The sequence below is a fragment of the Corythoichthys intestinalis genome, chromosome 12, assembly GCF_030265065.1.
Source record: "Corythoichthys intestinalis isolate RoL2023-P3 chromosome 12, ASM3026506v1, whole genome shotgun sequence".
Lineage (NCBI taxonomy): Eukaryota > Metazoa > Chordata > Actinopteri > Syngnathiformes > Syngnathidae > Corythoichthys > Corythoichthys intestinalis.
In genome coordinates this window covers 33,943,073-34,087,251 of record NC_080406.1, presented here as the reverse complement: position 1 = coordinate 34,087,251, position 144,179 = coordinate 33,943,073, and the positions used below count along the sequence as shown (strand labels likewise).

General features: G+C 39.4%; 2 protein-coding genes across 5 annotated transcripts; both read right to left on the bottom strand.

Moving 5' to 3' along the window:
• Positions 1-14,031: 14,031 nt before the first annotated feature.
• On the bottom strand, positions 14,032-45,857 carry cog3 (component of oligomeric golgi complex 3). Its single transcript, XM_057851657.1, has 23 exons — positions 45,642-45,857; positions 45,302-45,448; positions 45,163-45,224; positions 35,744-35,909; positions 35,385-35,459; positions 35,202-35,294; positions 34,996-35,121; positions 32,546-32,626; positions 32,429-32,472; positions 32,228-32,354; positions 31,933-32,024; positions 31,067-31,206; positions 28,339-28,499; positions 28,121-28,229; positions 27,926-28,044; positions 24,138-24,227; positions 23,428-23,548; positions 23,065-23,153; positions 22,825-22,959; positions 19,405-19,480; positions 19,153-19,280; positions 15,793-15,891; positions 14,032-15,635 (listed from the first exon to the last, which is right to left on the bottom strand). The coding sequence occupies exons 1-23, from the start codon at positions 45,810-45,812 to the stop codon at positions 15,606-15,608; spliced, it is 2,481 nt and encodes an 826-aa protein (XP_057707640.1). The 5' UTR covers positions 45,813-45,857; the 3' UTR covers positions 14,032-15,605.
• Positions 45,858-50,614: 4,757 nt separating this feature from the next.
• Positions 50,615-123,699, bottom strand: mid1 (midline 1). 4 transcript variants are annotated; one of them, XM_057852358.1, is made up of 10 exons: positions 123,552-123,699; positions 65,627-66,348; positions 58,428-58,523; positions 56,355-56,462; positions 55,311-55,459; positions 55,107-55,234; positions 54,624-54,767; positions 54,394-54,555; positions 51,415-51,622; positions 50,615-51,343 (listed from the first exon to the last, which is right to left on the bottom strand). In XM_057852358.1, the coding sequence occupies exons 2-10, from the start codon at positions 66,290-66,292 to the stop codon at positions 50,995-50,997; spliced, it is 2,010 nt and encodes a 669-aa protein (XP_057708341.1). In that variant the 5' UTR covers positions 66,293-66,348; positions 123,552-123,699; the 3' UTR covers positions 50,615-50,994. The 4 variants fall into 4 exon arrangements, with proteins under 4 accessions (XP_057708341.1, XP_057708340.1, XP_057708339.1 ...); XM_057852357.1 differs by lacking the exon at positions 123,552-123,699 and adding an exon at positions 100,416-100,734; XM_057852356.1 differs by lacking the exon at positions 123,552-123,699 and adding an exon at positions 92,939-93,075.
• Between the last annotated feature and the right edge of the window lie 20,480 nt (positions 123,700-144,179).

Here is a 144,179-nt window from a genome sequence, read left to right as displayed (position 1 = left end):
CATACAAATTTTTAACTTGTTGGCAGCGCCAGACACCCAATCAAAATGGATCGGATGTCGATCGTCGTCAATTGCATTGAAACAGATCATTCACTGGTAATTGTTAACACTGGTAACCTTGTTGTGCACAAAGGTAAAAAAAAGTTAAGAACTTCTGCTATAGTGTGACAAATGGATTTTCAATTATTTTAATTTTTTACCTGCATTTGTAAAAGGATTTTTGAGACCTAACCATGACTCATTCTGAATCGTGCTTACAAACAACAATGTCTCTTTTAGGTAAAACATGTTGCAGCAAACAGGGAGATTAGCGCTAATGATAGTGTCCAGGTTTTAAGTACGTGTTGTTTGTCTTTTAGAAGTACGTAATTAAAAAAAAAAACTGTCAGACTGGAAGCAGCATGGTGGCAGAGCGATTAGCACGTTCACCTCACAGTTCTGAGATTGTTCAATCCTGACTCTGGCCTCCCTGTGTGGACTTGCCTGTTCTCCCGTGCCTGCATGCGTTCTGTCCGGGTACTCCGGCTTCTTCTCACATCCCAAAAACATGCATGGTAGGGTGATTGAACACTACAAGTTGTCCGTAGGTGTGAGTGCAGAGATGGCTGTCTCTCTCTATTTGACAGTGCTACTGGCTGGCAACCAGTTCAGGGTGTACCCTGCCTCCTGCTAGTTGTTTGCTGGGATAGGCTCCAGCACCCCCACAACCCTTGTTAAGATAACCGGGTCAGAAGATGAATGATTGTATGAATGTCATATTGGTAAAACTTCTTAGTAGGGTTAGGAAATCTGTTCATTCACTGCCAACCTTCCCAGTTCAAATGGTTGGAGATCTACTAGTGACAAACTAATTTAAAGTCACAGCAGAAGGATCAAACAAGCCACATGATTGGTCGTCTATCATCTCCGGTGGCACTAAAAGACTCAAAGACTATACTAACAACTTAATCTAGCTCAGTTTAAGTTTTTAACAATTATAATATGTATTATTATATAACATAACATATATCGACCCTCGTGAGGAAAAAGCGGCATGGAAAATGAATGAATGAATATATAAAAGACCGACTGATTTTTCGAGGATAATTCCAAATCACGGCTGTCTTCATTTTTAACCTGTCCTGTTCAGCTGCTTTGACACGGAGAATGGGAGTCTGAGTGTCCTTATGGTCTAACAGTTTTAAAGTGTATCACAGTTGTGATTACTCATTGTTTTTTGTAATTAGGAGAAAGCAACGAGCGGGAAGGGTTTATGGGGGGGGGGGACAGAAAGGAAAATAGAAGAGGAGAGAGACGGAAGAGGAGAAGAACAAACAATAACAAGAAATGCATTGAACGCCTACATTACCTATGAATATCGTAGTGCTACCGTCAGCTAATTGTATTTTCCGTGGATTTGATTAGGATTTGATTGATCTGATTAGGCGGGGTGAAGCATACACAAATCAGCAATCAGATGTAGAAAGCAGCAGTGTTGGGCACGTTACTTTAAAAAAGTAATTAGTTATAGTTACTCACTACTTCTTCCAAAAAGTAACTGAGTTAGTAACTCAATTACTCTATAGTAAAAGTAACTAGTTACCAGGGAAAGTAATTATTTCCATTACTTTGAATAGAAGTTGTTGTATGTCAAAGAATTTGAATTTTTCTGAGCAGTATTCGAGTCAGTTGGATAGAGAAGAACAGACAGGTAGTTGTGTAATAGAACCTTGTAATATTTATTGCACCTCACAGGCAACAGATTTATCCTACACTTGAAGTGCAACAAAAATAAACAGTAAACAATACAATAAAATAACAATCACCAGTTAACAATATAAAGTGAGTTTAATCAATTAAATCTAACTCTCACAACCTGAGACAACTGGTCAAGTAGACATAGCCTACTGTACTTCAAGTATTTTGACTGGAAATAGTGTTTACATCTCCACCTCATAAAGGACAAATTTTCCTCTAAATGCTCTGCCATTATATCCCTCTGCATCCGTTTTGCGTCTGTGGGTGTTTGCCGCACGTGCTGTTCCAGTTTGTGAGTGAAAAAAACGGCTCTGATTGGCTTACCATGACACATGACTCTAACCCTCAGCCAATCACAATCACTTCGATCGCATCTATCCCGGTGGTGCATTCAGGTAGGCTCGTCCCCCTACTCCTCCCGTCACCCTTAAAGCGTCTGCCGTCCTCAAGATGGAAGCAGCATTCTTGCTGGCTGACAGTGGGGGATGGAAACGAGGCTAGCATTCAGGTGTAGCAAAAACAAACGTTAGCAAGCTTTGGAAAGCATTGTCTAATTGAATGAGCAGGGACAAACAGCCTGGAGTCATAAGAAGTACGTGCTGTAATATTCTGATACAGAATTATCCGAGGCACCCTAAAGTGCACACGGCGCCAATATTGTTTTCCTCACATAATGCGGGTGTGAGTTGGAGACACGGCCTGCCGAAAGCCGTACGTTTGTGTTAATGTTGAAGTTATATGTGCTATTAAAGAAACAGAGTGCCTGCACGTCCTGTGTGGTATATCTTTGCTATGAAAAAGAACGAAACAAAACACCTGCGCTATTCTCGAACCTGAACGCACCCCAAATCTTGGATGACAAATAAACAGAGCAGAGTAGACTCGCTACAGCTGGTAGTTTCTTCAATTTATTCAGAGTAAGTAACGTACCGCTTTTCACCGTCAGTAACGGTAATGGCGGAAAAAATAATTAGTTAGATGACCCCGTTACTGAAAAAAATAACGCCGTTATGTAACGGCGTTATTTATAACGGCGTTATTCCAAAAACCGGAACCCAGTAATATGTGAATCACTTGTACGTTTGTATATGTTGACGTCATATTCTATGCTACCTGATAGCTAATCCCGGCACCGACATGCTTTCTACTTGGGTGTGTCTAATTTACCCAGTCATCCATGAATCCTATCAGATGTGTGATAGTCCTGCAGACGAGTGGAAATGCTGCGCGGGGGCGGCCCCAGGGCCACGGCCCCTCCCCAACCCATCGGGATATGAGCCAGCGCAGCCCATCACTCCTCCCACCCCCGCCATCCCCCCAAGACCCAGGGTGGTCACTTAGACCATTCGCGCCCCCATTAAATGGCCTTCAGGGAAGGCACTAAAGGACTTAAAGACTATATTAACTTAATCTAGCCAATACAACAACTTAACCTAACCCATAGTTCAAGTTTGTAACATATTCATTAAATATCCAACTACATAAAAGAACTACTGATTTTCCGAAAATTATTCCAAGTCATGGCTGTCTTCAGATGAGCACTTGCCTTTACATTTTGTCACTTTATTTCCGTTAGATATATTCTTGCCGGAAAACTGATTGGCTTTAGTCAAGCACATCTCCGCCAAATCTGATCGAAGAAGTATGCTCACTGCCCACAATTGTATAATCATCCAGCCCTACTTGTTAGCATGACTTTATGATCAGAATGTACAAACTAACGCTTGTCCGCTGACCAGTTCTTATTGGTCTGCAGAAAATCAAGATGATTATCAATGAATGTGGCCCACACAATACGCTCAAATTTGTTCTGCAAAGTTTGTTTCAGTAGTGTAACTACAACACATATACCTCTGTGTCATTTTGTTGCATGTAGCTCTTAACTCATTCACTGCCATTGATATAGACATCAAATCCATTGGAAGTGGGACGGGTGGCATTGAGTGATGATGTTTACTGCAATTGACGGTGGTAGATGTTCAAACCAATTTGACTGGGGGGCTGGCAAATATATTGGACGTCTATTGTCATCAATGGCAACAAATGAGGTAATACTTAAAATATAGTAAAAAAAAAAAAAAAAAAAATCTTCCAAGAGGATTAAGAAGCAAAGTAGAATTTACAGCATTTCTGCTTTAGGTTTAATAGTGTCAAGTTTTTTGTCACAAGTTGTCACAACTGTGAAAGCAGAAGGGAAAAAAAGCAAACATTCAGTTACTCTCTAGTGTTTCCAAGACGAGCAGCGTCTCCCAGACAAAACATCAATAGGAGGACATTTTCATCTGCCTCCATGGGTCAAATTGTGATCAAAATGAAAATCCACCCTCAGGCTGCGGCGACGAGGCTTGCTTGCCTCAGATCAATATGAAAAATACGACTGGAATGTTTCATGAAGAGTCAAAGCGGCTCGCCGAGTAGACAAGAGTTCATGCTTTCGTAATGGCTCCAGACCGGTGATTTATCGTTGTATTTACCAGATATTTGATGAAAACATTCCTCGCCCCGCATTAAAAAGTTCGACATGAAGGGCGACTATGTTGTTCCCTTTTTTTCTGTTAGTGGCCCGTGATCAAGGACAAGGTTGAGCTGTTTAATGAGGGTAAACGTTTGTTATACTTTCAAAGGTTTGTACAATGTTAATGATCTTAATAGATGTTATCCCTCCGGGAAAGTGGCCATCATATTATCCTCGACAAAGACGTCTTGTGGGACAAGGACGGAGTGCTCAGCAGCTAAGGCGTCGCCACAAATCACCGCCACTTCACATGTGACAACATGATGTGATCACTGATAAGTGCTCGCACATCAAACCGGGTCGTTCATTAATTCAGCGTATGCTTAATGACAAGACACGTGAAACAGAAATTTCCCGAATGGCTTTTGCAGCACATTCATTGATGCCCGTGTCTACAGGGTCAACAGTCTTGAGACTTTCTAGCTGCGAGGCATGTAAACATGCGAGAGGTCACGGTTGACATGAGCGTACACGCTTCAGGGTCAGTAGATGTGCACACGGACAAATGTGCTGGAAGTCATGTGTACACACGGAATGTATGCAGACCCGCATACCAGCAAGCTAATGGGATCCTATGTAGGGGCTGAAATGAAAATGATGACTTTACAAGTTAATGAGAAAAGCATCGAGTGAAGAGCTTCGCCAAGGTTGAACTGATAAAAACCTCATTGTCTGCCATTGACAACTGAAGACCTCAAATTCATTTAAATTGGGAGGACTAGTTGTGAATGCTCATCTTTCCGTGCCATGACGGCAATAGACGTCCAATCCATTTTGACTGGGAGGGGCGAATGAACAAAACTTGCTCCCCAAAAATTCCACACGATAAGGCATTTAAGATGGACCAACAAAATTTCAGGAAAAAAGTACACAATTAAGCCAGACCTGACTATAAGCCACAGATATCTAATTTTAGTATGGTACACTCAGACAGAAACTTACTGAAACTTGTAGCCTTAGAAATTTACTAGCCAAATGAACATCAACACACTGAGTCAGGGGCGGACTGGGACTAAAAAGCAGCCCTGGACTTTGACTCAGCCCAGCCCACAAGAATCGCTATACGAAGGGAAACACAGACCCCCTAGGGGTCCGGGGGTATGGGGGGCATCCCCCCCCACACACCCACCCCACCCCCGGGAAGACTTTTTTTTTTTTTTTTTTTACATTTTACTGTAAAATGTATCAATTTCGTGCACTTTGAGAGAAAATGAGGAAAATGTGTCTAGACTGTGACTGTCTGACTTGGGGCACTCAAAGTACTGCAAGGCTGAACTGGAGTTGGGTTCATTTTCTGTACTAGCTCTATGATCAACCTGAAAAAACAAATGAAAGAATTTATTTTTCAAAGCAAGTTTTATGTATCTAATTTATTATAATATATCTCTATATATCTATGTCTATAAAATGATTTCATTGTTAATGCCATAATTCAGTGGTCTCTAAACTATTCCACATAGGGCCGCAGCGGGCGCAGGATTTCATTCCAACAAAACAAGACAACACCTATGCACCAATCTGGTGTTTTACAAGTGCAGTCAGGTGCTGCTTGTTTTAGCAGAAACTTCATTGGTTAAACTATCGGCACTCGATCGGTTGAAACAAAAACCAGGCCCCACAGCGGCCCTTGAGGACCGGTTTGGAGACCCCTGCCATAATTAATCTTGCCATACAAATAATAAATTTCAATGAAAATACCAATGAACATTTCAAGACAAATCCTGGATACATAACCTTCATTGGAAAGTATTAACCAGAAAACAAAACGATATATACATGGTTAAAAAAATATATCAATTTATCTTACTAAACTTTAAAAGTAAAACCATTCATTTTATTAATATTTTGTTATATTTCTTATGAATTAATATTGCTGCTGCGTGTGCATACATTGTTTTACAGCTAAAATATTTTTCTTTAGGAGAGTGATAGGAGGACTAGCATACTGTAACTTGACACGATTGCAAACGGACTAGCTGGCACTAACCCTTTGATTGTCATTTAAAATGTAGCTACCTGGTGGATAACAATTGCCGGTATACCGAGCAAGTGACCCTCTTCATCCCTTTTTACTTGCCCTGCGCTTGTCTGGGGAACTTCCACCAGCTTATCATTACACCCTTCCTCTTCTTTTCTTCTCCCTGCACCGGCTGCACGTCAGAGCGGCTCCCGCTACCCCTCTCACCATTGCCGGGGGCTAGGCTGCTTACCCGACGTGGCCGTTGCAGCCAGACTGCTGCTTGCGAAAATATTTCTCAACTTAAGACATTTTAATGCTTTGCTCTCCTGTTTCTTTAATTTTTTTTCTCCCTAACCTTCTCCGCGCCACCCTCTCCGCGCCACCCTTTTTTTTGCCACCACCATCCATATTGTGCATTAATGCTCGTCGCTAGTTTGCTTCCACAAAGAACCAATGAAGGGTACTTTGTGTTTTCTTCGTTCTTCTATCAGACTGGCGATGAACAGCCAAGCGCATTGCTGCCACCTGTCGGATTGGATGCGAACTGTAGATAATGAGAGGCTAGAGGGGATAAAAACAGTGATGTATAATGAATGGCGGCCGCCGGCCGTCCAGGGCACCGGCCGTTCTGTGATCCTCCAGAACCCACAGATTACCAGTCCGCCCCTGCACCGAGTGGTTCTGTCATAATTAACCAGAGGTGGGTAGAGTGGCCTAAAATTTTAAGTAAGAGTAGCGTTACTTCAAAATAATATTAGTCAAATAAAAGTATAAGTAGTCATCCAAAAAATATAGTCAAGTACAAGTAAAAAAGTACTTGGTGAAAAGAATACTCAAGTAATGAGTAACATTGTGAGTAACTGCTTATATTTTTAAATTTTATTTTTTTAAACATTTTTTTTCCCCCAGCACAAAGTTATCTACATGAACTGTTGTTATAATGATACTGTAAAATAACCTATTAAATAACCACATTAAGCCAAATACATATATATATACATATATATATATATTAGAGGTTGCGCTAGACTTTTTCGTTGTCTGTCATTTTGACTGACAGGGTCATAAAAATCCGGTCATAATCTATTTTTACCCGTCACTTAAATTTTTTAAATGATGATAATGACATTGTGGTGACCCTTTGTTTGGCATAATTCACCTTCCGTACTTGTGTGTCCATTTGGCCGACCGCGTTACCGGCTACGACACAGTCACGTGACAGAGACACTTAAGAGCCGCGCGCGTTCCGGCTTGAATAGAGGGTTCACAGAGAGCAGCAGAGCTACAGCGGCTGGACACAGCAATTCGCGCTAACAAGACTCTTAACATTGCATACCACTTCAACATATTCAATAATATTTAGTTTTCATTCATTTTAAATTAATATTCTGTCCGAACAAGCTTACCAGAGAATCCACACCGTGCCATCACACATCAAGCAGATGAATATGTAACTTTTTCTCCGCAGTGACAAAAACAGCTGACTGTAGCTAGGCTACAGTCAGCTGTTTTTGTTTTGAAATTAACAGTTCACCTGCTGTGGCCTGAACGGAGTCTTACACCTTCCTCCTGGTGCGCATGGACTTGAATTGCGTGCCCGCTTGTGCAGTCCCTGTTTTTTCACCTCTTTTGTCAACACCATCGTCGTTTTGGGGCTTTTTGAAGAAACTTCGGACACTCAGTTGCCTTGACATTTTTCAGAGTAAGGCCAACGACGTCATGCATCGAGAGACAATAGCTATTTAATATGCTCACTCGCCACCCTGTGGTCTGGAGTGTGAATTGCAACCTGTCAAAATGACAGTTAGACTTCAGTTTTTTCCGTCACCATTTTAAAAAATCGGTCAACGACGGAAAATATTCGGTTAACGCGACCCCTGGTATATACAGTGCCTTGCAAAAGTATTCGGCCCCCTTGAACCTTGCAACCTTTCGCCACATTTCAGGCTTCAAACATAAAGATATAAAATTTTAATTTTTTGTCAAGAATCAACAACAAGTGGGATACAATCGTGAAGTGGAACAAAATTTATTGGATAATTTAAACTTTTTTAACAAATAAAAAACTGAAAAGTGGGGCGTGCAATATTATTCGGCCCCCTTGCGTTAATACTTTGTAGCGCCACCTTTTGCCCCAATTACAGCTCCAAGTCGCTTGGGGTATGTTTCTATCAGTTTTGCACATCGAGAGACTGACATTCTTGCCCATTCTTCCTTGCAAAACAGCTCGAGCTCAGTGAGGTTGGATGGAGAGTGTTTGTGAACAGCAGTCTTCAGCTCTTTCCACAGATTCTCGATTTGATTCAGGTCTGGACTTTGACTTGGCCATTCTAACACCTGGATACGTTTATTTTTTAACCATTCCATTGTAGATTTGGCTTTATGTTTTGGATCATTGTCCTGTTGGAAGATAAATCTCCGTCCCAGTCTCAGGTCTTGTGCAGATACCAACAGGTTTTCTTCCAGAATGTTCCTGTATTTGGCTGCATCCATCTTCCCGTCAATTTTAACCATCTTCCCTGTCCCTGCTGAAGAAAAGCAGGCCCAAATCATGATGCTGCCACCACCATGTTTGACAGTGGGGATGGTGTGTTCAGGGTGATGAGCTGTGTTGCTTTTACGCCAAACATATCGTTTTGCATTGTGGCCAAAAAGTTCCATTTTGGTTTCATCTGACCAGAGCACCTTCTTCCACATGTTTGGTGTGTCTCCCAGGTGGCTTGTGGCAAACTTTAAACGAGACTTTTTATGGATATCTTTGAGAAATGGCTTTCTTCTTGCCAATCTTCCATAAAGGCCAGATTTGTGCAGAGAATAGTGAATAGTTCCTTCATAGCTCCTATTAAGGAATTAAAAGGATCATATCTCCGGTTTTCCGTGGTCAATCGGTGCCATATTAAAAACTGGAAGAGAGTTTAAAATCAGTGCTTTTGCATCATGTAGAGGGCGGCGCTCTATATCAAATACTTTTTTATGGTGCTTTAAAGACACTACGTGAATGAACAGGCTGGCGTGATCATAGAACGGCGAGCTTGCGTCTGATTGGTATAATGGTCTCATGTGATTATTGTTGCGACATCTCATTGGTGAAATTGGTAGAGCTACTCTTGGCATCACTGGCAAAAAGGAATCTATTACAGTATGTAGAACAGGAAAAATTTAATGACTTGTGCAGCCCAAATTCGCGGAGTAAGAGTAGCGTTTTTTCTTCACAAATCTACTCAAGTAAAAAGTATGGCTGAATAAAACTACCCTTAAAGTAAATGTAGCGCAGAATATGTAACTACCCACCTTTGAAAGTATCATGCAAAATTTCCACTTTAATTTTCATAGCCACTCTGAAACAACAGAATCAGTTCACTTTAAAATCAAATCGCTGCAACGGCATAGAAATAAAATTCCATTATCTTTACCTTGACTTCTTAGCATCCAACAGTCCACCTAAAATCCCAGAGTGCTTGAACTAAAGCCGTCAGTGCTAGTCCTATCTTGCAACCTTGTCGTAGCAAACTGTGGATATCCATTCTTTTGAAATATGTCAAAGCACTCATTACTAGTCTTAACTTGGGCTTCTGTAAGGCACCAAGCAAGAGACACAGCGATATAATCAGCATAGTGCCTTACGACCTCGGCTAGCAGGCACTGACATAGCAGCTTCATCATAGCAAACTGTGGATATACTGCTTATCAAATCTGTAAAACAATCTATGGTTACACTGATCAATCCTGATCCGTTTGGCATTTGGCAAGGAAGCAAGAGACCAGTTAGCCTGTAAAAATCCATAAATTAAAAAGCTCCGCTTCTGAGAGAGAAAAAGTAACATCTTTCGCTCAGAAAACACAGTAATGCTAGGGTCAAAATGTTCAATATGATTATGCATGGTTACAGAAATAAATTAACATGGTGAGGGCGAGATATTTAAAACCACATTTAGAAGAGATTAAGTGTTAATCTGTAAATATCAAGAGCTAGTTGGTCAATTAGCCAAGGATGGCAAACAGCCATTAGGTCAATTGTCGGTTTAACATTAATAGGTATTTATCAGGACAAAGGTGAAGTCACTGAGCTTTGGCATTTGGGTCATCTGAGTATTTAAAAATAATTTAAAAGAGGAAGCTTGAAGCTACCTGATTCTATTCCTAGCAGACGCAAAGCAACTGAATCCTCCTGATGCGTGTGAATGTGATTATATGTGCGAAGAGCTTGGAGTGGTCGGACCACAAGGAAAAGACCAGTGGGATCTGTCATGTCCCATCAATGTTAGGCTGTAGTTACCATTTTTACAGAGTGAGAGAGCAGATTGTCTATGGAAAAAAGCATCATGGCTTGGAAACAGAAGATTGAGCAAGAAAATTGCTTGATATATAGTGAATGTTTTCATCGAGACGAAAAGATATTTTAAATGTCAGAGTGAATAATTGTAACCACAATGTCAAAAGAATGTAACAAAATGGAAGTTTCTTGACCCTCAGAGCATTCAAAGACATAGGCAAACACATACAGTATATCCTCCTATAATGAAGTGCTTGGTTCCTCAGACTCTCAAGGAGAAACTACTAATAAAAGGTATAGTGCTTGAAACTCAATGTGTTTGCTTCAAACCTCAGAGGAAAATAATGATGTTCACCTTTGATTGAGACGACAGTGAGGTATTCATTAGGTATAATTATCATGTAGTGGTGTACCAAGAGGGGGGGGGGGAAGCTTGAGGGAATTCAGTCTCATTTTTACATGGAAACAAAAATCATGTTATAGGAAGGAACTGATTTTTACACAGCGAAAAGTTATTAATCTATTAAGAATGATTGAATGAATTTTTATATTTGGGGGAACTTTGCTTTATCTTACGAAGGAAAAAAAGCAAATTTCAGAGAATGTCAGAAAAAAAAAAAAAGAAACAAGGAAATAATGCGACAGAAATTATTGGTCTTATGAAATGGCCGACTTTTTTCTCAATGTAACATGAATTCTATTTTTCCAGAAATAAAAACAGTAAATTGCAATTTTGAGAGAATAAATTCAGAACATTACATTTTTATGAGTATATTTTATGAGTAATACAAAGATAAATGATTTTTTTTTTTACTAGACAAAAATGTTGTGATCTAATAATGAAGTTTAATTTTATAACTGCAAGTGCATTTTTTCCATTCAAGAAGAAATGAAACCTTGTAAAAAAAAAAAAAAAAAAGTCACAAATTTAAAAAACTATTAGTTTGTATTTTTATGATTTTTCTCAACAAAAAAAAAATGTATAGTAAAAAAAAAAAAAAAGGGGCCATTTTAAACTCTAGAAGTTTGTTGACAACATCCAACCAGAGTCCTCCACTCTGGCCTACATAGCTCCACTCATTAGGACACTGGCATTGAAACAGTAGAACAAAAAATTCACAGAGATTTTCCCTATTAATTAATTTTAAATAATTGGAAGTTCATTCTTTCACATAGTCGTACAAGGACATTTTGTGAGAACAGGAGCACATCCTTCGAAGCTACACGCATCCTGGATCATACTTGCACTGGGAGTCACTAAGTCAGCTGTGTGTGTATGTGCCTTTATACACTCTTATCTCACGGCCATGCATTAATTAGCGATGATAAGGAGCTAATCAAGCGTGGGAAAGATGAGTATCTTGTAGCTGCAAATGAATTTTTTTTAATGGGGTGACTAGAGTATTAGGACTGAAGATTAAAAAAAACATGATTGAAAAACTTATAGTAGGTCATCTAATAATATGTTATCTTGTTGTAATTGTGAAGAGTGTCAAATGCCGGGATACATAAGTGACTATTAAAAGCTTTGGAAATAAATGTGTTAATGAGACAACTGTCACATAATGATTGTTTATATTTTAACTGAGGGCTTGTCGGCGTGGATTAGCTGTTTTATGGATGATTTTACTCTTATGACTAATGCAGTGCTTGCTTATTTTTAGACCGCAATTAAGCAAGCATAAAAGGGTTATAGCGACAAGTATGCGGTCTTTCTTGTCACTTTGTAATTTTAATAGACACCAAAATAGTGCAGCATTATGTGAGCCAGAACGTGTTCTGTAGAATCCACTATCCATTATCATCTGTTAAACACAAAGTTCACCTTTTTTTTTTTTTTTTTTTTTTTTTTTTTAAAATGACTTTGATTTTGGAGAGTTTTTGTATGCTGGTAACATGTCTTCTAACTTCTATCTTCAATTAATTTAATGAATGCTCGTTTCGTTGCTGCATGCTTGCTAATTGGCGAGACATTGTCCTCTTTTATTAGTATTCCCTTAGTGAGTCTTTGCTGGAGAATCAAAATGACGATCACAGCGTTCATTCTCCACATCGCATTTCTGTTACTTGGCCTTGTAATTCAACATTTCATCATTTAAAAAGCCATATTAATGGAACGGCGGCTGTCAAAATATTTTTCGAGAAAAGCAAATCGACAATTCTCACCTGACAAGCGAAAACACAAGATATGTTTGCTTATGTAGGCTGCATTTCTCTTGGCCTTTGTACAACAGTGTAATTGTTAGGCAGCTATGCGGCCAAATTAGTTCCCAGAATTTGGAATAAAAGACAAATATGTCCATCTCCCAGGCAACAATTGCAGCAGCAGTGTTGAAAAATTGGAAACACTATGTAAATTCACCGCCAACGTCGTGTCCGAGGATATTCTCATTTAAGCGTGATTGACAGAACACAGAAGCAGCGCTCTAATAGCGATTGCAATTCCCCCCCCCAAAATTGAATGCCTGCCGAGAAGGAATGAAAATAAAGAACAGTGCCTAATACATCAAAGCGCATCAAAGAAATACCACGACATGATGTAAACATGTCCCCGAGGTGTTGTGGTATAAGGATAGCGAATGGATGACTTCAGAGTAATGTGATTGGAAGCTTGAGATCATCAACAATGTAGGAAATTTAATCACTGATTTAAAACTTGATTTTAACCCATTGGCTGCTACCGACAGCGACAGACGTCCAATCCATTTTGACAATGAGTTAATGGGATGGGGATCTGTCCAGCTTGAGTAGGGCCGTCACAATTAATCGCAGTTTAATCGATTATCAAATTCATTGACAATTACAGGCTATTTATGGCAAAAGACTTGCAGCACATTAGCCTGTAAAAATCTATATATTAGCTGGACTGAACTGTAGCCGCAGCTTTGAAACCAGGTGGGGGGACCTTTACTCCTGTACTCTTATAGTCTGAAGATTATAATATTTTGAATTCATTTGGTCATTTGGAGACGTTGACCTTTGAGCATCTTAAAATAATTTTATGATTTACTAATATTAATATTTAAGAAAAAAATGAATTTTGCTGCATTATTTTCAATTTATGGTTTGTTTGTTTTTTTTAAATCAAATTTGGCGTCCTTGAAGGTCTCCGAAAGCGCTTCCAGTTGAATTGTACCTTTTTTTCATTCATTTTCCATGCCGCTTTTCCTCACAAGGGTCGTGGAGGTGCTGGAGCCTATCCAGCTAACTACGGGCAGTAGGCAGGGGCCACCCTAAACTGGTTGCCAGCCAATCGCAGGGCACAAGGAGACATACCGTTGACGCACACACTCATACCTACGGACAATTTAGAGTATTCAATCAGCCTACCATGCATGTTTTGGGGCGTGTGAGGAAACCGGAGTTCCCGGAGGAAACCCACGCAGGCACGGGGAGAACTGTGAGGCAGATGTGCTAACCACTCAGCCACCGTGCCGCCTGAATTGTACCTTTGTCACATATATATATATATATATAATATACATATATATATATACACATACATATGTATATTTGAAATTAATTGAATTAAAAAAAAAAAAAAACTTGTCAATTAAAAAGCGGGTAAACTGTAAACATTCTCCAATTTCTGTAGTCGTTGATGAAAGCAGATGATTATCTTGGTAACGGATAAAACTGTGAAATAAAGGTAATTGCAAAGTTACCTAATATTTACAGACAATTCCAAACGATAAATTTAAAATTGCACCCCTGGATTGAAAATTTCAAAGCAAAATAGGATTCAAATATACTTTTAAAACACTGCATTAGGGAAAAAACATGACATCGTCGTGAAATGACTTTTCTTTCGATTATTTCACCTTTGACCTTCATGCAGAAAAAGTGATATTAACTCAGTGGCTGCCATTGATTGACATCCAATCTATTTGAACTGGGAAGTCTTGCAGCGAACGAGCCCGCCCAGTTCAAATGGATTGAACGTCTACTAGATATAAACAAATTTGAATTCACAGCAGAAGTCTGAAAAGAGCCACGGGATTAGTTTATTATTATATCTAGTTATATATATATATATATATATATATATATATAAACCCAATACAGGTTTCAGTTTTAAGAGAATTTGCTCCTTGGAGGCGTTTGTCATAAAAGCATGAAGAGCTGCATTGCTTAGCTCCAGCTGTGGATTTTGAGTAGATTCAAAGGGCAGGAAACATCATTACCTTGTTATATCACGTTGATATGTCAGCTAAACCGAAAGTGTCACATGACAAAGACCTGACGAGCCTTAGTCAGGGGGTTTGGGGCACAAAGGCGTGCAGAGATCAACATCCGCTCCGGACCGCCCGGTCCCTCCGCACGGATTACGGACTGTCAGTCCGAACAAGGTCACGGCGCAGGTGCAAAATGGAAACAGTGCGTTTGACAAGTGGACTCCCTATAGGGCAGAGTCTCATTAGCCACTAACATTCAAATTCTATTTATCAAGAAGCTTTTAATCAGAATATTCATAAATATTACAACTGTACATATAATTGATTCCCCATCTAGTAATATTAACTTTAAGCTTAGTACAAAAGAAAATCAAGTAAAAAACATAGCATGTGTCCTTTTTACATCTGTACATATTTTTCCATGATCACAAACCTGAGTACTTTGTAGCACAGGCAAAATAGTGTTTTTTTGTTTTTTTTTAATATACATTGTAAGCACTGTGCTAAAATATGCAAATCAAAGGTTTTTGCAGCATTTTTCCCCCGTTTTTTTCCTCCCAATGGCCATCGAGGGAATCGGAAGGCGAGCTGCCTGACTGGCCGTTAGCTAAATGACTGATGAACAGCCCTCCAGCTCCCCTATTCACACACCCAAAGTGTCCTCGTCTGAACACTCCAATATATTCATCCCGCTGGCCCAGCACCATTTTTGTAAGCAAGTACACTTTATCCTTTACTATTTGCTGTTAAGTGAGATGCGACCCGCTTCTTTTACACCTCCATGTTTCAAACTAAGCAAAATTGAGAGATCTCCACACTTGCCGAGCAGCTCTGCACACTAAATTTTTGGCTCTTTTGGGCTGTATCGGCTCCAAGTGTAGTTCCTGTCGCCCCCTCAGTCTCGCAGCTGAATGTACGACATCACAAGCAGAAGCCTTCAAATCATTACTTATTCACAGACAGCAGCAGGTTAATCTGAGAAAAGAAAAAAAAGAAAAAAAAGAAAAAAATTGTTTGTGTAGCCTATTTAAGGCGGTGCAAGTCAACCTGCTCTCAGCACAAATGAGAGATGCAGATGCATTATTAAAAGCACGTCTGGTGTGGGTTCTCTTCAGTTCACCGGGGTGTGTACCTGCTCTGCTGACGGACATGCGATGATTTGGAGGTCTTCGCCACTGTATTCCTCCTGGAGCAAAGTGTGTAGCCTTTGGAATACCTGCTGGATGTTATTCTGTATTGGGGGGGAAAAAAAACACCGTATTTTAAATATTCATGCAGACAAACATGTTACGACACCCGGCTAGAAAGCCAATACGAATTTAATGTACTGAGCAGTATAGAGACAAGACGCCTCCACTGATTTGATCATGTATTAGCCATAGATCCAGTTGCATGGGAGAGGTGTAAATAACCAATTCCATGACGATGCAAGACGATAATGATTTTTCTTGGATAACAACATTATATTTACTAATATTACAAAGCCTGCCACGATTCAATTCCAAGCGTCTTCAAAACGATTTAAAACAATATTTATCCATAAAACACAATCAGTTACATTTAATCTAAAGCACATATCTCAAACATGTAGCTTGAAATAGTCTGGGCGAGTGTGGGCCACACCAAATATTACACAAAAAAAGTTACAAATAATTTTTTTTAAAAGTACGATATCCAGTCTTCTCATTTAAAGGTGCACAACTCAAGGCCTGCGGGCTTGATCAGGGCCAACCATTCTGTGTGGCTCTTTATGATAAATCATGGGCATCTACTTCATGTTCAAATATAATTTCAATACTATTTGACAAATATGACCAAAAAAAAAATAGCAGATTTACTGCTTCCCCAATTTTTCCAAGTTTAAAATATAATTTAAAACAAATTGAAAAAAAATGTACCGTTTTTTCCCCGTCTTTGTTTAAAAAAAAAAAAAAAAAAACAATGAAAGAACTTTTCCAATTTTGTGTATTTTTAGAACAAATATGAATAAAAAACAAATGAGAAAATATTTTAGCTGCTACGAGACTCAAAAAAAGGGATTTGGACAATTTTTAGGTCTCTAAATGATTCAACTTTGGCTAATGAATTTACTTTGGCTTACAGATTGACAGACAACCCTAAAAACTGACATAAGTTTAGCTATTTTAGCTTGTTCTGTAGTGACTAAAAAACACATCTGCACTTAACACTTATAAATATCAAGTAAGGGGCCGCAGAATACTGTCAAGTTAGCCGCCCTTGGCCGTATGATGAAACCCTGAATTAATGAAATTCAAAATATATGTACACATATAATATTTTTTGACAATTTTGTAGAAGAAACCTCTCTCAGGCATCTTTTTAACTGAACAGCGTACCTAAAAAATGGTGATATGAATCGATGTTTTGTGCCTCTTATAATCACAACACATGTTTATTCAATTATGCTTCTGTTTTGTTTTGTTATGCATCCTCATTTGTCAAGTCTGTGTTTTCTGTCCATCCCTTAAACCAGGCATGTCCAAAGTCCAGCCCGGGGGCCAAATGTGGCCTGTGGTCAAATTTCATCCGGCCCCCAGCCTCTGTCATAATAATCATTAACGTCTGGCCCGCACACAGACTTAATAAATTGGTCAGCAGTACTGCTACCAGCATATGAAGTAGCTTACACACTAAATGCTGCTCCTCATTTACCGACTAAAATGCAGCAGCACTCTAAGCAACAATACCCCGTGTGACCCTTTACTCCCAATTTTCTAAAATGGCGACAATCAACAAAAAAAAGAAAGTTGACTGCGACTGCCGACGCTCCAAGGATAGGTGGAAATTGGACTATTTCTTCACTAAAATATGCAACAACTGTGTCTGCCTCATTTGCAAAGAGACAGTCGCTGTTTTTCAAGAGTTCAATGTGAGGCGATATTACCAAACAAGACATGCTGACATGTACGAAAAGAATACAGGGAAGATACGTAGCGAGAAATTGAAGTAGCTTGAAGCCAGTTTAATTTTACAGCAGTAGTATTTCGCAAGAGTCGAAAGAGAACACCACAAAGGCTAGTTGCGAGATTGTTGAAATTATTAATTTAAAAAAATTAGGGCTGCAGCTATCGATTATTTTAGTAGTCGATTAATCGATGAACTATTTAGTTCGAATAATCGAGTAATAGGATACGGAACATGAAAAATTACAATACCTCAGCTGGGCCTTAAACTTACATCGCAAAAGTCTGCTAGCTTAAATGCTATAAAACGCTAATTTTTTTTCTTTTTACAATGCTCTTGACAAATGGTTCAGACACATATTCCCACAAAAAAACAACAACAAAAAAACTGCTAAATATACCAATAAACTAAATTATGAATGCATTTAAAAAACATTAACTCAAACTTGGCTTATGTTGGTATTAACAGGGTGCAGCTGGATTCAGCCATTTGAAATGAGGCAGGCTAGGGGGCAGTGTATCACTTTAATTAAAAAAATACTCGAAGCAGCAAAATTTAATTCGGATCTTTTTTCTTTAATCGAATACTCGAGTTAATCGATTAATCGTTTCAGCACAAAAAATATATATAAAGCAAATGTGATATACAGAATGGCTCGCTAAAATTTGCTTAAATATATTTTTCTACGTAAAGGACATTAGCCAAGGTTGGCCCCCCACATTTTTACCACACCAAATCTGGCCCCCTTTGCAAAAAGTTTGGACACCCCTGCCTTAAACCCTTTTCTGTCCGGCTGCATGTTAAATCAACACCACAATATAAACACGCACCAAGGGAGTATTTCAAACTCCCACTGAGGCACAGCTCTGCGCACAATTGGGGCATTTTCGAAAATTCAGCATCGACACTATTGTTTGCGTATCGGCCAATTGGAATACATTCTAACTGAGAATGTTTCAGATTGGTACCCTGTGTACTTACAGTATTTGATACGGAAAATTTGAAGTCTTTGATAAACTACTACTGTACTTGCAAATCGTACACACCCTCATTCAGTGCGATAATTTGCACTTCCAATTGTGACTAAATTGTGTCCTCAATCAGCTCCTTCACTTCCATTGGCAGAAACAGACGTTCAATCAATTTTGACATGGAGGATCATCGCGGTCAACCTCTCCCAGTCAAAATTGGACAGCATTGGACGTCTGATGCCATCAATGACAGCCAATCAGTAAAATAAAAAATATTAAACATGTAAGCTACTATACTGGCATTGACCTAGGCTAGCTTGGGTCATATATTAAAGAAATATATAATATCTCATTAATTATGACTCCACCAGCGAACTATCCACCTGAAGAGCAATGCTCCTTCTGCTTTGCCAAACTCATTAGCGCCTCTTTTCACTACAGTATTTACAGCAGTGCGACTAATGTGATTAAGTGAAATATGGTAATGCTCCACCACAGACGACTTCAAACTGACTATAGCTCTAAAAATATTACATTCTTTTAAACGGCGGATGATTAAAGTAAAAAAGAAGCTCCTGCTGTTTTAAGGCACACACCCGCACAGGCTTGAAAAGGATGAACTCGGTGTCTCTGTTGGCCAAGTACAAGGACATGCTCTGCAGCGTGCTCGGCAGCTTGTTCTTCATCACCCGGTAGGTTGCCATCACTAGATCGTTGATCTTTGCTGAAAAGAGAGGGGGGAATAAAATCAGGAAGAAAATACAGACATTGCCTGGAGCGTCCTCAGTACACGGTGAGACAAGACGCCGCGAGACGCCCGTGGCCTTTCCCCAAGCCCTCGAACTTACCGGGCTGAGCCCACGGCTGCTTGGACAGCGTATACGCAGGGCCGCCATGAATGGCCGTGTTTTTCAGCTCTGCAACCTGTTCCGATAAAAAAAAAAAAAAAAAAAAAAAAAAAACAGTAGGGATGAATGATTTGAAAAAACATTAATCTGATTTCTCTAGCTGCTACTGCGATTTTTGAGTCAATTCACTTTCTTCACATGTAGTGTTAGTGCAAAATGTGCAAGGAATTACGTCATTATGGACACTCAAATCTTATAAAGTCATTTTAATTTTTTAAAAATTGCAGTGATTCTTGCCGTCTTATATATCTGAATGTGGTGATTAAGTTTTACAGTGTGTAAAAAATTATATGTCACCAAAAATGTTTCATCTTTAATTTGCACAAATCGTAGGGGAAATACATAGATTTTTGGTTATTGACTAACTGTATCAAACAAAGGCTGAGGGGTGAGCAATATGGCATAAAATTATTATCATGGGATAAATTAAATCTCTTCACACCGATATCTATTGTGAAGTATTTCTAAATGTGTCAAAATGTAAATACGGTGGTAATAAAAAGTATCTGAACCTTTTGGAATTTCTTACATTTCTGCATAAAATCACCATCAAATGTGATCTAATCTTTGTCAAAATCACACAGATAAAAAACCTGTCTGCTTAAACTAAAACCACACAAACATTTATAGGTATTCATATTTCAATGAGGATAGTATGCAAACAATGACAGAAGGGGAAAAATAAGTGAACCCTCTACCGAGGGAGACTAGACTAGGGAGAGCAATTGAAACCAATGTTTACCAAACAATTTAAGTAAGCAGCGCGGAACGTCTGCAGCGGCCCAATGCTCACCCATCAAACGGAATTTCGTTGTCATCTGTTGTCATCTTGTGAGAGCTGGTGTCAATGACAAATAAATCTCTGAATCTAAAGGTGTGTGCCGAATCACTGATGAGTGATTTAAAGCTGCCCTGCCCACCATAAAACACACACCTGGTAAGAATTGTTTGGCATTGCCTGATGTGCATCATGGCTCGGTCAAAAGAGCTGTCGGAAGACCCGATTAAGGATTGTTGATTTGTATACTGCCGGGAAAGGGTACAAAGCCATCTTTAAAAGTCTAGATGTTCATCGATCGACAGTCAAGTAAGTTGTCTACAAATAGAGAGAATTTGGCACTGTTGCTTCTCTCCCAAGGAGTGGCCATCCACCAAAGATGACGCCAAGAGTTAAGCGTAGAATACTCAGAAGTAAAAAAGAACCTTAGGGTGTTTGCTAAAGACTTACAGAAATCACTGGCACAGTCCAATATCCCTGTGCACAAATATGTAAAACTATAGCCAAGAATTGTGTTCATGGAAGGACTCCACGGAGGAAGCCACTGCTGTTTAAAAAACATGGTTGCTCATTTAATGTTCGCAAAAAGGCACTTGGACACTCCAGATCAGTTTTGGCAAAATATTTTGTGGACTGATAAATAATAATAATAATAATACATCAAACTTGTATAGTTTATAAGGATGTTTTGCAGAAAACCCTGAAGCAATCTGTCAGACCGTTGAAGCTAAAAAGAGGATGGATGCTGCAACAAGACAATGATCCAAAACACAGAAGTAAATTAACTGCAGAATGGGTTCAGAAGAACAAAATACATGTTCTGAGGTGGGCAGGTCAAAGTCCAGACTTGAACCCCGTTGAGATTATGTGGCATGACCTAAAGACAGCGATTCATGCTAGATATCCCAGGAATCTTGACTGAACTACAACAGTTTTGTAGAGGAAAAATGGGCCAAGATTAGTCCTGATCGATGTGCCAGACTGATCCGCAGCTACAGGAATCCTCTGGTTGAAGTTATTGCTGTCATTGTTTGCATACTATCCTCATTAAAACATGAAAACCTATAAATGTTTGGGGGGTTTTAGTTAAAGCAGTTTTTTCATCTGTGTGATTTTGACAAACATCAGATCACATTTGGTGATTTTATGCAGAAATGTGAGAAACTCCAAAAGGTTCGGATACTTTTTCATACCACTGCATTTCGTGTTAACTCATTAGCTTCCAATGATGGTGATAGACGAACAAAAGTTGCTCTAAAAATGAGCTGTCATAAATGCATAAATCGTGTTATTACCTCCACCAGTAGGTGAACACTACAGAAGCGGTATGTGTTCGGTTCTGTATGTTTGTGTTAAAGATATCATTCCTTCTATTTGTTCTTGAGTTATTAAACTTGCAGGATATACAGTAACACAGAAAAAGTGATAAAATTTTGGGTAAAGGTTAAAGGTCACAAAGATCAGAAAATGTTTTATATTAGTTTGTGCTTTACATTTTAGCTGTAGATCTGCATTGGAAACAAAAACTATGTCCAGAAAAATGTTGAATGTATGAAAATAAATATTTTGTAACCACAATATGTACGAACCAGTGTTTTCCAAAGCAAAAGCAGAATATTTACAGCCACACCCCCATTTTATTGAATATTTTTGTTTTTCCTTGTTACTTTAAAATTGTGCAAAAATTCTATAAATAAATAAATAAATAAAACTTAAAAAGAGAATATTTGATATCAAGAGGCTCAAAAATGCATTTGGACATTTTTAAGATTAATAGACTGTCAAATTAGCTATTACTTTAATCGTTCAGTTGTTGAATGATCATTGTAGCACTACTTTTTATTGTGAAGCATGTATGCTAATTATTTCTTTACCAAGCTGTGGGTTTCCACATCCTATGAACTATTTTGTTGCCTTTGACAGTGATAGACGTCCACTCCATTTGGAGTATGAGCAGTCCAAATGGATCAGATATCCAAACCATTTGGACTGCTCCCAGTCCAAACGACTTGGACGTCTATCTCCGTCACTAGCACAGTTAAAATGGATTTGATGAATTAAAAGGGGCCAAAATTCGTATATTTATTTGTGTATTAATGTTTTTTCGCACAACAGATCCTGGGTCAGTCAAGCGCACTTGAAATAAAAAGTGGCGTTAGTGATTTCAGTTTTTTGCATCGTCAAAATTCACCATTTTGATTTAAAATTGATTAATCTTTCAGCCCTGAAAAAAGAGTTAGGGACAGTGTAGGAAATAAGCACACAATCATGTTTACAGAGTCAAAAGGATTAGCTCTGAAACAGACACTATTTTGTTAGTTTGACAATTGAACAATTGGTGTTGTTTGAAGGAAAAAACAAACAATGGGAATGAGCCGGGTGGGTGGAAATGATTTGAAGGGAATTGTGTTGAGAGAAAACAATAGGGGAGCATCACAAGTGCACATCCCAGCTGAAGGGAAGACATTTGTCTGCCGTCGAGCGAGAAAGGTGTCAGTCCAAATGGATTGCAATAAAGTTAAAAGCTGTGTGCTGAAGGTCAGGACGTGCCGTCTCCGCCTGAGGCCACGTCTGGCGGTTACCTTGGTGAGAAACTCCTCAAGGTTCCCCGTGAAGATCTGAGTCTGCTGCTGAATGAACTGCTCACAGCTGAACTTCAGGTGCCGGTCCACATCTTTCTTGGAGTCGATGTAGTGCTCTTTTATCTCGGGGGTTCCCTGCGGGGCAGAAAAAATTACGCTTTTCAAGGGCCGGCTCCCACGACGGACGCTGAATGGCATGTTGAATTAAAGGAAGGACAAAAGGAGGAAATAAATACAAACCTCCAACAGGAATTCCAAAATGGCGTTGTGACTGTTAAGCCGGAAGAATTTAGGAACAGCCTTGGGGTTTAGGATTTTGAAGGCAGCGTCTTGACAAAAGAGCAGGGAGAGGAGAAAATCAGGGTACAGCATCGGAGTGCCCTCTAGTGGCGTAAATGAAAAATGACCTTGAATGAAGGTGGCGGGAGGGGCAAACCTGCCCCCGAGAGCCGGCAGTTAGCGTACATTAAGGTGTTGGATGACACTGTAATTTTCAAATTAATTGTTGCCACCGGTGCATGTGATAGGCACAAGTTGCTTAATGAGCATGGGAATGTAATGACGGGCTTTATGGAGCTGAACACCAACGTTTAATTATCTTACCTCGCGTTTTCTTCAGGTCCAGCGAGATCTCCTTGATGGCGAAATCAGTGTGAAATGGAGCGATCTGTTCGCGCATGATCAGCAGGTGCTTGATCAGGAAAAGCTGCCCGTCTATTTGCGTCTGCCGAACACAAGCGGACGTTAAAAAAAAAAAACAGCTACATAGTCTAACTTTCCAGGCAGGCTAGAACATAGAGAGCACAAGCAGGCTCGGAGATGATAAGGAAATTCCACTAATTAATAACTTCTGCACCGGAGCTAGAGAGGGATAAGATTCTGCGGGGAGAGGGACATCTGAAGCCATTTATTGCTGGGCTCGTTATTGAAGATTGGGGGATGAAAATAGGAGGCATGGGGAGGACACTCGTCATCCCAAATTGATGTGGCCGCATTAATTCCAAATGGTAGGTTGAAAGGGGCCAGTCAGCGCAGATATTAACAGCAAATTTGAAGGTGAGAGCGGCCCATAAATAAGAGGACGCTTGGCTGAACAGTCTGCGGAGCATAATAACGCCGCCATTACAATAAACTTTAAATGACACCCCAGCTGCTTTAGTTAAGTACCCCATTGCCGCGGGAAGTTCTAATGAAATAGAATTAGGAGGGTAGTCGGCGACGGCGTCCAAAAGACTGTTTCCAGCTGTTTTTATAATAAGACAAAAATAGGGGAAAAGAACAAAACTTCTCTTGAGCGAGTGAGTGTGCCAAACCTTGTTCTTAAGGATGCTATCAGAGGCACTCAGCAGGGACTGGATGCAAGCAGATAAGGCTTCTTGAGATAAACCTTGGAAGACTGCTCTCTGGAAAAGGCAACATAATGGGGATGGGAATTGGGAAGGAAAAACAAAAGATGTGGGGATATCCTTTTGCGCAGATGCCCTACCCTCCCGATTTCCCAGAGAGCCTGGAAACGGAATCCGAATAACAGATTGAAAATTAAAACAAAATTAAAGATAAAAAATTATTGTGTTCTGGTTTGTCCTCTCAATACATTAAATCAGACATGTCCAAAATGCGGCCCGGGGGCCAAATCCGGCCCGTGGTCAAATTTCATCCGGCCCTCAGCCCCTGTCATAAGATCAATAACGTCTGGCCCGCACACAGACTTAATAAATTGGTCAGCAGAACTGCTACCAGCATATGAAGTAGCTTGCACAGTAAATACTGCTCCTCATTTACCCACTAAAAGGCAGCAGCACTCCAAGCAACATTGACCCGTGTGATCCTTGACTTCCAATTTTCTAAAATGGCAACAATCAACAACAACAAAAAGTTGACTGCGACGGCTGACGCTTCAAGGATAGGTGGAAATTGGACTATTTCTTCAATAAAATACGCAACAACTGTGTCTGCCTCATTTGCAAAGAGACAGTCGCTGCTTTTAAAGAATTCAATGTGAGGCAATATTACCAAACAAGACACGCTGACATGTACGACAAGATTACGGGGAAGATGCGCGGTGAGAAATTGAAGCAACTTTTGAAGCTAGTTTAATTTCACAGCAGCAGTATTTCGCAAGAGTCCGAGAGTCGAAAGAGAACGCCAGTTGCGAGATTGTTGAAATTATTAATTTAAAAAAATAATAATAAAGCAAATGTGACACACAGAATGGCTTGCTAAAATTTACTTAAATATATTGTTCTGGGTAAAGGATGTCAGCCAAGGTCGGCCCCCCACATTTTTACCACACCAAATCTGGCCCCCTTTGCAAAAAGTTTGGACACCCCTGCATTAAATGATTCTGTTTAGCGGGGTTGAAAAAAAAAAAGTTTGGACGTTTATCGCTGTCAGTGGCAGCTAGTGAGTTACACGTCGGAGGAAACTGGAGTAATCATAGAAAGTTGAAGCAAGGACATGAAAAACCAGCAAATGCCACTCAAGAAAACTGAAGCAGAGTTTTGAATCATGAACAGGCTAACTACTGTGCTGCCCCGAAGGCAATCTCGATATTACCTCATTTATAAGAATCTTTTATCCTCACAGAATGAACAACATGAATTACCTTAAGGGGTTGGATTAATCTAATATCAGACATGTGGGGAGCCACAGAAACTAGGGGGAACTGATTACAGTTTTCTGTCCATCATCGATAGATAAAATTCCTGACCTGTTTTTTACCCATGAACAACAGCATGCACTTTTATAATCTACTCAATCTTGTTATATTGTAAAACGCCTCTGAACCAACTTTTTCTTTTTAAATTGCGCATGCCCTATCCCCAAAAAAATTGCAAAGTTAAAAATGTTTCTTTTTTTCTACACGTTTAACTACAAGTACTAAGTATCATCCTTTACCAAGATATAAGATGCAGCCGCATTTTTGCGTTACAAAAAGAGAATCACAAGGTTCAAGGAAATTGATTAAAAACATTTCTGGAAAAAGAACTACTAATTTAAAGCTAAAGCTGCGTTCAGACCGGACGCACTTGTTTTTCGTCGCGAGATGGTTTACCACACAAAGTCAATTTAATCTCGTGTTGAAGCGATGGTCGACACATGACGGGCGAAACACGTCCGGCACCAGTTCGAACAGATCAACCGCGCCCCGTGATGTCGGGCGTTCAAATTTCGCGCTGCCGAGAAGATGGCTGAGCTGATCTTTATACGACAGATCTCAGCAACGACGAGTAAGGAGCCCATCAAATATGTTTTCTCATTCATGTGAGCTTCCTCAACATCCTGTCAAAAGTCCAAAGAAAGAAAGAAAAAAAAATAGGACTACGAAAATAGTCCAAATATTAGGAGATAAAATTTGCTAACTTGCTATACTACAAGAATACATTGTAATATTGACATAAAATTCGTAATATTACGAGATTAAGGTCATAATATTACAAGAATTGAGTCATATATTGTAAAATTAAAGGAATAAAATTATAATATTACACAACTAAAGTCGTTTTGTTGCTCATGTTAACGTAAAGTGAACTGGAAGTTGTTTGGTTTCACGGGCTGAGACTATTACCGACGTAAGGTTTTTACCAACATAAAACTACTTTTGCTGTAATATTAGGAGAGAGGAGTAAAATTACGAAACCACGTAAAGGTTGGTATGAACACAAAACAGCATTTTGTGACGGGCGTTAGGGCGAGTGACGCGATGTCACGCGAAAAAATGCGTCCAGTCTGAATGCATCTTAATTTTTTTTTTTTTTCCCACATATGAATATCTTTCCAAGCAGGAATAGTCTGAATGTGAGCCAAACGTGAGCATTCACTGTACAATGGGTATCTGACAGAATTAACTCAAAAAGGAAAGACTGTAATGAGGCCATCTAGCGGCCACAAAGCAATTACAATAAGGTTTCGATATGAAATACCAATACAAATTCCACTCTTTCAAACATTAACATATATACTAGTAAGTGTGGCAGACATTACAACTGTAAACATTGTGCTGGGGTTCTAAAAGTATGAAAATATAAAAAAAGTGCATTTATACACTAAATATTAATGACCGCGATATCTCTGCGACCGCTAACGCGATCAGCAGACAAGATCGGTTATATTTATTGTGATCGATCAATCACCAATCCCTTGAAATTCATTGAGTTGATTGACGTGCCTTAAACAAAAACCCTATCCAATAATTGAATGCCTTTGTTGTTGTTAGAATAACTGTAGGGATTCTTAATGTTTGCTTGATGTATTCAAGGATTTCATGTGCAACAAAAGGGCACAAAACTTGATTGCTCACACAAACAGATGTGGAAGCTGATCTACTAACCGGTGTAACTAGGATGGCCTCTGCCCAACAAGCAATAAATTTCACCGCTCAGTTTATTTGCGCCTGCTAGAGTATGCAAATATATGGATTTAGCACTACTTGTGATGGTTGATGTATTTGAATAAACCAGCAGGAACAGCAATGTCAGTGTCACTCATGCAAAATGAGAGGCCACCTAACCTCCATGGTGTTAAGACGTTCATTCACAATATCCTGACAACAAGTCAAACCTCATTTTTACACGACTCACAACATATGCCCAATCAACCTTCTCATACACTCAAAAAATACCGCTATATTCAAACTTCTAGAGCAGTAAGGCTCAAATAAGACAGCAGGTGCTGAATAAAATAAAGATCAGCTAACTTAGCACTTCCACAATTACTTTTTTCCCTACTGTGTCATATTGGGGGCACTCATGGGATTTTCATAACACAATGACACTAACTTCCCACAAAAAGGGGGCCAAAACAGAAAAGTCAAGGAGTAAAAATCATCTGTCTTTTTTCAGGCTTCATCATGAATGAGTATCCATTTACAGTAAATCATAAGACCAAGACCAAAAATATTTTCAGTTTTGGTGTGCCACATATTGGTTTAGTGGTTTAGTTTGCCAAAGTACAGTATATTGTATCTATATTTAATAGGAATAAAGAGTTGTCTATAAAGTTTATACTTTCAAACCAGTTACCAACTGCGTGCAGCATCTGTTAACACATTAACCATGAAAGTCTCGAGAGCGTCTCTATTAATTGTCCGCAGAGTACTCACATCAATACATCTGTACAGCTTGGACAGGCATAACAGCGTCCGCCTGACCGTCGGGTACCACATGCCATGCAAATCGGCAGGTGAGACGGATGCCTGCATACGGGAGGGCTCTGTTTTCCCTACGAGTAAATGTGAAAAAAGGTCAGGCACGTGATTCCGCCGCCGAGCATGTTTAATTAATGCACCAACACGCACCCGCGTTACTGTTTCGCCTCCCGTCTGACTCCTCCAGCTGAACATCGGAAAAGCTGGCCGCTTGAGACGTTTGCTTCATCTCTTCTTCCTTCAAACTCTGAGCGATTCTCTGGTGAGAAGGACACACGGGAGTGACACGACGCCATGCATTTTCTGAGCACAGAGTGTTACGAGCGCAATTTACAAGCGGAGTGTGATGGCTTCCTGTCTGGCCTCACCTCCATCATCTCCAGTTTTTCGGGATAGGCGAGATCCCCCGGGGCGGGCTTGTAGCCGGTGATGTCCGTCTGGATGTAAATGTGAGTCCTGTAGACGAGTCTCTCCTGCACGTCCTCCAACATCTGCTTGACCAGTGCATCAAAGGCTCCCAGCTGGCCGGCTGTATTAAAACGCACATACAGGTGCTTTGAAAATTAGAGGATTGTAAAGATCCAAATTTCATTGGTTCAATTAAAAAGTTAAACTCAAACATTTAACAGATTCAGTACACTAAGTGAAACTTTTCAGGATTCTTTCCTTTCTAAACTCAATGGCTGCCTTTGACAGCGGTAGACGTCCAATCAATTTCGACTGGGAAGGCTGGAAGCGACCACTGTCATTAGCAGCTATTAATGATGACAGTTCACAACAACAAAATCATTCACAATCAAAATTCCAAGTAATTGGAATAGAAATTAGGTAGGAATAAGTTTCATAAAAAGTCTTTTCACGGGCGTAATATTTTTAATAAAAATTTTTTGACTGAAGATTAAGAACTTCTCTACAAGATTTTGAACTTAGATTGAACTGAGATTGAAGTAGTTGTAGTATTCCAGAATATATAAGAGTTAGGTTATAGTAAATGTACCAAATAAAATTAATACAATTCTTCTTAATGTATCACACATTGTATGGCCATTATATGCAGTAACATAAAAAAAAAAAAAAAATTGATGGAGACTGTCAGAGTTATATGTTAAATGATGGAGACTGTCAGAGGTATTTGTTAAAATATTACTTCATCTATACATATGCATTATGATTTTTTTGTCATAAGGTGATTTTCAGGGTTTTTTGTAGTAAATATGTATTTTTGTAATTTAATTTGTCATTAATGTAAATGTCAAAGTTGTTATTTGAATAAGTACTGTTGAACTGGACTGCATCATACTTAATATATAAAATGGAAGCAGACAATCACATAAAACGCACACCACCACCCAATTACATTTTATTAGATAATATTAGCATTCTTAATGTTTTGGCTTGTGTGTGTTTATCCACAACCGAATAAAATCTGAGGCGCTTTGATTAAAGCGCAAGACAACACCTAGTATAAATTACATCCACATTAAAGACATTTGCCCTACTGTACTTTGAACAACTAAGTATTTAGTCAACCACCAATTGTGCAAGTTCTCCTACTTGAAAAGATTAGAGAGGCCTGTAATTGTCAACATGGGTAAACCTCAACCATGAGAGACAGAATGTGTGTGTGTGTGTGTGTGTGTGGGGGGGGGGGGGCAGAAAATCACATTGTTTGATTTTTAAAGAATTTATTTCCAAATTAGAGTAGAAAATAAGTATTCGGTTGGTCTGGCTGTCAAAGAGGTCTAACTTCTTCTAACGAGGTCTAACGAGGCTCCACTCGTTACCTGTATTAATGGCACCTGTTTTAACTCATTATCGGTATAAAAGACACCTGTCCACAACCTCAGTCAGTCACACTCCAAACTCCACTATGGCCAAGACCAAAGAGCTGTCGAAGGACACCAAAGACAAAATTGTAGACCTGCACCAGGCTGGGAAGACTAAATCTGCAATAGGTAAAACGCTTGGTGTAAAGAAATCAACTGTGGGAGCAATTATTAGAAAATGGAAGACATACAAGACCACTGATAATCGATCTGGGGCTCCATGCAAGATCTCACCCCGTGGCGTCAAAATGATAACAAGAACGGTGAGCAAAAATCCCAGAACCACACGGGGGGGACCTAGTGAATGGCCTACAGAGAGCTGGGACCACAGTAACAAAGGCTACTATCAGTAACACAATGCGCCGCCAGGGACTCAAATCCTGCACTGCCAGACGTGTCCCCCTGCTGAAGAAAGTACACGTCCAGGCCAGTCTGCGGTTCGCTAGAGAGCATTTGGAGGATCCAGAAGAGGACTGGGAGAATGTGTTATGGTCAGATGAAACCAAAATAGTGCTTTTTGGTCGAAACACAGGTTCTCGTGTTTGGAGGAGAAAGAATACTGAATTGCATCCGAAGAACACTATACCCACTGTGAAGCAAGGGGGTGGAAACATCATGCTTTGGGGCTGTTTTTCTGCAAAGGGACCAGGACGACTGATCTGTGTAAAGGAAAGAATGAATAGGGCCATGTATCGAGAGATTTTGAGTGAAAATCTCCTTCCATCAGCAAGGGCATTGAAGACGAGACGTGGCTGGGTCTTTCAGCGTGACAATGATCGAAACACACAGCCAGGGCAATTACAGGCCTCTTTAATATTTTCAAGAGGGGAGAACTTTCACAATTAGTGGTTGACTAAATACTTTTTTGTCCCACTGTATGTGAGTATACAAGCTGCCTATTTCTTCCTCTGATAAGGGAGAAATTGTTTTAACACAAAAAAATGACACACCTTATGGGCACAGCCATTTTGTGATGTCAGTTATACGCATGCAAATACACACTAATAGATTAGAGCACAGGTGCACGTGAAAGGGCGGGTAATCCGGTATACATGAATTTGAATGGCTAAAATAGTAAAGGCACTGATAAATGTCAGCCCCCATGTAGGGTAGCCACTTCCTGAAAATGCTGACTTTTTTTCTTCCACTATTACACATCAGAAAAAGAAGTTCTGCGTTTTTGTTTTTTCTTCAATTCATTCAACAAGATTCTTTCCACTGGGATGGACGTAATAAGGGTTTTGTCTTTCAATTTAAGTTTGCCACCTACCGTTGTGGTGAACGTGGTCTTCCAGCATCTCGGTTTTAAGGATGCCACAAAGCTCTGACAGCGTTTCCAGATGGATGATGTGGATGATTAGAGGGCGCAGAACGTCGTACAGAGACAAACACAACTTCTCCAGAAGCTCGCTGTTGGACATTCAGACATCGTTTAAGCAGCTTTGCTGCGCTTAACTCATTGGCTGCCATTGACAGCAATAGATGTGAAATCCATTTGAACTAGGTGGTTGAATTGGCACGAATGAACGTTCGTTCATTTGCTGCGAACCGTTTGGATTGACAAATTCATTTAAATTCAAGCAGACAGTTGAAAATAGCCACATGATTGGTCGTTTAGCATCGTCAATGGCAGAAAAGAGTAGAGTTAAATTGTGAATTTTTAAAAATTGGGTGTACCTAATGAAAATAGTTTTTAATCATGCCACCTTTTCTTAGAACTATCTTAATTTTACAATATATATTTCATTTAATCTTTAAAAAGTCTTGTTTTAAATCTAAATTAGGGTACAATTTCAATTTAGAGGAAAACTAAATGCAAATTTTACTTTCGAGAATCTTTATGAGCCAGCATGCGTCAAAACACAGAATTCCGATTAATATGGTGTTAGTGCAATAACAAAGAAATTGATAAATATTTCATTTAAAATTCATCTCAGTGAGCTAATATTTAGTTAAACATTGCCCACCTGCTGTCAGACGAAATCAAAATAATGATGTGCTTTGTTGCAGGGATGCGAATGTCACGTGAGCAATTCCGGAAACCAATTTATTTTGTATTTGTGATAATAAGCATAGCTGTGGGTTGTGTGTGTTATGTTTCAAGGGACAGAAAAACAGTGAGGTGATGCTACTCACTCAAGTTTTGGTGTGGGCCTGGAAAAGAACTCATTGTAAAGATGATGCTCATCCTGGCACACATGAACCATGAAGGCACAACCGCTGCGGACCTGCACACACAGGGGAAAAAGTTCATTTGAACCCGCCAACAACACAAATGTCTGCTGTCGGACCCATTTATCATGTCCGCTGACTCATCAACACGCCGGGAAAAATGTTTAGGTTAAGCCTCGGCGCGTTCTCGTCTGATGTGAAATGTCATTGCAATGCTTTTAAAAAGGGCAGCTCTGCTTTGAGCTCAGTCGGGCCTCACCAGGGCACAGTGATCTTTGCTGTTCTGCTGGGTCAGATCTGTGATGGTGGAAGTAATGCTGGGACTGAGGAGCTGCTCTCTCTGGTCCAGGTAACACTGGTGGATTTCATCCAACAGGTGATGGTATCTGAAAAAAATTGATTCAGTTAGGTAATGGTATAATTGCATGGAAATGTATACATTAGTATGAAGATCACTCACTCTGGAATCTTGGCTGCCCGCTTTTCTATTTGTTCTATAAGTGACTGGAAGTAAAAATTAACTATATTTTCAAACAGTTTTAGTAAAACAAAAATTATGAAAAATGCGAAAACTTACTCGAACTTTGGGTGCAGCTGCTCTAAATCTGACATAGTAAAGTGTAAAGGCGTTGTCGGCATTTGCCAAACCCATTGGATCCTGAACAAGTACAGATGTCCTCTTATATAATACAACAATATTAATGTTCAGTGATGCCTTGAGACACAAAAGACCCAAGTTAGGAGTTTGAGATAAGATCCTCATTTAGCATTGACTGGAGAGCATAAAATTGAGATATGAGTACTGCACGGTTGCAGTGAACTCAACTCAGTTTATAATAAGCAACAATTATAGCAGAAAGGGAAAAATTTCAGGGAGCAGAGGGATTAAATATTAGTACAGGTAGTCCCCCGCTTACGAACGAGTTCCACTCTTATGCCTGCGACGTAAACCGAATTTCGGCGTAAATCGGAATTAGCCCTTTAAAATAACTATCCAAAAAGTCCAAAAGTATTGTATTTTGTTTAATGATGAAGGATACACTGCCCTTTGGTGGCAGCGTTGGATCTGGCTGACTGTTGCCTTATGACTACGGTTGGGCATCGTTTGAATTTGAACGGTTCCGGTTCCACATTTCGATTCTGGTTTCAAACGATTCTTGATTCCAATTCTTTTAATAGTCAAGGTAAAAAGAAATTGCAAAGTTTATATTAATTTCTTCTCTCTTATTTTTTAAATTAAATGAACTTTCAATTAACTTTGGTATGAATTTCTCATAGGGCTATTTTAACTTGTATATAAGTGTCAGTCTTTAACCTTGAATATGATGAAGTTTCTTTCCACAGGAGTGCACTTTCACAAAGATGTTTATCTTTCAAAAGCTCACGGAGAAAACATTTACACGTATACTTTTGCCTTTGTTTTAGACTGTCTTATGCTGCAGGCATTTATTGTATTGCATCGTCTGTTTTAGGTGGTATTTCTACACGTTAGTTAAGGGCTGATATCTTGCAGATGTCAGGCGGGGAGTGTTCTGTCCCTTGATCTCAAGTTGACTACTTTTTAAGTTTGATATCTTCCTAAACTGATATATTGTTCATCCGTCCACAAGATGTCATTATTGTAACTCCGGACTCTCCAGTTTTTCTTTGGTTTTGCTATGTGCGCTTGGCTTCCCCTAGTGGTGACTTACTGGAAGCAGCAGGCAAAAAGAACAGTTGGAAACGAATCCTTGCGGTGTACAGACGCTACACACCTCCTCTGCACTACACAACGTTGGGAACCCTTGATAATACTAAAAATAAGTTTGCACGTTTTAACGGAAGGTCTGATATCATTTCGGTGTCTTTATTCTGTTACTTTGTTGTTATTTATGTGAAACGAAGCAACACGTTTTAGTGCTAAGTTAAATTAGCTACTTAATTTGATTTACTCATAACGGTGCTAGTCTTCATGAGGCTTCTTCTTTGTGATGTTTGGCAGCTATTTTTTCCAGTCACCGGTCAGGGCATCGAAACTTGGAATTGAAATTTTAAAAATTCGAACGGTTCCAGGAGAACCGGAGTGTTAGTCCCGGATCCCATCGATGCTCGATGCCCAACCCAACTTATGACTGAGGAGCAGACTCTCGTCTGATATGGATAAAGGACAGCTGCGCTCTAGTTTGGCCCACATAAGGCTGTAAGTTGTTTCATCTAATATATGTGTATGAATTTGTAATTAAGTTTACAGCTACAGTTTGTGGGGTTACGTGTAAGCGATTTGCTACAAGAATCGTAAATACGTTAGCATTCGTAGCATTTAAAATAGCGGGACTTTTGTTAGGCAAATTAGGCTAATTTATTTTGTTAGGCAAATTAGGCTAATTTAGTCTATTAAATTTGCATATTGATCAGCCTAGGTCGACGTTTGAACAATTGTTTTGTGTCGAGTGTTTTATTGTTAAAATGCGTGTCGTTTTGAACATAACTGTACATATGTGTGTTACAGCTTTACAAATTGTAAAAATGGAGGAAGTAAAAGGCTTCAGAAAGCACAAATGCCTTGTTTTGATGTCTGTAAAGGTAAACAATTTCACGTTTAGTGAGGACAGAACACCATATTAATAAAATAAAGTGAAAAAAAAAAAAGATTCTGTGAGGTACAATAAGGTAATGTTTATGGGAAAAAAAAAACATCTGGAGACAAAATGGGGGACGATATTCCAGCGTTGTAAAGTCGAAATTGCCTAAGTCGAGTACGTCGTAACCCAGGGACTACCTGTATACTGTTTACCTCTTGGATGATCATTCAAATGAGCAAGCGGATTGGACGTTACTCACTGTCAAAGGCAGCCAATGAAATATTCTCAGTTAAAAAATACTGTAAAACTAAATGTGAAAATAAGAGAATTACGTATTTTTTTCGGATGGGGCTATAAAAGATCAATAGAATTTCCATTCGTTTTAATGCAGAACGATGTTTTGAGTTAAGAGCATAGTCTAAAGGCACCACTGTAAAAACAAAAATTCAATATGGCGCCGTCTTACCCCTTTTGTTAAAGTGCTTGAGAGGTTTTGCATTGCGTTTACAATGTGGACTTTCATCAGGTGCATGGCTTTGGTGAGACACTGCCTGAACTTGGCCAGGTAAACAGGGTAGTCCTTGAAATTAGGCTAAAAAAAAAGAAGAATTAATTCCGTCCTATACGACCGCATATTTTTATAGGCAAAACAAAAAGCAACAAAGTACTTACGTGTGAAGAAACATAATCAATGCAGTCGTCTAGTTTGGAGAGCATCGGTATAAAGCCTTCATTATTTACAGACAAAATGGGGGAGTTCAGTTTCTGTAAACACACACAAAAGCATGAGGATTCACACACGCGATTTTAAAAGACGAAAAAAAAAGTTTTTCTCAAGAAGAAACCATAGCCAACCTTGTTTATGTGTTCCAGCTCATTGAAATAGGAGAGTTTCTGCTGTATGTTTTCTGCAAGGTCAACAAGCTCTGCCTGAAATGAAAAAATACAAAACACAATATCTGGATCTAAAGTAGCGAGCAGAGTTTAATATTGCCAAAAAAAGGAAAAGGTCAGATATTATTCTTCCATTTAGCGACTTCATATCAAATAATTGGCTGCCATTAATGGTGCTAGATGTCCAATTGATTTTCACAGAGGACTGGCAATGGACGCCCAATCCATTGAATGTTCACTGCCATCTGTCCCAGTCAAAATGGATTGGATGTCTATTACAGTCAATGGCAAATGTGTCAAGTACTCGTTAATCAGCTTACTTGTTCTTTTAAAAGTTGTTCACAGGCCTCATGTAAAGTTCCTGTCTTGTTGGATACAAACAAGTACTGTTTTTGTAGGGAATCCAGCTGCTCCAGAGCAGCACTGACATCTTTCAAGATGGCGTCACACTGCTCCTGGTAGCAGTTCAGCTCATCTCGTGTTTGCCTGAAATGTATTCATTTCATTCAACTCTTGAGCATAGGAAGTATTTTTTTTACTGTTGACTAGCGCTGCCACGATTAATAAACAACTAGTTGATTATTAAGTTAATCAGCAAACAGTTGGACATTCGTAATGGCCCAAAAATTTTTAACCCTTTAAATTGTAAATATTCTCTTAGGACGTTAGGATATATTCTCATTCTTATTTTATTTTCAATATTGCACTTCATTTTTTAAAAGATATTTTAAATATCGTTGTCGTCGTCTCCCGCTTATCCGAAACCTTTGTCATCGTTTCTGTTTGTGACTTTCATGGACAGAATTTCTAGGCACAGCAGGGTGGTGGAGGGGGTCGAGTTGGTGGTGGGAGGATCTTATCTCTGCTTTTTGCGGATGATGTGGTCCTTCTGGCTCCATCACCAGTGGCGCCTCCAGAAATTTTTCATAGGGGTGGCCAGATGGGGCCACTTAAAATCTTGGGGTGGCCAAAACTAAAAGCCATAATTTCAGGTTTTCATTATATTATTGCAGTAAAAAGGTCAGGGGAAAACTATCAGAAAGACTTAAGGACACGGCTACTGATATACTTTGGTGTATTGTGTAATATTTGATGTTACTAATGATTTAATGTGCATAGTCCGTAACTTTCCAGTCAACATTTTGAGTTCCACAACAATTCTGTTTTATTGTGTTATGTATATATTAGGCATAAGGTGTACATTTAACTGGGCTGTCAAACGATTAAAATTTTTAATCAAGTTACTCACAGCTTAAAAATGTATTAACTGTAATTCATCGCAATTCAAACCATCTCTAAAACATGCCATATTTTTCTGTAAATTATTGTTGGAATGGAAAGATAAGACGGATATATACATTCAACATACTGTACATAAGTACTGTATTTGTTTATTAGAACAATAAATCCACAAGATGGCATTAACATTATTAACATTCTGTCTGTGAAAGGGATTCATGGATAGAAAGACTTGTAATTCTTAAAGGATAAATGTGAGTTTGTATATTGTGACTAAATATTGCCATCTCGTGTATTTGTTGAGCTTTCAGTAAATGATACTGTAGCGACTTAACTGTTCTGCCCAAATGCATGATGGGAAGTGGTGCAACCATGACTGTGTGTGGTGGCTGCAACTGCTATTTCTTCTCTGCGTTGGATACACTACAGTAGGGGTGTCCAAACTTTTTGCAAAGGGGGCCAGATTTGGTGTGGTAAAAATGTGGGGGGCCGACCTTGGCTGACGTCCTTTACGCAGAACAATATATTTAAGCAAATTTTAGCAAGCCATTCTGTGTGTCACATTTGCTTTATTTTTTTATTTTTTTTATTAATAATTTCAACAATCTCGCAACTAGCGTTCTCTTTTGACTCTCGGGCTCTTGCGAAATACTGCCGCTGTGAAATTAAACTAGCTTCAAAAGTTGCTTCAACTTCTCGCTGCGTATCTTCCCCGTAATCTTGTCGTACATGTCAGCGTGTCTTGTTTGGTAATAACGCCTCACATTGAATTCTTTAAAAACAGCGACTGTCTCTTTGCAAATGAGGCAGACACAGTTGTTGCGTATTTTATTGAAGAAATAGTCCAATTTCCACCTATCCTTGACGCGTCAGCCGTCGCAGTCAACTTTTTTTTTTGTTGTCGCCATTTTAGAAAATTGGAAGTCAAGGATTACACGGGGTAATGTTGCTTAGAGTGCTGCTGCCTTTTAGGGGGTAAATGAGGAGCAGCATTTAGTGTGTAAGCTACTTCATATAGTGGTAGCAGTTCTGCTGACCAATTTATTAAGTCTGTGTGCGGGCCAGACGTCATTGATCTTATGACAGAGGCTGGGGGCCGGATGAAATTTGACCACGGGCCACATTTGGCCGCACTTTGGACATGTGTTAAGAAAAAGATCAACTCCTGTCATTCTTGCCCACGTCGCTTCCCACAATATTTATAGTTGCTGTGGGAGAGATGACAAAGCTTTTGCCAATTAAAAGCACGGCCCCAATGAATGCTTTTATCTACTCCACTCACTTGACACTGCCTCTTATCTCCGTATCAGGGGTTAACCGAATATTTTCCGTCGTCGACCGGTTTTTTAAAACGGTGACGGAAAAAAACTGAAGTCCATCCGTCATTTTGACAGGTTGCAATTCACACCCCAGACCACAGGGTGGCGAGTGAGCATATTAATTAGCTATTGTCTCTCTTGATGCATGACGTCGTTGGCCTTACTCGGAAAAATGTCAAGGCAACTGAGTGTTTGCCTGGCACGGCCAGACTGTTCTGCCTGTATTTTTCAAACACTGAGAGAAAAGTGGGACACAGCCTCTCGAGTAGGTACAAAATCAATCGACAAATCAGATTTGTTTATTTGCATGACGTGTTCTTCACGAACAACGTCACTCTTGCGCGCCGAAAGTCGTCTCTACTATAACGCGGATGGCGAACGGGAGAGCCGAGAATATGTTCCAATCCGCGGTAAATTCAGTTTTAAATTAGCTAAAACACATCGACACGAGTCATTGACAACAGTCTGTCTCGCGCTAGCCATGTTGAATAAACTCCGTTCTCCTCGTATGTTTACTTCCGCGCGCAAGTCCCTCGTCCTGCCCTCGTCGCTTTGCTAACGGCACGTCTGCCAGTCGCTGATTGGTGCACTCCGCTGTCTGTTTGCCTCTTGTTAAGCTTGTTCGGACAGAATATTAATTAAAAATGAATGAAAACTAAATACTATTGAATATGTCATTATTATCATTTTAAAAATGTAAGTGACGGGTAAAAATAGATTATGACCGGATTTTTATGACACTGTCAGTCAAAATGACAGACAACGAAAAAGTCTAGCGCAACCTCTGCTCCGTATAGAAGTAAAAAGGCGCCATCGTAGGCTGTTTGCGGCAATGCGTGAATGAGTCGTACTGCGAATGCGTTAATTGTGATAAATATTTTCACGTGATTAATTTAAAAAAAAATAATTGCCGCCCGTTAATGCGATAAATTTGACAGCCCTACATTTAACAAAACAAAATAAATGCATTCATTTGGGATGAAATGCATAACTGATGCTACAACAATCTAATGATGTACTGGGAAGCGGGGTAGCCAGTGGGGTGGCCAACCAATTTATAGGGGTGGCCGTGGCCACCCCGGCCAACCCCTGGTGGCGCCACTGTCCATCACACAGTAACCTCCAGCTCTCGCTGGAACATTTCGCAGCAGAGTGTGAAGCGGCTGGGATGAGAATCAGCACCTCCAAGTCTGAGGCCATGGTTCTCGGCCGGAAAAGGGTGGATTGCTCGCTCCAGGTCAGGGGTGAGTTTCTGCCCCAGGTGGAGGAGTTTAAGTATATCAGGATCTTGTTCAAGAGATAGGGTAGGTCGGAGCGTGAGATCGACAGGCAAATTGGGGCGGCGTCCGCAGTGTTGCAGGCGCTTAACCAGTCCGTCGTGGTGAAGAGGGAGCTGAGCAGGAAGGCAAAGCTCTCAATTTACCGGTCAATCTACGTTCCTACCCTCACCTATGGCCGTGAACTTTGGGTAATGATCGAAAGAACAAGATCGCGGATTCAAGCGGCTGAATTGAGTTTTCTTCGCAGAGTGGCCAGGCTCAGCCTTCGAGAAAGGGTGAGTAGCTTGGTCATCCGGGAGGGACTGAGTAGAGCCGCTACTCCTCCATGTCGAGAGGAGCTAGTTGAGGTGGTTTGGACATCTGGTTAGGATGCCCCCTGGACGCCTCCCCCGGGAGGTGTTTCAGGCATGTCCAACTGGGAGGAGACCCCGGGGCCAGCCCAGGACACGCACATGTTGTTGTGTTTTCCACCTGCGATCGGACACTTAGAGCCAGCTGTGTGATTGTTTGAACAATGCGCTAATGCTAGCGAACGCATGCTAACCGTTTGTGTCATGTCATTGCTGTAAAAGCACCTGATTATCATTTATTTACGGCGATGCGAACCTGTTTGGTATTGAGGACGAAATTGATTCAGCAAATTATACGGACGTCCAGAATCGTGATTTGGAAGTTTAGCCCGCTGAATAGCCAGGACCGAGCCGTAGCGTCCTGGTGAGGACAGTATATTCGCCTTTCGTTGTTCATGCACTGTACACTGTACACTTATTCAGCATGTTGTTTTCTATTGTATTTTTATATTAAATTGCCTTTCAAGATGACATGACTGTTCTATGTGTTGGATTTTCTCAAGTAAATTTCCCCCCAAAATGCGACTTGTATATGTTTTTTTTCTCTTCGTTGGGCATTTTATGGCTGGTGCGACTTATACTCATGTGCGACTTGTAGTCCGAAAAATACGGTAACAAAATTAGATATTGGCAAAAATGTTTTTAGAGATAATACCGTTACAAACTAGAATTCATGAGTTTTCTCAGCGTACAATGGACAATAAGTGTGAAGCCCAGAATAAATAACTTGAGTCCTACACGAGGTGATTAGTCAACTAATCATGAAAATTAGCGCTGATTAATCAACTATCAAAATCCTTGTTTGTGGCACTAACAGGCTTACTACATGCATGGTGATACAACAGTGTGCCACACTTTGGGAGTAAGGAAGAAAGTCATCACTTGATTAGTGTAGAGATAGGACTTGCACATTATTTCTTTAATAGCATTTTCAGACCGCGACGTCACATCGTAAAGCGGAAGTGGCACATTATAGACTGCCCTCGCATACAAACTATTATATTTCTGCTAGCTTTCTCCAGTAATATTTCAAAAACGTACATGCCGATCAAGCACTGCTAATATGGAAGTTGTAGAAACGACTCTAGACATTAGGACACATGAAGGATGTTTTCTTCATACGTTTCCCGAAACCAAAAACTCAAGAGGAAAAAATGTGAAGAATGGATCAATTTGCGCAGACGTTTAACACCAGCAAGGTGAAGCCGTTCACATTTCATATGCAGTAAACATTTTGTTGGGGGGCATGGCCCTTCAGAGAATGAAGAGGTAAGCCATTTTGATATTTTGTGCTTATTTTTTAGCGTGGCCTTTTGCCGTACTGGTTCTGTCTGACAATGAATGACCTGAATCAATTAAAACGGTATCTGTCTGCCACTGTTAACTTTGTATAAAAACAACGTTAGTAAGGGTGAAGTGTAAATAACTTATAGAATTATGATTAGTTATTAATGAAAAAAGTGTTCATTGGCTGTCAACGAGTAGCATTTGCGATTGCTACACAAAAATAGCAATGTAAATTGCCCAAAAGAACAGTCAGAGACATAAGACAACCAGAGGATATACAGTATGGCCAATAAGTATTTAGTCAATCACCAATTGTGCAAGTTCTCCTACTTGAAAAGATTAGAGAGGCCTGTAATTGTCAACATGGGTAAACCTCAACCATGAGAGACAATGTGGGGGGTAAAAAAACAGAAAATCACATTGTTTGATTTTTAAAGGATTTTTTTCCAAATTAGAGTGGAAAATAAGTATTTGGCCACCTACAAACAAGCAAGATTTCTGGCTGTCAAACAGGTCTAGCTTCTTCTAATGAGATCTAACGAGGCTCCACTCGTTACCTGTATTAATGGCCCCTGTTTTAGCTCATTATCAGTATAAAAGACACCTGTCCACAACTCAGTCAGTCACACTCCAAACTCCACTACAGCCAAGACCAAAGAGCTGTCGAAGGACACCAGAGACAAAATTGTAGACCTGCACCAGGCTGGGAAGACTGAATCTGCAATAGGTATGTGGTAAAACGCTTGGTGTAAAGAAATCAACTGTGGGAGCAATTATTAGAAAATGGAAGACATACAAGACCAACTATAATCTCCTTCTATCTGGGGCTCCATGCAAGATCTCACCCCGTGGCGTCAAAATTGATAATAAGAACGGTGAGCAAAACTCCCAGAACCACACGGGGGGACCTAGTGAATGACCTCAGTGTTTCCCCTAGGATTTCTTTAAGCTGCGGTGGTGAGCTGCATCGGAGTCGGACTGCCTCACCAGGACGTGCTACGGCAAAATTGCGTCATATCATGACTTTTTTTTTTTTTTCCACATTTTGTTTCCCAAAAGAACCATAACAAAGATCTATTTGAAATATTTCATGAGCCAGGCTGTCGTAGCTCTCAGTTACAGTTCATGTCGTAAAATGCGTAGCTGATTACCGTTACATTACCCTACGTAATAATACCTTTTATTGGCCCTAATATGTACTACATTAACACAACAATAATAGTACTTATGTTCATGGACCAATGGCGTAGGTTCGCATAGGAACGTTAGGGACATGACACTAGGAACCTTTCAGGATGCTCAAATTGTCCCCACCAAATTATAAGCAACCTTTTTGCATTATACAATGAGTTCAGTTATAGAGGTCATTTAGATTGTCTTCACATATTTTGTAAGAATAGAATTGACCCTACCATTATTAAGTGAATTACTTTCCTTGTGTTCAGACTTGGCACTTGACACTGACACCATTTTTTCCCCACTCAAACGCACATTTGATTGGCAGTTGACTAAATTCCCTTGTTTTCAATCTACTAGAAATAACTGAAATTATCTGCCAGTGCTTAAAGTAAATTTTCTCAGATTTCTTGAAATAAGATTATTTTCAGATAGCTATTTGAAAGCATTTTCCCCCTTGGTTTTGGTGAAAAATGACCAACCTTTAGATGTATGGGCTTAATAAGAATAAATTGTAATATTTACCTAAAGTAAATTGAATAATCTGACCCATTAATCCGTTAACTAGTCTTTAACACTCAAAACAAGATGGAGAAAATTATTCGAATAGATTTCAGAAAAATCAGCGTATTAAAATGTTCTAAATTAGCAGTGTGAAAGTTGGTACGTCAATACAGATTTATTTTTGCATTAATCATTTAGCCTATCAATTAATTAGGTTCAAATTGGTGGTGAGAAATGTAGCCCTGACCCCTGTTCACCCAGTCTGTTGGGTCTTATTACGGTAATGTCCGTCCTCAGCAAAAAATGTACATGGAGGTTATGCTGTTATATCGTCCCTACCAATATTGACACCTACGCCCTTGTAATGGATCCAATTCAAGGAGTAGGGGGAAATCCTAATTGCCGTGTAGAGATTTACTAGTTTCGGTGAGAAGGTGAATATCTTTATGTTGTTGTTCTTGAACTCCATTTCCACACAAACGCACATTGAGGTACCAATTAGCTCAGCAAGGAGAGTAATTTTTCGAGTGTCCCAGAGCTCACGAAACTTGGATATAAAGAGAGCATTTATCAGGGTTTCGTCAGCCGCGATTGCTTATATCCGTCCGCCAAAACAGCCTGGTAGCAGGTATAATAAGTACGCCTGCCCCTCTGCTATTGAAAGCGTTGTTGATATTAGCGCGGCTGTGCTCTCCCCGCGTCTCGGCGCAATTTCATTCAAATTTGCCATTCCGTCCAAGACGGCCGTCCACTGCTTACTTTCGCCGAAAAGTCCGATCCAAAATACTGTAATGCCCCGGATGAGGGGAAGAAGGAGAGGAGTCTGTATTGGCTTACCCACTTTATTGTGGCAACAATAATAAAGAAAAACCAATAACGAAATAACATCAGGCTTTCGTGACATGCGACCGCTATCTCGCTTGAGTCGCTTCCCTCTACGTCACAGCTCCTCCTCCGACTGTTTCTTAAGGGGGCCTCGCAGAGCTACGGACATTACAATACACAATGAATAGGTTGCCGCTGAACCCTTCACACTAGGCTGCCGCTAGTTTGAAATGGCCTTGATTTTTTTTTTTTTTTTTTAAACATCTCTTTTGCACGGCATGGCGGCTTTTATTTTGGTGTGGCGGAGCGCCACGATAATTATTGTGTAGGGGAAAGCGTGGAGCTACAGAGAGCTGGGACCACAGTAACAAAGGCTACTATCAGTAACACATTGCGCCGCCAGGGACTCAAATCATGCACTGCCAGATGTGTCCCCTGCTGAAGCCAGTACACGTCCAGGCCCGTCTGCGGTTCACTAGAGATCATTTGGATGATCCAGAAGAGGACTGGGAGAATGTGTTATGGTCATATGAAACCAAAATAGAACTTTTTGGTAGAAACACAGGTTCTTGTGTTTGGAGGAGAAAGAATACTGAATTGCATCCGAAGAACACCATACCCACTGTGAAGCATGAGGGTGGAAACATCATGCTTTGGTGCTGTTTTTCTGCAAAGGGACCAGGACAACAGATCTGTGTAAAGGAAAAAATGAATGGGGCCATGTATCGAGAGATTTTGAGAGAAAATCTCCTTCCATCAGCAGGGGCATTGAAGATGAGAGTGGCTGGGTCTTTCAGCATGACAATGATCCCAAACACACAGCCAGGGCAACAAAGGAGTGGCTTCGTAAGAAGCATTTCAAGGTCCTGGAGTGGCCTAGCCAGTCTCCAGATCTCAACCCCATAGAAAATCTGCGGAGGGAGTTGAAAGTCCGTGTTGCCCAACGACGGCCCCAAAACAACACAAGGAGAAAAAGGCCAAAATACCAGCAAAAGTGTGTGAAAAGCTTGTGAAGAGTTACAGAAAACGTTTGGCCTCCGTTATTGCCAAAATAGGGTACAGAAAAACTATTGAGATGAACTGTTGGTATTGACCATATACTTATTTTCCACCATGATTTGCAGATAAATTCTTTAAAAATCAAACAATGTGATTTTCTGATTTTTTTTCCACATTCCGTCTCTCATGGTTGAGGTTTACGCATGTTGACAATTACAGGCCTCCCTAATATTTTCAAGTGGGAGAACTTGCACAATTAGTGGTTGACTAAATATTTATTTACCCCACCGTAACATATAAGATAGACAGGGCATGTGGTGGTAAAGAATAGATTGTTGAAAAAGGAGAATGTCATTGTCAGTGGCGTAAGAAAAGGTGTCGATAAAAAAGCTAAGGCTAAGCTTAAGTCGGCTCATTTCTTTTGTCTGTCTTTTTCAGCCCTCGACACTCAAGCCATCTCTTTAACTGAACATTTCTATGTTCTTCCACATCTTTACGAGTGAATTTGGCACCAGGGACATCATTTTTGGAGAGAATTGGTAGGTTTAGCTCTGTAAACATCTCCTTCATACACTATTTCCATTCATTTACTATTGGGGGCAAACGGAAGCGTGCCACCCCCCCCCCTTAGCAACAGTTGCTAACGTCATGAATATTAATGAGCGTTGCTTGCGGTACGCCATTCAAGGTAGGAAGTACTGGTAGTATAGTGAGATTTACAACAAACAGCACAAACTGCATAACAGTGTTATTGACATACCTGTACTTGGCACTTTCATTCTGGTCCATGTGGGCTTGCAACTTGGCAAACCAGGCAAAAAACTGCAACACACATGAAAGTGCTATGACGCTTTGCCGTCATGTACTGATGACGTTTGTACGTGTGGATACGTGGTTACTTGTTGTGCAGTCTCTATCCGTTCATTATCCATTTTAAGCATCTGGAAGCCTTTGTGGAGAACATCCTCTGTCGAATGGGGCACGGTGGCAGTGAAAGGAGACTGAAGGGGGCGAGATGAAAGGCTGCCCAGGTCCTCGATGGGTAACTGCAGAGCGACAGTCTCAATAAATACGCATTTTACGCGCTTTTAAAAGTAACACAGGAAAGTTTAGAGGAAAATGTGACATTTGTGTTATTTATTTATGTTACTAAATTTATTTATGAGTGAGTTTAGTGTACCTAGCTGTCACCAGAAAGTGAATTAGCATCCATGCTATCGAGCTAGCTTCGGAGCTCACCTCAGAGGGGATAGCGAGCGTCTCAGCTGCGGCTCGGATCTCCAGCACCGAGTCCGTCTGCTTGTCCGTGAGAGCGGCCGTGGAGTCCGATCCCCTGTCCCATAGTGACAGCTTCTCCCGTGTCTCCTTATCTGTCAAGTCGAGCAGGGACTGCTGCTCAGTGGACGCCATCGTCACTCGGCGGCGGGGAGGGGGCAGTGCGTAAACGTCAGCAAGCGACACGAAAGCTACTTCCTGTTCCGGAATGGAAGTGGGCGGGGCATAGTGAGGGCTTGGGTGGGTGAACCAATTGTATTGCAGTTTATGATTTCATCTGTCTCCGCAATATTTGTCTTTCAAAAATGAACAATATATATATATGGTTTGTATATTAAATAAACAATAAAATATTTGTTAAGTATTTACATTTTCATGGCAAGGTACAAATTCAGTACTGTACACTCACTGGCAACTACATATACATACATAGGTCCATCCATACAGTACCCAAACTTCAAACTCATTGTCTGGCATCAACGGTGTTAGACGTCCAATCCATTTGATCTGGGAGGCTGACAGCAATCATTCGCTGCCAGCCTCCGAGTCCAAATGAATTGGACGTCTATTGCCATCAATGGCAATCATTGACGTAAGACTGCAAATCAGTCACTCATTAGTAGTAGTCAAGGAGTAGTTCAGAAGAAGTTCAGAATAAACCTTCTGGGAATGTATTCGATTGTCATTAATTTGGGTCCCTTGAAAAGTGGGAGGCACCTGAACAACTATCTCTACATGATTCACATGATGTGGATGTGAATAACATTAGATTAAAAAGTCTGCAGTTAAACCACATCTTGTTTGTTGAATTTAAAATCAATTTTTCACAGCACAAAAGATAAGAAATGTGTCCATGTTCCAATATTTATGGACCTATCTAATTGTATGCAAATATACAGTAAATACAGTGAGGAAAATAAGTATTTGAACACCCTGTGATTTTGCAAGTTCTCTGATGGGCCGGTTTGAAATTTTCATGGTATATGCTTGTCCACTGTGAGAGACAATCTAAAGAAAAAATCCAGAAAACACAGTGTATGATTTTTTTTAAACAATTTATTTGTATTATACTGATAATAAGTATTTGACCAGCTGTCCATTAGCTAGAATTGTGAGCCTCAAAGACCTGTTAGTCACCTGTAAAAAGTCCAAAGAATAGGTGGAGTGGAGGTGGACTTTTTGGGTGTGACTTTTTCCCCATTTTGAGAAGGTTAGCTGCATATAAACACCTGTCCACCCCATACAATCAGGATGACTCCAATCTGTAATATGGTCCAGACCAAAGAGCTGTCCAAAGACAGAATTGTAGACCTCTACAAGGCTGGAACAGGGTTACGGGGAAATTGCAAAGCAGTTTGGTGATATAAGATCCACCGTTGGAGCAATTATTAGAAAATGGAAGAAGCTAAACATGAATGTCAATCTCCCTCAGACTGGGGTTCCATGCAAGATCTACCTCATAGGACCAAAATCCCTGTTTCCATATGAAAAAACTTGAATAACTACAGAAAGTGTCTGACCTCTGTAATTGCGAACAAAGGCATCTGCACTAAATATTAGCACTGATTTTCTCAGGGGTACAAATACTTAGGAACCTCAGTAAATTACAAATGTATTATTGAAAAATCATACAATGTGAGTTTTTTTTAGATTATGTCTCTATAAATAGAAATTCATCTATGATTGAAATTTCAGACCTCTACCTACAGTGCCTTGCAAAAGTATTCGGCCCGCTTGAATCTTGCAACCTTTCGCCACATTTCAGGCTTCAAACATAAAGACATGAATTTTAATTTTTTTTGTCAAGAATCAACAACAAGTGGGACAAAATCGTGAAGTGGAACAACATTTATTGGATAATTTAAACTTTTTTAACTAATAAAAAACTGAAAAGTGGGGCGTGCAATATTATTCGGCCCCTTTACTTTCAGTGCAGCAAACTCACTCCAGAAGTTCAGTGAGGATCTCTGAATGATCCAATGTTGTCCTAAATGACTGATGATGATAAATAGAATCCACCTGTGTGTAATCAAGTCTCCGTATAAATGCACCTGCTCTGTGATAGTCTCAGGGTTCTGTTTAAAGTGCAGAGAGCATTATGAAAACCAAGGAACACACCAGGCAGGTCCGAGATACTGTTGTGGAGAAGTTTAAAGCCGGATTTGGATACAAAAAGATTTCCCAAGCTTTAAACATCTCAAGGAGCACTGTGCAAGCCATCATATTGAAATGGAAGGAGCATCAGACCACTGCAAATCTACCAAGACCCGGCCGTCCTTCCAAACTTTCTTCTCAAACAAGGAGAAAACTGATCAGAGATGCAGCCAAGAGGCCCATGATCACTCTGGATGAACTGCAGAGATCTACAGCTGAGGTGGGAGAGTCTGTCCATAGGACAACAATCAGTCGTACACTGCGCAAATCTGGCCTTTATGGAAGAGTGGCAAGAAGAAAGCCATTTCTCAAAGATATCCATAAAAAGTCTCGTTTAAAGTTTGCCACAAGCCACCTGGGAGACACACCAAACATGTGGAAGAAGGTGCTCTGGTCAGATGAAACCAAAATTGAACTTTTTGGCCACAATGCAAAACGATATGTTTGGCGTAAAAGCAACACAGCTCATCACCCTGAACACACCATCCCCACTGTCAAACATGGTGGTGGCAGCATCATGGTTTGGGCCTGCTTTTCTTCAGCAGGGACAGGGAAGATGGTTAAAATTGACGGGAAGATGAATGCAGCCAAATACAGGAACATTCTGGAAGAAAACCTGTTGGTATCTGCACAAGACCTGAGACTGGGACGGAGATTTATCTTCCAACAGGACACTGATCCAAAACATAAAGCCAAATCTACAATGGCATGGTTAAAAAATAAACGTATCCAGGTGTTAGAATGGCCAAGTCAAAGTCCAGACCTGAATCCAATCGAGAATCTGTGGAAAGAGCTGAAGACTGCTGTTCACAAACACTCTCCATCCAACCTCACTGAGCTCGAGCTGTTTTGCAAGGAAGAATGGGCAAGAATGTCATTCTCTCGATGTGCAAAACTGATAGAAACATACCCCAAGCGACTTGTAGCTGTAATTGGAGCAAAAGGTGGCGCTACAAAGTATTAACGCAAGGGGGCCGAATAATATTGCACGCCCCACTTTTCAGTTTTTTATTTGTTAAAAAAGTTTAAATTATTCAATAAATTTTGTTCCACTTCACGATTGTGTCCCACTTGTTGTTGATTCTTGACAAAAAATTAAAATTTTATATCTTTATGTTTGAAGCCTGAAATGTGGCGAAAGGTTGCAAGGTTCAAGGGGGCCGAATACTTTTGCAAGGCACTATATTTCCTAAGTGGGTGAACTTGCAAAATCACAAGGGGTGCAAATACAAACCTTACCCTACAAAATATAAACAGTCTCCAATCTTGCTATAGCGATTTTTTTTTTTTTAGTTCAAAAGCTCTAATCATCTGGTTTTGTGTTAAATTATGAAAACATGTTTGAATTGAAATGTTGCCAATTGAATTTATCATTGTTATTTTTGCAATCAGCTTTTATTCTGCTTCCAAATTCGTTTCTATTTAGTTGATGTTTGCTCTTCAAAGATTTGTATCTCATACAAAAACAAAGATGAGGACAAAAACAAAAGCATTTAAAGAATATAAAGCACAATAATCTCTGGGAGAGATGCAAGTGATTAAGAAGAGCCTTGAAGCACCTTTTTAATAGATTGTCTGATGTCGCAAGCAGTTTTTATTTTGAAGATGCAGCCGAATATTTGCTTCAGTTTGTCATATTAAAGGTAATTGTATAAAAAAATGATAAAGCACATAAAGAAAAAAGACATTCCAGAAAACCTTTTCTGTAATGTGTTATTTTATTTCACTTGTATGTTTTTCCTTGAAGCTGCTGCTGCTCATCACAGACATTGCAAAAACATGTTTTAATAATTGATCACACATGTCAACACGTTTTCTAATGCGTTCGAAGAATGCTGGTGGCAATTCACAAGAGGGTCTCGTGGGGTCACGTGGAGTTCAGTGTGTTGATCCGCTTTGGTGGAAAGGAGCCACTTGCAGAGTTCAAGCCGGGTTACACCCGCACAAAAAGAGATGTCAGAAAGCATCACATCAAGTTGCACATGCACACGTGCACACGATTTTGTGTTTTATTCCTGTGCCCTCTTTGGACTGCGATGTGATGAATGTTTGTTCAAGCTTTAATCAGAGATTATGTCTTAATTAGTGCAAAAAAGGCCAACAGAGCGATCACATTAATGAGCGTACCTCACCATGCACAGCAAAAATGAAAGGATTAACTATGCACTGCTGTACCTTTGATTTTTTTCTTTTTTTTTAACATGCTGGATGCCATTGATGGCGATAGAACGGCCACAACCATTTAATCTAGGAGGGGTTAGCAGCAATTGCCATCGCTGGCATCTAAAAAGTTAACACCTGTGGGTTTAAATGTTGAAAACACTCATTTGGCATTCGAGTGTAATTCTCTGTGTCTTCTCTCCATTTGCAAACACTTTACAAAGTGTTTTTTTGTGTGTGTGTGCGGTTTAAAAAGCACAACACCTAATATAAATGACAAAGGAAACAATGTTTAAACACTAATAATGATGCTGCTTGAAACTGCTTGAAACAGGTAAAAAGTAGGAAAATAATCGGCATAGTTAGTGTATATAGTTATATAATTGTTTTTGGAACAGTTCAATCTGTCACTCTTTTTCACTTCTTCTATGACTCAGATGAAGCCCGCTTCATTTCATTGGTCCATTAAAGCTTGCCAAGGGGAGTTCGATCACGTTAACTTGTTATATTGACATGTCTGTGAAAAATAAAATTAATTCATAACTTTGTTTGCCTGTACAATTGGAAAAAAAGGTCACAAGTTGGAGGCAACATGAAAAAAGTTGAAAAACGGAAAACATCTTGTAAAAGTGGTTTCAAAATGCATTTTATTGTCATTTTTTTCCTTCTCAAAGTGCTAAAAGGTTTGCAACCATTTACAGTATTAAAATAGACGTTTATTACACAGCCCTCAACAGACATACTTCCCAAAACCTTTACATTAAATGCATAGAAATTCACAAATTAAGATTAACAAATGGAAAGGGTGGGGGAATGCAGCCAATTTCAAATATTTTAGCAATTTATAGCAATCCAGCAGAATAACGTACATATGTGCAAAGTAAAATGCATTAAAAATAAATTCTGAAATTGTTAAAGTGAAACTCATTAAAAGGTTTGATGATGAATGTACACGGTTTCATTTCTTGTCGCTAAATTAAAATCCACATGAACATCCTACATGTCAGTTGCTGGAGTCTACTCCTTCCAGGTTGTCCGGGATTGGCAATCCGGTAAGGACGGTGACACATCGGTTCCACACATTAAACACGGGGCAGACGGGTTGCATGAATGCAATGTCAAACGTGTGCAAGTGTTGCGAGCCCACAGCATCGTAGAATGACAGGAAACCTGAGTCGTAGTCCAGCAGTACACCGAGTCGCCGCAGGTGGGGTGAGGGCTCCAACGAGGTCTCCTTACTGTTGTGCCGGGCCACCCACGAGTTGTTGCAGCGGGACAATACCCAAGAGGCCGAGTTCTTGCCCACCCACTCGTGCTTTGGCGCCGATTTATAGGCAATACCCACCGCGAACCTGATGACGATTTATCATTCTGTATTTATTCCAACAACATTTTTGAGTGAAAACAAATTGAGAGTATTCACCATGTACTTCCTCCTATGAGAGCCTCCCAGTAATGGCGGCCGCTGTCGATGTAAACGTTCCCCGTGACACCGTAGCTACTGTTGCTGCTGAAGCGATCCTGGCCGTGAGCCTTCTTGGACGACGTTTCGTCCCGCTCCACTGTCAGGTTGTCGTGGGAAATCCGCAATTTACGGTGAGCGGACTTGGGATCCAGTTTGAATGGTTGACCTTGGATGAAAAGAAATCAGCTTCATAAGATTTGGAAATAATTTGTGGATCATTTGTTGGAACAACTTTCATGTACAACTCAAAAACAATTGACAGCATTTTTTGTTTCATGTAATGGAATTAATCATTCACAGTTTGTTTTATATTGTAAAATGAATCTACAGCATTCCATTTCAGCGATCGGAAGTTGTTTTTATTTTATGTTGTATTCATGTTGCACTTGTTAACTATTTAGTCGTTTAGTGCATTTGTTATGTGATATCTTAGACTCCCACGAGTGTTTACAGAGAAAAGAAAATGGAACAAATACATCAAAATATGTTTTTCCTGATCATAATAAATCCCCATTTAAAATGATAACCTGCTTTTGCTAACAGAAAGTTGTTCATGCATTTTATTGTCTGGGTTGCACTCTTGAAATTATTCAAAACCATAAAAATGACTAAACGGAGATTTATTCCGACCAGGAAAAACGCCAGAAAATTAGCTTTGTCTTTTTCACTTCCCTCCAAACAAGTCCTGAAAGAAATCGCACACCAAACATGCTAAACCGCTTCAAATAGTTTATGAGTGCAACATCAACAATGTTTTTTTTTTTTCTTCAGCGCCGACTTTTCAATTTATGCATCGGCTTGAACACCGAAAATCAGAGAAATTTTACCCTGATGCACTTTTTTTCGTAAATGTTTATATTACATTCATATTGGAAAGGGGTCACAAACACCACAGAACAATATTTTGCAGCCCCCATTTGACATCCAATTGTAGTATTAGTGTTGCCCTTATGTATTTTGCAATGGGCAATGAAAAATAAATATAAATAATTCTAAATAACACGGATGGATTAATTGAAGAATCAATTTAAAAACGTATTTAAATAGTAAGAAATAAAATGAACTTTAAAAATTGCAAATTTAAGCAAGCCATGGGTAATAATAATTTTATATAAAGTAAAAATAGAAAATAAATAAAACTTTTCAAAATAAAACAATTTGTTACAAATTGAAAAAAAGAAAACAATATAGACATACATTCAAATGTGGGGGCTGTGTGTAATTTGCTCATGGAATTTATTTAGAGTTTTGTTTTGTTTTGTTTTGTTTTGTTTTAAAATATTTTGTGACCTCATAGCCTAACTTGGAGGTCAGCAACCTGCGGCTCTAGGGCCGCATGCGACTCTTTAGCGCTGCCCAAGTGGCTCCTTGGAGCTTTTACAAAAATGTTGAAAAATACAAAAAATACAAAAATTGAAAAAGATGGGGAGGGGAAATATTTTATCTTTTTTTTTTATTATTTAAAAAAAAAAAAAATGTTTTTTTTTTTTTTTTTTAATATGGTTTCTGTAGCAGGACAAACATGACACAAACATCCTTCTAATTCAATAATATTGTAACGAAGTTAAACTTGAAGCAGCATCATACAACAAAGTAGTCACGTTGTGCGTCATTCTCTATAAGGTGCACTGCTGGGGAAAACATTTAATAATGAATGCTCATTATGTATTTGTAGCCAACTTAGTCATTTTAACAAACTCTCTGGCTGTCAACGGCAGATGGAAGATCGAATGATTGCTTCCAGCATCTTCCCATAGAAATGTGTTGGACATCTATTGCCAACGATAGGTGTTTTCAATATCTCAATACAGTATTTCAATATTTCTCTCTTTTACTACTTACCACAACGCATACTCTGTGACTTGGGCTGGCCGTGAAAGAGTTAAGATAATGATAACTTATAAATAGATGTCCCCTGTAGTGACTTTTGGCCATGAAAACTATTATTTAAAAGGTAGTCCCCGGGTTACGAATGAGTTCTGTTCCTTCGCTGGCGACGTAACCCAAATTTCTCCCTAATTACATTAAAATTCCGGAATTACCCCATTATGTACCCCTAAAAAATAACTATTCAAAAAGTCCAAAAGTATTGTATTTCGTTTAATGATGGAGGATACACCGCCCTTTGGTGGCAGCGTTGGGTCTGGCTGCACCGTGGCCTTGTATGACTGAGAAGCAGAATCAGACGTCTGACATGGATAAAGGATAGCTGCGCTAGGGTTTGGGCCGCATTACATTGTAAGTTGTTTTAGCTAATATACTATACGTTTGTGTAAGCATTTGTAATTAAGTTCACAGCTACAGTTTGTGAAGTTAAATGTGAGCGATTTGTTTGAGAATTGTAAATACGTTAGCATTTGTAGCATTTAAGATAGCGTACGTTTTTTAGGCAAATTAGGCTAATTTAATCTACTAAATTTACATATTGATCAGACTAGATAGACATTTGAACACCAATTGCTCTGTGTCAAGTGTTTTATTATTGAAATGCGTGTCGTTTTGAACATAAGTGTACATATGTGCGTTACAGCTTTACAAATTGTCGAAAGTGAAGGAAGTAAATAGCTACAAAAAGCACAATTGCCTTGTTTTCTTTCTGTAAAGGTGAACAACTTCACATGTAGGGAGGACAGAACAAGTCATAATAATAAAGTAAAGTAAAAAATAAGATACTGTGAGGTACAATAAGGTACTGTTTATGTGACTAAAAGAAAACAAAAAACAACTAGAGACAAAATGGCGGACGGGACGCCGGCGTCGTGAAGTTGAAATCGCGTCAGTTGAGTACATCGTAACCCGGGGACTACCTGTAATTCCTTACATTAAACAATCAATTCGAGCAGCTCTCATTTCTGGCTAGTTTAGTTTTTTGTGATTGAAAATTGAATGAACGATACACCGATTGGGAATCGTTCATGGAGAAAATATGTGACTTACTGTTGGTCTTCAGCTTTCCCGGTTCGCTACTCCGGCTCCCGGCCTGGTTGATGGCTTTGACGATGAAGACGTACTTGGTGCCGCACTGAAGCCCGTGGACTGTGTAGTGATTTTGCTTGATGTTTGGAACGATCATCCAGCTATCAGCAGAATTGCACAAACCTGCAGAGCATCACAAAAATCCGGGTAAAATTCTTACTTAATAAAAGTACAGGGGAAAAATTACTTACTGACGACATTGGAGTGGCTGGTGAAGATGGCATACTGGAGTTCGTAGGACACGACAGTGAACTCATCGTCTGACGTCCAGTGAACCGTGATGGTGTCGTACGAAGCCGTGCATAATTCCTCGCGGATTACCGGTGGATTTGGAGCTGTAGTGAAGGAGAAAAAAAAACAACAAATGTTGTTCGGAGATTATCATCAAAGCCTTCGTTCCGCGCAGGAGTAAAAATAGCAAACAAAAAGCAATTTGTTGCAGAGATTAGCAGGCGCTTATTAGCATTAGGTCTTTGTGATTTGTTGAATGCCTGACAAGTGTAATTCAGATGCACTCACAATCTCGCTAGCTAAATTCATGCAGACATAAACTTGTTTTGTTTTGGGCATGTGACCTTTTTTTATCTTCTTTGGCACTTGGCAAAGTGAAAAGTTTATAGAAAACTCATCTCACATGAACATGTTTCATTGGTATTGACAGTGAAGATGCTCACCTGTGAGATAATCCAAGCTCTCTAACATTTTCTTCTCCCTTGTGAAGTCTAGAGCAAATGTATCAAAGGTGTCGTTCAGGTTTATTTCCGGTAGCAAAATCTGTGAGGATGCTGTTGCCATGGAGACTCTGCAGCAGGTCAAACAATGCACCATGAGGCGCTGACATTTTCATCAATTCTATCACGCTCCGAGCGGCCACTCGCCTCTCGCAGACATTTTTGGCCGACTGAAGGAATCGCGAGGGGTCTGTCTCTTTCAGGGTGTGGTCAGCCTGTGCAATGAGCGAAGTCGACCTCTCCACGCACTGCTTACAGCTGCTGATTTGCTGGGCCAGCTTCCTCAGGCGCACAGTCTGGACATAACCGAGGGAATGAATCAATAGGTGAAAAAGTCGGTGAAAAATGTGCCACGTTTTCACTCAGCACTAATAAAAAAAAAAAAAAAAAAAAAAACAGTTTGTAGACACCTAAGGTATTTCTCGGAGCAGTTTTAAAAGCCAACAATAATTTACAACACGTCTAAATAATGGCACAGGTAAATTTGGTGGAACATCTAATGTCAAATATGAATTTTTGGACAATTAGGAATTCAATGAAATTGTTAGGGACAGCAAATATTTAAATGTTTTGTCCAAAACGTAACTAAAAGTTTCTTTTCAGTCAAATAGACCAGACGTCTGGTGTTAAAAAAAAGATAAGCAAAACTGCAAACTGACTGGACCCTTCACTCATTTTTTCCTAAACCTAATCTTATGCTAAACTTTGTGCGTGAAAGAAGTCGTATAGGCCTTGACTGACATAAATGTCAAAAAATGAAATGTGTGTGTTTCAGATTTCAAACATTTACGATAACAACAAAAACAACTGAAACTCAGTTAAAATCTTATGATCAAGAATAAAAAAAACTAACAGACTGACGAGTGGATAAAATGGACTCGCAGCCTTTGAGCTTCCATCCAAATAAGATTTTGTCCAACCTTGGATGTGCCACTGTATGATTTGGCCTTTTGTGGCCATTGGTTTTTGAAATTCCACATCTGTCACTCAAGATGTTGGCGTCTTTGCAATTGGAAAGAAAGGATGGTGGCACATTAGCCGACAGTCTGGAAGTTTCAAGGTTTTAACGCGATAGGCAGCATGTGCTATTGCAGTATTGAAATGGGAACAATGTGCTCAACTATTGAGTTCCAGCAACTCAGCAGTGAGGGTTATCAAGGTTATCGAGATATAAAAGGTGACCAAGAGTACCTTTCCTTCTTTTATCTTGGTACCGATGATTTGCCTTCTCTGTTGTATGATATTGATCAGGAGGTCACACTCCTCCAGCAGCTTGTTTTCTTGCCTGGATGCATTTATCTGGACACAGGAGACAAGTCTAGATAATCACCAGTCAATAATGGAGTGTCGTCAAGTAAAGTGTACTCGAAGCCTGTACAAATCCCACACAAGAGAGTTGACTCGCATAGACTGCAAATGATGCAATTTGATTTCACTTGGAAGACAAACAAAGCTTAGGTAAACTCAAGGGAGATTAACATAAACAAAATTGCCTGCTGACTCGCTTGAATTTGGCCAGCTTGTAATTAAATATAGAAATACGGATTGATTGTTGATGAATCTTTTGGGTCCTGGGGGAAAAATGGAGTGCACTGCTTTACAACTAGCAAATCCCTACAGTTGGGAACAAATCATTTTTGAACATTTCACATAATGGCATGCTCTCATGACATTTAAAAGGTAACGAATTGGGTCATTTACTAACTGACCAAACAATGATCTGACTGAAGGATAGATAGTATGACTAACTCACCAACCAGCCAAACCAAGGTGACTGATCAAAGGGACAACAAACCACCTTACTAATTGATTGACTGACTGTTGAAATAACTTCCTGACTGAGTAATTGACTAACTCACCAACGGACTAAATAATTTACAAACGGACTAACTAGTGTGGTAAGCTCGCAGCATCAAAAAGAAAAAGAAAAAAAATGTGTGCGCAACATAACCTTATATGTTGTTGAATTTTTTTTTTTTTTTTTTTTGATGCCGTGAGCTACCCACATTAGTTTTGCGATCGACCTAATGGGCACCCCTGATATAGCTGGATGACTAGTTCATCAACTTACAGCCCCGTTCACATATACTCGAACACCATTAAAATAGCCCTGGTGTGTGAAAGCAATTTTCCGAGTCGACTGACACGGAGATTACGCAGACATTTAATGGGTCGCGTCTTAGTATTATGCCCGGGACTTTCCCGGGACGAGGCGTGTGTGACAGCACGCGTTTGGTTCCCGGGTCACAGCAGGAGAGCTGATGACGTAAATATCATGGGAGGCAGATCATCATTCCCTATTTCTTTGAACAAACATCACAATTATCAACATGGCAAACTGGAAATGGAGAATTTAACTGAAAACATGAACGTAACTAAATTAAATTGCTACTGGATTTGGAAATGTGTGGTTTATTTTGTTGCCAAGTTAGGGTACGAAACTACGGAAACAAGGTTGTACCTCAAAGCAAAAAAAAACAACTAAAAAACGGAGGGATGCGTTCAAGGGTTAATCAAATACAAACAAAAATACACGCGATCACGGAAAAGCGGGAATAACACAATGAGTCAGTGACAGTAGGTCGACGGGGATCAATAATACTAACCTAAGCGGTAGGCAGAGATGCGATAAGACAACAAAACAAATACATTCAAATACCAGCACAACGTAAGGGATTTCAAAACAAGGGTGGCAGACGAACAAGCTAGGAAATGCACGAAATTCGAGTGTACAAGGTGTCGAATGGCGCCTAGCAAGTTAATATCTTGGTACCCTTCTCTTGAATCGCCTGGGCTTAAATACAGTCAAGATGAGCTTGAATTGGCTGGAGGTATGACGTCGGGAACACTCCCACAACTGGCTCTGTAAAAAACACGATCGGACCAACAGAATGTGAAAGCTGATGCCTACCAAAAATAACATAATATCCGGGTAATAAAATCGCGTCAGCAGCACTCCCCGGACACAGAGCGCCGAGTTGGCAACACAGGACAAGACTGTGAAAGTGTCCGACCCGCGTTATTCTCGGAATATCTCTCCATGTGTGTAAAAGCAATGACGCGAGTAAATCCTGCGTCACCTTACACGGGGATTTACCAGGATATGTGTGTGAAAGGGGCTAGAGTGACTGATAACTAACTGCGCCTCACACAGAACCTCTAGCCTCGAACTTGAACCTTTGCCGGAGGTAGTAGTAGATTCCCAAGCTAACGAGCGTTTGATGATGATATAAAGTCACCCTCAGACACGCTAAATCGCCTCACCTCCACGTGTTGGCACGTCTGGATGAGTTTGCCCATCAGACTTTCCAATTCGCTGGTCCTCTTGATGAGATTGCTGAGGTTGGTGTCCAAGGCATGCTGGGGAAAAAAGCCACAGAAACAAAAAGCATTAGAGAGAATATTTAATTACAGAGCGACCCCACGCTATGCAGTGAATGCAATAAATGCTGGAGAGAGTTAAGCGCGAGTGAGAGATTAGGAATGACCGAAATTGGCCGGCGATGGGAACGACAGCCTCACGGCGTGCCAGAGAAGCCGCCGCAGTGCCGCCCGCCGAGGCCACAAAGCATCTGTCCAACTAAACCTCGGCCCTGTTAATCACCGCCTCCGATCAAAGGCTTATGTCTCCAACTTCATCTCTGGCTGTAATTGACTGCCATAATGACTCTCCCATTATGAAACATTATCGCCCCTGAATTAAAGATTTATGATGTGTCATTACATAAAATGAAATGGAGCGATATATTGTACAGTAAGATTCAAATGGTAATAAGGTGCGACTCTGAGTGATAAGTGTTTAAATGGACACCTGAGGATTAAGATGAAAGTAGATTGGCTTTGGTTTTTTAATAGGGCTGCCACAACAATTAATCACCGTTTATATTTGCGATGAGTTGACTAATCGTTCCTTTTATCAATCACATGTTGTTCACTGTTATATTTCTCTGGTCTTGCTTTTTTACCTGAAATGTGCATTGGGACCAGGAATGATGCGCTGAGAAAACTTGAGAGTATGCGTTTTATTTAAATATGTAAACGTATCATTGTTTTCTAGAGACAACTTTTCTGAGCGATATATGAGCGGCGCCAGTGCTTAATTTATAAATCATAAGGTGCCGGAACGCAAAGTACATATGACAGCGCAGTGATGACGAGACGGACACACGTCCCGGAATATAAGCAGAAATGGTGCTGAAACAACATGAAAATGCCCACTTGCCATGCTGTGGGACTTATAAGCCTCGATAATAATGATAATACATTGTATTTCTAGAACGCTTTTCAAGCCACACAAAGACACTTCACAAGAGAGATGAAATCATAGTACCAGAAAAACAATCATAAAAAAATTAAAAGCATAATATCCATGGTATGAATGTTATGACCACAATTTAGAAGTATTTAGGCTATACTCTGCACAGCACGGGCAATTGTCCACATAACCACAGGTGGGACTTACAGTCAGCAATTAGTTTCTCAACAGGTCTAATTTGTAAAATAAAAAAAGATTGGCACGGTGGCCTATTTAGCTTACCATATTTAGTTGTCCAAAACATTCCTTGTTGTCATTGTTACTTTTCTGACTCATTTGTCTGTCTTTTAGGCATGTTGAAATGCCGTTTGATCCTAATGTTTTTTCCAATTTATGTCAGGAGCTGATTTGTTGTTGCAGCTTTGAACGTATCAAATAAACCTGACTCTTTCAAATGACGTAACATTTTTATAAACAACAATCATCGTAATAACCATATCAAATGTAACAAGTTGTTTAATGTGCAAGATTTTAGCTTTAGTAATTTTTTAGTGCCGGACACAAGAAAATGCAAGGATAGGAAGAACATAACTTCCATAACACAGCAGCAACATGGCAACAGAAACACCTGGCTAGAGCTTGGTTCCACATATGCATTCATGAACATGTTGTCATCCCCTGTCGTGATGATGGCAGATAGATGCGGTATTTCGAAATTGTCTTTCTTAAGGGATTTTGATGAGTAATGTTACTCCAGCTCCACTGTTGTTGTGGATGGAGAAATTCTAAAATGGAAGTTGCGAACAGACATGCGGAAGTACCTCGGAAACTTGTCTATAGCAAAAGCATTATGTTTATCCATCGAGTATCTCACGATATGGCGATACAAATTAATCTATGTTATTCCACTTCACTGGCTTCCAGTCAAACAAAGAATCAATTACAAGATCATCATCATTACCTTCAAAGCACTCCATGGCTTGGACTTTCCCCACCTTTGTAATCTACTCTGTTTAAGCAATCCACCCCGTCCACTTCGCTCTTCCACTAACCTTCACTTTTCCGTGTCCGTCTCTCCACCTTTGGTTCCAGAGCTTTTAGTCACTGTGCCCCCCAGCTCTGGAACTCCCAGCCCCCTGACCTTCGCAGTATATCTACCCTTTCACTCTTCCAATCCAGACTCAAAACACACCTGTTCACTCTTTCTTACCCATCATGATCCCCAGCTCTGTTATATCTTTACATCTCTTTATTGTGGTTTTAATCTTTTTATGATTGTTTTGTTGGTATTGTGATTCCATTTGTCTTGTGAAAAGCGCTCTAGAAATAAAATGTATTATTATTATTATAATATTTTTTATTATTATTCTACGATACAAAAAACAAGCCATTTCTAAATGGAAAAATATACAATGTTTATTATTTGCACTTTTCGCGACTTTTCTCTTATAACCCTATGTCATGAGAATATTGCAATGCTACATTCTTGGAAACACATAAGTGCCTTTCTTTACATCGAGACTTCTGTAGTACAAAATTTCAGTAGCAACCTGTTGGTTTCTTTATTAAACAGAAACAACGATGAAATGATATATTGAATTTTGGCTGGAGAAAATCGACAAACCTTTCGGAATACAAAGTATCGTGATATATGACCATATCGATATATTATCACATCTCTAATGGATATCAGACAATATTTCCAGTTTTTAAAAAAAGTTATACATAAATAAAAAAAATAATAATAACAAGCGCATATTTAATGTTTTTCTTTGATAAGTAAGCTATATTTCAAAAAAAAAAAAAAAAAAAATGAAAATTAGTTGGGGGTCTACTATCATACTATCAAAAGGCGAAAAAAAGGGGGGTACGATGAATTTGGACAATTCTTTGGCCCTACAACATCTCTAAAGGATTCATTGACTATCCTATCCAGAAATTTGATAACTGATTTGTTTTTTGATTAGTCAATCAATCGTAGCAGCTCTAGTATTGAACTTTCCAGAAAAAAATTTGGAAAAAGCACAAATAAGATTATTTGTTGGGTCAGTTTCATACAATTTTAAAAATAACAGCAGAGACAACTATATATAAGAGAAAACACTTAGGTGACTTGAAGTTCCGCTCTGAGACCCCCAATTTGGCCAAATTTCAAAATTGTCCTATATTCATGTTTGATACATCATTGGAAATCTTAAAATCTCAATTTTCTGGGGAAAGAAAAAAATTTGAACAGGATGGCATTTAAAAAAAAAAAAAAAAATTAAACAGCCAAACCCTAACAGGAGGTGAGAGCACGCGAGGGCATAATTAAAGACGCCAAGATTTTAACAAGATATTATCGCATACTTTCATTGTGACTTAATTTGTTTAAAAGTTAGAAAAAGAGCAGGTGAATAATGTTTTAAAGTCGTTTTTTATGATGAAATATTTGACAATGATTAATGATTCTAAGCTAAAAATGACAGACATTTTGAATAAGAAATAATTACCTTCTTTTAATCGCTGGGTTGAAACAAAAGCGGTTGCGCGACGTCTGTAAACGGGGGTTTCCAGGGTAAAACGGACAAATTAAAAATAGTTTAGGGGCTTAATGCGCCAGCAATATGCTATGGCAGCATATATACATATTGTTCTATATACACAAAAGTTCTTTTGGCTTAAAATACAGCAGTTTATTTTAAAGAGGGGTGCAAGAGCAGAAACTGCTTTTTCAGCATTGCCTGTGTTTTCCGCCATATATAATTTTTTTTTTGTAGTTTGACAATGTTTTTCTGCATCTGCTCGTCTTCAAACATTTATGATAACGGTAAAGACAACTGTTCTGACACTTTCACAAATTCCTTTATATCTCAGAAATAACATCTATTTTTATGTTGCTGGCTGCTATTGTTTGAATGGGAAGGGGGGAGCTGACACATCCTGGTATTTGAGATAACAGCTACTTTTGGGTTATAGAACAATTTAACAAGTCTCCCTCTAGAGCAGACATGTCTAAAGTCCGGCCCGGGGGTCAAATGCAGCCCATAGTCAAATTTCATCCGGCCCCCAGCCTCTGTCATAAAATCAATAACATCTGGCCCGCACACAGACTTAATAAATTGGTCAGCAGTACTGCTACCAGCATATGAAGTAGCTTACACACTAAATGCTGCTCCTCATTTACCCACTTAAAGGCAGCAGCACTATAAGCAACATTACCCTGTTTGACCCTTTACTTCCAATTTTCTAAAATGGCGACAATCAAGAAAAAAAGGAAATTTGACCGCGACGGCCGACGATTCAAGGATATGTGGAAATTGGACTACTTCTTCACTAAAATACGCAACAACTGTGTCCGTCTCATTTGCAGAGACAGACACTGTTTTAAAAAAGTTCAATGTGAGGCGATATTACCAAACAAGACACGCTGACGTGCACGTCAAGATTACAAGGAAGATACGCAGCGAGAAATTGAAGCAACTTCAAGCCAGTTTAATTTCACAGTAGCAGTATTTCGCAAGAGCCCGAGAGTCGAAACAGAACGCCACAAAGTCTAGTTGCGAGAAAGCAAATGTGACACACAGAATGGCTTGCTAACATTTGCTTGAATATTTTGTTCTACGTAAAGGACGTCAGCCAAGGTCGGCCCCCCACATTTTTACCACATCAAATCTGGCCTTTGCAAAAAGTTTGGACACCCCTGATCTAGAGGCTTTATTGATAAAGACAGTTTAAGAGACATTTTTTTTTGTAAATGTGTTTTTAAAAAAAATTTTTTTTTAATAAAAAAAAAAAGCACATGAACACATGAGCTGCCATTGATGGTGGTAGACGTCGAATCCATTATGACTGGGAGAGCTGCCATCTGATCAGTAAATACAGATTAGACATCCATCGCCTTCAATGCCAACTAAAATTGTGACTATATATTAAATATTCCGTTATCTTCTTGGCGTACCCTGACCTCAATGAGTACAATGCTCCGTGTCGATCATAAATGAACATTACTTTTGCATTTGCTTCTCTCATCTGGTGCATAATGTTGTTTAAAAGCCTGCTTTCAAATGGTGTCGAGAAACCTGCATAAAAAGCCAACCTGAAATACACATTATGCCAAGTGCAGGTGAGTGTGAGCTAAAATAGGCTTTATATTCAGTACAGATGATTTATTCATGCGTTTGAGGGGAAGAAGGCTAAAAGCAATTCAAAACATTGAGCTGCAGCAGCCCAAAAAAAAAATAAAAAAGTGAATATGGCAAAACAACCATATCCATCAAAGTGATCCTGATTGTTTCCAACATCAGAGCCGAAATGTCAGGTGGAAGATCTTACAATTCAAATAAACAGAGAAAAAGGCAGCCAATTGAAAACATGGCAGAAGCATTTCCTCGCGAGTCCTCAATACGTCCTGTCCCACTAATGCAATTCCTTTGTTTAGTTTGAACAGCCGCCTGACATGGACATCTCTTTTTCCGAAAATCATTTTGACCTGATGAGGGGGAAGAAACTTTCTCCCTTTTTTCCCCCGAGCCAGCTCTTTGTGGTCCACACCTTCACTTGCGGCGGGCGCTCTTCCTTCCTTCCTATTCGGCCTGACGTGTCGCCGTCCTGCCCTGGAATTTTATCTCGAGTGAACATGTGCACGTCTCTCCACCTTTAATTCCGGCATTTTGGCTCTTGTAAAGGCAGAATAGTTTTAACGGCTCTTGTAGTGGAGATTTCATTTGATTGAGGTGTACATAATGAAGTGTCTGATGAGTTTATGAAGCATTATTGACATCACTGAGACTACAGCGAAGTGTCATGCCACAACACACTGCAAAGATGGCTGACATCCTGAGAGTAAACACTGCCTTGAGTCATATTTTTGTGAAATGTGTGAACATTTCCATGAAAACAACACAGTTAGCCATTAAAGCACTACGTTTGGAATGAAAACTAATATTTTAGAATTCAGACATAATATTTTGAATGTTAACATATTTTGCCATGAAAGCACAATACTTTTGCGAACAAAGCACAAAATATTACCATCAAAATCAATGAGTTGGGCATTAAAACTGTATTTTATGCGTGTGCAATGTTTATCCAAGAAAATCCATATTTGCCACCAAAGCACAACTGTATTTGCTATGAAAACACTAGATTTTTTTTTTTTTTTTTTATGAAAACAAAACCATGAAAAAAACAACATACCACCTAAATACAGTAGCTTTTACACGGAAGACTCTGTATTTAGTTATAAAAATATATTGTGACATGAGAACAATAGTTTTCAATTGAAGTACATTGCCATTGTAATTGTATATTTTGTCATGTAAACTCAATATCGTAAATGAAAACCAAATTTTATATTTTAACAAATATATATTTTGCGTATCAACACTATGTTCCCATAGAAACAACAGTTGAATACTGTGTTTGCCATGAAAACACTATTTGGCCAATAAAAATCTATATTAGTCATGACATTAGTATACTTTGCCATGATGATGCAGTTTGCTTTACCAAAATATTTTACCATAACATCTCAAACAGCAGTTGATATAATATATTTAATTCCCTTTCAAACCTTACCTCACTCTCATTGTCATGAGAACATGATAATTGTGTATTTTTCCTCTAAAAAAACCCTCAGTGTCTTTAAAAACTGTATTTTGCATCAAAAATACACATTATTCTTTCCAAGACAACATATTTCTTTGCTATTTGAATATAAGATTTGCTTTACATAAAACACGATACCGTTTTCACAATAAACTGTGAAGTTTCTCATGAAACATGTTTTGCCATGATACACTACAGCAGGCTGCCATTAAAGTCCTCTTTTTTTGGCTGCCCAACACCAAATATGTTGCCCTGGCAATTGTAAAATTTTCCACAAAAAAACACATCTCGCATTGTAAAAAAACATATTGTTTACATGCATGTAAAGTTCGAACATTACAAACAATATAACGCTCACAAAAGCCCTGTGTAATGTTACCACATATATGAATAAAAGACTGTGTGAAATTAGCAAACTAAAAAAAAACATTTTTTAGCATAAATTGCATGATCTCAGTTTGTTATGACACTTATTTTTGCAGATTTTTGAATACCACTTCAAAGGCATGTTCTGCTAGAAGAGGTGTAAACTAAATGAATGTAGCTTTAAGAAAAAGAAGCGGGAAAAGCTCTCATATATTTTTTGGATCCACTTTTTTCGTACTAAAAGTTGTCTTACCTTGAGTTTGTCGTACCGGTCAGCCAGCCCGGCGACTTGGTGGTCCCTGTGCCGTCCAACCAGTTTGCACAAGGCGCAGATCAGCTGCTCATCCGTCAAGCAGTACATGTTGACCTTCTCATCCTCATGCTCGGCGCACATGACCCCTCGCATGCGGGTGTCCAGCAAGGGCTCTACAAGACGGTGGCCCGTGAAGGGTTTCTTGTTGGGGTGCGTGGCCTTGAGGCAATCCTCGCAGTAGGACACCTCGCAGGTGACGCAGGTCTTGATGGCGTCCTGGGGCGGTTCACACTCGCAGAACTGACACGACACCCGCTCTCCGGGCTGTGTCATGGCGCCACCGTCTTGGGCGGCAGGCTCCCGTCGAGGTTGGCTGGGCGAGTTGGGTCCACTGAGGGATGCTTTCTGGTAGCGGTCAATGATGTTCTGCAGGGTGACGTTGCGCTTGAGTCCTTCTAGGCCTCTCTGGTTGAGATTGATGACATAGCGGCAGGTGGGGCACTGAAAGGCGCGGATGGACTGGACGGGCTCACTGGGGGTGCAGTGCGACACCAGGATGCGGTGGGCGCAGTTGGAACAAAGGCTGTGAGCGCAAGGCAAGAGAAGCGGGTCCTCAAAAAGCTCCAGACAAATTGGGCATGTCAGCTCCGACTCCAGTGTTTCCATCTTCAGGCCAAACTGAGCGGAGAGGGCAGCGAAATCCAGGGAAGCCGCTCAGCTATCTGCACACAGCGTGGGAAAGCACACATTGAGATACTCACAACAAGACTCAATTTAAAACATTATTTATGTACTGGTTTGTGGAGAGGGAAAGAAAGCCACTAGGGTAATGCTGTATATCAAATTATATGACCTCAAAGCAGGGCTTCAACTAGTGATGTTTAATAACTGATTAATCGGTTGATTCTTTTTCAATTAATCGCTTAATCGTTTTTCTTTTTTAATTTTTTTTTTTTTTTATTAAGAGTACAGGAAATATATTGACATAAATGGATTACAATTAAGTTACAGGTTTGGTCCATAATTTATAAATGGATTACAATTAAGTTACAGGTTTGGTCCATATCTTTTCCAAAAATAGGTAAAAATAAATAATCATTGATGACCGTTTGATGTCATTTTATATCTTATTTAGATTCAACACAAAAATTCATAAGGATCAGTCTACATTCATGAAGACTATGGAAAATGATTTATTGATATGATTGATGATGTTTATTTTTGCCTGGACCTGCCACGATTAATTGACCAATCCACAACTAATTAAATTCAAATTAATCGACAATTACTTTGTTTTTGCCCACAAAATGGTCCTCAAAAAGTTCTCTTTTTGAGCCTCTTAAATGTAAATATTCTATTAATTTAAAACATATATATATATATATATATATATATATATATATATATATATATATATATATATATATATATATATATATATATACTGTATATATAACCATTATTTGATTTTACTTCTATCTTTAGAGGGAAAACATATTTTTTAAATTCAAAAAACAAAAGGTGCATGAAATCAGATGATTATCTTCATTACCAACCCAGTGGCTGCCATTGAGAGCAACAGAACTGGGGAAGTCATTCGCTACCAACCCTCCCAGTTAAAATGGATGAGATGTCTACTAGTAGTAAACTGAATTCACGGCAAAAAGATAAAATTATCGTCAATGGCACATAGAGAGATAATTAAAACGAGATGCTTACCAAGCACCTGCTTTTTAAAAGAATGTAAATCTAATGTAATGTAATTTAAAGTAAAACTGTAAATACTTCCAAATTGTCTTGTCTCTGAGGGATTTTCATAAGTGATGCCACTCCAGCTCCATTGTTGTTTTGATTAGAGCGTGTAAAACGGAAGTCACGAGCAGAAATATGGAAGTAAAGCAGAAGTACCTCGGAAAATTGTTTATATAAAACCCGATTAGTCGATTCATTGCAAAAGTAATCTGTGATTATTCAACTATCAAAATAATTGATTTTGACAAATTTATGTTAAACTAGGTATCTTAAATGTTCGACATAGTTTCTAAATAGTTGCCGATAAGTTTGCTAATCAATTAGTCATCTATTAATTGTTGTGCCTTTAATCATTTACTGTCAATGACAGTGAGAGTTAAATTCATGAATGAGTTCGTAACCTGAACATAAATTTGAGGCATATCATGAATGTAACTTTATGGGTAACCCAAATGTCTACTGCAAATATATGACCTTAAGGGAGTCAGAAAAAAATCGTTGGACTCTGGCTCTGGATCATCCGTTTTGGGTCTGCCTCATCCGTTTTTTAATTTGTCCCAGATCAAGTACTTTGAGCCCTTTCACCCTTCTCCATATGCTGCAGGGAAGACTGACAGCTCAGCCAAGCAGAAGCGGATTGGCCCGCTTTGCTGAAGGCGAGGGCCTCCGTGCACTCCACACTATCACACACACTAAAGCCTTTGTTCCTGGGCCGGGTCAGACACCCCAGCTGTGAGTGGACATAGCGCACCCTTTGACCCCCCACCCTTGACATGCCCGCTCATTATGTGTGAAGAAGGCCAAAGCTTGTTATCGGGGAAGGAGACAGCAATTACTTGGGAGCATGTTGGTTCCTTTCACACGCGCGCACACACAGACACAAAAGGCACCTTATCGGACAAGTGTGCAATTGTTAGGCTGGTGATGTCACTGAATCATGCTCAGGTGACATCCTCCCCAAACGAATAGTTCAATTTAAAGTTTTACAGCAGAAAAAGTAGCATAACAGCACAAACAGTGTTTACGTACTAATACAGACGATAATAAAGTATGAAGACACTCCGAAAAAATCCACAAATCAGTGCAAAATTACCGATGGATTCCGCCTTGCTTTGTGAATCATTTCTGCAGAAGGAAGAAGAACCTTAACCATAAGCGGGGAAAGAAAATCACGTCCACCAGAGCCGAGCCGGCATCGTTGGCAAGCTGGGAAGCACACCCATCATTCCCAGACCGACATTCCCCTTAATCCCGCCGTTGAACTGATTGAGCAAGACTGGAGCCAGCACAACAGGAAAGTTGCCCGACAATTCCAGGAAAGCTCCAGCTCCACCTACAGCCGGAGGGATGGCCGGTACTGAAAGAGTGTGTGTGTGTTCGTATGTGTGTTGGAGAGAAAGTGAGCAAGAGTGAGAAAGAGAGTGGGCCAGCCCATGAGCTCACAGGTACATTTATGTGACATCAAACCATATCAGTGTCATGCTTCCTTTTGTGTGTGTCCCTTTGACCCTTATTTAACAATGCAATGCCATGTGAATCGCTACAGGCTCAAAGTGGAAAAATTCCCCCAGGATTCATGCAGATATGAACTGGGGAGGACAAGAAGTGAAGGATCATGTTTCAGTGCCATTGACCGTGATAAATGTCCAATTCATTTGAACTGAGAGAAGTTGGCGGCGATCATTCGCGAGGAGACGTCGAATTGATTTGAACTGGGAGCAAATGAATGAATATACATTCGCTGGCAGACTTCCTCGTTCAAACTAATTGGATGGTTATTGCCGCCAACGGTAGTGATTCAGTTACTGAAATGAGATGAGCGCGACTGCTCCAGCATAGTCTTAAAGGGAAAGTTCTTAAAAGATAAGCACTATTATGAGTTAGAATTATTTAATATTAAAACTTCTCTTGCTATTTTAATTTTTATGCAATAATAAATACAATAATTGTAAAATTAGTTTAACTAGTAGGTCTCCATTGTTTTTGACATTGCAGGGCGGTGACGTCACTGGGTTACGCTGGCAGGTTTCCAGAGTATGACTCTACTGGCACAAACATGTCATCTGTTCAGCCCTTTCAATTTGAACCCGAGAGGAACATTAAGGCGCATGACAGCACTGTAGATATTTCACAAAACAAGCAGCAAAAACTAAATGAACAGGAAAGACGGGATGAGACGAGACGAGAATAGAACAAAGCTGGTGTTCTGCCAAAATGTGCTACACCGGCAAAACATCTACAAGAGGCAAATTTCACACCCAAAGTACTACTGTGCTTTTTCAGCGTGTTTTGTTTAGATGCATACAGGCAGAACATACCAATGATACCTTAAGAAAATACTTAAAGGTAATAATAATATCAAATAAGAGTGTTTCAAATATGCTACGTGACGAATGTGGCCAACAGATCTACAATATGATTTAAAAGCATCGCAAGAAAACACAATGCTTAAAAGTATGAGAGGGAAACGCATGCAAAAAAGTATTTTGATGCAATGAAAGGTAATAAAAGACTTAATAAAAACACAAATAGTAAGTACTCGCTGCTTTTAACCGATGTGCGCATGTGTTGGATGTCTCAGCGGGAAGGAATTGCAATCGCCGCTTTTAACCGATGTGCGCATCCATTGCGTGTCCATTGCGCGCATAAAACATGGCACCCTCCGTAGCTCAAAATGGCGCCCTCCGTTGCTCAAAATATGTACTATATATTATAGATTTTTAAATCAGTGGCAATATTTTATGTGTTTCTAATAACATATTTTAGTAAAAGAGAACAATTGTGGCTTATTAGAGCCTACAAGTCTTTAAGTCCGAGGTTCCCTTTAAAGCTAATGCAGCTTTAAGTTGTGCGATTTAAGATAAGAGATTATTTTTTATTTAGTATTTTTTATATCCGCACATTTATAAATGTATAATGTTAATTTAAAAAATATATAATAAAATGAATAAAAACAGAATTAACTCTGGTAATGGCTCTAAATAAAGCTTTAATAATGATCTTTTTTTATTCTTTGGGTGGGACAGCATATTATTAAGATCAGTGGTCCGCAACCTTTTTTGCCCCACGGACCGGTCTGATGTGGGCCTTTTCACGGACCGACAATGTGTGGCAGAAAAATTACAGTGAATATTAAATAACCTGACAGGGCTAAAAACGAACATAAGCGCAGGGTAAAAGTAACTCACCATACGCTGATTCAACCTTTTTTAACGGCGGCCTCCCCTAAAACCTGACGACAAATTGAACACAGGTTTAATGAGTTCTTCCCCAAACATGAAAGGTTTCTTGGCTTTAGCAATACGGTTCGCCAAGACGTATGATGCTCACAGTGCATTCACTTTTGTTTGCTAGTTTTTCGCCACATATCGTGCAGAATGGACTTGTTGTAGGCTCCTCTTCTGGCTCAACAAGTGCCTTTTTCCCGTAAAAAAAACTGTCCAAAGATGTTGCCGCCTGCAGAACACAGCCAACTGCAGCTACATTGAATGACGCTGGGCTGTTATAGGTGTGAAAACACCCCAGTAATGATGGCCAACCACTAGAGGGATACATACACAAATCTGTACTAGGATTAGTCAATAGACTGGACAGGCATAGTGATACGTCAAGAGGCACAGGCCAGATTGCGGTTGCTAACAAATTATTTATTATTTCTCTGCGGCCCCGTAGCGAATGTGCCACGGGCTGGTACCGGTCCCCGGTCCGGTGGTTGGGAATCACTGATTCAGATGATTGCCTTATAAAGGGTTAAACGCTGAACAAAAGTAAATGCTATTTCCATTACAAAATTATACAGCAAAACTATTTTTCCCTCTATTTGTGCTGTCAGCTCCCAAACACAAATGAATACTTCCACAAAAAAACAAAGTTATTCTCATGGAATAATCGTTGCTAGATTTCCATTCTCATCTGTGCCTGGCCGACTTCTTAGCAGTTACTTTAGATTACACGCACTTGACACGTTCGTTTCTATCAGATTCAAATACAGTGGTACCTCTACTTACGAACGTCTCTACAAACGTAATTTTCAGGTTACGACATGTTTGAACGGGAAAATATTGCCTCTTGTCAAGGAAGAAATTTCAAGTTACGAGAGGCAAAAATACCATACAGTGGTATGAAAATGTATCTGAGCCTTTTGGGATTTCTCACATTTCTGCATAAAATCATTATCAAATGTGATCTGATCTTTGTCAAAATCACACAGATGAAAAAGCAGTGTCTGCTTTAACTAAGACCACCCAAACATTGATAGGGTTTCATATTTTAATGAGGATAGTATGCAAACAATGATAGAAGGGGGAAAATAAGTCAGTGAACCATCACCTGCAAAACATCCTGATAAACCTTTGAATGCTTTCTTCCATTGATGATTGCAAGTTGTACAGGCCCTGAGGTAGCAAAATAGCCCCAATTCATGATGCTCCCTCCGCCATGCTTCACAGTGGGGATGAGGTGTTGATGTTGGTAAGCTGTTCATTTTCCTCCACACATAACGTTGTGTGTTACTCCCAAACAATTCAATTTTTGTTTCATCAGTCCACAAATTATTTTGCCAAAACTTCTGTGGTGCCTTTTTGCCAACATTAAACGAGCAACAATGTTTTTTCAGACAGCAGTGGCTTCCTCCGTGGAGTCCTCCCATGAACAACATTCTCGGCAATAGTTTTACATATAGTTGATGTGTGTACAGAGATATTGGACTGTGCCAGTGATTTCTGTAAGTCTTTAGCAGACACTCTAGGGTTCTTTTTTACTTTTCTGAGTATTCTGCACTGAACTCTTGGCGTCATCTTTGGTGGACGGCCACTCCTTGGGAGAGAAGCAACTGTGCCAAACTCTCTCCATTTGTAGACTTACTTGACTGTCGATTAATGAACATTCAGACTTTTAGAGATGGTTTTGTATTCTTTCCCAGTGTTATACAAATCTGCAATTCTTAATCGCAGATCTTCAGACAGCTCTTTTGACCGAGCGATGACGCATATCAGACAATGCTTCTCATCAAGACAATTCTTACCTGGTGCGTGTTTTATAGTGGGCAGGGCAGCTTTAAACCACTCATCAATGATTGGGCACACACCTGACTTAAATTGTTTGGTAAAAATTGGTTTCAATTGCTCTTTAAGTCTCCTTAGGCAGAGGGTTCACTTATTTATTTTTTCCCCCTTCTGTCATTGTTTGCATGAATGTCCTCATTAAAAAAAAAACTATAAATGTTTGCGTGGTTTTAGTTAAAGCAGACACTGTTTTTAAATCTGTGTTATTTTGACAAAGATCAGATCACATTTAATGGTGATTTGATGCAGAAATGTGACAAATTCCAAAAGGTTCAGATACTTTTTCATACCTCTGTACAATACTGTAAAAGATTAAATGTAGCACCATAACATCCTGGTGCCCTATTGGTCATAATCTTTCACATCATGCGTCTGTAATGGAACACTGCTCATCTTGTTGGCCTATTGCTGATCACATTCCAATTTGGGTGTCGCCGTATGATGACGTGCACAGGCGCGACGGTGTTATTCTTGATATAGCGGGTCGATGTCTGAGCCAAATGATTACAAAGTTCCCCGTGTTTTTTGTCTAAAGAAGAGTTTTTTTTTAAGCTCATAGATGGTTCATTACAATAGAAGCACATTAGAGCACACAGTGTATCACAAAAGTGAGTACACCCCTCACATTTCTGCAGATATTTAAGTATATCTTTTCATGGGACAACACCGACAAAATGACACTTTGACACAATGAAAAGTAGTCTGTGTGCAGCTTATATAATAGAGTTGATTTATTTTCCCCTCAGAATAACTCAAAATATAGCCATTAATATCTTAACCCTGGCAACAAAAGTGAGTACACCCCTTAGAAACTACATCCCTTAATCCCTAAATGTCTAAATTGAGTACTGCTTGTCATTTTTCTTCCAAAATGTCATGGGACTCGTTAGTGTTACTAGGTCCAGGTGTGCATAGGGAGCAGGTGTGTTCAAATTTATAGTGCAGCTCTCACACTCTCTAATACTGGTCACTAAAGTTCCAACAAGGCACCACATGGCAAAGAACACTTTGAAGATGTTAAAAGACGTATCGTTGCGCTACATGAAGATGGCCAAGGCTACAAGAAGATTACCAACACCCTGAAACTGAGCTGCAGCACAGTGGCTAAGATTATCCAGCGTTTTAAAAGAGCAGAGTCCACTCAGAACAGGTCTCGGGTTGGTCGTCCAAATGAGCTGAGCGCACGCACGTGCTGAGCGTCACATCCAAATGCTTTCTCTGAAAGATTGTCGGAGTGCTGTCAGCATTGCTGCAGAGATTGACGAGGTGGGGGGTCATACGCCGCACTCTACATCAAATTGGTGTGCATGGCTGCCACCCCAGGAGGAAGCCTCTTCTGAAGACGGCACACAAGCAAGCCCGCAAACATGTCAACAAAGCACATGGATTACTGGAACCATGTCCTACGGTCTGATGAGACAAAGATTAATTTGTTTGGTTCCGATGATCTCAAGCATGTGTGGCGGCGACCAGGTGAGGAGTACAAAGATAAGTGTGTCATGCCTAATGTCAAGCATGGTGGTGGGAATGTCATGGCTGCATACGTGCTGCAGGTGTTGGAGAGTTACATTCCATTGAGGGAAACATGAACTCCAACATGTACTGTGAAATACTGCAGCAGAGCATGAACCCCTCCTTCCAGAAACTGGGTCGCAGGGCAGTGTTCCAGCATGACAATGACCCCAAAAACATCTCCAAGATGCACACTGCTTTACTGAAGAGGCTGAGGGTAAAGGTGATAGACTGGCCAAGCATGTCTCCAGACTCGAACCCAATAGAACATCTTTGGGGGATCCTCAAGCGGAAGGTGGAGGTGCACAAAGTCTCAAATATCCGGCAGCTCCGCAGTGTCATCATGGAGGAGTGGAAGAGCATTCCAGTGGCAACCTGTGAAGATCTGGTCAACTCCATGCCCAGGAGAGTAAAGGCGGTTCTGGATAATAGTGGTGGCCACACAAAATATTGACAGTTCACATGTTATATGGTAATATTGACAACTTTCACTAAGGGATGTACTCACTTTTGTTGCCAAAGGTTTATATATTAATTAGGGCTGTCAAAATTATCACGTTAACGAGTGGTAATTAATTTTTTTAATTAATCACGTTAAAATACTTGGCGCATTTAACGCACATGCCCCGCTCAAACAGATTAAAATGACAGCACAGTGTCATGTCCACTTGTTACTTGTGTTTTATGGTGTTTTGTCGCCCTCTGCTAGTGCTTGGGTGCGACTGATTTTATGGGTTTCAGCACCATGAACAATGGCGAGCTACTAGTTTATTTTTTGATTGAAAATGTTACAAATTTTATTGAAACGAAAACATTAGGAGGGGTTTTTAATATAAAATTTCTATAACTTGTACTAATATTTATCTTTTGAGAACTACAAGTCTTTCTATCCATGGATCGCTTTAACAGCATGTTAATAATGTTAATGCCATCTTGTTGATTTATTGTTATAATAAACAAATACAGTACTTATGTACCGTATGTTGAATGTATATATCCGTCTTGTGTCTTATCTTTCCATTCCAACAATAATTTACAGAAAAATATGGCATATTTTATAGATGGTTTGAATTGCGATTAATTACGATTAATTAATTTTTAAGCTGTGATCAACTCGATTAAAAATTTTAATCGTTTGACAGCCCTAATATTAATGGCTATATTTTGAGTTCTTTTGAGGGGAAAGTAAATTAACTCTGTTATATAAGCTGCACACAGAATACTTTTCATTGTGTCAAAGTGTCATTTTGTCAGTGTTGTCCCATGAAAAGATACACTTAAATATCTGCAGAAATGCGAGGGGTGTACTCACTTTTGTGATACGCTGTAGGTCTCCATACGTTTTTGTCACGAAGATTGAGACAGGCGATAGGCACCATCAATCTCGTGAAAGAGGACATTGCCTCACTCGAAAGGTAAGAGATATATTTCTTTTTCTTTGCAATTTTTTCTATTATCTAGTTCATTACAGGTATGTCGCAAGGAGAAGTACCACGGTACATGTCTTTATTATGCCCATTTTACATATTGGTGAAAGTAATTTTTTTTCTGACAGAGATTATTTTTTTTCCCTACTGTCACTCAAGTTCCTAACTGCAGTACTAAAGACCGTGTTGATCCTAATGCTACTGCTGCTGCTTAATTGCTGGCTGTTACAATATATCAATCATGTGCGTGAGCTATGAGGGAAAAATTAAAAAAAAAAAAAAAAAAAAAAAAGCATCTCCCATTGGTGCATACAGTGTATCTCAAGGAGACGAAAAAGGGAGCTAAAATGAAATAAAAATTGAGTTACTTCCCAACCCCAGCAGAACCAATACGTAAGGTAAGCATGAAAGCATGTGCTTTGATTCTGTTCTAGACCAAAAGCATATTGGAGACTGTACAGTATACTTGAAGTATAAAAGGAGACGCGAGCGCTGCGTTTTTGTTCAGCATTATACTCAAAGCAATGTTGTGTGGTGACTCACAAGTGAGGCATTAGACATGGACCGGAATCTGTCTAAGTAGGACAAAACTCCCTTGGGATCCACACAGCAAACACTGCAATGTCCAACAAATCCAGAACACAATCTGGAGCGGCGTAACAACTGAGAAGACGAATGCCTTGAAAACACAACACATCAACCTCCAGCTGCTCTCCCCCATGATAGACAACAAGCCAAAGCTGACATGACGTGACATCATCTGCCACATCTCAGTCGGCTCTCGAGCGGAGGTGCCATCAGCTTTCCTTGTACTGCGGGTCGCTCATCGGGAGTCCCCTGAGTGACTTCTTGTCTGACTTGAAACACACACACTCTCACGGTCGATATAAAAAGGTATGCACAATTCAAACAAAACATTAGTGCTTGTAGACCAACATGGGAATGTTGACTGATGTTTCCTGTCACTAAAACTCCTCCATCGACAGTCTAAAGCCGAGATCTCCTGGGTTCGAATCTTGTTTGCCTTTTCTTAAGGTTCGTCAACCTTCTTTTTTTTTTTTTTAACCTTTCCTTTTCAGCTGCTTAGACACAGAGAATGGTAAATCTGAATACCTTTAAAGGCTGGAACAGTTTTAATGTGCCACAATGGATTTTGGTCGACTCTCTGTGTGGTTATTTGTATTGCGCTGTTTATTCTGAAAATGCAACTGAACAGAAGAGGATTTTAACTTAGGCCAAAAAATGATTGAAAATTGTAGAGATATTTGTTCCTATGTGTTTGTTCATTGTACTTCGTACATTCTTTTTTATATCATTTACTATCGGATAGGCAGTGTTGGGCACGTTACTTTAAAAAGGTAATTAGTTATAGTTACTCACTACTTCTTCCAATGAGTAACTGAGTTAGTAACTGAATTACAAGTATTATTAATAGTAAAAGTAACTACTTACCAGGGAAAGTAACTATTTCCGTTATTTTAAAAAGAAGTTGTTGTATGTCAAAGAATTTGACATTTTCTGAGCAGTATTCGAGTCAGTTGAATAGAGAAGAACAGACAGGTAGTTGTGATATAGAACCTTGTAATATTTATTGCACCTCACCAGCAACAGATTTATCCTACACTTGAAGTACAACAAAAATAAACAGTAAGATTTTTAGCCACTAGCTTTGTGGTAGCGTGTGTAGTTGTTAGGTGCTTCAGCAGATTTGAATTGCTTACCAAAGATGTCGACAAAAGCTTTGCCCCGGGACATAAATTACACTTTACATGCACGTTCTTTCGACTAACTTGAAATAGTGTTTATATCTCCACCTCGTAAAGGAAAAATTTTCCTCTGAATGCTCTGCCATCATATCCCTCTGCATCTGTTTTCCGTGTGTGTGTTTGCCGCACGCGCTGTTCCGGTTTGTATGTGAAAACACCGGCTCTGATTGGCTTACCATGACACATGACTCCAACCCTCAGCCAATCACAATCACTTTCATCGCATCTATCCAGGGGGTGCATTCAGGTAGCCTCGTCCCCCTACTCCTCCCGTCACACTCAACGCGTCTGCCATCCTCAAGATGGAAGCAGCATTCTTGCTGGCTGACAGTGGGGGATGGGAACGAGGCTAGCATTTAGGTGTAGCAAACACAGAAACGTTAGCTTAGGACAGCTTTGTCTAATTGAATGAGCAGGAACAAACAGCCGGGAGTCATAAGAAGTAAGTGCGCTATTCTCGAACCTGAACGCACCCCAAGTCTTGGATGACAAATAAACAGAGCAGAATAGACTCGCTACGGCTGGTAGTTTCTTCAATTTATTCAGAGTAAGTAACACACCGCTTTTGACCGCTAGTAATGGTAACTGCGTTGTAACGGCGGAAAAAAGTAATTAGTTAGATTACCCCGTTACTGAAAAAAATAACGCCGTTACATAACGGCGTTATTTATAATGGCGTTATTCCCAACACTGCGGATAAGGATTGCACAGCTCACGGCGTCTTCTCTTAAGCAAGGTCATATAGACCCTACTCACATGACGTCACAACCACGCCTCCGCGCCATATTGTCCGTCAGCCCGTCGGGTTTAAGCATTACCGCTACGTAAATTCCTCCTATTATGGCGTGTTTTTCTGCTCGTTAACATTAATAATCAAAATGGTGAAGGCGTGTGTGGCGGTTGGTTGCAATAACAGAAAAGATAGACGGAGAGACTTGAAGTTCTACCGTATTCCGAGAGACCCGGAGAGGAGAGCGAGATGGACTGCTGCAATTCGACGAGAAAACTGGGCACCAAACGATCACCACAGATTATGTAGTAGTCATTTTATATCTGGTAAGATGCATTTAATATATATTTAGAGGGTTTGGGGCTGACAACCACAATTAAGATCATTGCGAGGCTAATCGCCGACAACATACAGTTTCAAATTCAAGATGCTTATTTCTTCCACCATTATTATATTTTGAATAATATTTAGCTGGTACCAAGTGATAGAAGCTGGCCTCGTCTACGGATCATCAGTTAAACAGGTGTGTCCAAACCTTTTGCAAAGGGGGCCAGATTTGGTGTGGTAAAAATGCGGTGGGCTACCTTGGCTGATTTACATAGAACAATATATTTAAACAAATTTTGGCAAGCCGTTCTGTGTGTCACATTTGCTTTGTTATTTTTTTTAATTCATAATTTCAACAATCTCGTCTTTGTGGCGTTCTCTTTCGACACTCGGGCTGTTGCGGAATACTGCTAATGTGAAATTAAACTAGCTTCAAGTTGCTATAATTTCTCGCTGCGTATCTTCCCTGTAATGTTGTCGTACATGTCAGCGTGTCATGTTGGGTAATATCATTATCGCGTCACATTGAACTCTTTGAAAACAGCGACTGTCTCTTTGCAAATGAGGCAGACACAGTTGTTGCGTGTTTTATTGAAGAAATAGTCCAATATCCATCTATCCTTGAAGCGTGGCCATCGCAGTCAACTTTTTTTTAATTGATTGTCGCCATTTTAGAAAATTGGAAGTAAAGGGTCACACGGGGTAATGCTGCTTAGAGCAGGGGTCTCCAACCCAGTCCTCAAGGCCCACTGTGGGTCCTGGATTTTGTTCCAGCCGATCCAGCAGAGACAGTTGAACCAATGAGGCTTCTGCTAAAACAAGACACACCTGACTGCAGTCAACTGATTGCACTTGTAAAACACCAGATTGGGGAAAAAGTGTCGTCATCATGTTTGGTAGGAATGAAATCCTGCACCCACAGTGGGCCTTTGTGGAATAGGTTGGGGACCCCTGGCTTAGAGTGCTGCTCTTAAAGTTTTTCAAACTTTCGTGAGAATAGGCTGATTTTGTGTGGACAAGATAGTTGTAGATATCAGGGTAGCAGATGTCAGGCAGAGAGGGCGAAGACAGCGGGTCGAAAAATATCGATTTAGGCATCAAATATGGATCTGGCGAATGGATAGACTGAAGCTTTTCCACATAACGCCTTTTATGCAACGCATCCAATGAGTTTACAGCGTCTGAAAGCACCGGGGCTTCCATGAATTGCACTATAAATTGCACGACAAATTGAACCCATTGAGAATACGGATAAACAATGACTGACAATATGGTGGCCGGATACAGCGACACGTCATTGTGTGATGTTGGTGAGTGGAGTCTATAGAGATAACACACCTGCCTAGTAAAATTGCCCTTTCTTGTGTCGTGAGCCACTTCATGAGTTAACATGGGGGCCTGCCTAGTTGTAATCGAAATAACAAAAACTATATCCGTTTATAGTTTGGGACAGATCTCTTCGGGGACACCTGCGTGGGGCTCTCAGGGACGCTTGTCCTGGCCGGCCAGGTATTAAGTATTCTCTCCTTAATAAATGTATTTATCTCAGGTGATTATTGCTTATTGTTTCTGATATGTGTCGTCATCTCATGTTCATTAAGAGAATAAAAGAACCGGCAAAAAAAGAGAAAACAAACAGTTTTCTTCTTCAAACTATACAGTATATATACTGCCTAACTAAAAGTAGTGTTGCAAGTTCTCTACAATAAACTTTCAAAAGCATGCATGTTAGCTTCAGTACAAGGATACAACTCCAACAACTAGGCATGTCCCGATCCGATCATGTGATCAGAAATCGGGCTGTTTGCACTATTTTTCAGAGGATAGGGATCGGGTTTTTAATTAAAAACATATATTTGTTTTTTTGCTCCATGCTCGTACAGCCTCTCACTCTCCTTCCTTCTGCTTTTCTTGTGTGCCCTGGAGTTAGCTACTTAAAGTTAACGATTATTGACAGTTTTGTAGTTTTGATCTTGCAAGAGAAGCTTGGTAGCTCTTCGATCAAAGGCGCAAATGAGTAAACCATCGTTTAGCTTGTTACACACTAGCGGTAGTGCTGCTGTGGCAACTCATTGTGTAAGTGACAGGCTGTTCTCAGCAGCGTGAGCGGATTTGAGTTGACTGACTCAATGAAGCATTCAATAAAGACATTCTTGTTTAGAAAATAATTCACATTATGAAGGAGGAACATTAACATGTTTAAAACTTTGTTTAAAAAAACACACACACAAAAAAAAACACTTTTTTTCGGTATCGGATTGGGACTCGGTATTGCCAGATCCTCAAAATCAGGTGACTCAGGCGCAAAAATATGCGATCAGGACACCAACAACCTACCAACAACCTTTCAAAAGCAAGCATGTTAGGTGGAGCACAAAGATAAAGTAAAAGATCTGGTACCATGCATAGCAAAAGTATTCAGAATTCTTTTTTTTCTTTTTTTTTAACCAATTTTGTGATAGACACCTATATTTATTTCTCATGTACATAAATATACAAACACTATACAAAAGAAAGACTGTTTAATGCTTTCATTTATTTACCTACTGGCTCTAGCGCTAGTCACTGCATAAATGTAGATTATAGTCTGCACTTTGCTGGAACAATCCATAGGGTTCACCTCATTTCTTTAACTCATTCACTACCATTGACAGTCATGGACGTCGAAATTTATTTAAACTTTGAGGCCTGACAGTGATCACTCATTGCCAGCCACTCCATGTTTAAATGGATTGAAAGTTTATCACGATCACGGCAAGCAATGAGTTAGATGTTGTGATTTAAAAAAAAAAAAAAAAAAAAAAAAAGCCAGTACTTCTCCCAGGCGCTTTAAGTAAATTGCAACGTCTGACTTCAAAAAGGAGGATGTGGAAGCCACAAATGCCACTTTTCAGTACTAACTCGGCTATAATCACTTTAGTTTGGGGCAGTTGCTTTTCTACCACAGCAAATGGAGAAAACCGCAACGCATTAAATGCATCATTTGAATAACAACAAAGCATGAGAACAAACTTTTCATCATGATTGTTGCACAGAGACATAGTATTTTATCGAAGCGATTAACCCCTTGATGCCTGAATTTATATGGAGGTAGATTTGTGTCTTTATTATTCAATCAAAAAAAAAGTTGCTTCAATCAAAATATATATTTTCAATTGAAGAAAGCGTCACTTCAATCAAAAAAAAAATGTGTTTGAATGCAAAAATAAATTTGAAACAAAAAAAAAATATATTTGAAAACTATTTTTCTTTGATTGAATTTTATTTTTTTTAATAAAGTCAAGTTTTTTTTTGATTGAAACACCATTTTTGATTGAAGTCATGTAATTTTGGCTAGGACATATGTGTCTTTATTATTCAATCAAAAAAATAAATTGCTTCAAACAAAAAAATATATATTTTCAAAAGAAAAATCACTTCAATCAAAAATTAAAAAAAAAAAAAATCAATCGTAGAAAAAAAGGTTTGAATGTGAAAAAATATTTGAGACTCAGAAATTCGCATTTGAACACTTTATCTTTCATTCAAACTGTTTTCTTTGATTGAAGCAATCCTTTTTGTCTTTGAGCCATATTAGGGGTAGGACATTTGTGTCAAAATCATTCAATCGCAAAAAAAGTTGCTTTAATCAAAAAACTATTTTTAATCAAAGAAAAAATCATTTGCAAAAACATTTTTTTTTTGAAAATATATTTTTTTATTTGAAATATATATATATATATATATATATATTTTTTTTTTTTTGTCACTTTTTTTTTAAAAGCAAAAAGTTTAAAAAAAATTTTTTTTTTCAAAATGGAAAAAGTTTTGAACACACTTTTTTTTTTTTTGAAGTGGAAAAAGTTTTGAAGGCACTTTTTTTCGATTGAATCATTTTGACACAAAGATTCAACTTCAACGCTAGTTCCGGTGTTTTTGAGTGGCAGGTGGCTACGCCAATGACATAAAAGTATGAAGCAAGCATAATGGCCACCAGGGCTCCATCCAGCCATCGGAGTCTGCTGGAGTCTAAGCCGAATATATATATATATAACATGTTGATGAACCCGAATCGCAGTTTCAGCAAAAAAATTAACTTCCAAGAATAATTATCATAATAAGTTGAAAATAAGCGTATTTGTTTCCCATCATTTTTTTGCGGAATTCTAAATCAGGCTGCTTTGGACAGCTATACTTTTCGCCAAGATCGTCATTCATTGATTATGGTAAGCCGGTGTTTACAGGTGTTCTGTCAAATTTTGCACCCCATCAGAAATTGCTTTTTAACTTTGTGTTAAAAATGGCAACGAAAACAGTGGTTACAAAGTAAACCCTACAAACTTTCTTTATATAAAGGAATATTTACTTGCGTTTGATCATGTATGCACATGTAGAAAAGCTCTCCTCAGACACATTCTACCATATTAGCTGCACACAACAACTGCACGCCGCTCTCTCACTGTTTACGTCTTCGCCGTGTAGTTAAGCATTCATTTACGCCTTATGCGTATGGAACATGTATGTTTACAATGTTACTTGTTTATTTAGCACCTGTGGATGAGATTGAGAATCCATTTGAATGTAAAAGAGGGTTTATTCATCGCCACAACAGATTTGGGAGCAAAATATTTTATGGGTGCAAAATTTTTTATACAATTAGTGTCTTTAGTGGGGGAATTTGAAACTCCACTCACCATTTTGGCAGAACTCTCTGGCTTTTTATGGTCCACATTTTCCATCCTTGGTTCTTGCTCAGTAGTTGTTGCTTTTGAAAGCTTAGGTTTGAAAAAAATACGTATATCCATCTTGCCTCTTCGTTCCTCAGGTGGTTTTGGCTAAACAAAGCTAGTTGTGTTACTTTGTATTAGTGGGTTTCTTGAATAAAACAACTTACTCAAAGGATTGACATTTTTTACTGACAGATCTTTAGTTACAGAACAGAAGAGACGCATCATCAACATTAACTGTCCACTGGTGGGCTTTTTATCAGCTGTCTCGAGCTCTCTGAGTATCTCTGACTTCCGTGTGCTGTGATGAGCAGTCATTACTAATCGAACAGGCAGATACGATTTGCTCATATCATTACAATAGTCACCTGATCTGTTCGAAAAATAATTTTAACCCATTATAATTTTTTTTTGTTCATTTCATTCATTTTTGTTGTGTGTTTTATTGCTTTGCAACCTTTATAGACAATATTTTACAGGAAAATTTTTCATTTTAAAATCATATATGGGAAAGTCAATTACCTGCAATGACACTTTTAGGCCACCAGGAGGGCCTGGCCCCCCTTAAAATCCACATATGTGTATAATATTCACAGAGTATGTGTTGTGGCAGTAAAAGAAAAATTACATGTACAGGTAAGTCCCCGGGTTACCACGTACCCAATTTACGCGATTTCGACTTTTTTTTTTTTTTTTTTTAGTTGCACAAACAGTACCTAATTGTACCTCACTGTATCTTATATTTTACTCTACTTTATTAACATGACTTGTTTGTTCTGTCCTCACGAAACATAAAAGTGTTCATCTTGACAAACAAAGCAGTTTTGCTTTTTGAAGCTTTTTACTTCCTTCTCTTTTGACAATTTGTAAAGCTGTAACACACATACAGTATGCAAACGTCTGTTGAAAACGACACACATTTCAACAATAGAACACTCGACACAAAACCATTAGTCAAACGTCCATCTAGTCTGAACAATCTGGAAAATTAGTTGATTAAATTAGCCTAATTTTCCTCACAAAAATCAGCTAGCTTAAATGCTACGATTCCTAACGTATTTATAATTCTCATAGCAAATCGCTCACACGTGACTCCACAAACTTTAGCTCTAAACCTAATTACAAATGCACACACAAACATATATTAGCTGAAGCAACTTGCAGCCTTACACGGGCCAAACCAGAGTGCAGCTATCCTTTATCCATGTGAGACGTCTGAATGCTCCTACATGTAAAGCCTTATTGAACGACAGTCCAGCCAGACCCAGTGCTGCCACCAGAGGGCAGTGTATCCGCCAACATTAAACAAAATACAATACTTTTGGAATTTTTGGATAGTTATTTTTAAAATTTAAAGGATTAATTCTGATTTACGCGGAAATTCGGGTTACATCGCCAGCATAGGAACAGAACTCGGTCGTAACCCGGATACTACCTGTATATAACACCGATTGATGTTGCTAGATGTCCAATCCATTCGTTCATTCTCTCCTACCAGTCAAAAGTGTTAGGATGTCCAGTGCCATCAATGCAGGAAATTAGTTAAATGTGGATGCAGGTGTCACAGGGTTAAGGCCTTTACACCAAAGTGGCAGACAAACTAAAATTATGTTATGAAAGGGAGGCCATTCCCTTCACACACAAAAAAAAACGCTGAATGTGTTATATCAAGGTCAAATTATTTCATAGTGGCGCTTAGAGTATAAAATCCCACGGTAATGCTAACACGTTTTGACATACAATTAAGCGTGACTGCCGTAGTAACGCAGTGCTCGCTGCAAATGCGTGGGGCTTTGTCAAGAAATGAACTTATCACTGGCACGTTGATTTGATTAGCAAGTAATGGCTCGTTTAGAGATGAAACGACGACAATGTCAAAAGATAGAGGGGAAATTTCTCGCTCAAGCACTTTCTAATCCACTTGGACGCGGTCTTTTATCAGCTTTTAATGACGGTCGCAGAGTGAGTGAGAGTGAAGGAGCTATGCTGCCACTTTTTTTCAGTGGAGAAGACACCTAACGTCATTATAGGTAATGAGCGCGGCCACGACCGACGTGCGGGCCTGCCGGTGCTGGGCGAAGCCGCCACGCTCCGCCGCGGCCCGCTCAGGCCTGTAATGTGATTTACGGCTTAAGCCCGACAAAGCGCTTCATTAGACCGACAAATGTACCCTGAGCTGCAGCCCGACGCAATGCTGTGATTAGACGCGCACTTCCTGCTTCCTGACTGGCATGCCTCATTGTTACCATCGAGGATCTTATGCTTCCTTTGCCATTTGGTTTGCTAGCGTTCGCAAAATCTGCTCAATGATCTGTATGAAATATTGAAAAAAAAACCAATACAAGATCTGGAATGTGAAAAGATATTTGACAAATGTGCATATAATGACTGAAGTTACAAGCATAGCTCAAAAAACGACGACGACTTGCTCAAAACCTTTTGGGTGATGACAGCATAATGGGGGGAACATACAATTGTGACGAGCAACATGGTACAAACGCAAAATTGCATAATGATTACAACTTACAAGTTACAACAATAGTTAAAAAAAATACAATTCCCCCCAAAAAGGTTCAGAGGGTTGCAATAAAGATCAAAGTTGAGAAAAGTTGGGGAAAAAAATACAATTGTGGTACAACTCTAGATAGGTTCAGAAGGGTTGAGGAAGTTACAAACATGCAGTAACTGTAAAGGTTCATAAGGGTCGAGGAAGTTACAAATATATATATTAGCGGTTAGGGCTGTCAACAGACTTGCAGGGGCCTGGGGACAAGAGACCCTTGCTTGTCACGACAACATACGCAGTACTTTTAAGTTTAACTAGGGCTGCAGCTATCGATTATTTTAGTAGTCGATTAATCGATGAACCATTAGTTCGACTAATCGAGTAATCGGATAAGGAACATGAAAAATTAAATTACCTGAGCTGAGCCTCAAACGGTATAACAAATGAGGATCTATAACAAAAGAACAATTGGCTAACTTACATAGCAAAAGTCCGCTAATTTGAATATAAACTATAAACTTTTTTTTACAGTGATCTTAACAAATGGTTCAGACACATATTCCCACAAAAACAGGCTAAATATACCTATAAACTAAATTACGAATGTATTAAAAAAAAAAAAAATTACCTCAAACAAAAACTTAGCTTATGTTGGTCTTAACAGGGAGCACTTGGATTCAGCCATGTGAAATGAGGCAGACTAGAAGGCAGTGTATCCATCCAAATCAATAAAACTAAATGCAAACAATTTCAAAATAAACCATTACAGCGCCACTTAAATTAAAAGAATACTCGAAGCAGCAAAATTTAAGTCGAATCTTTTTATGTAATCGAATACTCGAGTTAATCGATTAATCGTTGCAGCACTACTTTTAACGCTTAGCAAGCAATGACAGTGTAAATTTTCAAATTATTTAATTTGAGATGGACAGTTAAATTTAACAGACTGTAATGTGATGTGACACAATATAAACAATTTCCATCAATTGTCCCATGTAGGCTATAATACAATACCACTGAGAGTGCTATGGCTGCCAGCTAAGCAACAAAACAGTGTAACTAAGCATCCTGTGCCTGCCCCTTCCACATCCCTGGGGTTATCAAGCCCCCAAACAGTGATGTACTGAGATTTTTTTGACAGCAAAGTCAACATCATCATAACATTAGTGAAATCCAGTTTTTGAGCAAGGTCACGCTTAATGGAGAGCATGGCTAGGTTGTTAAGCCTGCCCTGTGATATGGTGGAGTGTAGGTAGTTTTTTTATCATTTTCATTTTACTGAAGGCTTGCTCTCCTCCAGCTACAGTCACTGGCAATAAGGCGTTATTTTGCTGCCTCTATTCTGAGCGAGCACTAATGGATTTTGAGCAGAGAAAACACCCCTCCTGCTCTTGCTCAATTTCTGCACACCTGTGCTGCCTCTATTCTGAGTGAGCAAAATGGATTTTGAGCACACCTCCTGATCTCGCTAAATTTCTCAACTCCTGCGCTCGTCAGTTTTTTTTCATTGTGCTCTCAGTTGAGCACACAGTACTAACGTGTCACGAAGCCAACCAATCAGAGAGCTAGCGAAGGACAAACAATTAACCAGTGTACTTCCGTGTGTGCACGTGTGTAATAGTGTGCTTCATATTAGCGTTTGCTATAATATACAGTGGGTTGTGAACCCAAGATAAATCCAGGTGCGGGACCCGAGTCTGTTCAGCCTCGCGCACCTGCTCCCCACAGACTAACACATATCCCTGATCTCCCATCACCTTCTGTCTCCTCGGCTCAACGCGAGCAGCATGTCTTGTCATACCGCAGCTCAATAGGCTACTACGTACGTAGTGTAGCCTTGAGTGCGCCAGAGCGGGGTCAAACCATTCTCTGCTAAGACAGAGGGAGTGGGGGGGCTTTGTACAAAAAAAAAAGGAAAAAATATATATTTGAAAAATTTAGTATCTTAAAGTTTTTAAGTCTATATCGAGTAGAACATAATATTTAATCAGACAATGATTTAAATAAAAAAGAAATATGTGATTGTAAAGTAAAATAAATTAAGGGTCATTCAGGGGCCCCTATGGTTCTCAGGCCAGGGACAACACACTCGGCTGCCCCATGAATTTATCATTGCTCGGGCTTTTGTAATGTCAATGCAATACAACTAAATGGCAGATAAAGCATACTTACCTTATAGATGCAGCTGGAATGTAGTAATAGTACAGTAGAAGGACACCATAAAAGAGTTATTGCATAATCGCTTTTCCATCACTGTGTACAGCATTGTGGCGAGCGACGTGAAGAAGAATAAGAGGACTGATTTTATGTTTGACATTTGCTGGTCCTGTGTCTCATACACCGCACGACCCCAAGAAACAGCGCCTTAATAACATCGGCAACCACCACTCTCAGTCATGGTTGCCACAAATACCCATGAACCATTACGGGCATAACACATAATAAATAACAGTCGCTACAGTATGAATAGCCAGCCGAAATTAATCCTTAAGTGACAGTCCGGAAAATTGTACATTAAAAAAAAAAAAAAAAAATCTTGTTGAGGAGTACACAAAGCCACAAAGTATCTTCACAACACATTTGAAATTTGCACATTTTTACAAGGTTGAAAGCCAACAGCGACATTGCAATTGCAAGATACTTTTTTCCCAAAAGAAAGAAGAGAAAGAAGAAAACAATCAGGTTGTAATTTATATGAAAATTTTGGGAGTTTTGAATTAAGTTTCCATACTAAATGGAGGCCTACATAGATCAAACCCATCTAAGAACACTACCAGATACGTAAAGTAGAACTGTGTAAAATTTCATCAAAATCACCCAGCCGTTTTGGAGTCCATAGAGAAGGAACACACACAGACACACCCTCTACACACAAAGTTCCATTTATTTATATTTCATTAAAGTATAGATTAGAGGAAAAATCTTTTGAAAGGTCATGATATGGACCAAGAAGGAGAAAACTAGAGAGTAAACATAATTGTGGTGCTCCATCTGCACACAACCATAACAAAATGCAGAACTTTAAAGGAACAACCAATATTTAAACAACACCTTTTGGAGTGTTTTGGTCGTAAACACAAGATTGTTGTTTGAGCTCTTGCATGAAACACTTCCGAAAATATCATATGAGACAGAATATTAAGTTTATAAAAGTCCTCTGCCAAGCACAAAATGGATATGTTTCACCTGTGTGTGGTTTTAAGAATGAAGTAAACCACTTAAAGTTATTTAACCACTTGCCACTAAACCATTTGTGGTAGTTTTGGACCTGACCAGGTAAGAGGTAAGAGCTATATATATATTTTTTTTAAATCAATGTTCAACTTTCTTTGTGCTTTTGTGAGGTCAGCTGCAAATACTTCCTGTGTGTAATCTGGCACGTGCCAGCAGTGGGAAAAAACCATGTGCGCACCAGACCATGAGGAACATTTTGTGAAACAAAGACTTCAAACGTGTTGTTGCATCAGCAACACATTGCAGTTTAGAGGAGGCAAATCTCAGAAAACCTTACAATGTAGAAAATAGTCAAAGTGCACCACACCGTGGCTATTTTAATAACTACAACTATTGGACCCCCTAAAAAGAAGCACAGTTGAGTTTTGAAGATTATGCATTTTCCTTTAAGTGTGAATGTGAGCTCTCCAATGAGGAGAAACATAGGGAAAATGGATGGACGTAATTTTAGCCTTATCCAAATGGGCACTATATCTTTTACATGACATTATATTGTGACAACAGCACTACAAGCTTCACATCCATTTCAATATCTCAGATGTCATCTCGTGTACTGCAACTGTGAATTGCTATAACAAGTGCAGATGTATTAAACCACACTGCAGTTCTTGATTCATTCTTTACCTAGGCGAGTTTACTTGATAGCATCGCACGCTGAGAGACTCGCAGCATTCACGCAGATACAAATACCATGGAAATGTTTTTCATTTTGTTTACAGTAATTAACACTGCATGAGTGGTCCTTTGAGTGGATTCCTTGCAATAAAGAGGTGCACAGCGGAAAAAAAAGCAGTTGATGAAGTGCATGAGCCTCTTGATAACAGACCCTCACTGAGAGGGCTGGCAGCGAATGAACATTCGTTCATCTACTGACAGCCCTCAAATTAAATTAGACATCTAGCATCATTAATGGCAGCCAATGAGTTAATTTTGGCCCTGATGGTGGTATTCACAAAACCAAGTACTATTTGAGGTGGAGATTGCAGTCAAATATTGAAAAACCTCTACCCTCAACCACATGTGTCAAACTCAAGGCCTGGGGGCAAGATCTGGCCCACCACATCATTTTGTGTTGCCTCGAAAATAAATGAAAGAAAAAAAAAGAAACACATGCACACAAAAAAAGTAAAATAATAAAAAAAACAAGTGTGCTTAAATATGTCTATTTTTTAAATAATCCCTGCTTTTCCTTTTTTTGTTCTTTAAATTAAAAGATTTAAAAAAAAAAAAAAACATTCGCTATTTAGAGGCTAAAAAATTATGACAATGTTAAGGGCAACAAAGTCTCCAAGCAATTTATTGACTATCAAAATATTATATGTACACTATGAAAACGCTACGTCGACAACATTCTAGAAAAAGTAAAAACAGGACATACACAACAACCCACGGACCACTTCAACACCATAGACACCACCGGCAGCATCAAATTCACCCATGAAGAGGAAACAGATCGATCCATAGCCTTTCTGAACATAAACATACATCACACAGACAACAGCCACATCAAAATAAGAGTACACAGGAAACCCACACACACCGACCAATACGTCCTATTTAATATATATGAATATATGAACACCCCACTATCCACAAACTTTCAGTAGTCACAACATTATATGAATGTATGACAAAAATAACGAACCCGGATGACAGAACACAGGAGGAAAAACATACACAACATGCACTAAAAAGGTGTCAGTATCCACAGTGGGCAATAGCAAAAGGTGCAGGACAGGTTAAAAACAAGAACAACACAACACAGGGGGGGGACAAACAAAACAAGACCACAGAGATATGGGGATGTTGCCGTACGTGAGAGGAGTCATGGAACGTATCCGAAGAGTCATGAAAAAATACAACATAAACACACCGGTCAAAACCACACACAACACTGTAACACTCAACGATCCAAAGGACAAAATCCACCCGGAAAACAAATGTAACTCGATCAGGGGTCGCGTTAACCGAATATTTTCCGTCGTTGACCAATTTTTTAAAACGGTGACGGAAAAAACTGAAGTCCATCCGTCATTTTGACAGGTTGCAATTCACTCCCCAGACCACAGGGTGGCGAGTGAGCATTTTAATTAACTATTGTCTCTCTTGATGCATGAGCATGACGTCGTTGGCCTTACTCGGAAAAATGTCAAAGCAACTGAGTGTCCGAAGTTTCTTCAAAAAGCCCCAAAACGACGATGGTGTTGATAAAAGAGGTGAAAAAACAGGGACTGCAAAAGCGGGCACGCAATTCAAGTCCATGCGCACCAGGAGGAAGGTGTGAAACTACGTTCAGGCCACAGCAGGTGAACTGTTAATTTCATTGTTCCATATGCTACATATGGTAGGCTACCTACCTACTGGGGCCACAGTCAGCTGTTTTTTGTCACTGCGGAGAAAAAGTTACATATTCATCTGCTTGATGTGTGATGGCACGGTGTGGATTCTCTGTTAAGCTTGTTCGGACAGAATATTAATTTAAAATGAATGAAAACTAAATACTATTGAATATGTTGAAGTGGTATGCAATGTTAAGAGTCTTGTTAGCTCGAATTGCTGTGTCCAGCTGCTGTAGCTCTGCTGCTCTCTGTGAACTCTCTATTCAAGCCGGAACGCGCGTGGCTCTTAAGTGCCTCTGTCACGTGACTGTGTCGTAGCCGCTAACGCGCTCAGCCAAATGGACACACAAGTACGGAAGGTGAATTATGCCGAACAAAGGGTCACCACAATGTCATTATCATCATTTTAAAAATTTAAGTGACGGGTAAAAATAGATTATGACCGGATTTTTATGACCCTGTCAGTCAAAATGACAGACAACGAAAAAGTCTAGCGCAACCTCTGAACTCGATATATGAAATTTCATGTAAATCATGCAATAAATAATACATCGGGGAGACAGGGAGAGCTTTATTACATGAAAATCAGGACACAAGAAGGAGTGTGAGAAGGAGACAACAATGAGACAAACAAGGGCAAAAAAAGAACACACACAACAGGAACATCACAAGTCAGCCATCACGGATCACTGCAAAAGGAAAAATCACATTATGGACTGGGAAAAGGACAGAGTCATCCACACTGAAGAAAACAAACATCAGCGCTGGATCACCGAGGATATTGAGATACGCAAGCGGAGCCCGAGGACCATCAAAAGGGACGAAGGGCTTACATGCTTTCTACTACCTGGACCAGCATTCTGGAAGAGTGACTGGTCAGCAGAGGGCGAAGTCACGCCTTCATCCATCAGCTGATACAGACGTGTAACACTAACACCAGTGACTCTCTGATGAAGGTGGAAGTGTTCGCCGAAACATGTCAGGTAATTAAAACAACCTCAAACGATTGTCTGGTATAAGAGAAAAATTCAACTAATCTATAAGTGTACACAAAATGAACTCAGTACAACTATCAAAATAGATGTCAATTTGTGTGTTAAGCAGTTAGCTGTTGGTTAGTCGATTAATCATGGCAAACCTAGTTGTCCCTCTGAAAAAACACACAAAAAAACCATAACGATGTGAAGCGCAACAAAGATCACTTTTGTACCCGTCTTAACGTTTAATCGATTATCAAAACAGGAGTCGATTAATCGTAGCAGCACTATTTACAAATAATGGAGAAAACAATCCCAATCTTGCAGATTCCAGATTCTGACCTTAACCTAACAACCACTCCTGAAAGTGCCCTCCCCAGTGCGTTTCCATGGGAACGCCTGTCCCTGAGGCAATCAAAGGCAAGAACTCACTCTCATGGGAAGATGTCAAACATTCCTCTTTACAGAAACAAGATAAGTAACCAATTAGCAGGACAAAGCGTGCGTACCAACTGCTGAGTCCCACTTGTGTTCATGTCAGACTTATAAAACCAGTCCACATGTATGGAATAAATTAAGCTTGCGTCAATCAGTGTTGTCTTATCACTCAGCAGGTAATGCATGAATGACTGCTTTGTGGCTGTTGTAGTAACAGCAATAAAGCAACCTTTATGGTGGTCACTAGGAAGCGGAAGCCTTAACATATTTACAAGCTCCATATGGGGAATGACTGCATGTGCTCTTTTTTACAAGCAATCTGCTCCACAAATAGATGCTTTTTTTTTTTTGACTGTGTGGAAAAGTTCCATCTCGCTTTGATGCTCCAAAATCCCCCCGTTGGCCTTCCCGCTTAGTCATCTCATCCCTATGGGAAGCGTTCCCACCGAGGAATCGGATCGGTAAACACGACCCGGCCCGAGCTAGTGATGACTCATTGTTTCTTTCCACGCACGCATGCAAGCCGGCAACTCACCCGACTCATGATGGCATCCGTCAATAAGCGAAGAAAAGAGCTGTGAAGTGACTCGCGCACTGATGAGTGAGTGACTGAGTGAGTGAACTTTGTCCACTCCTCTTCCCTGACAAGCAGGAGGATCGAAAGTTTCCAGCCTGCCTCTCAGCCCGCTTTTAGGCACGCAGGCCTGCGAATCGCCAATAGTAGAAAAGAGGGGGCAGAGCATGGAAAGAGGCCATAACTGTGTCAAATTCAAATAAAGCAAATCGACATCAGCATTTAGTGCATTGAGAGGGACATTTGTCTGGACGTGTACAATGAAAATGATAGACTTGAAACTGCAAAGTATTTATCGCCTTGATCATTGCGCTTGGAAATTATAGGGTGCTTGAGGCGACGGCGGTGCAATGAGCCTGATCAGCAGACACCAGTGGTTTATCATTTTTAATAATAGAGCTTGATGTGTTGGCATGTTCAATGGTATTTATGGGATTAACCAGTAAATCCGTTTTTATGTTCACATTTTATGATTTTGTGCTTCTAACGGCAATAGAAGTCTGATCCATTTTGAACTTATAGGGCTGGCATTGATTATAATGTTACACTGCCATTGATGGTGGTAGACGTCCAATCCATTTTGATTGGCAAAGGCTGGCAGCAATCATTCACTGCCAGCATTCAGAGTCAAAATGGACTGGATGCTATCGCCGTCAGTGTTAGCAATGAGTTGAGCAATGAGAAAGTCATCATTGGGACTCAGGCAGTCATGGAGATAGTACTATTTCTCGTAGGCACCGTCTAACTGCATTACTCTAACACAGGGGTCCCCAACGACCAGGCCGCGGACCGGTACCGGTCCGTGGCGCATTTGGTACCGGGCCACGCAGAAATGATAAATAATTTATTAACGACTGCATTCTGGCCAATTGACTTTGGCCTGTGCCGCTTAACACACCAATATCCCTGTCTACTCTAGATATACAACTACAGGATAGGAGGTCGTAATAGAAATGCATTGATTGGGCTGTTGGCATTAAATCTCGTTTTGTATATCTATGCGCGGTTGGACTCGATAATAACGTATGACGTAGGTCGTCGCCAATCACATTTCTTCCCGGAAATAATTAGCCCCCACACTAGAATGACTGAATAACAGACGTCTTTGGACAGACTTTTTTCAGGGAAAAGGGAACCTGGCGAGCCAGAAGACGGGCCTACAACCTCGAAGAAAACAACATTTATGCTACTTCCCAATCACTAAAGACCCACGAACTGCGAAGGAGTGAATTCATGACCCGTATGTGAATAAACCGAGTTATTCGAGCATGTCTGTGGAACAGGAATATCAGCTTGTAGAGATCGCAAATCACGGCGACTTAAACCTACATTTGAGACAACAACTCTAAAGTCATTTCGGAATATCCTGACATCGCTAGGAGCGCGCTGAAAACTGTGCTACAATTTCCAACATCGTGTATTTGTAGCTTCTCTCACTCTCCCATCTCGGGACCATCTCGTCTCAACGAAACAAACTCAGGCCTCCCACTGATTCAGCGGGTGAGTTGTATTTTTTCCCTGCACTTAACACGACGGGGCTAAAAACAAATGCTATTTTATATTTGCTGTATTTTTCTGCCGCACATTGCCGGTGTTCTGACAAAGTTGGCATGCGTGTAACGTTAAAAAGGACCGCGAATGCAGCGATTCCAAAGTACACACAACAAACTTTCTTTAAAGAAAGAAATATTAACTTACGTTTGCAATGTTAGGTGCACACAACTGCACGTAGCCTTCTCACTTAACGACTTCGCCGTGTCGTTAAGCATTAATTTACGCCATTTCTGTGTTGCACATGTATGTTTATGATGTAAATAGTTTTTTAGCACCATTGGATAACATTGAGAGTCCAACTGAATATAAAAGAGGGCTTTTTTCACCGCCACAAAAGCTTTGGGAGCAAAATTTTATAAGGTTGCAAAATTTGACAGGACACCGGTCCGTGAAAAAAAGACCCAAATCACACCGGTCAGTGCTGCAAAAAAGGTTGGGGACCCCTGCTCTAACAGACTTAATATAATCAATCAGGGAATAGTATCGTTTCTCGTATTTACTGTTTGGCTGTTTGTATTACCATAACACACCCGATATAAAATAGCACTTATACTATAGTTTAAGGAAAACAAGCAGAATATAGGCCATAAGAGATAAACAACGCCTTCTTATCACGGAAGTCCAGTGCGTGCGTCAAACAACTGACTGAGCAAGATTGACGCACCAACTCTCGCTATCAGTTCTCCCGGACAGTCCAGAACAAATGGTGGGACCCTCTGTCCCAACACAAGGAACACAGGAGAACGCCCGATATCCAACTGATAACACGACTGACAAGACTCCAAGAGCCCCTTTGACGCTGAGGTGGCAAAATCCACAACCCTCATTGCCCGGACAACAGTAACTCCAGAATTCTCCTGTCCAATCCACGAACAGACAATAATCCCAAACACACCCTTCTTCCTGCCCACGGCCCGCCCCGCGAAAGCCTTCAAAAGACTGAATGTTTACCTAATAGTTATCATTTTTTTCTCTCGGAAACCTTTTGTTGACGTGTGATAGGGTGACCTTGCCTCCCCGCCTGATTGTTTCTGTTTCATCTTGCCGTTTTGATCGCTGGAATAAATTGTCAACTTGTATTCGGTGAGCCTTCTTTAAACCTTTCAAAATGGAGTTGGTACAAAGGGTTAAGACTAAGGTGAACGCACAGAGTTTGGCCTTCTGGCCAGATTGTCGGGGTCCCGCTGGCCCGGGCTGTTGGAGCTGCGCCAGCTCGGGTCCGGCGGTTCGGCTGGCGCACTTCCGGCAGTCTGGCGAGAAGGTCAGATTTCTTTAGTAGCTAAATAAATGAAATATTAAAAATATTTTTTAAGTAAATCTTTATAAAATCATTTAATCTTTTTCAGAATGATGTCATAATAGTAAAAATATCAATCCATTAAGACATTTAGATTGCACCTTTCAAGGGTAAATTAAATATATTAGTTTTTTTCTTCTTTTCACTGTTTTTTTTTTTTTTTTTTTTCTTTTCATTTTTTTTAAAAAATTTATTCACTGGGTTTAGATCAGGGAATGCCAACACTGATTGGATCGCATTAATTAATGTTTAATTTACTGTTAATTATTTTGACACCTTAACATCAACTCTTTGTTTGTGAAGCCCTTTGGGATCTTTTTATGAATCGGGGATATATCTATAAACAAAAAATGTTTTGTTTTGTTTTTGTTTTTAATGGCTTTTAATGCTGAAATAGTTTTGTTTTTCCATAGGGAAATTTTAATAAACTCACTTTGTGGTTATTGTTGTACTAATTTTAAAAAATGCAGCTGGAAAATAAAGCTCGAAAGAAAGGACAGACATCGGGAATATAGATTTAAAAAAAAAAAAAATGCAACAAACACTTAACTGATCATATGCTACCTGTTTAGAAGTAGCGTAACAAAGTAGTCACAACTATTTACTGTAAAATAAATTATTTATAAAGGAATTACAGCTATGAGTAAAGTGGTCAAAAGGGGAGAGATAAAAAGTTTCAAAGAACTAAAAAATACATACAATCTTACCAATCAAGACTTTTTTTTAAATATCTGCAAATACGTGATTGCTATAATAAGGATGTTAAGATAGGTGGGGACGAAGTACACCCTATTATACAGATGCTAGTACGATCCTATGACCATGTTATACCCAAAACTGTGTCAACAATATACCTTATTTTGAGAGGGACTGTAACTGAGCTGGGCGAACTCATACCAGCAGAGAAAAGGAACAACATGTGGCGATCACACTTATCAACATCACAATCTCCTAAATGCGAGGAATTCAACTGGAAAAACCTAATTCGATATTTCATCAGACCTAAAATTAAAAGTAAACAAACGAATAGTCAACAATCTTGGTGGAGAAGAAGCAATGACATGAATCCAGACCATACACATATATTTTGGACATGCATCAATATTCAACCATTCTGGGAGAAGGTTCATTCAGCTCTCTGTAATATTTTGGGATACACGATTCCCAAATGCTTTCAGGTACTATACCTGGGACTTTTCGAGGACGTCATACATAAAGGGGACCAGTACATTGTGAAAATTCACCTTGTGGCTGCGAAAAAGGCCATAACAAAGAAATGGTTAAGAACTGAATCTCCAACATCCGAACAATTGTAGACAAAATACTTGGAACGGATATATGGAACGGCTAACATATAGGGTAAAGATAAAAGAATATTTGTTTTGGAAAACTGGGGGAAGTGGCTGACTTACAGGGGTGAAAAGGTGTATAATATGACTCATCATTATGCTCACTAGTTATGTTTTTCTTTTATGTTTGGTGTTGGTGTTTGCTCTGTTGTGGTGAGTGTTGTGTCTGAGTGAAAAAAAAAAAAAATAGAAAAAAAAAATAAATAAATAAATTATTTATCTATCCGATAACAATCTACACACACAGTCATAGATTTAGTGAAGTTGGTCTTCAAAGAAACTAACATGCATATTTTTGGATGTTGTAAAGCATATCAAAACTTCTCATGACAAATCCTCCAAATGAGGACGCACCTTTGACGTCATCATCTGCCCGCATTCGACACGGTAGACAAACTTGGCGATTTAGCATTGCCCATCTGTCTTGGCTAGCCACTTCTGATTGGGCTCATTTGGGCCAGTTCCCTGCTAGGAGTTGGTCAAAGTTGAGCCCTGGAATTTGCCCAAATGACAGCTTCAAACCAAAAAGGTTGGGTTAGTGTCCAATTCCTGACTTGGCTGCTTCAGCCAGATCATATATGGATTGGGTGTTTATCGCAGAGAATGTGTTTTTAAAAAATAAATAAATAAAATAAAATGATGCGTTTTTAAGCACATCGAGCATCCCAGATAATTATTTTTTTTCAGATGAATAATCCAATAAAACATTTCAGAAACACACAGATGTTAGTGTGAGTGCGACAATAACATTGATAGGTCAGATTTGCATCTCATTTAAATTCTAGCACAGTATGTTCCATAAAAGTCACTGGATTCTGTTGATGTTGATTAACTTAATATTGATTGGAAGCGTCAGCTGTGTGATTGATCAGCGTCCACTGGGTGAATTGTAAACTGACCTGAACTCCATGTAACCTTGTATAGAATGATCTGTAGCTTTATTGATGGATGGAATAGCCACAGATGCTGGTTTACGCTACAACTAAAATGGTTATATATCAGCTATGAATCATGTATTTATTTATAAATTTACAGTCAGTGATTATGCTCTGTAGCAGTTATTGACCTTTGATGTCATTCGTTGTGTATTAACTCATTCACTACCATTTACAGCGTTGGATATCAAAAGCAGTTTTACTGGGATGGCTGGCATTGAATTAAGTTTCAGTGCCACTGACGGCGATGGACAGTCAAAATGGATTGACCCTCTATCACCATCAATGGCAGCATATCTTTACTCATTAGAACAGTAGAAATGTTGTTGATGGGTTTCGTTTGCGTGTATGCCAAAGTTACTTTGTGGTCAATGTAAAATTCATTTTTAAAGGATCATGTAAGATTTGCAATTCAATTACTCATGGCCCTAATATTTCGGGGCCGTTTACATGGTGACTCTCCGAGAAGACGAAAACTTAATGTTTGCATCTATATAGTTCCGTCTCCGTTCGACCAATGTCGCAATTCCACATTAAAACAATGTAGTATTCATGCCAGGCCCTAGGGGGTAGTGCAGATTTACAAGGCGACAGCGAATGATGCACTTTAACCCCAACAACCTCCTCAGTCCGGAAGACAACATGCCCGCCCACTCCAAGCAATGGCATTTTTCTTTTGATCCAAAAGGCACAAAAATGGAAACATTCAACATATTCAAAATATTATTAAAACAGTAAATTAAAGCCAACGTTCTGCCATTTGCTGTTTTTAATGTTTAGTAGCACCGCTGCGCACACCCTATGTGATGTGTGCGAGTGCTGACGTTATCGGCGCAGAGCAACCCCCCTCGAACCACCGCAATCGAATCCTTCCACTTTGGAGGCATGATTCCAAGGTTTGCGTCTTTGCCTTCCGTCTTTGCCGACAACCTTATGAATGCGAGGCCACTCCACAACACAGTCACTGCGTCTTGGTGTCGCAGAGTCGCCATGTAAAATGTCCCTTGTAAGGACGTTAAAGAAATATACTTTTTGGGAATAGTTAGCTTCAATTGTAGGCTTGTAAAAGTTGTTATGGTTTTGATTCTGTGTTTCCAACGGATGTCCCACCTTCCACCAATCAGTCAATTACTAGATCAGTTATTTGTCTTCGTCCAGGTTATAAGCTGTAATTATAGTTTTTATTTGTTTGAGTCCGCGTTTAAGTTTTTTTCAATTGTCATTTTCATTGATAATAATCTCAACCTTGGTCAATATATGCATGTCATTACATACTGTAAAAGTAATCCATTAGACACACCATTCAATCTTTGTTGATCAGTCTCCATGTGATTCATGATCAGTTACTGCATTAGTCAATTGCATTCTCTCTGTGTTGTTCAACCTAAGGTCAACTATCTGATTGAATTTAAATTCACATGATAGCAAAGAATGACTTTTACATTCCAGGATGGAATTATCAAAAATGCATCGAAAAGGATCAGATATCATGAAGCTCAACATGATGGGCCAAACTCAAAACCAAACTATCAAGGCAACGGACTTATCAAATATTGAATTGAAACCTGCAGCCAGCTTTTAAAACTGTACAAAAAGAGACTCAAAATAAACCCCAAAGCTTCTGAGAAGTCAGCATGACAACGAAGAAATCGTGAGATAGGTTCAGAAATTGCATAAATACAATCTCGTTAGGCTACATTATCATAAAAGATGACATTAAAATGTGAACGGGCCTCCTGTGTACAGTGGGCACAAGTTCTGTCACATGAGTGGCAGACCAATCGTAGAAAGATCTTATCCATCATCCTAGTATGTTCCCCCTGTAATCAGAGCACATTGGAATGCATTACAGCAGAGACACACTGTCTGAAAGTCGTCTCTGATTATTGGCAGCAGTTCGCCTTATCTTGGCGGCGTGGAAAAAAGTACCCAAGTTAAACAAGACTGGCACGGGAATAGTGTTGGGAGAACTTTCTCAACTCTGGCTTGAAGCCTGTATACAATTCTCTAACTCTCTCTCCCTCTGTAACTACCGGAGTTAGGATGGAGCAACTTGGAATGACCTTGTCATGTCTACTGACAGCATCCATGCACTGTGAATGACGTGTAATAAAACCCCGACGTGGCCTGCAGAGTCAAGCCAAATATGAAAACATATGTGAGTGCACTTAAAACAAGTGCGAGTTCGAGGAATGTTATGGCAGTGTGTCAGTTTCGCACAATAATGACGGTGACCGAGTGAAAAAGGTGGACACAGGACTGAAACAATACACTGAAACTGAAAATGCTGGATGATCACTTACCTCTCTATACGTCAGTCGGATAGCCAGGTCAAAGATGAGCCAAAAAGTGAACGTCAACCTCACAAAACATCACTTTGCCTTTGGTAGCTTCCTCTTAGCGCAAACTGCCTTCTCAGTCTCAGCTCTATCTCCCAAAAAGCCTCCTCACACTGCCTCTAATCCCCTCTCAAGGAAGCCAGGATTGCTCCAAATGTTTCAACCAGATTTCCCAAGCTTTTTCCCTTGGTGTCTTTTTTTTGCTATCATTTTGTTGGCTGGGATCATTAACTTTGTCCCATGAGAATACGTTAAAAGAACCTCCTTCCCGTGGGAGGCTGTCAATCACAAAGTGTAGATGAGGAGCAAGGATTGGGAATTCAGCATGATAGATGGGATGGGTGGGCAAAGGCTTGACACACAGCTGAGCCTCCTGCGCCAACATTTATAATAGACTTGTATGCGCTAAACAGGGACTAAGTGAGTAAAAATGTCAAATGTGCCTTTTTAAGCAATTCATCTTCTTTTAGTGGTTTTTAGCGCAGTTTGGACACTCAGCAGGAGGAGCGAGAGCACAGCACAAAAAGCTCCGTTACCATGGCTTTGCGGGAAGAGCGACGACGCATCCCGGAGCTGCGGCCAAACGCCACTCGGATCTTTTCACTGGTGGACCTTCGCGCTCGGTCGCGGCAGCCTGTTTGTTTCTGGCTGCAGACTCCTGCTGTCTGTCACTGGCAGGCTCCCTGCAGCATCATGGGCCAATTTGAACTCACTAATACACATTTGTAAGACACTTTTAGGGGGTAGCACAATACCTGAAGAGGGGTCACTCGGCTCCCAGTGACCGCAGAGAAACACCCCTCCCACAGAAACAATGAATGAATTAAGGAAGGGCCACTGGTGAGGTGACTCCTTAAACATCGCAGCACGTTTGTGGATTTTTAAGCAACAGGAGCAGTAAAAATAACTGCCATCCCAGAGGAAGAATGGCTACAGTGTATCACAAAAGTGAGTACATCCCTCGCACTCACAACTCACAACACTCACAAAATGACACTTTGACACAATGAAAAGTAGTCTGTGTGCAGCTTATATTATAGAGTTAATTTATTTTCCCCTCAAAATATTGCCATTAATATCTAAACTCCTGGCAACAAAAGTGAGTACACCCCATAAAAACTACGTACATCCCTAAATGTCCAAATTGAGTACTGCTTGCCATTTTCCCTCCAAAATGTCATATGACTCGTTACAGGAGTGCTGTCAGCATTGCTGCAGAGATTGAAGAGGTGAGGGATCAGCCTGTTAGTGCTCAGACCATACGCCACACTCTACATGAAATTGGTGTGCATGGCTGTCACCCCAGGAGGAAGTCTCTTCTGAAGACGGTACACAAGAAAGCCCGCCCGTCTCATCAGACCATAGGACATGGTTCCAGTAATCCATGTGCTTTGTTGACATGTCTTCAGCAAACTGTTTGCGGGCTTTCAAAATATCTTGATAAAATTGTAAAAAAAAATAATTTTACCATTGATAGTTAGCTGTTCAGACCCTGCAGTGACTGAGCAACCCCATAAAATGATGCTCCCCTCTAACTTCTATGTTTCACAGTTGGGATAATTAATTCACTGGCTGCCATTGTCGATGATAGGCATCCAATCCATTTGGACTGTGAGGGGTTGGCAGCAATCGAACGATTACATGATTATAGCACTAAAACATGAACACTTACTATATATCAATGGCAGCAAATGCGTTAAACTTTGGTTGTGTTCTTAATTTGCTAGAAATATTGTCATTAGCAAAATCGCATTGACACATGACTTTTAATGGAAGGAATTACTTCTGTGAATAGGGTGAGAAGCTCAATCATCCAGGAGGGACTCGGCGTAGAGCCGCTACTCCTCCGCGTTGAGAGGAGACAGCTGATGTGGCTCGGGCATCTGGTTTGGATGCCTCCTGGACGCCTCCCTGGAGAGGTGTCCCGGGCATGTCCCACCGGCGGTAGGCTCTGGGGACGACCAAGGACACGCTGGAGAGACTATGTCTCTCGGCTGGCCTGGGAACGCCTAATTTGGGATCCCGCCAGAGGAGCAGGTTGAAGTGGCTGGGGAGAGGGAAGTCTGGACTTCCCTGTTAAAGCTGCTGCCCCCCGGAGCAAGCGGATGATGGATGGATGGATGGATGGATGGATGGATGGATGGATGGATGGATGGATGGATGGATGGATGGATGGATGGATGGATGGATGGATGGATGGATGGATGGATGGATGGATGGATGGATGGATGGATGGATGGATGGATGGATGGATGGATGGATGGATGGATGGATGGATGGATGGATGGAAATCAAGCGCGTTGGTTTGCATTGGGATAGTAGGGACATAATATTACCAACTTGTCAGGATGCTCAAATTGTTCCCACCTAACTTTTAAGCAACCTTCCAAGATTGCCTTCCCATATGTTATAAGGATAGAATAGACCCTTCTATGATTAAATAAATTATTTTCAATATGTTCAGACTTACATTTATCCCTTTTCACTTGTTGAATGTGCCCGTCCATTATTTCCCCTTCAAACACACGTTTGATTGGCTGATGACTTGAACCCCCCCGCCACACAGATATACAAGCACACTCACACAGCCCCGACAGATTCATGTCGACAAGATGTCGTCTCCTCTGCCCCATTCTAAGAGGACAGATATTAGAAGTTTTTTTTTTCAGCTAGCAGCAGCCACTGTAGGTAATGTAAAAAGATGTCAATGTTGTGGAGTTGGAGGGAAAAAGCACTAATTTTGCTACCGAAAGTACAACCTGCATCAGAGTTAGCATAACATTAAACTGTGTGAACTTGCTAACCTGCAAAACTACTGCGGTCAGGCACGCCACCACAAGGAACAACAAAGTCAAGCTAGCCGTCCCTCATTTGGATCATTGTTTGCATTATGTGCATTACGGTGATGCAACACGGTGACTTAAGAGTGCAAGTCCCTTTATTAAAAAAAAAAAAAAAACGTGGAGCGATCCAAGAATGGGTCCAATAAAGTGGGACACTGACATGAACATGAACTGACATGGGAAAAAAAATTGTCAAATGAAATCAAACATCAGAATTCCATGAGAGTACTTTGGTTCGAGTTTTGGGGCAGTCCTCAGATGTAGATCGGTCCTTGGATATCGCATATTATATTACAATACCTTAGTCTAGGAGTGCTCCAGTGTCCCCCTGAAGTGGACCCTTTCTTGGATAGCTCCCAGTTTTTTTAATAAAGGGACTTGCACTTCAAAATGTTTCTTTAGTAGTTTTTGAAAACAAAGGTTTGAATTGAACGTTGTATCACCTGAACCAATACACAAGAAAGTTAGTATAAGATGATACATGTTTATTTTGCATTGATCATTTAGCTTATTAATTAATTAAGTTCATGTTCATGAGAAACTGACTGACTCCCGTTTAATAATCTCTTCCCCAGCAAAAAGTGTACATGCAGGTTATGCTGTTATATTCTCCCTACCAATGGTTAGACCAAACCTACACCCTTGGTGTGAATTACTTCTATAAGTCTTCAATTAGACTTTAGTAAAGACCCTATTAGATAGCCCAGTAATGTGGCGGTCAACTGGTTCACTCTACTCCAACATTATACTAGTACAGTAATTTATAGTGCTGAGTAATGCCGTCCCAAGCATAATGTTATATGGTCCAATATGACAAAGGCATATTGTCATACTCATCGCAATATAATAGGCAATGCTTGACAAACTTTCAGGAACTATAGCTAGCTAGCTATAACTATATGGCTAAACCTACATATTTGACGTTGATAACAACTGTGAATATCAGTTTAAAAAATGGTGAGATTATAATAAATTTAGTTGTGTCTGGGACGCCCTATTCAATGAGTTGCCTATTGTCAATTGTCTATCCCCGCTATTCTCTGCCTGGGTATCCGCCCGGCGCTCCGGTGCGGGTCGCTGGCTGGATGCTGGTGAGTTGGCAGGATGTCGCCTGCTCCGGCGGGGGGCCCTGCCCTGCCCTGCCCTGCCCTGGGCTTGGTAGGTTGTTAGGGGTCCTGCGATGTGCTGTGCCGGTTGGGGGACTGCGGCTGTGGCTCGTGGGCCGTGTGGGTGGACGGGATTGGGGGTGGGGGTTGGTTGCGCATCCCCTCTTCCCATTCCTCAAGGCCGGTTGATGGGGGCGTGGGTGGCCCGGGGGACCATCCTGGATCCCTGGGGGGTAATGATGGCCCCTTTGCAGGGCTGCAGTAGGAGGGATGGGCTGCACTGGCTCCCTGCCCTTGGATTGGCTGGGGAAGGGCCATGGCCCTGGGGAGGCACCCACTCGGCATCTCCACTCGTCTGCGGGACTATCACATGTTAGATGGGACTCACGCATGACTAGGCCAAATTAGACACACTCAAGTAGGAAACCTTGGTGTCAGGATTAGTGATGAGACAGCATGGAATAGGACGCCAACATTCTCACACTCGCAAGCGATTCACATAAATACCGAGTTCTAGACCACATGGCTGATTTCGGAACACTTCACCCTTTCCAATCACTTCTCTCTCAGACCCTACCCCCTATCCCCCCTCTCTTTCCTTGGTTATCAGGCCCCCCACATGATTTTAACCGGAAATACAACTAGCTAATGATAGCGCCAACATATTCATAATTAGTTAGAGTAGGTGTTCAATGTATTTCTTGTTGTTGTTTGTGCTTTTTAGTCTTTTTAGTCCCCTATAACCCCTTCCTGTTCGCTGCTTACTCCTAATAAACGGGGTACGTTGAATGATCACAATGGATGGATGTCGTACTCCCATGTGATACATTAAACCTGTTCAGATCAATCAGACACTCAGATCTCCATTCTCTGTGTCAAGCAGCTGAACAGGACAGGAAAAAAAATGTCTATGGTTACGGTTTGCTTCAAATAGGAATTAGACACACATGTGACCTTGACCTGCGACGTTACATGATAAAACGGTGTCGGTGACAAAAAGTGGTAAAGAAAATAAATGGAGAATTTTAAAAAATGTATTTCTCAAAAACATATACAGTACATTATATGCAATATATTGGAAACTGAACATTGTATTGTGATATGGGTAGTGTTGCACTTCATATAACAATATAGAGCTAATATGGCAACTTGCTGCCTAGCAACCTGGTCACAATTCATTGTTGTCTGAATACAAACAGTATTGTTCCGCTTTAGAAGCACAGGTTAATGACGTAGCTATCGTACGACTACGGTGCATGCCAGAGTACTCAACGCCATTTTCTTACTCTTCACCACAACACATAATAACAATTGTTGACAAGCAGTGAGCAAAGAACAAAGAAACAATATAGATGCTAACCTAGAAAGACAACAAAGTCTGACAGCTGCTTATCTTAAGGTTGAGGAAGAGTCAAACTTTTAAATTAATCAAATTGTTTTGTTCATACAGATTGTAAGGGTTTCATACATTTTGCTCCCACTGTCACTGACCACAGATGCTGAGTGATGTAGTTTTCCCTTCTTAAGTGCTTGATGGTTCCCTAATTTGGCAATATAAAAACAACCCAGCACACATTAGTCACTTTTCATTTGTGTCAGCCCGACCAATAATTTACAGCCAGGAAATGGACTTGAAAGTGTCACCGCTAACGCCCCACAGCTATAAATATCCATGAATTGCCTGTGAAAGAAATGATTGGCAAAATCTCATAGGCCGATTCATGGTGGTGCAATAAAGTGCAATAAGACTGCTGACATTTACATTTGAACTGCAGTGGCCTTTGAGGCCAGGGGGAATCTTGGGAGGTCAAAATGCCTCGCTACGTCTGGGTTCAACCCAAAATCACGTCCATTTTTTCCCTCAAATAATAAAAAATGTCTGCTTCTGCTTTCAAAAAAGTGAAAAGGATCGCCTTCATTTTGTGGTTTTGGGAGCTGTCCCTACCTCACCCTGCGGAAACCCGGCGTTATCCAATGCCAAGTTTCCCTGACTGCAGAAGTTTTATTCATGTGCATTCCTGCAGCCAGTCAGCAATTACAAGTCTAAACCAAAACAAATATGATATACTGTACGTAACCAAACATTTGACATCGACTGTGTCATATTAGATCAAGTCTTGACATAGACAAAATTGTTTTTTTTCATGCCTTGAGTCGCCGTGAGGAAGCTCGGGCCTCATATTTTCACTCCTAATCAAGTCCAGAGGTTGCGAATCCGACAAAAACAATTCCGTCTTTTATTCATACGAAGCGCCATCTGAGAGCTGACACGCTTGTTATAATAATTCCTATAAAGATGGAAAAACACTACTAAAAAATACTCCTTAATCAATAAGCAACACGGCTGTCAAAGTGTTGAAAACAAATGAATATTCATAGAGCTTAAATAAGGCCATTCGTAGCCTCAAGCAAATCTGCGCTTGCCAGTTGGCCCATGAATACTGGAATGGGGCCAGAAAAACCATGTAGAAAGGAGCTGATAAGAAGAAGAAAAATATGTTTTTTTAGAAACAAATACAAAACTTAAGTGAACTTTGATCCATGTGGCTTAAGCAGAAATGAACATATCACGAGGGATCTGACCGGCATCTGATCATTACAAGCAAAATGACGCTAATTATAACACATTTTGAACTTAAAGCACAAGCAGACTTTGCTTTTGATTACAAACTGCTATTGCAAATTAGAAAATATTTTGCAATGCCCTTGCAAGTTGCCAACAATAGACAGACATCAGTGGACTTTAAATCTCCTTTACTCATCGCCTAAAAATTGACAACAATAGATCTCAAATTAATTTAAGCCAGGAGGACTTGCTGTGAATGCTACATTCATTCATTCGCCCCTCTCAGTTGAAAGGGATTGGACGTCTAGCTCTGTCAATGACAGCTAATGAGTTAATGACTAAACAATAGGAAAAGGATATCTGACCTTTAAAAGGGACTTGTAGTTCTTAAAAGATAAACGTTATTATGAGTTAAAATAATTTGATGTTGAAACCCCTCTTGATGTTTTCGTTTTTATATAATTTGTAAAATTTGTTTAACTACTATGGCGCCATTGTTGTTGACGTCTCAGGGCGATGACATCACATGGTAACGCTGCCGGGATGACTCTAGCGACATAAACATGTCATCTGTTTAACCTTGACCTGAAATTTGAACCGAGAGTAACATACATTAATGAGCATGAAAGCACTGTCGATATTTCACAAAACAAGCAGCAAGGCAAAACAAACAGGAAAGATGGGATGAGACGAGATGAGAGTAGGGGGAAAAAATGGTGTTCTGCCAAAATGTGCTACACCGGCGAAACGAAATTTGACACCCAAAGTACTACCGTGCGTTTTCAGCTTGTTTTGTTTAGATGCATACAAACAGGACATACTAAAGATGCCTTGGGAGAATACTTAAACGTAGTAATATCATATTAGTGTGGTTTAAATATGCTACGTGACTAATGTGGTAAACAGATCAACAATCTGCTTTAAAGCTACCACAAGATAACACAATGCTTAAAAGTATGAGGGACACAAATGCGAAAAGTATTTTGAGGCGATGAAAAGGTAATACAAGACTCAATAAAATACAAATAGTAAGCACTCGCCGCTTTTAACCGATGAGCACATGTAGTGGACGTCTCGCCGCGTAGAAGGAATTGCAGTAACCCGGTAGAATTCGTCGAGTAACAATGACAATCTACGTAATCGCCCTGAGCGTCCATTGCGCACTTAAAACATGGCGCCCGCCATAGGTCAAAGCATGTACTAAATATGATAGATTTTTAAATCAATAGCAATATTATATGTGTTTCTAACAACATATTTTATTAAAAGAGAACAATTGTGGCTTACTAGAGCCTACAAGTCTTTAAGTCCAAGGTTCCCTTTAAAGCCATGAGAGGATTGCTGCTTCAAGTTACATGAGAGATTGATAAGATAATCAGTAAAATACGGTTTAAAAAATTCAATAACCGCTGACATCTTCACCATTCACTGACAATGACGGAGGTCTAACACATTTGAACTTGTGCAGTATGTAATAGTCAAGGATATTTTACTCCACTTTTACTTACCATTCATTTATTTGTAATACACCTATTACATTCTTTATTATGATTGAAAATAAAGGCCTGCAGCCATTCTCATCAACCTATTGTCACTTTTTGTTTATTTAATACATTTTAAAAAATCAAATTAAATTAAAAGAATATTTATATATTTTTTAAATGAATAAAAATGCTAAAATAATTCATAGACTTCTTAACAAATTGACGGGACACGGGGCCGATTAATAGGGGGCCTATCTTCGTCAAAGCTGACCGAGTGGAAACACAAAGAGCTTTTCACGTTGAAAATTCTTGTGAATAAATTAGTGCTGTCAATTTTGTCGCGTTAACGGGCGGTAATTATTTTTTTATTAATCACGTTAAAATATTTGACGCAATTAACGCATGCACGGAATGACCCGTTCATGCGTTGCCTCAAACAGTTTACAATGACGACGTTTTAGCACACTGAGAGCGAAAAGGCAGAGAAATGCGAGTGGACACAGGCGTTCATTAGACCGCACCTCTTTTTGGCTTAAGCTTTGGCAACTCTTTCACGACAAATATAAGCATTGTGGCGAACAACATGGGGAAGAATGACAGGAGACAATCTTTTTCTTAACACGCGTAATTGAACACAACGCAGATCATACTGTATACCATTTGCAGCCACCACTGATAGTCATGGTTGCCCAACTTCCCATCATGCATTTGGGTGGGACAGTTAAGCCGCTGCAGCATCATTTAATGAAAGGGCAACAAAAATAATATTCCTATCTATCACAGGAGACAATCTTTTTCTTATTCATTCATTCATTAACACGCTTAATTGAACACAACGCAGAACATACTGTATACCATTTGCAGCTACCACTGAAAGTCATGGTTGCCCAACTTCCCATCATGCATTTGGGCGGAACAGTTAAGTCACTATAGTATAATTTAGTGAAAGCACAAAAAAATAATATTCCTATCTCTCAAAAAAAATAATGTTCGCAAAAAGAAAAGCGCTCAATGCAAAGAGAACTGGCATTCCCAATCAAAATAATTATGCAAACTAAACATAAAACTTACTCAGACTTTGCCTTGGCTAGATCTCTAATTAATTTAAAACTCGCCATTGACACCTTGTGGTGTATTTCAATCACTACCTTACGCATTTAAAGACACTGTGAAAGAACGGCAGGGAGCCCATGTGACGTCCCGCTCAGCGACGTCAACAATGGCGAGGTCTTAGTTTACTTTTTGACTGAAAATTTTACCAATTTTATTAAAACAAAAACATTAAGAGGGGTTTTAATATAAAATTACTATAACTTGTACTCAAATTTATCTTTTAAGAACTACAAGTCTTTCTATCCGTGGATCCCTTTAACAGAAAGTGTTAATAATGTTAATGCCATTTTGTGGATTTATTGTTATAATGAACAAATACAGTAATGATTTACAGTATGTTGAATGTTCATGTCCGTCTTGTGTCTTATCTTTCTATTCCAACAATAATTTACATAAAAATATGGCATATTTTAGAGATGGTTTGAACTGTGATTAATTACGATTAATTAATTGTTAAGCTGTGATTAACTCGATTAAAAATTGTAATCGTTTGACAGCCCTAGAAAAAATGCTTAAATCCCTGAATTCTTTATAGATATGGACGTAAAACAGTCTCGATTCTTGGTTGAAAGCAAAAGAACGAGCGGTTAGCATTTATTTGTCATAAATATGTTGAATGTGCTGCTCGTCTTTAAGCTACTGTGGCGCCGCCTTATCACCACAAAGAGCTTTTTACATTGAATATTCTTGTGAATAAATGCGTAAAGCCCTGAATTCTTTATAAATATGGACCTAAAACAGTCTCGATTCTTGGTTTAAAGCAAAAAAAAAAAAAAAAAAAACAGGCATTTAGCATTTATTTTATGTAAATATTGCGAATTATGACGCCATTGCCGTACCGGTTAATTTCTCCCATTGATTTTTTTCACATTTCAAAATGCATGCATGGGACAAAAAATATAACAACTACCATGAATCCTGGTACAAATCACTCCTGAGACAATCCTTCCTGTTTGAATGTGGTACAGCCTTGGTATTTTTTCATCCTAAATCCGGCGTTGGATCGCTACATGTGTTTGAGAATAAATGCGACCGACTGAAACAGAGTGTGAGATGGCCCCCTACTTCCCCTACTTCAGTGCTTCTCAATTATTTTCTGTTACGCCCCCCCAAGGAAGACGTAAATGTTTCGCGCCCCCCCCAAACTCTCTGCCGCCACTGTAAACAGTACTATTATAAGTACGCCTCAGCCTAACATTGTGTCCTTTTTTTCTATTAAAGAAAAAAGTAACATAGATCAACTTATAATAAAGTATAACTTTATTAACATTGTTTTGCTTGTAACAGAAAAGACTTAACGCGTATCAATTTGCCTGAAGTAAAAATAAAAAAGTCACATCCAAACTGTAAAAATACACTCAAGGTACATTTTTGACCATTTGATACTGAAAAATAAAATGTAATAAAATCAGTAAATAATAACAAATTCAAATTGATTAGAAACATTTACTCTTCAAGACAACATGCCAAAAAAATTTGACCGAAAAAAAACAAAACTGAATAGAAGGGGGGGGGGGGGGTGTCTTTGGACAGAAGGAAAGTTTTTATTTTCGCCGATTCACCACAGTGATCACTGGTTTACTGATATAACACTGACAAAGCGGGACGATTGTGACAATTGGGAATATTCGGCACGTTTTCGCTGAAAAACAATCAAGCGGCTTATCAATGAGATAGAGGTCTAATGTCTTTAAGTGGCGTCTTAACTGATTTGGCTTCAGACTCTCCGCTATAATCATTTTTAGACTCAGCAAACAGTGGTCTTTCATCATTTCCCACTGTATTAAAAGTCAAAGCCAAAAGGCAAACGGCCCGAAAAAAGCGCATTCTCGGCGGCCGAGGGAGAACCGTAGGTGAGGGCGGTGGTCGTGACGATCCCAAGCCGAAAACGGCACTTCTCGGCCGGACACGTGAGAACCGGAGAAGACAAGACAATGGGTCACAGCGTGAGTCCAGCTCTACATGAGTCTCTTCCGTGTGCTCTTGCTTACCTTCAAAAATACTGCACGCACTTTGAAAATGAGAGCGCCACTGCCACCCACGGAGTGGATGTGCAAGTACACTTTATTCTAGTACGGCCAAAGGAAAAAAAAAAAAAAAAAAAAGCATGTTCCCCGAGGTCACTCGCGCCACCCCTGGCATCGCTCTGCGCCCCCCTGGGGGGGCGCGCCCCACCATTTGAGAAGTACTGCCCTACTTGAAGGCGTGGCGCAGTGTCTGGGGAATGTGTCCCGTCAATATCATTATGAAGTCTATGAATAATTATAGAGACAACATTACGCATTTACTGGGGTTTTGTTCTTTTTTTTTTTAAGTATTAAAAATAAAACATGAATAAAACTTAATTTAAAATAAATATGTAGAAATATAATAATATAAAATGAAATAATAAATCATAAAAAAATTAAATTCGAATGAATGAATGAACAACAGAATATTCACTCTCAATGGGCTCAAATCAGATGTTTTGGACAATTGTTGGGTCAACAATGTCTAAAGGATTCACCGACCATCAAAAAAAGTTGGATTGATTTCATGATCGATTAATCATAGAAGCCCTACTCCCAGTCAAAATGAAATGGATCGCCATCAATGGCAGCCATTGAACTAACAACATAGCTTGAGTTTTTCATTACACCCATCAGGCCTCATAATCACTAAACTCCCATTCACTTAAACATACACTCGCAAAACATCATTAATGTTGAGCCAAAAAACAAGCCTGACTTACTTACTGTAAAGCGTGTGTTCCACAGAGAAAGTGATGTGCGGGCTCAGCCTCAGCATCGCCTCCAAGAGCACACGCATGATTGACTAAACAAAACATGCACACGCCCTCCATGCCCCACCCTGAACCTGCCTTGGGCCACAGCCGGAGGTTCACGCGAGCGGAAAATGCGGCCTTGGAGACGTCACTTCCGTGATTACACTGAACTCAACCCCCCTTCCTCAAGGGTAAGACAAAGAGGTAGCAAAGAGGGAGTATGCATAAAGCTAACAAACAGATGGGCTCGGTCTCCAGGGCTGTCGCATGTGTGCATCATATGGGGAACTCCATCATCATCAGAGCAAGGGAGGGTGATCTCGCACATGCTCAGAAGCTTAATTGACTTTTAGCTATCAAGGATGTCTTTCAAAGCCCCGATGCCGGGTGTTTAACAAGGACCGCCCCTCATCTTGACAATAAGTAATGAGCCCGAGATGCGGCCTCCTCCTCGGTGACTGAGGTTTAACGTTATAATTGCTTTCTTCCCTGCGGAGGGTAGGTGGGGTCCACCAGACGCAATCAAAGCAAACAATCCGAAATAAATGAGGGTGATCAAAGCCGAGGCAATTTACGCAAGGTGTAATTGACTTTTCCCGGTAGCGGCGCGATGCTTTGGTGGCATTGAAAAAGCTGTCAGATAGAAAGAGAGGAGACGCTACGTAACAATAGTGTAATGTTTTCGGACCATTGACAGCGATAGACGTCCAATCCATTTTGACTGGGAGATGCTGGAAGCAAAATTGGATGTCAGTTAGATGAAAACTATAAAAAGTTTAAAAGTTTGTAAAATAGCTGACCCCTGTAAATGTGCAAAAATTGGCCAAAATTATTATATCTCACTTCTTGTTTATTTTAAAATATGGCATCCATTGACTTTTTTGTGCGACTCAAGGTGCTCCTAGACATGCCTCCTAATTTTCGCAGCAGTAGGTCAGGGGAGTCCAGGCTACGGCCCACGAGCCAACTGCAGCTCGTGGAAAATGATGAAAATATCATTGAATACGGCCCGCACAAGAACCTAGAGCATAACATTCTGGTGTACTTCACAGCTTTCAACACTAGTCACTTAAAGGGTCAAAAAAGGACGACATGCTGAAATCAACGTAGTAAACTGTGTAGATTTTCAGTTGATAAAAAGACCAGCAATAGCTGAGCAGTCCTAATGAGTGTCATTTTCATGGTAAATATATATTAAGAACATCATTATCTTAAAAATTAACGAAAACCTATCAATTATTGCCCACCATTTTAGTCCTCAATTTTCAATAAGTTGTTATAATTGTAAAGATTTACACGAGTTGATGACGAGTTGAGGTACGTTTGGGAGGAATTCGGATATTAGCTTGATGTTGTCCTTGCTCCTGGTGGTGGCCACATTTGAGCACTTATAAGTCATTAAATAAAATGACGTTATGTATAACACATTTTCAAGCTAGAGTATTGAAATGTTTGCCATTTTTGACACATTGCATGATCATTTTGGCACATTCTTTTTTAATCAACCTGTATTCTGCAAACTAAACTATTCCAACAACAACAAAAAGTCCTCCATTAAGGACCGGCAACAATATTTGGTAACATTTTATTTGGCAGCGTCGTCATAAGACCTTCATAATTAAGACATGCCACGGCCATACGCAATGATGCTCATGACCGTGTCATGTCATAATTATCACATTCATATGAGTCTTATGACGCTGCTGTGGAATAAAGTGTTACCATTATTTTATACATGTCTGAAATACATACATACCGTAATTTTCGGACTATAAGGCGCACCTGACTATAAACTGCCCCACAAATTTGACATGAAAACAGCATTTTTTCAAAGATAAACCGCACCGGACTATAAGCCGAAGGTGTTGAATCTTCAACAATCAATTTGAATCCTTTCCACATCCCACTCGTACCGCAGCTGTTTGCTTTTCAATTCCCCTGTCTTTAGTTTGTCTTTCACTCCTATAGCCGCTCCATATCGAAAAGGAAATACCAGGATGCTCACGGAGGGCGGGGAAGATTGAAAAGAGAGTGGGGCCACTGCGTTCATGTGCGCAGGCCTGCAAAGTGACTTCTCTGTTGTATCCAAATTATATATATATATATATATATATATATATATAAATATATTTAAAAAATATAAAATATATATATATATATGTGTGTGTATATATTAGGGCTGTCAAAATTATCGCATTAACGGGCGTTAATTAATTATTTTAATTAATCACGTTAAAATATTTGACGCAATTAACGCATGCACTGAATGACCCGCTCTCATATTGCCTCAAACAGATTACAATGAGGCCGTTTATGGACATTTAGAGTGAAGAGAATGCCACCAGCCGCTTGGGGGCAGCGCCGTTCCATACTCATGTTATTTGTTCTAAACGTGGGAGAATTAGTAGTTGTGAGACGTTTATGCTGTATTCACAATGCAATGCAAATTGCTATTTGTGCTCCACACATATTTCGGTAAGTTTTCTTTCTTTTAGTGGCAATTATGTGTCTCTTGTTGTATTTTGGGTAAGATATGTACAGATTTATGTTATACAGTAAAGACGAGTGGACACAGGCGTTCTTTGGACCGCGCCATTTATTGGCATAAGCTTCTCCTTCACAACAAACATAAGTGTCGTTTAGTGAAAGCACAACAAAAATAATATTCCTATGTCTCCAAAAAAAAATAATGTTCACAAAAAGAAAAGCACTTCAGTCTATAGTAATGAGGCCCTATTCTGACACACAGTTAAACAACAATGCAAAATGGACTTGCATTCCATATCAAAATAGCTATGCAAAATACACGTAAAAATCATTATTGTTATTTTTATTCTTCTTATTATTATATTAACTCTTTTGACTGAAAATTTTACAAATTTTATTAAAACAAAAACATGAAGAGGGGTTTTAATATAAAATTACTATAACTTGTAACTATAACATTTATCGTTTAAGAACTACAAGTCTTTCTATCCGTGGATCACTTTAACAGAAAGAATGTTAATAATGCCATTTGTGTATTTATTGTTACAATAAACAAATACAGTACTTATGTACAGTATGTTGTATGTATATATCCGTTGTGTGTCTTGTCTTTCCATTCCAACAATAATTTACAGAAAAATATGGCATATTTTAGAGATGGTTTGAATTGCAATTAATTGCGATTAATTACAATTAATTAATTTTTAAGCTGTAATTAACTCGATTAAAAATTGTAATCGTTTTACAGCCTTAATATATATATATATATATATATATATATATATATATATATTTTTTTTTTTTTTTTTTTTCCCTAAAGTTAGCGAGAAAGAAGTTGGCCTGACTCGACCTTAAATAATCACACATAAGTCGCTCCAGAGTATAAGACGCACCCTCTGCCAAACTAAAATACGGTATATGTTAAAAAAAGCTGTTGGGTTTTTTTTTTTTTTTTTTTTTGGAAAAGTGCCGTTTTTTCTGGGTCCGCAGAAAGGTGGACTGTGGTTCGGTCGTGGACAGAGGTCCACTAATTGAGGACCCCTATAGAGTATCTTAAATCCGCTCTAAAATGAAAAGGGTCACTCCTGTTCACGCATCACAAAGTTAATGTAAATCCATTAAATCGCTTTTGTGTCAACCCACTCAGAACGTTAGTTTTTATTAACTCATATGGGTACATTGAAAACCCATGTATAAATCTAATAAAGTAGCCCGGGGAGTGTTAATAAATCCATTCATGTGGCGAATTTGCCTTCAAAAGAGGACTGTGAACAGACGTATTTCCTTAACTATCAGCAGTCAAGGTCAGATTGAGCTGCACTCACAAAACTGTATCAGAGAGCATAAAGAAAGAAACAAGGTCAAAGAACACGTTTGTTTGTATGGACAAAGAAAAGCAGTTGTACACTTAATTAGAGCGAGAGCAACTTGGGTGTATTATTACACCGCTTGACAACACAGCTTTGGGAACCACAGTGTGGGAGAGAAAAAAAAAAAAAGACGTATTCATTTTGAAAGGCGCCTGCCGCATTCTTTCCTGCTTGGAGAACCTTCTAATTGGTTCCAGCAGCTTCTCAGGGGTGTTTAAAAGAGAAGACGAGTGATGCCTTTATCGGAATTCTTCCACAAGAGCGATGAACTCATCACACAAGTCGTAGGGATAGGCGAGGCGATAAATGCAAGCACAAAATTACAGTACAGTTTATCTCCATCTGGGGAATTCATTGGTTGCCATTGACAGCAATAGACATCCAAACCCTTTGGATTGGGAATCTATCAGCATCAATGGGGCGGAAACAGAATAGTTAAATACCAGCAAACCCAGTCTAAAATCTATGTGATGTCTATTGCTGCCAATGGCTGTGACGAGCTGTGATAGGGTCTCGCACCCCCGCTACCCTGATGAGGATAAGTGGTTCAGAAGATGAATGAATGCTGTCAATGGCAGTGAATGAGTTAATCCAGTATGACCAAGGCTGCTTGTGAGAGAGGATGTGAAGCTGGTGTACCTCATAACCTTCAACAACAAAAAGAACGTGGTGCGAACATCTGGTGTGTTCCACCATCATCAGGCGTAAAAGCATAAAAACAGAGCAGTAATGTCCGAAGGCGCAAGTCCAGATGTTGCCTATTGAGGCCGCAACATCAGGGAGTAAAAAAAAAAAAACTCATGCCAGTTGCTAAAAATGGCTTCAAAAAGGTGAAATGGCAGTCAAACATATATAAACACACAACATCACTATGGCGACAAATGATTCCTTCAGGGCGGTTCAGGACATCTTGGCCTACCAGAAATTATCCGGCATTCAAATGGATTAAACATGAGCGCTTGCAGAAGCGGTGTCATTGATAAAAGAATGTTCCTGAGCAGGACAGCTGGCGAGTCCGCTAACACATACGCCCGCGCACAGACGGCCCATTTCCATCTACGCTTATTGGCTTGGACAATGAGGGAGAGCAAGCATCCGCTCCCGCCCTTGTCAACAAATGTACCGAGAGAGCCGACAGCTGCTGATGGAGAAGCTTTTTCTGCTTTAATTGGAATTTCTGTGCACGAGATGGAGACGTTAGATTAAAAATGACACACTCATGCAAATGATTGTGTAGGCAAATGAGGTGCCATCACCTCACTTTTCGCACAATGGAGTACAATCCCACTGTATTTCAGCACACAATGTGACACCATTGGGCTACTTAGTAGCGATGAGTGATAACTGCTCATTACCCTAACAAAACGAAACTATGTAAAATAAGAAGCAAGGATTGCAGATACAGATATATTTTAGATATCATTATTTGGATAGTTTGGAATAAATTGGAATGAGTACAGATGTGCACACTGTCCTGTTCTACGGAGCCCCCCGGGTGCCAGGGAAGAAAAAAAAAATCATAGCTAATCTGTACCCACAGTTTAGTAATCTGTACCGACTAATCTGTAACCACAGATTACTGAACTGCACCCACAGTTTACTAATCTGTACCCACAGATTACTGAACTGTACCCAAAGTTTACTAATCTGCACCCACTGATTACTAAACTGTACCCACAGTTTAGCAATGACCCGGAAATATGGTGAATAGCAACACTTAAGGCTACTTTTATCCGGTCGCTGCTAATGCGGCTACTAAAAATAGCTAACTGACAAATGAACACTAGCTGAACTAAGCACGCACGGACACGACAGCAGCACAGAAACGATGTGCAAACGCAACATGCCATATTGATTGATGTCACCAGAAAGTGAAATTTTAGACAACTACCAAAGAAAACTTGCAATAGTTACCTTTCAAAACCCCTTTGTTCGCCGAGGGCAAAACGTGCAGGTGCTTGCTCGGTCGGTCCCTCGGCGTTTGGAGTCTCCGCCAAACATTGGTGATGACGGTTTCCGGGTCATTGCTAAACTGTGGGTAAAGATTAGTAAACTGTGGGTACAGATTACTAAAATGTACCCACAGATTACTAAACTGTACCCACAGTTTAGCAATCTGTGGGTACAGATTAGTAATCTGCGGGTACATATTGCTAAACTGTGGGTACAGTTTAGTAATCTGTGGGTACAGATTAGTAATCTGTGGGTACAGTTTAGTAATCTGTGGGTACAGAGGAACAATTGAGTCGACCGACTCCAGTCATGTTACTAAACTGTGGGTACAGTTTAGTAAAATGTGGGTACAGTTTAGAAATCCGTGGGTCCAGTTTAGTAATCTGTGGGGCCAGATTACTAAACTGTACCCACAGATTACTAAACTGTGGGTACAGATTAGCTATGATTTTTTTTTCTACCTGGCACCCGGGGGGCTCCGTATGACTACGCTTCTATTTTAATATTTTCTTTTTTTTCCCTTAACCTGTCCTGTTCAGCTGCCTAAACACAGAGAATAAGAATCTGAGTGTCCTTATGGTTTGAACAGTTTTACTGTATCACATGGGAGTTTAATATGCTCCCATTGTTGTTGCTCATTATGTTTTTTTTATTAGGAGAAAGCAGCAAACAGGAAGGTGTTACGGGGGAGACAGAAAGGAAGGACGCAGACAGAAGAGGGAAAGAACAAACAATAACAAAAATTACATTATTACACACCTATGCTACCTGTGAACACAGTGGTGCTATTGTTAGTTGATTATATTTACCTGTGGAGACCATGTGGGTTGCCTGGTAACCGTGGAGGAAGAGTAGGAAAGATGAGTCAAAAAGAAACGTGGATAGACGCAATTCAACATAGTGAGGTGGGGAAGCCCGTTTTACGGACTGAATATGTTGACATCCTCCTCTATGCTACCTGATCACTAGTCCTAGGACCGACAGTATCTCTACCTGAGTGTGTTTAATTGCACCCAGTCATGCATAAACCTACTCAGACTTGTGATAGTCCTACAGAAAAGAGGAAATGCTGTGCACGGGCTGCCCCAGGGCCCCGGCAGCACACCACTTTAGCATCAATTTTCAAATCTAAATATTATTTTCAATGCTCCGATTTGAGCTTTTGTCTCAATAATGATGGACGGTTTGAGAGTACATTCTGTTCCGCTTGGGTTATTGAGTATTCTGTGTAATAATTTGAATAATTACAGCATATTGTAGTTTGAAGGATTCATCTAGGTTTCAACACATGAAATTAAAAAATATTTTCCTTTTTTAAAGACGACTTAGAAAAGAAGTTAATGGCGATTGTGTGCCAATTTTAGAGGCAACCTTGCAAAAAAAGAAATCACCGACACTGAAAATTTCTCAGACACATTTCAATGTTACACAGCAAAAAATTTAAAGTTTGAGAAATCTAGATTGAAATTTAACGTTTTTTTAAGACACTCATGATTAGAAAATTCCAAAACTTTTAGGACTTTTTAAGATCCGAACAGACTCCAGGTTAGGTATACAGTAGTAACACGACATATGATCGCATCAACATACGATCGCATCGACATTTGATCCTTTCTACATCTGACGTAAAATTTGACTCGTCATTTGTCTTGACATACATGCATGAAATAACATATTACAGCCTGATTCGTTACATTATTATCAGTAGTAGTCTTATTATTAATATTTGTATTTTTAATTTATCTGTTTTGCTATGTGTAATTGCTATTTGTAATTGTACAAGCAGTAGTTATAAAGAATTTAGCATAGGTTTTTGGGCTGCGGAATTAATTAATCGAATTATAATGTATTATGATGGGAAAATCCACCTCAACATACAATTATTTCGACTTACAAACCAGGTCCTGCAACAAATTAGATTTGTATGTAGAGGTAGCACTGTATCGCAGTGCAAATTGTATCGCTGTAAATTGATTCCAGCTTCAATTTCACTCAGTACTGGCTCGGAAAGAAATTGAGATGGCAAAATGCATGAATTCCCGATACTATCCTTATTTACAACTAATGATACTTGTGGCGTAAAATACAATTAAAAATATGATTTCTCTATTTGTAAGGTAATTACTCAAATGTGAAATTGTACTTTTTTTGTTTTGATAGACTTATGTAAACTTATATATAAATGGAAGTTTGTGTGTGTAGCTTTGTGTTTGTTCCCTATGGATTCCAAAATGGCTGGGCGGATTTTGACTAAATTGTACTCAGTAGTACGTTATGTTTCCCGGAGTGTTCACAGATGGGTGTGATCTATGTAGGCCTCTATTTAGTATGAAAAATTAATTTCAAACTCCCAAAATTATAGATAGAAATAGAAAATCCCTTATTGTGGAAACAACAACAACACAGCCGTCTTTTGGGCAATAGTCTCTTGTGATTGCAATGTCGCAGTTGAAGTTCAAATTTTATGGTTTCATGTACAAATTTAAATGTGCTTTGTGACACTGGAATTTTAAGAAAATGTAGAATTTTCCGGAATATTACGAATATTCATACGGTAGGCTATATAGTGATGGAAAAGTTATTCTGCATTAACCCCTTTATGGTGTCCTTTTACTACTACTACGACATTACAGCTGCATCTCTAAGGAAAGTATGATTTATCTGCCTTTCAGTTGTATTGCGGTCACGTTACACAAACCCGAGCAACGCCAGGCCATACTGCTAGTTAACTGTATTGTTGTAACTCTAATTATGGTCTTGATCTCAAAACCACATTTTGTCTTTTTCTTGTTCTCAATTCCCAAATGTCTTTGCCAGCAGGGCAAACTAAGGATTTTCTGTCAAGACTATACCTTCAACTTTACTCATGTGATTTTAAGGAAAAACACTTGGTAGAAAAACAAATACAGTAGATGTTTGTGCTACTAACATTCGACCACATCGATAAATGATTAAAACCTTACCATTGAAAAATATACCCCAACCGTCTTGGTCTCTCATAGTCTGGTCTTCAACAACACTGTTTAACTGGTAATTAATTATTATTTTGTTCTCATTTAATAACTTCATGTGGCTGATAAGGGTGTTGTCATTTTCTCATTGCATCACAATTCAATTGTGTCAAGAATACACTAACTTTTTTGCAATACAGCCATTTACAGCCAGCACGCTACCACAGTATTTGGAGCACAAAATAAAGTAAACTGGGTCAATTTCTTTTACACTTTTATGCTTATCTCCTCCCCTTTCTTGGGACCTCCTGTATTTTAATGAACACATTTGCAATGATATGATATGCAGACCACAATCTCCTCCTTCAGCGGAGTTCTGCACTTGACTACACAGGTGTACCCAGTGGAGTAAGCAGTGAGTGCATAGACCTTATAAATGTAATTCCAGAGCTACAGTGTTTTTTTTTTTGTTTTTTGTTTTTTTTTTTGGGGGGGGGGGGGGGGGGGGTAAGAATTAGGATAGGTCATAAAAACAAAGGCAGGGGAGGTTCAGTCAAAGAAACTGCAAAAGCAGATGCTGGAGGAAAGTAATGTAAAGTCCTATTGATAACAGTTATATTTGTTATAATATAATTATAAATGTTCAATCAATTTTGACTGGGAGGTCTGAAACCTCCGAGTCAAAAGGTATTAGATGATAATGGCAGCTACTTCATCAATGGTTAACTTCTGATGGTATATTCCACAAACCACTCAGACAATTCATACACATTCATGTCAAAATGCAAACGAGGCAACAGTTTAAGTCAGAGGTCAAATTTTTGTCACGGTCATGTCATGGTTATGGTTTCCTTCTTGTATTTACATTGGAAATATACAAAAGATCAATGTGAAATTAAGATTTGAAAAAAAAATTTTTGAAAAGAGTAAACATAGTTTTTATTAATTTAATAAAACCTTTTTTTTTTTTTTTTCAATTATTGTTCTAAAAGAAAGAACAGTAAATATGATTTTGACATTTGAATTCATTCAATATTTTTATTCAGTTACACTTTTGTACATAATATGAAATAATTAATTTTCTGTTTTCATGTTATGAATTGTATGTTATTTTTTTTTAAAGGGAGAAACAGTAAATATTTTCTGATTTCCAAAAACCTTGACCTTTAATGAGTAAGAAAGAAATTGCATTTAAATCTCATTTTAGCCAGAATTAGGGGTTTCTGACTAAACAAGACATGGAAAAACTCATACAAGCATTCATTTTCAGTAGATTGGACTATTGCAACGGTATATTTACAAGTCTTAATAAAAAAAATCAGTCAGGAAACTACAGCTAGTACAGAATGCTGCTGCCACGGTCCTTACAAATACCATGAAACTGGACCACATTACACCGGTTTTGAAATCGTTACACTGGCTCCCAGTGAGTCAAAGGATAGACTATAAAATACTACTGCTCGTCTACAAAACACTTAATGACCTTGGACCAAAATACGTGCTTGATTTGTTGGATCCTTACGAAGCATCTAGACCCACTAAGGTTGTCTGGAACCAGTCTCCTGTATGTTCCAAGAACAAGAACCAAGCAGGGTGAGGCAGTATTTAGTTATTATTAATTTTTTAATTCTATTAGTGATTTAATGTGATTTTTGTGTATAATTTTATTTCCTGTTTCAATCGTATTTGTTTTAACTGTCTTTTGATTTAATATGATTTTTAAGAATCATTTTATCTCTGCTCATGGATATTCATGTGACGTAAAGCACTTTGAATTGCCTTATGTTGAATTGTGTTTTACAAATAAATTTGCCTCGCCTCGCCTTGCCAGAAACATGAAATCAATAAGGAACACAAAATGATGTGGTGGGCCGGATCAGGCCCCTGTGCCTTGAGTTTGACACCTTTGGTTAAAGCCATAATCTGTCTGAATCACGTGATAATTGAGTACGATTTTGCATGACTAAAATAAAAACTTCCTGACTTTCTGCTGCACAGCTGTTAATGTTAAACTTTAGCTGTGCAGGCCAATATTACAAGTCAGCAAAGGTACAAACAAGCCCGAGCTTGTTCCTTTCTTCTTTATTTTTTCCAAGAAAGCACATCCTGCTTCCTCTCTCTTCAAATCGATTCCTCCACCCTCACACGACTCTCATGATTAATACTTTGCAGCACCTTTTCAAAGTCGAGCTGTGCATCAATGCATTTGTGCATCTCAAGTGTTTATGTAGGCTGTCATCATTTCCATAAATTAGCATCCAAGTATTAGGGGATATAAAAAGACTTGAAGTGTGGCTGCAGCTGTATTTGAGTTTATGCATGAGGATTTATGCCCTCACAGTCACCTCAGCCGCACTAGCTCGGCTGGTCTGTAAAGTGGAGATAAAAGACCTACTCTTAATTTGGATAAACTTCCTGCCAGTGGGTATTTTGCTCTCTCGCGTTCTCTCCATTAGATCTTACCTGCTTCCTCATGGTTGCAGTGCTAAGTGTTCCTCCCTGGTGGTTTGAGAGCTGAGAGAGTGCAGGCGTTGGGCAGCAGCTGCTGCGATTCCCAGAGGTAAACAAGGCACGAGGCAGGAGGTGGAAGGTGTTCTTACCTCCGTTGGTGTGCACTCTTTTTATCCCAGGGGTGGGTGCACACATACTTGGCTGTCATCTCAGCTGCAGGTTTACACAGGAGCATGAACTGCCTCCAGGTGGGGAAGTGCATCCAACAGCGGCTGCAATATCTAAACATGACCAAATACAGCAGATGGAAATGTTGGTGAACAATAAACACAAAGACAAGATTTTTAAAGGTGTTCTAATGCGTGAGATGGAGCCCATTCACACTCATATGGACAATGTTTTGAAGGCCAGAAGAAGGATATGGGGTAGGGTAATTATTGATTCTTTCAATGAACCATATTTGCATGTTTTTGCAATGAGGGATGAAGCTAGAGTACCAAGGGAATAACCAACACAAGAATAGGGAGGTGGGGGTGTCCGGACTAAATCCATTGCGGGATGCTTGAATATCTCAGGGCGCAAAGTTAAGCACTCCCAATTGCCCCAGGCAAAGAAAAAAAACACTCACGAGCAAGCAGCTTTAAAATAATCCATGCCCGGTCAGTCAAGCGAATTAAAAAATTTCGAACTGGCCAAACGAATCGTTGGTGATTTACTCTGAAAAATCTGCCTTTTTCTCTCCCACCTGATGCAGCGGACTGCTTTTCATGCCCGCCTAAGTTGGCGCTGGCCTGGCACATGTGTAGTAGTGATGTTTAGCACCATCATGTAGCAGAACTCTCCAATTGTATCAGGCTACAGCTTGCAAGACAAAGGCGTGTCTGGCCATACATCACAACAAATCACTTAGAGCTAGGAAAAAATATTGTTTGGCGATATATCGCAATCCTTTATATCACGATCTGAGTATTGATACTTTTTTATGAGTATCGATACTTTAGATACTTCTAATGTGCTGCGCCAACAAACTAGAGATGTCCCCTCCGTCCTGCTGCTTTTCTTGGTGCTGTGTGCTGTGAGATTCCCTGTTAAATTTGACAATGAGTGACAGGTGCTCAGGCTTTGACGTTGCCAGAGAAGCCTGGGAGCGCTAAAATTGAAAGAGGCTGCATATTTACCTCATTTGCTCCCAAAAATGTATAAATACGTTCTATTTTTAATTGTTTCATTGTCCCAAAGATGTATTTATACAACTTTTATGTTTTTTTTTTTCCATAAGAGACATCTCTGGGTTCTGATTCAACTGAGCTCCAAAGCACAAAGCTGAAAATCCATTTTAAAGCAATAAAACTGAAATTTGGTAAGACCCGCAACCTGATTCAACGGTAACGAACAGCCGGGCAGCACGGCCAGGCGGCGGACGACCGAGCAGAACAACCGAGAGGACGCTTTGGATGCCAGGCGTTGTCATTGAGTCCGTGCTGCTCGCCAAGCAGACCCCGCAGGGAGTCAAAAAAATCCATTTTTATGAGACAGGCGGCGATGAGGGAAAAGTTAACACGGCTGTCGCGGCCAAAACAGCGTCATCTCAGTTAGTTATGTGTAAATAAATTGTTACTTTGCTATCAAAAGCTCTATTTGTCTTGTTGTTTACGTTATTTTGTAAAAGAAAAACATTATTCAAATGTTTGGGATGTAACTAAAGCAAAAATAGCTGTGTTAAAGTCAAAGTTATGTTTGAAATGAACACTTTCACAAAAAGTTCAATTTTTCTGTTTTTTTAATCAGAAATAGGAAAATTGCTCAAACCAAGCTATTTTCTAATGCTGATTTCTAAAGAATGGAAAAAGATATTCACTTAATTTTTTCCTGCTGAAAGAAGAGAGTCTAATCTTTCTTTTGCCATGTTTATATAGCAATAGAACAGACTTCTCTGTGGGCCTTGAAAAATCAGTCAAAATCCAGTAAAACGGCCGGGAGCGAAGGTCCTTGCTCTGGTGAAAATGGCAGGGAGTGAATGAGTTAAAAGGCTTAATGATGATTTACATATCATTGAGCTTGTTAATGGTAGTGTGAGTGGACATTCATTGTGTGTGGGCGGATTTGAGTGGACTGACTCAATGAAGCATTTAATAAAGAAAGGCATTTATCCATGTTATTCTTGTTTAAAAAATAATTCAGTAGGACAGTAAAACAATTTTATTTATTTTTTTGAACAATTTTTTTCGGTATCTGATCAGGACTCTTTATAAAATTAGAAGTGTTTTAAATAGTTTTTGTTTAATTTTGCATAGGAACCATTGTTGCAACAGTTATTGTACTTTTCTATGCAAAAATAAAATAACTGTCAAATAGCATCCAGTTTAAACGGAGATAGATGCCTCTGTGTTTTTATAAATTTTAAAAGGTAATGTGTTACCACAGTTGAAATATTGTAATACATATCGGATCGTCACACAGGTACAGTAGTTTTCAAAATTATTCAACCCCCGCAGTGGATAAGTGTTTTTGCAAGTTTGAAATTCATTTTTCATCGTATTTATAATCACGTCATAAATGACATGTTAAATAGACAAAAACAACTAAAATAAGAAAAATATTTTTGGGACTATTCCAATTAATGGCCATTCTGTGATTACCTCATTGACAAAATAATTCAACCCCCCAAGCCCCCTGCTCTTAAGAACAAAGGTTTTCATCAGGTGTTATCAAACAGCTGATGAAAACATCTGTAGATGTGAACGGAACCCTAATGAGCAGCAATTAAGCAGATTTAAAAGGACTGTGACACATGGCTCTTCTTAGCAGTTAATGACATCTTTACAACATTGTGAAGTCCAAGGAATGGTCAAAAAAGTTCAGAAAGGAGGTCATTTCACTTCATAAGCAAGGTTAAGGATTTTAAAAGATAGCAAAAGGACAAAAAATTTCAAGAGACACAACTGGAAGCTAGTCCGCAAGTTTAAAGCTAAAGGCGCAGTGGAAACGCCACCTGGTCGTGGGAGAAAGAGGTTACTGTCTGCAACTGCTGTGCGATACCTGAAGCGAAAGGTGGAGAAAAATCCACGGGTGACAACTGAGGAACTACGCCAGGACATGTCATCGGAAGTTATTTAGGTTTTATCCTAGACAATAAAACGCACACTGCGAAATGATGGCTTTCATGCAAGAACTCAAGGCGCACCCCCCTGCTCACTCCAAAGCATGAAGTATGCCAAAAAACCATGTGGACAAACCACAAAGGTTTTGGGATACTATTCTCTGGAGTGATGAGACCAAACTGGAAGTTTTGGGGCCAATGGATCAATGGTACATGTGGAAAAAAAGAATTATTCCTATAAAGAAAAGAACACCCTATCTACTGTAAAGCACGGTTTGGGATCAGTCATGCTCTGGGGGTTGTTTTGCTTCTTCAGGTACAGGGAATCTTCAGCGTGTGCAAGGTATTATGAATTCAGTTCAATACCAGCAGATCTTGAATGCAAATGTCATGCAGTCATTGACAAAGCTGAGGCTTGGGTGAGGTTGGACCTTCCAACAGGACAATGATCCTAAGCATACCTCAACATCTACCACATATTGGTTGCAAAAGAAGTGCTGGAATATTCTGGAGTGGGTATCCCAATCACCATATTGGTTGCAAAAGAAGTGCTGGAATATTCTGGAGTGGGTATCCCAATCACCAGATTTAAATCCCTTTGAAAATCTCTGGTATTACCGTATTGGCCCGAATATAAGACAGTGTTTTTTGCATTAAAATAAGGCTGAAAAAGAGGGGGTCATCGTATATTCGCGGTCTAGATATTATACCCATTCACGACGCTAGATGGTGCCAGATATCATTGAAGCGATGTTCTGTCATGACAGATCTCAGCTACTCTCCCAATTCACGACGCTAGATGGCGCCAGATATCATAGAAGCGATGTTCTGTCATGACAGATCTCAGCTACTCGGAAGTTTAACCAGTTTGCATTATTTTATTTATTGCAATGGTTTTTCTTATTCAGATTTGTTTCAAGACTACAGTTACAGTTAGACTTCACTTTGATGTTTAATGCAGTTATTGCAATTTTGCTGTTTTATCACAATAGATTGTTTTATTTACATTTCAAATACCAGAAGCCATTTATTTACGAATGTGATTGCACTTTAGTTTACATATTTAAATGTTCATATATTAAGATTTGAATGAGGCAAAATAACGTTTTTTCTCTCAAATATTTTGTTATAATCATTTTTTCAGATGTACTGTAATTATTTTCTGTATAAAAATAATTTGGTGTTCAAAAAGTCTTTTTTCAAACTTGCGCCTTGAAAAAGAGGGGGTCATCTTATAATCAGGGCTGTCTTATATTCGGGCCAATACGATACTTGAAGAACGCAGTTGCAGCACGCAAGCCCAAAAATGCTAATGAACTGGAGGCCTTTGCCCATGAGGAATGGGCAAAGATACCTGTGGATCACTGAAAGAAAACTTGTGTCAAGCTATGCTTCACGTTTAAAGGATGCACCAATGACAACGCATACACTGTACAATGTTAAATAAATGTATTTCTAAACATCTCCCAGATTTGCACTTTCCCAGTTTCCACCAAGTTCTTAATTTGAAAAGTCAATGAACTTGCTTTCACTAGCTTCCGATAGACACCTCTTTGAGGTTTGGATCACGAATAGGGTTTACTAAAAACCACGCACTGTTCAAATGTCCAACTAGCAGTGGTGCATTCGTTTCAAGGCACACACCAGTTTCCAGGTGTGTCCTCATCTTGCGTTCCACATGCATCTCAAACATTTGGACATGGTGTAAACGTATATTTTTCACTCAAGGAATAACATATTACAATTGCAGGGGGAAATAATAACAGAAATGAACAAATTAAGAATATGGTTTAGTAATAATAAATTATCATTGAGTTTAGAGAAGACAAAAATAATATTATTTGGGAACTGTAAGAATGATGCACAGTTGAAGATAATAGTAGATGGGATAAAAATTGAGAGAGTACATGAAATTAGGTTTTTGGGGGTAATTATTGATGAAAAACTTAACTGGAAACAACATATCAAACACATACAGAGCAAAATTTCACGGAACATTGCAATAATAAATAAAGCAAAGTGGGTATTAGATTCCAAATCACACCACACTCTATATGGCTCACTAGTCTCTCCTTACTTCCAATAGAGTGCTGAGGTATGGGGCAATAATTACAAAACTTCGCAATATTCAGTAAATGAACTGCAGAAAAGGGCATTACGGATCATACACAAAGCTGGTTATCAGGATCATACAAACACATTATTTCCTTTATTTATCAGTTTTCGGATATCGTACAATATCAAACAGCACAAATAATGTTCAGAGCTATAAGAAATTTATTACCTCAGAATATTCAGCAGTTGTTTACAAACTACGATTGTAAAGTGTAAAAGTTACAATTAACAGGGATATTGGGACTTCAAAGAACCCAGATTTCGGACAACAAGGAAAAGTTTTTGCGTATCAGTATGTGGGATGAGACGACTGAAGAAATTTTGTGTGGATTCAAAAGAATGTATAAATATTGGACAATTTAAGAAACTGTATAAAGATATGGTTTTCAAATAATGACTGAGATATGGATAACAACTAGGGTCTTGTGGTTATTGTGATATGGGACATTGCGGTTATTTATTCATTTATTTATGTTTTCTGGGCTGATTAATGGACTAGGATTTTGCAACATTTGTGTATAGGTAATATGCAGGGTTACATGGTGAGATTGTATATGTGTTGAACAAGAATGTACAATAGGGCAAATAAGTATTTAGTCAACCACTAATTGTGCAAGTTCTCCCACTTGAAAATATTAGAGAGGCCTGTAATTGTCAACATGGTTAAACCTCAACCATGAGAGACAGAATGTGGAAAAAAAACCAGAAAATCACGTTGTTTGATTTTTAAAAATTTATTTGTAAATCATGGTGGAAAATAAGTATTTGGTCAATACCAAAAGTTCCTCTCAATACTTTGTTATGTACCCTTTGTTGGCAATAACGGAGGCCAAACGTTTTCTGTGACTCTTCACAAGCTTTTCACACACTGTTGCTGGTATTTTGGCCCAGTCCTCCATGCAGATCTCCTCTAGAGCAGTGATGTTTTGGGGCTGTAGTTGGGCAACACGGACTTTCAACTCCCGCCGCAGATTTTTTATAGGGTTGAGACCTGGAGACTGGCTAGGCCACTCCAGGACCTTGAAATGCTTCTTAGCCACTCCTTTGTTGCCCTGGCTGTGTGCTTGGGATCATTGTCATGCTGAATGACCCAGCCACATCTCATCTTCAATGCCCTTGCTGATGGAAGGAGATTTTCACTCAAAATCTCTCGATACATGGCCCCATCCATTATTTCCTTTACACAGATCAGTCGTCCTGGTCCCTTTGCAGAAAAACAGCCCCAAAGCATGATGTTTCCACCCCCATGCTTCACAGTGGGTATGGTGCAATTCAGTATTCTTTTTCCTCCAAACAAGAGAACCTGTATTTCTACCAAAAAGTTCAATTTTGGTTTCATCTGACCATAACACATTCTCCCAGTCCTCTTCTGGATCATCCAAATGCTCTCTAGCGAACCGCAGACGGGCCTGGAGGTGTACTTTCTCCAGCAGGGGGACACGTCTGGCAGTGCAGGATTTGAGTCCCTGGCAGTGCATTGTGTTACTGATAGTAGCCTTTGTTACTGTGGTTCCAGCTCTCTGTAGGTCATTCACTAGGTCCCCCCGTGTGGTTCTGGGATTTTTGCTCCCCGTTCTTGTTGTCATTTTGACGCCACGGGCTGAGGAGAGAGTTGAAAGTCCGTGTTGCCCAAAGACAGCCCCAAAATATCACTGCTCTAGAGGAGATCTGCATGGAGGAATGGGCCAAAATACCAGCAACAGTGTGTGAAAAGCCTATGAAGAGTTACAGAAAACGTTTGGCCTCCATTATTGCCAACAAAGGGTACATAACAAAGTATCGATATGAACTTTTGGTATAGACCAAATACTTTATTTTCCACCATGATTTGCAAATAAATTATTTAAAAATCAAACAATGTGATTTTCTGTTTTTTTTTTCCCACATTCTGTCTCTCATGGTTGAGGTTTACCCATTTTGACAATTACAGGCCTCTCTAATATTTTCAAGTGGAAGAACTTGCACAATTAGTGGTTGACTAAATACTTATTTGCCCCACTGTATATATTTAAATGTAAGGAATGGAACTGATATGTCAGGACTTAAGGACAAGGGGCGGGAGTAAATAAGTTTTATTTCTTCTCACTCCTTTTCGAATACTCATATTTTGTTTTTCTTTTTATCATTATTGTCACTGATTATTGGTACCTATGTATTAAGTATTCGAAATAAACATGTTCAAACAAATAAAGAAAATGCCAAAGGCTAACAATTTCATCGCTAACCAGTGTCAGTGCACGTAACTACTGAGCTAAGCTCACGTGCTGGCAACCAGTGATCAATTGATGTAACTTAATAGGAAAAGAAAAACTGAGAAACTGCTTTTAGCCAGCAGGCCGGAAGTTACAGTAAACAAATATTCAAAGTTTTGAATTTCTCCACCCTTAACTATCATTTTTTTCTATGACATCCTGACTCTTTCACACACACAGAAAAATCCCACGCTAGCAATAATGACATCACATTAAAGGAATCCACTGTTCATCCCTCAAGATTGGAAAATCCGAACCAGCGTTCCAATGGTCGCAACCATAATTGTGGAGTCACAAACGACACACCAATTAGTCCGTCTGATCTTTTTTTATAGTAACGGCTGTGGAATTTTGTTCAAAATTAGTAGGGGAATGAAGGAAAATAGTTACACCGGAAGACTATATTTATCCCTTAAGGACAGACATATTCTAAACAGAAGTAGATGTAAAAAAAAAAAAAAAAAGTCTCAGTTTATTTTCACATTTCCGTTTGGAGAAAATTGTTTTGAAGTTGCCACCACTCTGTTCACTGTGGTATATTTGAGACTATCATTTAGTAAAAATATTGTGTTTTTATGTGGTTTCTAAGCTCCCTCCTACGGATTCGTCTGGTTTCATGTTAGTTTTGGATATGGCTGCCCTAGCGCATAGCGCAGCTATGAAAGTGAATAACCACACTTCATGAAACACGAAGCTCTTACCGCTTTAGCCTCGGATGTTCTTTCCGCTGTGGTCATGACTGCTACATGGGGGTACGCTTATCTAGACTTTTTTTCTTACTTATCCAGTTGCAGAATGGGAGTACAGCGCACCCACTCAATCATTTGAAAAGGAGCACCTGTAAAAAACTGAACAGACATGCGTCAATCGAGATTTGAATTAACTTCTGATTGTGAGGCAGTTTTGTTAACTATTAGTTTAGCATGTGGCCTGATCAGGAACACGTGGGCTTTTAATTATAGGGAAAGTTCTCGGAAATGATGCCATCAGAGAGGAAGCTTTGTTTTAGTAAAGTGCAGCAACATTTGAAATAATTTTTTAATTTAAACTGGGGTCACCACAAATAATTATTTTTATCAGGCACGGGGGCAGAAGGTGCTTGAGCTGCTCCTTTGCCCCTACATGCCCAAAGTGCCCCTTTAAACTGGGCTTTTTTTTTTTTTTTTTTGGTGCGTATGTGAGTGCTGGCCGACTGTGCTTGCACGGCACCGAGTACTTTACTTGGACACCGAAAACACACACACACAAAAAAAAGCCATCTGCGTGCCCCTAAGCCACCATAACCCTTACCCGCCACCGCGCAGGTGAGGTTTCCCGTGTTGAGTCAAATTAAGAGGCAGGCTCTCGGATGAAGGTGTTCAAAACTTTTTGCACTTCAAAAAAAGTGAGTTCAAAACCTTTTGCACTTCAATTCAATCAAAATGATAATAATTTCAAATAAAAATAATATTTTCCCCAAAAATTAAATATTTTTTGGAGAAATTTTTATTTTTGCATATGATTTTTTTTCCTTGAAAATATTCTTTTTAATTGAAACAACATGTTGTTCCCTTTTGAGTCTCAAATTTAATTTTGCATTCAAACACTTTCTTTTGATTGAAGTGACTTTTTGATTGAAAATATATATTTTAAGTGAAGCAACTTTTTTTTATTGAAGCATATTTTTAATTGAATAATAAAGACACAAATCTTATTCCGTGGGGATTCAGAGAGTAAAAATTTAAGAAAGCTTTAAAAATAAAAGCCACCTGGGAATCTGATTTTTTTAATTTAAGATGTATATTTCATTATGTAGACATGCCTCGTAAGGAAAGGTTGAGGGATAAACAAAAAACAAAAACAAAAAATTAAAATCAGTGAATCCCTCATCAGCTAGGTGAATAGCACAATTGGTAAGAATAACACAGTTTGCAAGGATATTCGGGTATAAAATACAACAATTATAAAGACAATTACAATGTTATTGTTCTATAACATTTTATGTCATTATTAATTATTAGATACTAGAGTTGTCAAATATTGATAATAATGAAATAACAGTTTTGGGGGGGGGGGTAACTGTGCTGATGGTGGCTTAGTGACCATCTGATGTGGTTTGTTCTCAGATGAACAACAAATTGAGGAAGCAAGTTTTGATGTAGATGTGTAAAGAAGAAAAAAACTCAGACTGACAGAGTCACAGCCTGAAAGTGTTGATGACAGTGTTGATTTCTATTCACTATTCCCCCCTCTCAATTAAAGTCTGTCACAGTCACAGCCAACTATACTGTAAAGCTGGTTAAAATGGAAGTTATGTTGTTGTAAGGTGTATTAAATACTTGTTCATGTGCCCCTTTTGATCTATGAGCACATGCCCCTCCATCGGTCTCTGGACGGTCCTGATTTTTATAATCTATTAATGACCGAATATTTTTGTGATGAGTCGATTAGTCGATTTGTATTTCGATACTTAGTTATTTATTTAGTTATATTACTATGGGCTTTGCATTTGCACTGGAAATGAGCATTGGAATATCCTATGCTGAGAAGAGTTGAACTAAGATTAATGTGTACTGATCTATGCTTTGCCAATATCTTGTTTTTATTCATTTCAAAGACAAGACTGCTTTCATCAACCAATACTGAAATCAGAGAGTATGTTGTGTATGTTTTTCCTTCTTTTTTCAATTAAACAAATAAAGTTAAATAAATTAAGAGAATACTGTTTTTTTTTTACCTTTTTATTTGAAATATTAAAATAAATAACTTTTTTTAAAAATAAATGATGCGATACGTCAACTCCATCACCACCCGGTTTTTAGGGTCAATACAAATAGATTTATTGTTCTTGTTGTTTTTACTTTTTAAATTAAAACAGTGATTAAAATATTTTTAAATGAAATTTAAAAAATGAAAAATGATTTTTTTTAAATAATACATATTTCTTTGTTTTTTAAAAAATATATGTTTTCAAATATTTTTTAAGTAAATGAATTAAATTATTCATAATAATTATGTAGAATACTTTCTATTCTTTTCTACTTTTACAACAACAATCTCAACAATTGATGTGTATTTTTTCCTTTTTTTTTTTTTAAAAAAAAAAGACAAATGCTAAGAAAAAAAAGAGTAAATACTTACTCTTAAAAAGACTTTTTGAAAAAAAAAAGATGATTTGGAAGGATTTTTAACAATTAATTTATTTAAAGTAATTAAAATGTTTATAATTCAAAAAGGTTAAAAAATATTTACAGTATGCTTATTTATTTCTTTGGAAAATCGCTTAATCAATATTTGGAAGAAAAAAAAACATTTGCCATTAATTATAAATAATTTATTTTAGAAAATAATAAGGAATTGAACCAATTCAGGTTGTACCCCACCTACTATCCATAGTTAGCTGGGATAGGCTCCAGCACCCCCGCGACCCTCATGAGGATAAGCAGCTCAGAAAATGAATAATAATTTGAATATTTTCTATTAACAGGCTAAAAAAAGGATTGGGACTAATGAAACAACTGAAAATCAGAATTGTTGTTGATATATTTGATATATAGTTAGTTGTCGATTAATCATGGCAGCTCTATTTTAAACTATCTATGAGTCTATCTTCATGTAAATACCTCTATAGTTGTGCAGACATATAATTCTGTAGAGAGTACTGAGCAAATTTTTCACTATCAGACATCCATCAGATAGCATAATAGCTGCCTGGAGATGTAGCGGGCGTGATGAGTGTTTTTTTTTGCCTTGGCTAGCCATGCTGACTCGAGGCTTTTGACGTGGCGTGGGCAGGCGGATCGAGACTGTGGGCGGCGTAACTTGAGATGACCTGCCGCAGGTCACGGCAGAAGGCGGCCCATTACGACTTATGGAGAGATGTATCTTCGTGAAAAGGCAAAGTCATTGAGTGTCACTTATTTTTCACTTTGGCCGTCTGCAAATGTAGTAATCGATGATAGACCACTTGACACTTGACATTTCGGTAACTGTTGCTCAGTTCGTTAGGTGGTCCCTCTCAGCATTGGTGGATAAATATATTCAAATTTTTGCACACAAATGACCAGGAATTAAAAGCAGAAAGAAAGTTAATCCTTTATAGGGCACTCATTTAGCTCATGGGCTGACATTGACGGCGCTAGATGTCATCGTTCATTCGCCTCCACCCAGTGAAAATGGATTGCACATGGAGCACCATTAATGGCACCGAAGCATGAGCACTCACATCCAGTCCTCCCAGTTTAAACGAATTGGACGCCAATCGTGTTTAGTGGCAGTAAAGGGTCAAATCCACTGTTAATAAGCTACAGTCATCTGAAAAAATTAGGACACCCTATGGAAGCCTGTGTGTTTTCTAACATATTTGGTCGTATGGATATTTAATATCAATTTTAAAAAGACATTGAAGTAATAGAACTAAATAATTAAAACTGTTTTTTTATAACTTTCTATACAATGTAATTTTAAATGTATGCAATTTCTGTTGAGCAATAAATTAGGACACCCCCACATTCAATCCCACTTAAAATAGCTAAAATCACACACAAGTGTATCACATTAGGTGCAAATGTTTAGAACATCATTACCCAGTGTTTTGAAGGAGGCTTGCCTTATTTAAACCTCACATTTAGTTTGATGTGCCCCTGACTGTTGAAGTGAGAGAAAACACCATGGCGACATCAAATGAGCTGTTTGAAGCCTTCAGAAAGAAGATCGTAGATGCTTATGAGTCTGGTAAGGGATTTCAAAAGACCTACAGCAGGCTCTTGCTACTGTTGATATGAAAGTGCATGCCGCTATAATCAAGAAGGAGACTTCACAAGTTTAACCTTCATGTGAAGTGTGCAAGAAGGAAACCTTTGCTCTCCAAGAAGAACATGAAGGCCGGACAGAAGTTTGCCAGAGGGAATGTAGACAAAGACCAGCACTTCTGAAATAATGTTCTTTGGACTGATTAATCTAAAATTGAATTATTTAGACACCAGAACACAGCACATGTTTGGCGTAAACCAAATACAGCATTCCAGGAAAAGAACCTCATACCAACTGTGAAGCATTGAGATGGAAGTGTCATGGTTTGGGGATGCTTTGCTACAGCAAGACCTGGCCATCATTTATTCCACCATGAATTCTATCGTGTATCAGAGGGTAGTTGAGGAACATGTAATATCATTTTTGAAAAAGTTAAAGCTGAAGCGAAACTGTACCTTGAACATGACAATGACCCAAAACATACCAGTAAATTCACTAAGGACTGGCTGAAAAGGAAGATATGGAGAGTTCTGGAATGGCCGAGTCAAAGCCCAGATCTTAATCCCATTGAGATGCTGTGGGGTGACTTGAAACGGTCTGTACATGCAAGAAAGCCCTCAAATATCTCACAGCTGAAAGTATTTTGCGTTGAGAAGTGGGGCAAACTGTCTTCAGACCGATGCCAAAGACTAGTAGATGGCTACAAAAAGCGTCTCACTGAAGTTTTTTCAGCCAAAGGGGCTAACACTAACTATTAGGTGGTAGGGTGTCCTAACTTTTTCCTCAGTTAGAATATGCATTTTTGTTTATATATTTGGTTTAATGAGTAAAACAATGTTATTTTTTGTTGTTTACCTACAATTAAATCACTTTCTTTTCCAGAGATAAAGAAAAACAAGATCAGAGATTGATCCAGTATGTGAACATTTCTTAATAAAGAACTGAATATTTTATAGGGTGTCCTAATTTTTTCACATGACTATATCGTGTATAAGTGAGAACAAGGACAAAAGGGAGAGAAATCGGAGAAACATGGAGTAAAAAAAACAAAAAAACAATTACGTTACATTGTTTGAATTTGTGAACTAGAAGAAATTAAGTCAAGACGCGAGAAATTGGCCAGTCAGTGTTTCAAAGGGTGTGTCTTAGCAAAAGGTCAACAGAACCGTGCATTTCTCAGCTTTGCGGGAAGAATGCTTCTTTCTAGCCAATAAGAATCCTTGTGGAGGTCTGAGGCTTGTCAAGATGCCAGTGAAGTCCAACTAAACTGATATGCTTGAATACTGTCAAACACAATTTGTGTGTATCTCCAGTAACAATAATCCAGTGTTCCAGTAATAACAATCACTATTACAGTCTTCCTATTCAGTAGTCGTAAAGCAGTTTGCGTGAACAATGGATTGTTCTCACACATGTTCACTCAATCTGCCTGAACTTGCGCTCACTTTAAAACGTGCAGGTGGCTTCAACGGGAATTTTTGCTGATTCACTGAATTCCTTAATGCCGGGAGGAATAGAAGAGGCGGGAGTGTAATTTAAGTTCATCCGTCATCCGTCCTAAACAACAACTGAAGCAGCAGCATTTGTTCTTCTCCCCAAAGGAATGCATTCATCTGTAATCATTTCCAAAAGAGGCCTCATTATTAACTGCAGGCACTTGGGTTTAGAACTTTCATCTTATTAGGGCCCAAGCTCCAGGAACTGCAGAGGTTCATTTTTCTTCTCTTTATGGAAAATCTATTATGATGAATATTATTATATTTTCTATGATAGTTTTCCTTCAAATAATTTGACATTTTTTTTGTCTTTTATCCATTAAATCTCTTTGCCACTTATCCTTCAAGGTTTTGGAGACTATCCCAGCAGACTTAGAGCCGGATGAGAGGTACACCCTTGAGTGGCTGCCAGAAAATTGTGTGTTTTTTTTAAGCATACCCCAGAAAGCAAAGTTGAAATTCTGCTTATATTATCAGTTGCACAGTACAGTATATTGTCTCAGCTTAATATGAATGTTTTTATTACTTTATTTTTAATTGTTAGCATTTTACTTGGAATGATTTATATATTTTTCTTCTCAATACCCAAAAGCAGAGATGAAGTTCTAAAGACGTATACGCTATCAGAATTATTCACTGCACAATACATTGTCTCAAAACAATATATTTTTTAACGCTTGTTGGGATTATTTTTAATATCTGTAATGTTTTTTTTCCAATACACCAAAAAGCACAGTTGAAATTCTGCTTAAGTCTAAATGAGAGTATTTATCGGTTGCACAAAAAGTATTCATCAATTTATTTAAATTGTGAGGACTTTTTAACTCTTTCACTACCAAACATCATTTGGAATAAACACTCTACAAAAAAATATAGGTTATAGGTCTTTGCTAGAAAACCAATGTCATTCCATGTTTGTATCTTTTTTTTTTTTTTTTTTTTTAAGTACATTTTATTGAGTCTTGAGAATTTTATAAATTTGAAAATGGCATGTCTAATGTACAATGTATCACATGGACTCACCGCTCCTTTAGAGGGGACTGTGAGGTCCCTCTCAGCAAAACAGTCTTTGGTAAAAATTCTCTCTCTTTAAAGGTCAGTAAGATCTGGAACAGTTTACCACTCACCATCAGGGAGTGTCCTACATTACAAACCTTCAAAACTCACCTCAAACAGTGGTTGAAAGTAAACCAGTCCTGTAACCACTAACTTTTAACTTCTTAGTAATTTACCGTACTGTACTGTGCTGTGTTTTATTGTCACCCCTTGTTCTTTCTTTTGTCTTGTTGTGTCTTTCTGTTCCGTTACCTTCCTAGGGACTGGGGATGTAAATTAGCATTTTTGCTATAGTCCAGCATATTTAAATCTTTTAGATGCGTCTAAATAGATGTTCATTAATGTGCACTCTCCCTATCAAATAAATAAATAATAACATCATTATACAAGACAGTCCCTTCTTCAGTGGCGCAGGAAGTGGGGTGGGTGGAAGTGGGCCTGCGCAGCCGATCCCTCCTCCCGCAGCCCAGCAAAGGGGCCATCGTCACCTCCCAGGGATCCAGGGTGGTCCCCCGGGCCACCCGTGCTCCCATCAACCGGCTTTCAGGGATGGGAAGAGGGGATGCAACACCAGCCCCACCCTCGCCCACCCACCCGGCCCATGAGTCACAGCCGCAGCCCCCCAACAGGCACGTCACGGGACCCCCAACGGCCCACCAAGCCCAGGGCAGGGATCCCAACCGGATCAGGCAACACTGAGCCGACACACCGGCGTCCATCCAGCAGAGAAGAGAGGGGATGGCGGAAGCAGAAGAATACCGAAGAGCCGCCGCAGGGCGACGCGAGATCGGAGCCCCGACACCCGCCCCCACTCCACTCCCGCAGCCGGCAGCCCAGGCAGAGGGGAGGCTACTCCCTGGGAGCCACGCCATAGAGAAAAAGTGTGGGACCCACCTACCGCCCTATTACAGTGGCTGCCAGATCCCCGGCTGACAGCCATTACCCAGCACCGTGATGGGATTGTGTGGGGAGGGTAGTGCTATGTATGCATTAAAATAGGAGAGCTCGGCTTGGGGAAGTAGGACCGCGCTGCATGGAATTTCAACTCAGCTGCCCCTTAGCTGTAGCTCCCCCGTGGATGTGTGTGTGATGTGTGTGGTGCGTTAAAAAAAGGTGCGGGAATAGCGGGGCCTGCCATGAGGAGGTAACCGTGATGTCATCCCCCCCAACAGGTCCCATCTATCCCACAACCTTGTGTGATACATTAAAATAAAGGGGGAGCCGAGCCGACTCTCCCTGGAGGAATGAATGAGTATGTAGGTGCCAGGGTGGAAGATATTTACAGTGCAAAGTGAGGAGTTTGTGAATTAAGAGGCAGGCCGGTGGTTCTGGCGGCCCCGTCCGCCAGAACCACCGGCCGCAGAGCGGGAGAAGCGCTAGGGCCCAAATCAACCCCCGCCCCAGACCACCCTCGGCACCCCCACATCCGCCCAGGAGGGCAGCAGCAGCCACCGCGGTCCGGATGTGGATTTATTTCTAAAATTTTGTGGATTTATTTCTAAAATTTTGTGAGATTTGGCTGGTGCAACTTATAATCAGGTGGGCTTTACAGTTCAGAAATTCCACAGCTCCCTGCTGTGAGTGACTTCCAGCCCCCCTGCCCTTCTTTCAAGCGCCATAGCTAGCTGTAGCTACAAGAACAAAGAAATTGCGTGATGCAAGATGGGAATCTGTCATCATTAAAAAATGACTTTCTTCTCTTTTTCGTTATTTAGTAACAAGCAGTTGAACATCATAAATAAAATTGTTTATACGTCTATGGTAGTGAATGAGTTAATTGTATTTTATTTTGTTACTTTATTAAAATAGTGACAAGACATGCTCACCATGAGGTAATGCACCGGTACGCACCCCTGTCTTACAATTTTTAATTACTGGGCTCAAATCACAACATCAATACAACTATCTTTTCTTTCTCTTAAATTGGTTTTCTGATTGAAAATAAATTGTACATTTCAGAATGTGAATGTTAACTTATTGGCATGCCATTGGCGGTGGTAGACGTCCACTCCATTTGAACTGAATGAATGAACAAATCTTCCCAGTTCAAATTGATTGGGCGTCTACTAATGACAAAGTAATTTAACTTTACAGCAAAAGGAATTCTGGACACCACATGATTGGACGTCAAATATCGTCAAAGGCACTGAAAGCGTTAATAGTTGTTGGTCTGAATGCACCGCGCTCTTGCCCAGAATTCAGTTGGTATATTCGCAAGCACACCAATGAACAATGCAGAAAATTGATATTTATATTAAAACAGGACTCACAAAAGTGAGCGAATATATTTGAGGTATATGCCAACTAAGTACAGCACAACTCATAAAAATATGGAAACTAATCTGTATAGCTGTTTTAGGAAATTACATCTGAGATCCAGATGTCATTTTTACGCACCCATCCATATTCTGGATGTTATGATCTACGGGCCAAATAACTCAAAGTAACATGTCCTGTTTTTGACTGTGCTGCGTTGTGCTGCTAATACAATTTAAAGCAGTGAATCATTCACAGCGCAGCCTGCCAAAAAAGTGACACAGCAATAGAGCCACATTGATCTGCTGCCTGCCCCTCGAAATGTCCCCTGAATCCACAGCGCACATCTGCACGTGTTTATATTTGTGTCAGGGGGGAAAGGGGAGGGAAGAAAAGCTGTTGTGTGCTTGGAACAACAAAACCATGTGTTCACCTTGCACACAAACGTGACAATGATCACACTCAATGAGGTCAGGATAAATGATGAATCGGGATAAACAAAACCTTGGATTACGAATTTATAAGGCCGGTGTGACAAGTTGGAAGTATTGAATTGTGCACAAACAAGCATTTACGTACTCGTTAGCATTGTTGTAAAATTGAGTCTTTAAAGAGACTGTTGTTGGAGTAGGCAATTATGTGATAGGTCTGTAAATGTTCAAAAAAATATGCCAGCACTAAAATCCACCTAAAAGACAATATACCTGAGTTTACATCTCTTTCAGTGCTACTGACAATAGACGTCCAATCTTGTGGAGTCAAGCCCTCCTTCTGCTTTGAATTGAAACGAGTTTGTCACTAGTAGACTATTGGAGTACATAAAAAATAGTATTGATTTAAAAGAACAAAAATCCTAAAATGAAAGCAAATCATAAGAAGACTTATTTTAAAAAAAGAAATTAAATATAGACATTTAATGTACACATTTTCATTTTTCATATTTTTCCCAAAAATGTTTTTTAATTGATGTTTTATATTAAAATGTTTAATAATAATTTTATCCTATTTTTCAGTTGTATTTGAGTTATTTTTCATTAATTTAATTTATTCAAATTAATTTTCTTCTGTTTCTTTATCTAATTAAAAAATGAATCCAGAAAAAATACTTTTATTTTTAGTTTTATTTTCAATTAAATTTTCTATATTTTGTTCTAACAATATTTTCATGTACTTATGTATTCCCTTAATGCTTTTTGATGATTGTATGTTAAATGTAAATGTAAAAAAGGGTTCACGGTATTTCTGTGTTGGCTTTCAGCACCTTCTGTAATCCTCCCTATTTTTGTGCAAAGACTGATGTTACTTTAGGGAATAGCTCAGCATTTCCTCGTGATTTACACTGAGCAAGACCTGTGTGTTTTTGCCTAACAGATGCATTGTGGCTGGGTGTAGAAACAACAACAAAAAATAGGATTAGAAAATGGGTGATATATTGGGTGAAAATGATGCACTAGCCACACTAAAATGCAGCCCAAAACACTTTTATGATGGTGTTTTTGGCAATAACCCAGTCAGGCAAGGCCATAGACACATTTAAAAACCTGAATATCCTCATATTTTGAATATCCAGCGATAGAAAACTGCCATGACAGTGCCTTTAAAAAGAGCTTCTGTGTGTGCTCCATTGGTTTAAAAATATTGGTCTTTTGCATAAAGGTACTAGTTATTGGTGTCTCATACACAGCAAAGAAAAGTGCAAAACACATATGAGGTGAGGAGGAAACTTGACTTCATTATTGCAGACAGATTTGAGCATTAAATCTTTCATTGACAATAGAAAGAGGCGGATAGGCACATTTGCAAAAAGGCGAGTGAAAACTTGGTGGAATGCGGATGAGTTCAGACTGCAGGCATATCTGATTCCAAACGGATTTCACCTCAAATCTAATTTTTATGGCTGACTGTTCAAACTATTTTTAGCAGGTTTCCAAATCAGACTTCGGCCCGTTTAGACGGCAACACATCATTGACACACCTGAGAGGTTGCTGTGGCAACTATGGTGTCATCCAGCATAGAGTGGCGTCATGGACAGTGAAGTCCCATCAGAGCTTTTCAAACTGAGAAGCACCTTGTCCATTTCTGATATGAAATTATCTTATGTATGTGCTTTCAATCAATCTCGAAAAAAATCAGATTTCTGTGCTTTTGGACTGTTCAAACAACAAGAGCCATCCAATTTCAATCTGAAAGGGATAAAAAAAACAGATTTTGGCTGCCAGTCTGAACAAGGCCTAAATGGTGCAATTAACATGATGACGTTGCCAAGCAAAATGAATATGGACTGACCTTGAACAGCTGCTTGTACTTATAATAAGATCATTTAGAATGTCTAAAACAACAACAAAATTTAACTCGATAATTGTCAGTGAACACTGATGGCACACATTTTAATGGTTGCGCATCTAATGAAATAATTCAATTTGTGAAAATATCTTGCCTTAGCGGGCAAAGAAGCATTTTGTAAAAATCAGAGGTGAGTAGTAACTCGTTACATCTACTCAGTTACCTTTACTTGAGTAACTTTTTTGCCACACAATACTTTTTACTTTTACTTGAGTAGTTTTGCGAAGAAGAAACACAACTCTTACTCTGCTACTTTAGGCTAATCTAGGGTCATTGCATTTTTTCTTTTATTCTATGTATGGACTTTATTATTGCCAGAGAAACCGACAGGGGCTGTCTCAGTTTCACCAATGAGAAGTCCAAACAATAACTACGTGACTCCATTATACCAATCAAAGGTAACAGTTTTTTCTCCACTAGAGGGCACTCATGCTCCTTGGACGGGTGATGTTTCAAAGTGTGGTTCTGGTCTGAATTCGTTGGGTTTTGTGTATTTTTGGTCTAATATGTTCATGTAATAGTTTATAGTAAAGATGCACCGATACCGATACTAGTATCGGCAGGGGGCGCCGATCCGGCCCAAAATGGTGGTATCGGTATCGGCGAGTACCAACAAAGACGGCGCCGATACCATTTACCGGTCCATTATTATAACATTTGACCGCAGCCTTTTTTTTTTTTTTCCTGGCGCTCACTACACTTTGTCTCTGTGTTGTGTGATGACACGTGAACACCAAACAGCTATCGCTATTGGCCTGCTCCAGACCAATGAAAACGGGCCAATAGCAACTTCTGACCAGTGACATGGCGACATGGCAGTGGTCGGGAAATATTTCAAAATAGAAATCCCGTCAATTAAAATCAATGGCTGCGTGCAAGATTTGTGGCCTGAAAGTTTCGAGATGTGGAGTTAAATCGGCCAGTTTCAATACCTCGAACCTGATAAAACATTTGAAGACGAAACGTGAACAAACACAACGAGTTTGAGCCTGCAAGAGCAGGACTGCCATCCAGAGGAAGGGCGCTGGACAGGTGCAACAATCTCTGGTCAGTTCACTACGTCTACTTTACTTTTATTGTCTTTTACTGAAAGAAATGCTGCAGTAATTTGGGAACTGTTTCCAAAGTAGGGTTGCCACCTTTCAGAAATAGAAATAAGGGATCCCCCCCTCCCAAAAAAAGGAGGCTAATAGAGAGACGGGATGCTGTGGTCAATTATTATTACTTACAATTGTTAGCGTCCGCAAATGCGGAAACAAGGTTGGACCTTGAAGCGGACAACAAGCGGGG

Bases quoted from the DNA above. Each gene is read 5' to 3' on its own strand.
- cog3 (XM_057851657.1), bottom strand. From the start codon at position 45,812: ATGGCGTCCACTGAGCAGCAGTCCCTGCTCGACTTGACAGATAAGGAG. The intron at 32,627-34,995 runs GTAAGACGGCGC...GTACTTGTTCAG, and splicing joins CAAGCACTTTAACAAAAGGG to GATCCAATGGGTTTGGCAAA. The intron at 19,281-19,404 runs GTAAGTTCGAGG...CTCTCTTTTCAG, and splicing joins GCAGCCGTGGGCTCAGCCCG to CAAAGATCAACGATCTAGTG.
- mid1 (XM_057852358.1), bottom strand. From the start codon at position 66,292: ATGGAAACACTGGAGTCGGAGCTGACATGCCCAATTTGTCTGGAGCTT. The intron at 54,768-55,106 runs GTGAGCATCTTC...CCTTCACTACAG, and splicing joins GAGCTTGGATTATCTCACAG to CTCCAAATCCACCGGTAATC. The intron at 54,556-54,623 runs GTAAGTAATTTT...GATGCTCTGCAG, and splicing joins CAGCCACTCCAATGTCGTCA to GTTTGTGCAATTCTGCTGAT.